At 46.8% G+C, this 144,179-nt stretch overlaps 4 protein-coding genes across 5 annotated transcripts; 3 read left to right on the top strand and 1 right to left on the bottom strand.

The window, feature by feature from the left end:
- Nucleotides 1-42,528: 42,528 nt before the first annotated feature.
- On the top strand, nucleotides 42,529-48,356 carry LOC135918611 (uncharacterized). Its single transcript, XM_065452222.1, has 3 exons — nucleotides 42,529-42,637; nucleotides 43,108-44,036; nucleotides 48,345-48,356. Exons 1-3 carry the CDS (start codon nucleotides 42,529-42,531, stop codon nucleotides 48,354-48,356), a joined length of 1,050 nt encoding a protein of 349 aa, XP_065308294.1.
- Nucleotides 48,357-61,272: 12,916 nt separating this feature from the next.
- LOC135918620 (mucin-17-like) lies at nucleotides 61,273-65,316 on the top strand. Its single transcript, XM_065452241.1, has 2 exons — nucleotides 61,273-61,480; nucleotides 63,001-65,316. The coding sequence occupies exons 1-2, from the start codon at nucleotides 61,288-61,290 to the stop codon at nucleotides 64,536-64,538; spliced, it is 1,731 nt and encodes a 576-aa protein (XP_065308313.1). The 5' UTR covers nucleotides 61,273-61,287; the 3' UTR covers nucleotides 64,539-65,316.
- Nucleotides 65,317-74,264: 8,948 nt separating this feature from the next.
- On the bottom strand, nucleotides 74,265-94,019 carry LOC135918635 (uncharacterized). Of its 2 annotated transcripts, none has more exons than XM_065452263.1 (6): nucleotides 93,896-94,019; nucleotides 88,683-88,800; nucleotides 86,722-86,849; nucleotides 83,467-83,574; nucleotides 79,831-79,938; nucleotides 74,265-74,490 (listed from the first exon to the last, which is right to left on the bottom strand). In XM_065452263.1, the coding sequence occupies exons 2-6, from the start codon at nucleotides 88,754-88,756 to the stop codon at nucleotides 74,363-74,365; spliced, it is 546 nt and encodes a 181-aa protein (XP_065308335.1). In that variant the 5' UTR covers nucleotides 88,757-88,800; nucleotides 93,896-94,019; the 3' UTR covers nucleotides 74,265-74,362. The 2 variants fall into 2 exon arrangements, with proteins under 2 accessions (XP_065308335.1, XP_065308337.1); XM_065452265.1 differs by lacking the exon at nucleotides 93,896-94,019 and adding an exon at nucleotides 93,799-93,817.
- A 5,355-nt stretch (nucleotides 94,020-99,374) lies between these two features.
- On the top strand, nucleotides 99,375-136,773 carry LOC135918621 (uncharacterized). The gene is made up of 12 exons (XM_065452242.2): nucleotides 99,375-99,869; nucleotides 108,504-108,578; nucleotides 113,962-114,051; nucleotides 115,113-115,196; nucleotides 115,465-115,541; nucleotides 117,780-117,913; nucleotides 119,690-119,786; nucleotides 121,957-122,067; nucleotides 126,836-126,946; nucleotides 129,604-129,738; nucleotides 132,741-132,935; nucleotides 134,896-136,773. Exons 1-12 carry the CDS (start codon nucleotides 99,635-99,637, stop codon nucleotides 135,241-135,243), a joined length of 1,692 nt encoding a protein of 563 aa, XP_065308314.1. The 5' UTR covers nucleotides 99,375-99,634; the 3' UTR covers nucleotides 135,244-136,773.
- The last annotated feature ends 7,406 nt before the right edge of the window (nucleotides 136,774-144,179 follow it).

Genomic DNA, 144,179 nt, shown 5'->3' with positions numbered 1-144,179 from the left:
CTCTGGTTTATTTATTTTTAGTAGTTTTGGACAGATTCTGTCTGCACTGGGAGCCGAGATATTAGAAAGACGATCAATAGCAGCTTCAATGCACTTTTGAGTGATTATGATATCATTAATGATGGAGGTAACAGAACCGAATTCAATATCAACGGGAACGAGAAGTTTGCTTGTAAAAACAGAACAGAAGAAAGTATCAAAGCTTATCATATATGTAATACATATACTATATAAGCTTATCAAACTGCAACTTATATTTCTCGTTCTGCTGGCGCTTCGCGCGCGAGAAGTCACGTAGCGTTTATTTGATTAGTTGCATTCGCGGTGAAAAATGTTCCTCCATCCAGAGACGTGAGGGTTTGCAAGGTCTTTTAGTTTGAAAGCGTTTTTCAGGATATTGCTTTTGTATTGGAAGTTCAGAAATTTAACCACAATAGACCAAGTGTGATAGGGTTTACGTTGACCGACTTGACGGGCTCGCTCTACTTCACCTGGTTGAATACTCAGGTTTGCCGTGACAAATTCGGAAATACATTTTTCTGCATCGCTCCATTTTTCAGCATCCTATTCAGGAATAACCTTGAATACGAGATTATTTCGCCTTGTTCGATTATTCAGGTCATCCACTACGAGGTTTGCTTGTTGAGTCTGTGTCTGCTCTATACTCTTCAACTTCACTTGAGGTTCTTGAAGAACAGAGCCGACAGCCGTAACCCTTTCACTCAAGTTGTCGACAGTCTCAAGTTGTTCCTTAATTTTGGAGAGTCGCCTTTTGACCTTGATCACAGTAGTGTGGATATCTTCAAGTTTATTTGTCACTTCCTTGTGAAATCATTCATTCGACACTGTCAGTTCCTTCACTAATGTCACAAGTTGGTCAACCGTATTCGGACCCAGATTAACCTCAACGTCTCCCGCACAAATCAGTAAATGAGCGAGAGAAAAACATACGAGTAGTAGGCGCACACCCACGAAGTAACGCCTAGCAGACTAACACGACCGGAGCCGCACAAGGCTACATGGCTCCGCAATTTTTCTCGGTTAAACGAACCAGCCGATGCGGGCGGGGTAAGTGCAGAAGTCAATACCCATACCCAATACCCATAGCGTTTAGGAAAATTCTTGGTATTCGGAGAACTTTTCTAAACGCTTACGAGAACCTCTGACAACCCCCGACGTCGCGATACGTTTCGTATGACCAGGAGGTCCCGACACATATATAAGGAGGTCCCGATACAGTCATTGCCTATGGGACCTCCTTCTGTATATCATTTGTTTTTATAACCTGTAATCTATAATGAATAAAATCAATTTCAGTTTCAACAATTATCCAGGCAGGCGTACGTATTGAATATCCTTAGTCTGTTCTGTATACAATGACATGGATGATTTGCTGAGGCACTTCTGAGGGAAACAGTTCACAAGTTCTGCTTTTACGCATAATCTATTGATTTCAAAGACGTTTTTATGTAAACGAGCGTATTTTCGAACCGGTTACATGTTAGGCAGAGCAACACAATAAAACCATAAGACGGAACTCTGTTCATTGTTTCCATTTTCTTATTATACTATAGCTTGGTTAAGCACCCACGTGTCTAAATGACGTAACGTTTGCCAAAGATAACAGAATGTGCTCAATTACCACTGTTGAATACCCGATGAAGTCATTTCTGTGCGTCTTTTGAGATGGTGTTTTGTATCTTCGAGGTATTAGAGAAATTCGGAAAATCCGGAAGACAAATGCCGGCGCTGTGCGAGCACTGTGCATCTGTCGTTCCTGCTCGCGTTCATGTATCCGTGCTGCCACACACTTCATTCCAATTAAATATGACGCAACAGCAATCCCACATCGCCACTCTCATCTTCGTGGCGGCAATGTTGAAGCCTTATGCTGTTACTGCGCAGTGATTGGGGATGTCACGGTAACAATTGTATCTATTTTCCTCGCTCACATCACGCCGTGAGCTCTCCATCCCCACGATTGTGAGAAGTTCTGGAGATGATGACACTATCCCTTAAAACCTTCCGGATCTCAGCTTCAACAAAGGGAGCTTCTTGTAATAATCTATCGCATGTGACATTTCCTCTAGGCACGGAGTAAATATAGCGGTGGCACTGAGCATTTTGTGAGCGCCTGTACGACATTTTCTATTTCCGAGACCATGTCGAAAGTTTTGCTCCCCCAGAAGGGAACACAAAACTTCTTCCCTTGCTAGTCAGCAGCGGCAGATGTTATGCCTCGGGCAGAAGCAGCATTAATCCTGTCCTAGACAGAGACTCACTGTAGACACGCTGATAGCAAAGAAGTTTGAAGGATTTCGCCTTCCACTGCGTGGGGAAGACACAAATGAAATTGCAGACAAAAGGCTTTCAAGAGTTCAGCTTTTTGATAGTTTGCCTTAAAACTGAGAGCGACATTTCTTCAATTTTTTTTTCTGGTACTGCAAGCCGTTCGCGTCTTCTCTCAAGAAGAAACCGCTGAGACCCGCGGCACGATAGAACAAGCTTATAAGTAGAAGTAAAAACAGAAAAAAAAGGAGTAGGAACTTGGAGCAAGCCGCGTCCACCGACTACAGCTGCTGTGTTGTGTCGTCGACACTTTTGCTGTTGTACAGTTTCCCACACTTTCTCTCTTTCCCTTCTTGCACTCAAGTTTTTTTCCGACAGGCCATTTCGTTCGTGCACCTCTTTCTTCAGCGACCGCTACCGGTGAAACTAGGAGCTCTGTAATGTTGACTGTCCATGCGGCGACTACTCGAAGGTACAGCGTCTGTCACGGTGCGTTTTCTCATGCAAGCTATTTGCGTGCGTATTATGCATGAGCGCATACTATTTCATGCATCATCCTTGTCAACTGGAGTAGGATGCTTGCCAGACGCATGGACAAGAAAACAGTTCAAGAATCCAATAAACGCTCTCCGTCCGTCCGTCCGTCTGTTCGTTCGTTCGTTCGTTCGTTCGTTCGTTCGTTCGTTCGTTCGCTCGCTCGCTCGTTCGTTCGTTCGTTCGTTCGTTCGTTCGTTCGTTCGTTCGTTCGTTCGTTCGTTCGTTCGTTCGTTCGTTCGTTCGCTCGTTCGTTCGTTCGTTCGTTCGTTCGTTCGTTCGTTCGTTCGTTCGTTCGTTCGTTCGTTCGTTCGTTGGTTCGTTCGTTCGTTCGTTCGTTCGTTCGTTCGTTCGTTCGTTCGTTCGTTCGTTCGTTCGTTCGTTCGTTCGTTCGTTCGTTCGTTCGTTCGTTCGTTCGTTCGTTCGTTCGTTCGTTCGTTCGTTCGTTCGTTCGTTCGTTCGTTCGTTCGTTCGTTCGTTCGTTCGTTCGTTCGTTCGTTCGCACGTCACTCTGCGTGTTAACCGCCTGCTTTCCTGAGACGATGTGTACTTGTAATTTTATTTTTCAGTGTTAGTACAACAATTTATTCTGGTTTCTTTTATGTCATTGCGTGTGCTGACAATACATCGCAGTGTTTGCGGTTGATATAGGTACTGCTGTCATCATGTCTCGTACAATGACCATCAAGTCTGAATGAAATAGAGGAATAAATGCATGTATAAGCATTTCAGGTACGTACATGGGGTGCGCGATGTGACATCAGCAGTCAGATACCTAATTTAACCTTTTGAAAGCGCTTTTTTGTGCACTTAGGCGGCATTTTCCTGAGAATGGCGACACTTTTGTTGACAAAAGCTTCAATGGCACGTGTTGGCGCTGAAAGAATAGTTACGTAAGGAAATTTACACGAACAATGTTTACCAACGAAAACGTTGATTTCTACGGACACTGTGCAGAGATACATCTGCACTGATCTTACTGCAGTGTCCGATCAAGAAAGTGATGTCCATCGAGGGGCGTGGCAACATTGCCTGCCCTGTTTTCAGTGTATACGCCCATATCGACGTTGACGCTTTGCTTGGGAAACCGAGCAGCTTGAAGCAAGCTGGCTCCAGAAATGTGGTGTTGCTGCTAGGGATTTTATGCCTTTCTCATGCAAACTCCTATAAAACAAAAGATACATTCACTACTATGGTGTACTTTTGAGGTATTCGCTGGTCTTTTTTGTTTTGTGCAGAGATACAGCCTTGACGACGTCCTCCAGGACCTCCTAACTCAATGTCGCCGCCAGCCCAGAAGTCACCAACAACAATGCAACAAAAGTTTTTTTTTTTACTTCTTCTTTCTCACATCCTTCGCTACGTTTGAGCATACGTTTCTATGTAGTCACGCTTGTGTGACGTGAGTCGCACGACAAGCCAGACACCTACGCGGCAATATCCCGCGGCTTCGTTTCGCGCTAACTTGCTCACCACGCCTTCTCACGCCTCGCTTCTGAGTCAAGATGGTGTTTCTTTTTTTTTTCTTTTTTGACAAGCTTGTTGCAATGACGATAAGCGCAGCACTGGAGCCTTCACAACGTGCATATCTCAGCTGTTATTCGGCGGTTCAGTAGGTCGCATTGAAATTCTCGACCGGAAACAAAGCAGACCCTCCACGCGTGCAGCGTGACGCCGCGCAACTGTATTTCTCGGTGTTTTGTCTGCAAAAAGCCCGGCCTAAGAGGGTTTCTTTACGACATGCTTAGAATACGCGTCCGTCGTCTTTACCCGATCGCGAGCCGTCAAAAGAGAAGTAAGGAAATGTTATCGCATGCAAAGCAAGGAAAACACGCCATCTCGCTGAACTAAAACTGCTGTGTAGAGGTTGCAAACATTGGAATTTTCGAATACGAATCAGATTTTCACTGCCATTCGATTCGCATTCGATTCGAGAATTCACTTCCTTCCCCCTCTCTCTCTCTTTTAGGGCCTTTCAATTCTCTATACTCTTTCCCATGCAAAGTAGCATGTAGTTGACTTCAGATGTCTGCGTTTTACGAAAGAGCCTCTCCATCTGTGTCGAGAATTCAGTTTTCGAAATTGTCGAATATTCGTTTCTTTCGCATGTAAGGGGTAAGGGATAACAACAATTATTGGTCTAGAGAGGGAGAGATAAAAAAATATGTTAGTGACAGATGTTGGCATACAAAAGCGGTTCCTTTAAAATGCAACTGGAACGCCAATGCCCTTCGTCGGACACATTGAAGATGATATCTCGGAACTGGTGCTGTCCAGAGAATTCTTTCCAAGTGGGTAAGTCGTGCAAACTGACCTGCTATAATTCGTAGATAGAAATATGTAGCGTAAAGTGACTATTTAAAGAGGTAATTAACGTAATTACGTTAATTATTTGATTTAATATCTTGATTTCTCATAGAAGTAATGACCACCTCACTGAGTAATTTAATTCAACGGTTGGAATACTGCTATCTGCCACAGGCAATATTTAAAGAATTGGGTGCAGCTAAAGAAGAAAAACACACAGTGTATATGTTTCACAATGATTATCACTCTTTGTAGTAATTTTGTTGTGCCGTTATATGCATTATTACATTTTATTCTGCTTCTAATGAATCATTTGTATTTTCTGTATAGAGTTTCGGTGCAATCTTTGATCTTGGGACATCCTCCCGTATAATATACCACCCGTATCTTCTGTTTTTGTAATGAATGAACAATTCTTGCATGAATTAATGAAAGTGACCTGTATAACAAAGATTTTGGAGCACCCGAGCACTTTGTTATACAGGTGTTTGGCTGTATATCGATTACACGCTCGTCGAAGCCGTCTTAGAGGCGACTGAAGGGAGCTGTATGCGGGCGGCACAGGGAAAGACAAGATGCTTTTGTAATAAAGGACCCGTTCGCCAACTGTTTTCGTTCCTTGATGAAGTCTGAGACCTAACCATAGAAACTCTAAAAAACTTGATTTTTGCTTCATTTATTTGTTGTCGTGGTGATGCAGGTGGAACCGGAGAGCAGGGACTCTGTTGCCGTGCAGCCCGTGGGAATTAAATGACGTTTAGATACAATGGAAAATGTGAGAGTTCTTGTTATTTTCCCCGCGCAACAAAGAGAAAGTTACTGCATACTAAAAGCTACGAGACTGTCAGTTTAAAACTCGTACGCATGAGCCGTTAAAATCTAAAATTTTAAACATAAGTGAATCCTCGTGTTTCGCATGCCGAAACGAAGAACTGATTACATGACTGCATCCCCCTGTGGTGGCAGGCTCCGAATTAATTTTGACAACCTGGTGTTCTTTAACGTTTTTTTTTTTTTAACGCACGGTCGTTTTTGCATTCCGCCTCCATCGGAACGTGGCCGCCGCGACCGAGATTAAACCCCCGCGAACTCACCAGCGCAACGCAACTCCATACCCATTGGGATATACTGTGGCGGGTAGTTATATTATAACTTCCGGCTCCCTCAAGAAGATACCGCAGACTTTACTGCATAACCCCCGTGTCTGACCATCCTTCCAATGAGTTCTGCACACTCCTGCGATGAACCATGAAGCCGACATCGCAACGACTCGCCGTTACCATCAATGCAATGCACCCGCGTGGCACGAAGCCGCGCTTTTCACCCACAGCGAGGAAAACCGCGTCGCACCACAGAGCGCGTGTGCGTGCATTTGTACGTTCATGGGTGTTCGGCAGTGGACTCACCCGAGCACAACTCGAGCACGCGTTTACAGCTTCATTAGGAAACCGCGTTCGGGCCCTTTGCGAAGGCCGTTGGCACGCGTCGCATGCTTCGAGGCGATTGCAGTGATAACCAGAAAGCTCAGCCGGGTTGCCATCGATGTTACAGCCAGGCGTTACCAAACTCGTGGCAGCCGTCTCCCTCTCCTTCGTGCTCGAGCTCCGGCTGGGTCTTCGGCGTGTTGCTTGGGCAGGAGTTGGCCGAAACGAAACGAGATAGAATACGTACGTGACGGGGAGGCGATAGAAGGGCACAGTGGGAATACAGTGATGGCGCGAGTCATTAAATGGGAAGCTCCGAAGTTTTTCTGGCGCATGGATGCCGAGTTTGCGCTATAGCTCTTGCTCCATTGCACCCGTAAACTCCGTGCGTGCTGCAGACCTTTGTCAAGTATTTTTCCCTCGGCTATAAACGCTGCGAACTTGTACCACACTCGTGGCTCAGTGCTGCTCAGCGTCGCTTCGTTATTTCATTGGCTCGCTGTGGCACGCTATGATATAGCCAACTACACGCGCGCGCATAATTTGGCGCAATGAACAAAATCTTAATGTTATTGTTGCTTTTCGGTTTTACCATCTGGTTTGACGTCAGCCAGTTATGTGTGCGCACGCTAATGCAATGCTAATGTGTATTAAAAATTTGGAGGACGAAGAGTGGAACGCTATGGCATTCAATGATCCCTGCATCTGCTTCTCACGCTTCCCGACAACTGCAGCTTATCTAACCATAACGTTTACCGGGAAACGCTGGCAACGAACGCTGTGCACTAAGGCGAGCTTTCTGGCAGAAGCGCGGCATCTTACGTGGGCCGCGGATGCGCGGAGACGAGCGCCATCTGGATGGTGTTGCAAGGAACCAGGCGCGCCGCTCTGTGAATGGTAGAAACATTGGAAAAGGGGTTTATGTGTCAGTTTCCGCGTAACAGAATTACGTTTTCTTGTCTATGTAAACTGCAATCTGACGCATGCTTTACGATTTTTCTGGCGCGTTTTGCTTTGAGAAATTCAATTAATTCAGTAACGTCTCTGCGTTACACGGAGGGCCTGCGTGGTTGGGTATGCGTGGTTCGGAAGAATTTCCTCGCTCACAAGACAGTCGACGCTGGACGGGGGACGCGGACATTGGAGTTTCTGCGACAAAGGTCCCTTAACGCTATTGTGTGAAAACGTTCAATTCTGGGGTTTTACGTGCTGAAAGCACAACCTGATTATAATGCGCGCCATAGTGGGGACTCCAGACTAATTTTGACCCCCTGGAGATCGTTTACGTGCGCCCAGTGCACGGCACACGGACGTTCTTGCTTTTGCCAGGCGGCCTGTGCGACCGGGGTTCGATCCCGCGACCTCGTGCTTGGCAGCGCGATGCCATAGCCACTAAGCCACCAGGCCGGGTCCGTGTGTTTTTGAGCCAGAACATCCCTATTTAAAATTCATATGCCTCATAACTCCCATATCCAATAATCCGATACGAAACATATAGTATCCCATACAAAAACACGTTTTTCCTATATGTCATATGATGTTATTAGATATAGAAGTTATGGGGAATACGGTTTTTTTTTCAGCACAGCCCACGGGACGGAGCCGTTAACACGCAAGTTCGCTGCACGATATCAAATTGTGCCGAAGCCATGGTTTTGGCATAGCACGGCTGCACGAATAAATGTGACACTCTGGAGAAGGCGCCGTTTCCTCAGAATACTAAATAGAAAAGTATGACGCAAGCCACGTGTCGTTTTTATCCTCTCGACAGCTGGTGCCTTTATGAACGCGTTACAGTTGTTCATGCTCAACTTGGCGGCCGTCCGCCAGTGAACGCCGTTGTTCGCTCAGCTGAAGAATATACCAACGGTACCTTCTAGCACACTATATCAGCACTGAGCCGGAGAAAGAAAGGCAGAGAGGCTCAAACGGCTAGGGTAGCAGCCACAGAGGAGGCGGAGCTGCGTGAATGACCTAATACTATTTTCCCAAAAGAGATTTACTAGCACACTGTGGCAAGAGGAAAGCCAACGAAAGATGGGCACGAATGCCCATTTCGCCTTCCAACGTGGTTCCACTAATTCCCGGCCAATTTCTAGTTTCGTAGTGTCGTAATATAGAGCGCGAATTTTTGCGTTATAAACTGTTATGAATATCATCGCACGCGGTTATATTTATTGTGCGCCTTCCACAAGCGCTGTGGTTCGAAGTTGATGAAAGCGTGGTCCTCGGTAAGAGGATATCGATATTTCTGAGAAAAAAACATAAAAGAGTTGGGAGCGGGTCGTCAAAAGTTTAGGCAACTTTACAACTGAAAACAAAGATTGGCGAATCACTATACGGGGTGTCTCAGCTTCTCTTTAGCCAGAGTTTTAAGGTATTCAGATACCACGTAGCTGGCCAGAACAAAAGTAATGCTGTTTGCTGTCGCTTGGAGATGTACAGACTATTCTTTTTTCATTCCGCCTAATTAGATAATTAGCCTTCATTAATTAATCAACTTCTCATATATTATAATTAGATGAAAAGTGTCAATGAGCAAGCTTGTAGAGCGCAAAAACTTCCGATACAGCTTTGCGCTGCTCAATACGGGCTACATAAAAGTGTTTTTCTGAGCGTGAAAGAAGCCCGCATATACACCGAGCGGCCAGTCGCGCGGCAGTTTTGCGATCACTAGCGGGATTCTTTCAAGCTCGGAAAAACACTTTTATGTAGCCCGTATTGAGCAACGGAAAGCTGTATCGGGAGTTTTTCATGTCGCTCTACAATTTTGTCAATGACACTTTTCGTTTAATTATAATGCTTGTGAAGTTGCGTAATTAATGAAGACTAATTATCTAATTAGGCGGAATAAGAAAATAGTTTGAGTGCCTCTAAATGACGGAAAACAGCATTACTCTTGTTCTGTCCAGCTGCGTGGCATATGCCTATTTTTAAACCCTGGTTAAAGTTAGCTGGGACACCCTGTGTATTGCAGTGGATAGAGTATAACGCATAAGTATAGGCCACGCAGTCTGGGTGAATGTATGCCACTGGCCCGGTTGAGAGGGTATGTGATTGGCCAATGATCATGATTATGGTCATCATAATTATCATCGATATCATAAATCGTGACAACAGGCACGCAGAGTGTCCGCTGAATATGCCTTCTTTGAAAGTCATCGACATGCTTCAAGCGCAGCAATGGGCCCTATCACACCTCTCTTCCCTATAGCTGCAGATATCGAACGAAGAACGCACTTCGATGAGATCCGTTGTGCTCTTTCGTACAACAGAGTCTGACAAGAACAGTTAATTCTTGCGGGTTTGTCGATGGCCTCCGAGGTCTGGAGGCGAAGGCTGCGAGTGCATGAGAGCAGAGAGGATACGAGAGGAGAAAGAGAGAAACGCTCCTCTTGAGACATTAAGTGGATCCAACGAATGTGCTACAGGTCGGAAGTGCGAGACCCCGTGCGTTCGTGGCCCTATTGAGGCCGTTTATGGTAAAACGCTATCGCTCTCGGAATTCGTACCAAACGGGCGTACCTCGAACACCAGCAGTATTTGGTTGGGCATTTACAACATATTTACTTTATACTGCCAGTGAATAAAGCATTAATAAGTAGTACAATTTGTTTATTACAAGACTTGCTTATTGCATTTCTGGATATTGTGATTTCGCATGCAAGTAATCGGCGTCCATTCAGTAGTCTAGGAGCCGAATTCACAAAGCTTCTGTCATGTTTTTTTTTTCATTCGCAAATGCTGTGTGCCAGGGGCCGTCCACTTTCGCTAATAATGTGCCCTACATCGTTCATTAGTCGTCGGCATCAGCTGTTGCGAGCAGTTTTAGCGTAAGAACATTTCTCTGGACATAATTAAACATACAAGTGAAATGACGGGACGGCGCTTTTATACGGCAGGTGTTCTTTAATGAATTTGCAAAGCCTGGAAAGACAACCTGGTGATGTATTTGGTGCACGTGTTCTTCAAACTCGGGTACCATTCAGAGTCTAACGTCCACCACAGGCAAATTATTATAAAATACTTTTTTTTTCTGAGGATTTCTAAATAATTACGCTTTTCTAAATAGTTCTGTTGTGATTGCACTTGCCAAAGTAAGTATGCAGAAACTCCACTAGAGTTGTCTAAGTGCGCGTAAGCGTACACCCAAATTTAAGTTGGCCCACCCCAAATTTAATTTGGCCCACCCGCAAATTTGAGTTGGCCCACTCCTACTATGGTCTTCCCGATGCATATTCTATATGGTTATTCTTTCTGTTCAATTTATTCTTTCAGTTGTTTGTTATCGCTTATAATGTTGCCAATCACCTGCATTTACGCGATTACAGAATTATTTGTCCTAACTTGACAAATTACGCATTTTTGTGCAGGTATAAACCATTACACCTTTTGTGTGACAGACAGATTTTGCTTGCGTACTCGCCAAACAACACTTAGGCATTAAATACAATGAAAAATTATATTCGGGGCGCCATGGTTGTTTAGTAGCTTTCGTGTTGCACTGCCAAATGCAAGGTCGCAGGATCAAATCCCGCCCCCGGCAGACGCATTTCGATGGCGGCGAAAAGCGAAAACACCCGTGTACTTAGATGCACGTTAAAGTACCCAGCGTGTCTCATACGGCGTGTCTCATAATCCGATCGTGGCTCCGGCATGTAAAAACTCAAAAGGTAATTATCTCTAAATTAGAAATTATCAACAGACACTTTAGCGCCGAAATCTCCGGTGGCTTACTTTGTTCGCACCGCCACAACTATTCAGGACTGGCCGTCGCTCTTGGAATCCGTTCAGGCATCGCGAATCAAGGCCCTGATACAGTAGCAAGTTCGCAATCAATATCGCATTGATTGTCCGACGAGGCGCGACCAATTGTCTAAGAGCTCGCTGCCCCCCTCCCTTTCTCGTTTTCTTTATTTTGGCTCGCGGAGCCAGCATTCGAAGCTTTGAGCATCCGGCGCTAATGACCGAGCAAATGGATTCGGGGCTTCGTCGGGTCATGAGGCGCATTGTTCCAAGTCCAAACCCCGGTTTTCATCCAGCTGCCCTCCTTCTCCCCCTCCCCCTTTCCAACCTTTGCCCATTTTCTTTCAACGAGGTTTTCCAGCCGTAGCTGACATTTCCATTGCGAAGTTTCGATTTTTCCGCTCCTTGTCGAAGCGTATCGCTACAACCATTCAGACCGCGCTCGGCGATCGACGAAACAGCGCTTCAAGCGTGAAAAGTGCGCGAGTGTCAAATTTAGCATATCATGCGTATATTGAAAGTGCAACTTCCTGCTCTCTTCTGACAATAATGTATTGCGCTTTATTCTATTGTTGCGATTAATTTCGTTACTTTTCGTATTGTATGCATCGCTGCGACTGCCATTTATTCGATGATCAAAAGCTTGCACGAGGATGGCCGTTTCGTTTTTCCGTGCGCTGCAGTCAAAGACTAAAATGCCTTTCCCATCAATTCGGCGCGATTGGAAGGCAGAACAGGGGATGATCCACAACCGCGGCTTCATGCGTCTGCGATGAAATCCGAAAAAGCGTTGCTGCGTCTCTTGGAATGCTCCTACCTATGCGACCACTTGCTACTTAAAGACCAATGTATGCGCCCATTTCATATTTCTTTTCTCTCTGTTTCATCTTTTACTGCAGCGTGGTTGACCGCTCTTCCTTTCTCTTAAGACCGATTTCTCTCTCCCCTGTTAGTGGACACACCACTGTGGACCAGTGGCGCGCCTTTCTGTTTCGGATGGCGGGCCATCGTGGCCCCTTAACGATGGGGCTAGAGTAGTGGAAATCATACTCGTGTGCTAAGGCTTATGAACAGACTACGGCACTCCATTTGGTCAAAATTATCCCGGAGGCACGACAAATCGGTCCTGTAGATTTCCTTTCTTCTCGTTCATTACGTAGTGAGCGTCACGAATCCGGCAGCTTTGATGCTCATCGGGTGCTTGATGCTTTGATGCTTTGATGCTCATCATCAACTGCGCACATATTTAGTGGAAGATGTTTCACGTGAAACAGCGGCGTTTCTCGGAGAGCAAGGTCCGCAGTTGAAGGAAAATTCGTTCGACCAAGGGGAGCATTTTCCCTAACTTTAGGGCTTCAATATAGTCAGCATTTTTTCTTTGTGATTTTTCTACTTTTAACTGTATTAAAAAAAGATGTGGGTATCTGCTATACAGGGCGGGCTACTCTTCTTTGCTTAATTTATAAACGTGCTGAAGAAGTATTTACACAACGAATGTATAGAAAAAAATATTGATATGGTAAGAGAGCGACGATGGCGCGCTAATACAACACCGGCCATTGAAAGCCTCATAATATTAGGAAGCTCATAGATGCGTGCCCATGCGCACCTTGCACATAATTTGTCGTATAAAGAGAAGCATTCCTTGAGAACCTTCCCAAGCTTTGCTGATCGTGGTTATCCTGTCTTACAGCTCAACACAGTATATTATACTCATAAAGAATTCGTTTATACACTCGTATATAGGAGGGTGATGGGGGGTGGCGCACATCTACAGTTGTTCCAGTGACCCGTTTTGTCCTCTGTGAAATTAGGCAGTTAAACAGCAAGTGGTACCTCAATATCCACATTGAAACAAAAAAAAAATGGCTGTGGCTTAGGTAAAGTTAAGCCCAGGATGCGAAGCATACTAGCCTTTATTTTAGTTGTTGAACCACTGTTTAGCTTGGTGAACTGCTGTTGCTTGGCTATATTTGGTTCGGCTAGACGAAGAAACAACTCATGCGTTACTCTGCTTCGCCTTGGACGCCCCGCATTGGACGCGGTGAGCGTCGAGCAACGCAGCGTTCGGCGCGGCAACGATGTGTGCGCCTGAGCAAGCGACGCACGCCTGAGCCTTAGAGAGAGAGAGAGAAAGAAACAACTTTATTGAGCCGAGCTCGACATCTTCTTAGACGCCGTCGATGGAAGTGGTTCCCTCTTCACGGGACCCATATGCTTCCCTAGCCGCCTGGCCCCTGGAGATCAGGACGAGCTGGTCTTCCAGGGCGGTGCTGGTTAGCAAGGTCTCCCATCGCTCGGTAAGGGTGGATGAGGCATGGGGTAGAGTAGCGGGGCAGTTAAGAGGTGGGGGGATCGCCTTGATGAAATTGCATACTCCAATGACGTGTTGGAGCGTGCCTAAATGAGTTTTGCAGAAGTTACAATTCTTCTCGAACCTTTCCGGGTACATCTTGTTTTGAAGGTAAGGGTGCGGGAAGGATCCTGCCTGTATTTGCCTGTAGATCGCTTGCTGTTCTCTGCTAAGCGATTTGTGAGGATCGGGGTAACGGTGCCTCTCCGTCTTATAATGGTTCGTAATGTCTCTGTAACTAAATATGGACTGTGGCTCACCTTCCTCAACCCGGTGTTCCATCTCTCGGGCGAACTGGTGGGCAAGTTCGTTGCCCTCCAGCCCAGAGTGAGCCGGTGTCCATATTAACTCAACTTTCCTTTCAGGTACGTCGCGTTTACTTTGGAGAATATCTAGTGCCGCAAGAGACACCCACCCCTTCCTGTAGTTGTTATACGCCTTTTGCGAGTCGGTGACAATTCTTCCCACCTTGGGCTGCGCGAGTGCTAGCGCTATAGCGGCCTCTTCTGCCACCTCTGGAAAAGACGTCTTGATGGAGGCGCAGGTTACGAGCACATCCGGCGTCGTAACTGCCAGCGTTGCTTTCGATGAAAACTTGGGTAAGGAAGCGTCTGTGAAGAGACTGACCCCCTCTTCCTCTTCTACTATTTGACCCAAAGTCTCCGTCAAGGCCGCTATACGAGCTGCTCTGCGGCCGTCGTTACGACCCGACCTCATGTTTCTAGGCAGTGGCTTACTGTGGATTTTATGCACCCACAACCTGGGTAACGGCCCCGTTTCCTTCCGCTCTGCCTCTTGCCAGCCCAACTTGGCAAGAACGCGACGTCCCGCCGACGTCTGACTGAGCCGAACTCTTTGATTAGATAGATGAGCTTCTATTAGCTCTTCGACGACGTTGTGCTTGGCCATGCCGAGAAGCTTGTCGGTCGAAGAATGCTTCGGAATGCCCAGCGCCATCTTGGTTGCCTTTCGTATAATGACGTTCAACTGGTCCCTGTCTTTTTTCAGTAACTTGAGGTACGGCGCCGCGTAAACGATGCGCGACGTCAAGAAGGCCTGGACGAGCGTCAGTACATCGTCCTCCTTCAATCCCCTTTGTCTGTTTGTGACTCTTCTGATCATGTTCGAAATTTGTTCCGTTGAAACTTTGATTTTGTCGATCGACGCTCCCGCCTTGACATTGTTCTGGAAGATGACACCCAGGATACGTGCTTGCGTGGTTGGTGTTATGGTCGTCCCGTCGATGGTGATGCGTACGTTCTCTTGGTCTCCTTTCTTTCTTCTTGGCTTGATGACGAGTAACTCGGACTTCTGTGGCGAGCAACTGAGGCCGCACGATTTAGCGAACTCGTGCACGGTCTTTGCCACTCTCTGAAGGGTCTCCTCCATCCAACTCTCCGACCCTGCCCTCGACGTCCACACAGTGATATCGTCTGCATAGAGAGCGTGACCTATGCCCTCTATGTCTTGAAGCAAAGTCGGGAGAGGGAGGAGTGCCAGGTTGAAGAGAAGCGGCGAAAGAACCGATCCTTGCGGAGTGCCTCTGCCTCCCAGGGCTATCGGTTCCGACTTCTCCTCTCCAATTTTGATGGTTGCCGTTCTATTGGTTAAGAAATCCTGCACATATTTGAATGTCTGCTTTTCGCATCCCGTTTGGTGCAGGTTACGAAGAATACTTTCGTGTGTGACGTTATCGAAGGCCCCCTTGAGATCGAGCGCCAGGATAGCTCTTGGCGTAGGGGTCTTCACTTGCTTGATAACCAGCTCGTGTCTTGGTGCTCGTGCAGCACCAAGACGTCTTGCGTGCTCAGGTGCCTCCGGAATCCGTACATGGTCGGTGGCATCTGATCAGTGACATCCAAATGTCTCTGAAGTCTCTTGAACACCATACGCTCGACCACCTTCCCTACACATGACGTGAGTGAGATGGGGCGTAGATTGTCGACGTGGGGTGCTTTCCCCGGCTTGGGAATGAAATGCACCTCCGCTTCTTTCCATTCTGTTGGTAACGAACCCTTCTCCCAGGACGCGTTGACGAGGTTTAGCAGTTCAGCTCGGCTTTTGTCGCCCATATTTTTTAGCATCTTGTATGTAACGCCGTCAATTCCCGGTGTGCTGCCTTGATTACTTTCATCGATGGCCGCAACCAGCTCCAGTTCGGTGAAGGCTTCGTCCATCTCGACGTTGCTATCGCCTTCATACTCGTGAGTCGGGTTACCGCTCTTCTCGGTCTTGAGGTATTTACTTGTGAGTTCACGAATGAGCTTCTCCCCGTCCCCGTCGTAACTGTTGATCGTTCTTGTGAGGTCTCGGACGCATGCGCTCTTGCTTTTTAATGGATCTATGAGGTGTCGCAACAGCTTCCAAGTCTTCTTCGTAGACAATGTGCCCTGCAGGTCATCACACATCTTCATCCAGTTTTCCCTGCATAGTTGTTCCGCATACTCGGTCACTTGCTTGTTGAGCGCGTGTATACGTCTGCGAAGCTTCTTGTTATGTCTTTGCCTCTTCCACCTTCGAGTAAGACCGTGCCTGGCCGCCCACATGTGACTAAGCCTGCTGTCTACGAAGGGAATTTGCGTGGTAGTAGTAATCTCCTGCGTAAATTTCTTTACAAATTCGCGTTGCTTTTTGGCCCATGCCTCATACGTCTTGGTGTCTTGGTTTTCGTCCTCGCCTTCACTATCTGCGCTTCTACGTAACCGGTCCCAGTCTGTAATGTTGGCTTGACCCAGTTTCACCTTGATGTCCGTCCCACCGAGGGTTACACAAATTATATAGTGATCCGAGCCAAGATTTTCCCCCGTGTTACGCCAAGTTACGTCGAGGTTCCCCCGAACTAGCGTCAGATCAGGTGTGGTGTCTCTGACCGTGCTAGTGCCTGTCCTGGTTGGTACGCCCGGTTCGTTAACCACCTCCATGTCGTGGTCCTCTATAGCTTTAACCAATTGGTTTCCTCTTTTGGACGAATATTTATAACCCCACATCGTGTGGGCGGCGTTAAAATCTCCTAGCACTAAAATCGGTCTTGTTTTTGCTTCTTTAATGCAGTCCAATATGGTGCCTTCAAAGTCAATGACCCTGCTGGACGGTCGGCAATAAGCATTCAGGACGAAAAAGTTCTTGTCCCCCCCCCCCCCGCCACTCTTCTGCTGTGGATTTCGATGAGCGTATGTTTGCAGCCTCGCTGAGCGGTCACGTGTTGTGTGGCCGCCACGTTGCTGCGGACCAAAATCGCAGTACACTTTTCGCTAGGGTCCGTATACGTAATGTATCCCGCGAGCTTGGCCCGGCCGTTGGTCTCTTGTAACGCTATTATATCCGGTTTTTGGTCCAATTTATCAACGAATAGTTGTAACTCCCCTATCTTGTTTCTAATACTCCTACAGTTCCATTGAAATAACACCGCAGTCTCTTTCTGCTTTCCTTTAGTCTTCGTCATTTTCTACTTTTTGAGCGGTAGATTTGCGCACGGAACCAACTTTTCGCAGCCTGACCCGTAGATTAAGCCGTGGTGACTTCATCTTGGCAACGGTGAGATGCTTATTTTTCGCATCCATCGTCATGACTCTAACGGAGAGTTGGCTGCATTTGGCCTCCACATTATCCATTCTTACTGTTAGATTGTTCACTTGCGCAGACATTTGGGAAACTTGGCTGGAGATTTGCGTAAGCATGCTCATGACCGACTCCATTGTCGGAGCAACGGCGGCCTCAGCCTTCTCTTCCTCCATGGCAACCACTGCCGTTTCTGTCTGTGGAGTTTGCGTCACTGACTGCGTCAACGCCGATGACGTGATCAGCTTCGTCACCGCTGGAGTAGCGCTGGTGGTGTCTCTCTTGGGTACTTTCCTTTTAACTGCAATGACGTCATTATCACTGTTCTTTGTTCTACTGAGCGTCTCGATACGCTCCATCATTGCTTTTATCTGATTGTTTTGGTCCTTGATTTGATTGTTCTGCCTCTCTATCATCTCCTTGAGTTCCAAACAGTGTCTACACTCGTTGTCTTTGGAAGGGCGGGAGGAGGGGAGGGGAGGGAAATTGCTTTTGTCGAGAGTGACGGGAGACCCCGCTGCCCAGCCCACCTGTTTCTCGGCGCCGTTGCTCCGCCGGGTCTTCGACTTGGACCTCGAACGAGATTGTTTCTAAGGCAACACCGCATTCACTAGAGGCGCTTTTGTACCGCTTTGAAGCATCGTACTCGTGGCTCAATCATTCTTTTTCAAACTGCATACCGGCACACTGCCTGTTAAGCCATGGCTAAGAAGCAAGGGCTTGTTTGTCCCATGGTCAGACAACTGTCTTATATGTAACAAGGAAGAAACTGTCGAACATATTTTTCTTGACTGCCACGATGCCCGCTTTCTTTGGGACATCCTGCAAAGAACATTAAAAAAGGAGCTTCCTATCACTGCGTTCGGAATAAGGTTTTTGCCATGTGCTGAACCTGACGGTGTGCCGGTGGACATGTTGATGCTATTGTGTATGCAAAGTGTGTGGCGAACTCGTATGGCTGTACGAAATGCTGATGTTGATGCAAGGCCAGCAATGTATTATTTTACCGAGAATGTTAATTATACAAGCGAAGTTTTGAAACTGCTAAGTGATCCGCCAAATTGGCTTTCAGTGTTGAACAGTTTGGCTTCGATGAAGCCATTTTAACATGACACGTCAGTCTTAGTAAAGACTAGACTTTTTAACATTCGGATTTATTTGACAATATTTGTATGTACTTGCCAAGCCGGTAATAAAGAAAAAAAAAATACTCGTGGCTCAGTGGTAGCGTCTCCGTCTCACACTCCGGAGACCCTGGTTCGATTCCCACCCAGCCCATCTTGCAAGAGTTGAGCCAAAGCCACTTCTCCTCTGTCATGACGTCACGGTGTCACGTGGTATTCAAGGCGACACCGTCGCGCCTGAGGAGCTGGGTTGAGCTCTCGTAATATGCTTCGCATAATATGCGCCTTGAAATAGCGGAATTCCTTTTATTAAAGCAAGTGTTTTTTTTTCTCCTCCTTCTGGGGTTTCGGCACGCCTGCTCGTTCGTTTCCTCTCCATGTAAAGGGGGTCGATCCCGGAGGCTGCGTGATCCGTGGTCTCTTCGCAGTAGTGGAAGGGCGGTCATTTTATGCGAAGCATATTACTAGAGCTCAAACCAGCTCCTCAGGTGCGGCGGTGTCGCCTTCAATACCACGTGACACCGTGACGTCACTACAGAGGAGAAACGGGGCTCCAACTCGCGCAGTCACTCGCGGCGTCGCCTTCAAGGCTGACCACGCGACACCATGACGTCACGACAGACAGAGACTGATTTTCTAGGTGGCTTTGGCTCAACGCTTGCAAGATGGGCTGGGTGGGAATCGAACCAGGGTCTCCGGAGTGTGAGACGGAGACGCTACCACTGAGCCACGAGTACGATGCTTCAAAGCGGTACAAAAGCGCCTCTAGTGAATGCGGTGTTGCCTTAGAAACGCGCTGTTTCTAAGGCTCAGGCGTGCGTCGCTTGCTCAGGCGCACATTTCATTGCCGCGCCGAACGCTTCGTTGTTCGACGCTTACCGCGTCCAATGCGGGGCGCGTAGTCGCTGCGCCGTAGCCCATTGTCTTACACCCCTTGGCGGGTCGACGGGAACGCTGTCGCGTTCCACTCTTGAAGGCGAAGCAGAGTAACGCATGAGTTGTTTCTTCGTCTAGCCGAACCAAATATAGCCAAGCAACAGCAGTTCACCAGGCTAAACAGTGGTTCAACAACTGAAATAAAGGCTAGTATGCTTCGCATCCTGGGCTTAACCTTAGCTAAGCCACAGCCATTTTTTTTCTATATCTGCGAGGCGCCGCTGCTATGTCAATGCATGCGTTCAGTACATGCATCGCCCTCGCAGTTTTCTCTCTACTAAGTTCCATTGGCTCATTGGGCTCCCTTGTGCCACGCTGTCTGCTGCAAACTCGGCACCGCAAAGAACGACTCGTAAATGGCCAAAAGAAACTGGCTCTGTATATTGCACAAATCAAAATGTTGCAATCGTCTGTCAACACGAGGTTTGAGATTTTGGAAGCTCGTGTATCTTCTCTGCAGTCACACTCAACGTGTAGTGATGCGTAGGATTCGAATGACAACCTACACACTCGAATCCAGCAATTAGAAAATGCTTTATCAACTTTGTCTTGCAGAAACGACAATTTAGAAAGCGGGTCGCGTAGAAACAACATTATTATACATGGTCTGAGCAAGGGCCCTAACGAGAATTATAGGGAACTTTCTTCCAACATTGCTAAGTGGTCCCAGGAAACTCTTAAGATCGCATGTTCGCATATCGAAAGGTGTCATAGACTCGGCCATAACTTCAGAGGCCGGTCACGTCCCGTTATTGTGAAACTCCTTGACTTTCATGATAAGGTGCTGGTGCTGAGGAATCGCTATAAGCTTAAAAACACTAGCTTTCGTGTTTCAGAAGACTTCTCGCAACAGGTTCGCAATATACGCAAGTAGCTCTGGGAAGCATCCTGCTGTCACAGGGAAAGTGGCCCATCTGTGCAACTTCGATTTCATCATGCATTTACAGACAGGGTACGATACTATCGGGATAGCACATTCAATACTCTCGTCAGATAATATGCTGGCTCAACTAAACCCGCCGAAACACTTGCTAGGACCAAATCCATTTGACTTCACGGCACTGGCAATAAACTTCCATTTTAAACGTTAATGCAAGAAGCCTCGTCAGATATTTCTATAAATTTCTTTCCTTGGTGTCGTCTTACTCGCAACATATTATCGGTGTTAGTGAGACCTGGTTACATGATGGTGTGCATGATTTTGAGGTAAGCCCCTCTAGTTTCAGAGTGCTTCGGCGTGATAGAAAATTCGGGAGAGGAGGCGGTGTTGCTCTATTTCTTCAATCTCACCTTCACTTTTCTGTACTCCTTGCCACAGCTGATACTGAGTCTTTGTGGTGCAAAGCTCAATTCGAAAATATGTATTTGATAGGGGTCGTTTACCGTCTGCCTGGTTCTAATCTTAAGCATTTACACAATCTATGTGAATTTTTGCGTAGTCATAACACTTCTTAATCCAAAGTTATCTGAGCGGGCGATTTTACTGCTTCTGATATTGATTGCTCTTCTATGAAGGTGAGCGGACACGAAATAGCTATCGGGTGGGAGTTGGTCCCTATTTCATTGTCCCGTGGCCTGCACCAAATCGTTAAGGATTTCACTCGGCAAACTTCCGTCCTTGATCTTGTCTTTCTTACTACATCTCTTTTTAACGCTGGTTACGAATGCGATGTTATTGATGGAATATTTGACCATAATGCTGTGTTAATTTCAGTTTGTGGCATCGTCCCTAAATCCCGCTATATCTACCGCACATTTCCTGACTTTAACCACGCTGATGATTTGGCAATAACAGACACCCAATGCGATGCTTTTCATGAGTTTGATATAATAAGTTCCACTAGTGATACTAATACCTTGACAATTTTCTTCGAAAATCTTGTAAATAAGTGTATCAACTTTTTTATTCCTTTAGAAACAAAGAAAACATACATCGAAATTTCTTGGATGACTAGAGACCTTTTGCATTTATCACGTCATGTGGCCAGATTACGTCGATCAAAACGCTCGGGTGACTCAACAAAACTCATGCAATTCCGTAGTACTTCTTTCCCAGCGTTCGCAATATGTATGTTTCAACTGTACTAACTTACCCTTGATGTCTGTTTCATCAGGGGTTCCCCAAGGCTCAGTGCTGGCTCCTCTTTTATTCCTGCTATATATTAATGATCTCCCCCTACACACCTCAGTTAAAATGCGCCTTTATGCAGATGATCGCGTTTTATATCACACAATTATATATCCTACTGATCATGTTGCGCTTAACAATTATTTTGCCTACTTCTGTAACTGTTCCAAAGCATGGCAAATGAATATCAACTTTTCCAAAACTGTCTCCATGTCCTTTACACTACGCTCATCCCCTTCCTTCCTTGCCTATGCCTTTAACAATATTGCTTTAATTAGGGTATTTGAATTCAAATATTTAGGTATCCTACTAACAAACGATTTGTCATCGTCGAAACACATTCATGTCAATTGTAACAAGGTCCTTAAAAGACTATAGGTCACTTACATCATACGCTGCGTCTTGCCCCTCAAGAATCTAAATTTCTTACATATAAAACCCTCCTTTGCCCCATCCTCGAATATGGCTGCGCTGTATGGAACCCATACAAACACTGTGGTGTCAAAAAAACTAGAATCAGGGAAAAAAAAAAGCAGTACGTTTTGTTTGTAGGAGATATGACAAGGAATTTTCACCATCTAACTCCCTTCTACTGCTTGGTCTTACTACTCTTGCAGAGCGTCGCAAACTTGAATGCCCAAAATTGCTTCACACGTTAATCAATTCTCCTCGCCCCTCCTCTCTAGATAACTACTTTTTCCAAACCCTCATCACCATGCTCTAAATATCTCAACCTTTTAAGCACAGTTTTCTTTACATCAACAATTGAAGTCTGGAATTCATTGCCGGGCAACATCCGTTCACTATCACTGAAACAATTCACGCAAGCTTGTTTATAAATGTTGTATGTTTGTTGTTCATCCCACTTCTGCAATAGTCTCATTGAGGCTGCAGCATGTATAAATAAATAAATAAATAAATAAATAAATAAATAAATAAATAAATAGGTTTCTCGCCAGCGTTTATTTTTGTTTTCAGGAACTTATATTCAAGGAATCCCCAGTGCGTCGGCCAATATTGTATTCTTAGTGAGCGAAGGGCGCACGGCCGTAGGACGCAGAAGTGCGATAGCAGACATGCAGAAGAATATACAGCTCCATAAGACACACACACACACACACACAAAAAAAAAAGTGATGGGCTTTTTTCCGCACAAAGCCATCCCTGGTAGACATCTGGCTGAGTGGGGACATATTTTCAGTTCGGAGATGAAAGGCAAACAGCATAGTTTACATCTGCCAGCTTGACACAGCTCGACTCTCTAGAAAAGAAAGATTTTTTTTTGCCGTTTTCTGTTTTCGCACTTGTGCATGCTTTCTCTGTTCATACTGCTTTGCAACGTTTCTGTGGTCTTCTCATATCTCGTGCAGCTCTAGCAGGGCTAGTCACGTGAAACAGCTTCTCGTCTATCACTGCGCTCAGGCAGATACTGACATATCCTTACGCTTCAGTACCTTTATTATTTCTTTAGTATAGCTTTACATTTTAAACACCTCCACAGCACTATCAGTAGATTTAACAACTCCTTTTTGCTAGATACCATAGCAGGATGAAATAAACTACCAGGATCAATCGACGCTGAACGCAATCTCCCAATGTTTAGAGAGACAATAACCGTGCAGCTAGGTTATGTTATGTGATCCTGATTATGTTTCCTCGCTGTTAGCTTCGGTGTTTCTACATTAGGTATACAGCTTCTGTAATAAATAATTGTGGGCTTTTTAGGTGCCGTAACCACGATTTGATTATGAGGCTTGCTGAAGGGGAGGGGGGGGGGGTGGAGGGCAGACTGCAGATTAATGTTCACCACCAGCGGACATTTAACGTGCCCACAATTCACGGGACACGGGCGTTTTTGCATTTCGCCCATATCGGAATGCAGCCACGGCGGCCGGTATTCGATCCCGGAACGTCATATCTAGCAGCGCAACACCACAGGCGCTAAGCCACCACGGCGGGTATAGCTTTTGTTTCGTGCCGCCTTAGATTTGTCTTTTTTGTTCGTTTCATTTGTTATTGTTTATGCCGTAGTGACAAGTGCTGTACTTGATGTAAAAAGAAAAACCTGATGATGCTGCTGCTGATGACACAACTTTGAAACTTCCTTTGCAAACCATTGAAACACAGTAACAGTTTCGAATGTTCACCAGTGTTCTGGATGTCATTCATTATTCACATTTATTCCTCCCTTTAATCAATCAATCAACCAATCAGTCAATCTGTCCGTCCGTCCGTACATATCTGTCTGTCTGTCTGTCTGTCTGTCTGTCTGTATGTCTGTCTGTCTCTGCCTCTCTCTCTCTGTCTCTCTCTCTCTCCTCTTTCTCTCTCCCCCTCTCTCTCTCTCTCCAGCCAGCTGGCCAGCTATACATACATCCAGTAGCTACACGGGATGTTTTTCTGGAGATAGTCAAATTTCGCCATGCTGTCAAATTTGGTAATGACGGCATTTTGAGCGAATCGGAGATGTCGTGGCAGCCTTCTGGGCCCTTCTGATTGGTTAAAAATGCAGCGTTTGACAACTATCAAGCCAGTCCAGGCAGCCGAGCTAGCCCAGCCTAGCCAGCGAGCGAGTCAGCCAGTCAATGTCGGTCAATCGGTCGTTTGTAAAGAGCAAAGGCTAGAGGCCACTGTCATCGTGAACACAGCGCGCCTTCTACCATGTCTCGGCGTTGTGGTTACTGACAGACGATTCTTTTTACTGGAAAGAAAAAAAAAATGAGTGCCATTACTAAACTCAAGAACTGTTACGTTGTACTGGAGGCTAAGTTAGACTTATTTCTATACACAGCATAGGCCTCTCTTTGTTCCATGCGCTTCTATCATCTCCATGCAGCCACGTGTCCCTCTAATGTGAAGATTTACCCATCTTCATGAGTGTCTGGCCTCGTACGGGTACGCGCAACACGAAGCTCCCCATAATGGGGTCCACTTTCGGCATCCAAGACGTAATTGGATAGAAGAGCCGTTCGCCCAGCGTTCCCGATGCGTATGCCCCTTGCGAGAAGCCCGGGGGTCTTCGCTCCAGCTCATCAAAAGAAAAACAGTTGGAGCTGTATAGGGACCGTGTCGGCTGGGAGCTTACATGCATAAGGCATGATTCTGAGCGCTCAATCTGAGACTGCCTTCGTGCGTGCACTTTCTTTTTGCTTGCTCGCGTTATTATGCGGGAGTCTTGTGCAGCGTGCGTTGACAAGTAGGGTCGGTGTGCTCACCATGAGCCAGCACGCTGCTGCGATTGCCGGAAAGCGAATCAGTCGAAGGATTGGCTCGCATCCCCGGATGTGTAAAAGTCCGCTGACGTCAGCACCGCGCTACTGCGTCGTTGATCCGGTGTCGGTCTTGCATCACTTACAGGAGAAAGCTGCTGCTTACATTACCTGAGCACCTCCGTAGGTTGATGTGTATCCCCTTACTTATTTGCACTTTGACACACGCTTACGCGTCGGCATCCACAGAGCCTCAACAATCTCCGCGTCATGTTCACATTATCTTTAGGGGCATGTCTGACTGAGAGACTACGCATTCGGGCACCACGAAATTTGCCCTTGGTGCGTTGTTCTTACGCGTGTTTTTTTTTCTTGGAACGCCGCTACATACCTATACGTCTATAGCACATGTCATACACGCTTTGTTAGTGCCTTGCGAAGACTTCCTCAGCTAAGCGACCAGGGGCTTGTACGAGGTATATACTTGATGGCATTCCTATACATTAGTAGCCCATTAGATTGTTTACTCTTTCCTTTATGGCGTCCCTTCCTCGGCGACAATGTCGCTACAAGAGGTACCATAAAGCAACAAGCAAAAGAAAATACCTCGCGCCACTCCGTAGCCAAGCCCATCTTTTATTGCGATACTCATGGGAAATCGCGAAGGTTGCGTTATGCATTGACTTTGTTAGATATGCTCGCTTTTGCGTTTGCGCTAAGGACCCGGTATTAAATTGGTGATGAATGCGCAGGACAATACGGTTGTGGCCGGCATGCTTCTGCGTTTTGCCACGTTTCGTGTTTGGGGAACAGACGCATCTCTCCCTGGGGACATTCCGCGCTATCAGCGTAAACGCCTGATTTTCCGCAAAGTCAGCGCACGTTCGGCGTCAAGACAACTTCCAGCCTTCGACTTGGACAGGATGTTCCGAACATGCGTCGAATTGAAGTGGAATTACAACAGAAAAGGCAAGTTTTCTTCACCGGATCATCACATGCGACGAGATGTGGATGTATCATTGAACTCGAAAAATAAAAGAAAGAAACTTGTCGTCAACAATGAAAACCTGTGGACTCAAACACCTAAGAAGTTTCAAGCGACTCTGTTGGCTGGAAATGTTACGGCGACGATTTTTTTAGATGAATGCGGCATCATTTATGTTGATTTTCTCCCCAGTAGTGAGGCTATCAACAGAGAGTGTTACAGTGACGTTATCCAACGTGGATGCAGTGCACTCGGCAGGAAACGGCCTGGCTTGATTAGCATGGTCCGGCACAGCCGTCGTCATGCCAACGTCTTCACGCTGTGGTGGTGCCCTTGTCGTTATGCCGTCTTGGTCGTCCTGCGTAGCCATCGTCCAGTCATCGCCGTCATCGCCGTCATTTCATCGGCGTCACACCATCGTGGCGCTGTCCCACCGTCTACCAAAACGTTTTTGCCGAGAATTCGTCCCGCCATCATTAAACACAGTTATCGATGTCAGCAGTATACTTCCGAGGTATTGCTATAGTTGGTCCATTCGATTACTGCGGTTCGCGGAAGAAGAAATTAGCTTACTTATCATGAAATTACGGTACCTGAAGCATCTGTTTTGTGAATACAGGTCGCGATAAATTAAGTTGAATTGAACTTAATTGCCCTGCGGTATGCCAGAGCATGTTCGGGTCAACCGTCTTAACTCTTCACTAAATTGGCGTGGCCGGCGATCACAGGCAAAAGCCAACGGCAGCCACAGACCTTCACTGCGCGTGCGATATGCCCGGCTGCTTCATTATGCTTCGCGGCCACAATATGTAGTAGCTCTTATGATCACCTCCGCTACGTGCTCCGCCATCTGCCTCCACCCACTTTTCCCCCATCGCGCTTGAAGGCCAGTAACGCTCGGGTAAAACTTTCATTCCTGCTGCGAAAACGCGCTCTCGCGGTTAATCCTCCTATGCCGCGGCTTCCCTGGAGCCGCTGCTCGTAATGGCCGAGTTGATTGGCTCATTTGCATAGCGAAACGAGGTCATCCTTTGCAGGGAACACGAGATTTGCATTTGCTCAGACACCGTTTGCGGGGGAAAAAAATTCGCGCTACAGCATAAGGGGAAAAAAAAGTCCAGAAGTAATAGCACGGCTAGGGCCCGTGGCTATTTAATCATACTGATTCCGAAACTTCCTCCCCGATCTCCGCGTTTCAAACTCTTGCGCAATGATTGCACAGTATGTTGCAGCCATGGAAATTGTTGCACAATGTTACACGGTGTTTAGCTAGCCGGTTCGTGTGTGACGACACAGAAAGGCGCAGCTGCGACAACGACGTCAGAGACAGCGCGCTCCACCTGTCTTTTAAGACTCTGTAGGATGAAATATTACCGTTTGTTAGTTGGTTCCAGGGAGGCGCGAATTTGCGCCTCATTAGTGACCGCAGATGTCCGAGTTCTTGAACGGACTTTTGCGTTTGAAACAAATGAAGAATCGGGGCGGCTTTGCGCTTGGTAACGAAACCTCATGTGAGATGTTCGAATGTTGTCACAGGTGCTACTTTGCGTTTCCGATAGCCTGGGCCTTTGGTTTTAACGCTATCGAAATATCCCTAAAGGTGATGAGATCGCACTGAATTATACTCGACTAGATGGCTGATACGATCGCACTCAAGTACGACTGAGGCAGTCACAGCACTACTTTTTTAATTTACAAGCTCAAATCACGTTAGTAACGGCCAGTATTTCTACATGGCGTTTCTACATCGGTACATATGTAATTATTGCGCGGGCGAACCACTAATTATTTACAGCGGGTCATGCAGGAAGCAACACACAAAAACGGCAAGGCAGGAGGAGGACGAATAAACTGCATGCATATACATATATACATTAGGGGTGTGCGAATATTGAAATTTTCGAATACGAATCGAATACGAATAAGGCAAAAAACTGTCTTCGAATATCGAATCGAATATCGAATATATGTGTAGTATTAAAATATTGCAAAACGAGGTAACAATAGCTTTATTACCCTTTTAAAAATAATATTGCATTTTACGAGGTTGGTTCAGGTTAAAGAGGCACTCATTATAGGTAATGCACTCAGGTAATGTCAGGTAATTCTCTGTCAGGTAAACGTTTGTTACAGATTATCGCGAAGGAAAATTGACTGCTCAACATGTTCGCAAAGTAAGGGCTCTCTATGCACTGTGACATTTGTCCAGGTAACATTTTCTAGGTGCATATTTTATTGCACATACTTACAAAGCCCGAAAGTACATCATATATTGTTATGAAAGAGCCCTGGAATAAAGCTTGGTAAAAAAAATCGAAACTGATCATGTACGTCGCACGGGTCTTTTGCAGATAGACTGGAACAGAGCGTACACATTCATAGTAAGGTTCGTTAGAGCACTTAAGATCACAGTGCTGTAACGCTGTGTCGTCGTTTGGTACCTTCTTTTGTCCTTGTTTTGTGTTGCGCTGTAACAAACCTTACTATGAATCCCAACCAACTGGCCCAATTTGCCATCTTGATGCAGAGCATGCAGATAATGCGTGGATCATGTGAAGCTCTCAGTGAATAAGCATGTTCTTAGGAGAATGTGGAGCAAGCATATAATTCGTTAATTGCTAAATTATTCACAGTCTGTCCAAATATTCGTCGTTTCGACCATTATTCGGCCTTCCTCGAATATTCGGGAATTTACGAATATGCATTTCTCGAATCGAATACGCTTCGAATAAGGAAAATATTCGATTCGTATTCGAAATTTCGAATATTCGCACACCCCTAATATACATATACATACATGCATATTTTGACATTCTAACATAACATGTGCACTTTTCTCCGCATTACTATTGCGAGCTATGCAACGGTAATCGTATTGCGTAATACTTCGTTTATAATTTCGCGTATTAGACATCTTGCGTTATTTTAGCCTTACAGAGGAAGTTCACTACCCCTTCTTAGAACATCTTCTTGCTAGGTTTTTCTTTCCTGTCTCAAAGTTTTTAATGGTTGTCTCATTTTTCATTTTCTCGCTTCAACGCTCGCACTCCACTGGCCTAACTTTCAGTTTTAAGCGTATTTTTTGTTCCACTGTCTGCATTGTGTCCTGTGTACATTATAGCTACCGGCTAGATTTTTGGTCCTTTTCCGCCACTGGGAATCCATCTTTTGTCTATACAAACACTTGCTGCCCTTCTGCTGTTGCCCATACCTCTCAGTATCTTCTCATAAGATATACCACTTTGGGCTTCCCCCCTGACCTCGAAAGATGCTCATACCGTGTCTGTTTATATTGATTCATTTGTAGTTATTTAACAGACCCCCAATGCTAATCTGTATTCTCATCTGTTTATACGCTCATCACGGTCTACGTCACGGTTGCTTGTGAATGTTCGGGACTTTTTTTACAAACTCATTGTAGTGCGACTTTGTCTTTTATGTTTACGCGTATATGTTCGTGGGTGTATAAGACTATGTACTGTAGGTTTCTGGCCCTATGATTTGGTTGCTCTTCATTTCCTTACTACATATATTTATCTTTATATTGTTGTTTCTGCTATGCGAACAGGAGTAGCCATCACCATTGCAGGGTGACTACATTTATTTCTTTCCTTTCAGCAAAGGCAGGAGCGGAGACGTTTTGGACATCCTCACTCCTATTTAAACAGCCAACAGGAGAAGGACTGGCATCGTATTCAGACGAATACATACCCCAACCTGCACCACCTACACAGAATACACCCCACGAGGTTCACTGACGAGTGCCCGTGGTGCACACACACACCCACACTAAAACACCACATGGGAGTGCCCCAGGAGGCCTCTGCACATAGACAGTCCCATATTACACGAACGTCCACTAATGAGGAATAAGCAGTGGGAGGCATGGCTTGCGGACGAGGGTCGGGAGAGCCAGTTGGCTCTTCTGGACCAAGCCCAGCGAGCCGCTCGTGCCAGTGGGGCCCTGGAATAGGGGCTCCAACCATCGTGCCTTATCTTATTTACTTTGAATAAAGTTTTACTCTCTCTCTCTCATTTCAATAAACAAAGAAGAAAGAAGATAAAGAAGATGCAGTGTTCACTTCGCGCACTGTTAACCATATTTCCTTTCGCAGCTGAGTTTGTCTTCGCCGCTGCCTCAATATCACTCTGTGCAAGGACGCGTCTATTGTCTTTTTCCTATCTTCGATTCACTATTTCCCAGTAGTGTTGGCGTTTCTGGTAATAGTTCTCTCTTACGGCCTATCATTTACCGATTTTCTCCGAGAACTCTTAGTGTAGGATCGCCGTCGAACATATCTTGCCGTCTTTTGTTTGTGTCGACCTCGTTTCCTCCAGTCACCAGCATCAATCTTCATTACTTCTCGCTGACATCTTTCATCATATGTAGCACGATAAAAACGGACATTCTCCTTGAAGCTACATCAACAAAGTAGTAAACGACGCTTCTCGCTAGTAAACATGGTTTGTCAAACAAGAACAAATGAATGCAGCCGATTAATTACTTATAGTTTAAAGGCTTTTTCAAGCCACGCTTTGCGGGCCCCAGCGCCAGTCGAGGCTTTTATTTTCGGGTCTGAGAGCAACGTCGCCAAACAAAGGCCGCAGGGGATAGGATGGAAACTGACTGTGTTCGTTTTTTTATTGGAAGGGCTGACGACGAAGCTTATGCGTCCGTCGAACGAACAAACTCTTTTGTCGGTATAGCAGGCGGAAGCGAATCAGATAAATAAATGATGCCGCTGGAAAACAAGCTGGCAAATATTAATGAGCGCTACGAGATATTCACTTAACAAAGTACCGCTTAGAATCGAGTGTGGCACAGAGTGGTACCGTTTCTCACTCCTTAATTATTCAGCGAGCAATGTTTGTCAGCTGCTCAAAATAACCGCAGGGTACGCTTTTGAAAGTGTAACAAACGAAACAACTGGTACGCATTGCGGTAATTGTAACGAAAGGAAAGCACAAGTGCGAATAATGATTTACCGAGAAAGGCATGTGCCCCGTGTACGGCAATTCAGCCAGAAATTAAAAAGAGAAAGATCGTTTGAAAAGTGAAAACAATATTTGGTTGCCGAGCTAAAGTGAAAGCACCGGGACGTTGTATGGACGGCAATGGTGAGACCCCCGCCCGCAGTATGTACGTGCTCCATCTCAATAAATCCGTGCAGTGGAGTCAAAGCTTGGAATCACGACGGTCGATCTGGAGCATGCATGCAAGAACCGCGGTAGACTTATGCGACTAGTGTGCGTCCGCTAATCCTATTGTGCGTGAAACCATTTGCATCTATAGGGATCAGGAACGGATAAGCGATGCATCAGTTAACACAACGGGAGCGTGAACGAGCTTTCATACTACCTGAAGACTGTGCAAAACTAAACTAAAGGGGGTTGATCCCGGAGACAGTGTGTATAATCCGATGTCGCGAGTGAAGCGAGGTATCGTGGTCACGTGGCGGGGATCTGGACGTCTTGCCGTCATGCCAGGCAGGCGGGCAATCGCTGCGCATCAAGACGGAGTGCAGAAGGTTGAACGGTTTGAAAACATTTATTTCACGGCTTCGCCTCAGATATAGATTGCAGCATGTGCACTGAATCCGGGTGTATTTGTTTTTCCTTTTCTGAAAACTCTCGTTTCTTGTTTTCTTGACGAGATGAGCATAGCTTTGACAGGACTGCACGGATTCCGCTAGACGTACCGCGCGAGCTTTCTAATAAGGGATAAAGAGTGAAGGGCAACGTGAGAAGAGGGCGAGAGAGGAGGAAATAAGCGAGGGAGTGCCGCTTTAATCGCGCCGCCAGCCACGATCAAAAGCAGGGGGCAGGGGGTCAGGTACGCGCCGTCTCATCAGGGCGAATGTCGCCGCGAGTCTTTTGAAGCGCGCCGCACTTTTGAAAGACGGGAGAAAGGTTAAGAAAGAAACAGAGGGAAAACTTGGAACGGGAACTGAAAAAAAAGAAACGCAAGAGGGATACGATCCGTCTCCTCAGGTCATCCAGGAGGTTTCAATTGAGTTGATGCTCCATATCTGCTGGGTTCGTGTGTGTAGTTATATAGCAAGAGCGCCGGTAACGACCTGACGCCGTGGTATAACAAAGGGTCTAACAGGCCCCTCATTTCGAACTTAAAAAGTGCATGCGTCTTCTCATTTACTTCGGCACACGATAATTTGATTTTGCAGGTAGCTTCAGTCGGGTGATGAAAAGAGGGGAATAAAGGGAAAGTGGACGACATAAGAGATATGAAACTTCGTAAGGTAATGACGGTGCTGTGTGGGCGTGGATAAAGGCACGCAATGTGAAACCGGTGAATAAAAGCGCGAGTGGCGTTCAGTTCGAGGTATTCAGGGGTGACTGCGATCAGAAGGTTAGAACGAAGGAATCCTAATAGTGATTTGTGTGGTTCGTGACAGTAACCAGTAGCTGAGGGGAATAGCACAGCCGTCGAAATTGTTTTCGCCGGTATAAAACTTGTCCGTTATTTACCTTATGCCATAAAACTTGCGTGCTCTGAAGCGATGAACAAGGACTGGCGCAAGACAATCGCGATATAACGAACATATAATCAGTGAAGCTGGCTGACAAATTACAAATTGTGGCTACGAACACAGTCCTACGTTAATTCAGTCAATGATTTGGAGCAATACGTTGTATTGAAATATTTAAAATTTTCCATTTCTTGAAAATGATTGTACAACGTTTCTTTAAACTTGTTGATTGCTCTATTTGTCACGATACCTTTGATAAGGTTATAATAACTGTTGTGCCTAATCCGGGACCATATTCCCACATCTTGTCGTTTGTATAGGAAAATTGTTTAGCAGTTTGCGCAGAAAATACAAAGGGACAGTTTACAAGACAACGCTGTCCCTGCGTCTTTTTGTGCTACATCCTAAAATGGAATACCAGTATACCCACACTTAGGTTCTTTCAAGGTACAAGAACTGTTTGTCAATAGGCGACCGCCTTTGTTAATTAGATATTTGTTATACCGATTGGCTTGAACTTTCTCTTACGCACTGATATCGTGTATGATCTATACTTTGCGAATGAGCGCAAGGTATAGATCATACGCGTGTGTTTGTGTGTGTGTGTGTGCGTCTGCGTGTGTGTGTGTGTGTGCGCGTGCGTGTGCGTGTGCGTGTGTGTGTGTGCGTGCGTGTGCGTGCGCGCGTGTGTGTATGTGTGTATGTGTGTGTATGTGTGTGTGTCTGTGTGTGTGTGTTTGTGTGTGTGTGCGCGCGTGCGTACGTGCGTGCATGTGTGTGTGCGTGCGCGCGTGTGTGTATGTGTGTATGTGTGTGTATGTGTGTGTGTCTGTGTGTGTGTGTATGTATGTGTTTGTGTGTGTGCGTGTGCGTGTGCGTGTGTGTGTGTGCGTGTGTGTGTGTGTGTGTGTTTGTGTGTTTGTGTGTGTGTGTGCGTGCGTGTGTGTGTGTGTGTGTGTGTGTGTGTGTGTGTGTGTGTGTGTGTGTGTGTGTGTGTGTGTGTGTGTGTGTGTGTGTGTGTGTGTGTGTGTGTGTGTGTGTGTGTGTGTGCGCGCGACGATATAGCTGCGTGACGACGCTTGTATGACAGCAAATGCATAATTTCTACGCCGGCCGTTCAACGCAAGCTTACGACGTGATGATTATTGGGTTATACATGCATGGTGGCTGATGGGTGGGAGCGTAAGCGACAGAAACACGATTTGTGACATCGTCGGCAACTACTCGTTATACAATCGTACGTACCAATGGCTATGCCTTGTGCTGTATGTTAAGAAAAGACGATAGCGTTTTTGTTCCAGCGAAGAAATACTAGAACTTAATTAACTTGAACGATCGTCAAGTTGGTGTAACGTCGCACATTTCCTATGTAAAGTTCTACGAGGAAAGCGGCTGGGGGAAAATTGGGTCGGTCCCGGAGGTAGCGTTCTCTAACACGGCGCCTCAAAGCGCGAGCTGTCGCACGAGCAAAGACGACGAGAAAGTGTCACGTGGTGCGCACGCACCCAGTGAGTGAGTGAAATAACTTTATTAGGTCCAGAGAAGACGCAGGGGAGACCCCGCTCCACCCGGCTAGTCCCACGTAGGGACCGCCAAGCCGAGCTTGACGGCCCGATCGCGGGCACTCTGGGCGGCCAGTGTTTGGTCGTTGAGTTCGGGGCTGCCCAAGAGCGCAGCCCACCTATCCTCGCTGAAGGAGGAGCCAATGGCTCCATACTCTCGCAACACATGATGCGATGTTGCCCTTAGTCCACAGGCAGGCCAGTCCGCACTGGGATGCCTTTCAGGGTATATTGCATGAAGAACCGCATGGTTAGGATACGCGCACACCCAGTGTTTCAAGGAGCTGTAACTGGCTCGTTACAAGCATGCGCGCGATTGTTTCCTACTCTGCTATGCTCGACGGCTGGTGTTAGATTCAACCATCGGTCGGACGATATTCCCTTTTCAATAAAGCGAGGCGAGACATAAACCTACCTACAGCAAAGTGCTACCATGAGGTAATAAATGTTTCACAACAATAAATAAATAAATAAATAAATAAATAAATAAATAAATGACAGACACTTAAGTATCCTTATGTGATTTGAATGCGAAAGCATTATGACTTCTTCATTTAATTGGTTGCGTCTGCGATACGTGACGCCATACATTGTGACGTGTCCTTCCCAACTCTACCTAAATACTCAATCCACTTTTATCCCCTTTACTTACAATTTGTACCAACCGGAATCCACCTCAATCCACTTTATTGCACCCTAATCCACCTTAATTAACTTAACTCTATTTTACCGCAATTCACTTTAACCCACAGTAATTACCCATAATTACTATTAATTACCCTTTTTATGCCATTTGCCATCATTTGTCACTGATGACGATGATTATTTTCGGCACCATCGCTCGATCACGCCGGATTTTCCGCCTCACGGGACACACAGTACTTTCGCATTATTAAATAAATAGACAGCTCGATGCATCATTTTCTCGCGCAGGATAAGATTCCGAGGTTCCTTTTGCGCCCCGCAACGTGGAACATGCCACCACCGTTCACACACGACCGTCGCCACGTTGCTACAAGTTTGCTCGGAGTTTCCGACACGCACGAAGACCGCAATTAGCCGCGACGCTTATTAATTAAGGCGGATCTTCGTGTCCAGCTCATGCTGCGGCCGTCACGTGTTCATTAAGACTGCGGTTTCGTATAGGCAGGCAGGCGTGAGAGCAGCCGGTCGGCGAGGCAACCTCCGTAACGACGGATCCGCTGCAAAGCCGTGCAGGGAAGCCCGTCAACACGAGCGCTCCGTGCTGAAATTACGCAGATTTCGTTCATTTCCTGCGTGGTTGCCTTCAGAACACGCGCAAACGGCATATTGAGGACGCTGTAAGCGTGCTGCTTGGCAGGCATGTTCTTTTCTTCTTTTTTTTTCTGTGACTACGTTGAGGTAGAATGCTATACGGGCTTTCTCGCCGTTCTTTTGGCGCTCCGTCGCAGCTATGCTGTTCCTCCAGAGGTACTACGTTGCATGCGGGCCTCAGAAACTGTGTCCCCTACGTTGAGTTCTTTTTTTTTTATCGATTTCAGTGTGGCTGCCTCGATAAAATTGCCTCGTATCACGCAATATCCTACCGGGAAGCGGCGTCCCAGGTCAACTGAAAGCCATAAATTCGGTTGGAAATAGTGTTGTTAGGGTTCCTTAAGTGCCTATAGTTTAGAAATATTAAAAATGTCAATGTACTGATCATCGGAAAACAATAACGTGGCGCAAGGGGAAGCTTTGACCTTGCATTTTAAGATGGTGCCACTACTCCTCCTCCTCTTTTTTTTTCTTTTTTAATGCGAGGGAGTAGGACGATCATTAACAGCAGTGAAATATTTACACCAGCAGTTATGATAATTCACAGCAGGGAGTTCAGGGACGTACAAAACGGACGTTAGTGCAGTATCAGCATTCATATTCATACAATCAGGATGCTGATAACGCTTTTGATATTGTTTTGCCAGATTCACATCTCGTTTGTCTTGATTGATAAGCTAAGCCTCGGGTTTCTATGTGTGAGACTCTGGAATTCACATCAAGATAATGCTGAAAAAAGAATAATAAGAGCACGCAGATTCGGCACATTGTTGTAATCCAAATGACGCAAAGCTTGTTTGAATAGTGTGGTAACCGTAACATAGCGGACGACACGCGCACAGCCTCGTAACTAGTAGCTGTTAACTGTCTGCGCCATTAACACGAACGTGCTATAAGCATGCTTATCGTCGAGGAAAGAAAGGTGACGAGAAGCGTATATGCACAGAAAGGTACGACACAAAATCTAGCAACATTGAAGGCTTCGTACTCCTTGTGTCAGAGTGGCACATCCATGCCGGGAGACTGGCCAAGAATGAGCACATATACCGCGCGGCTCACACTCAATTGCAAATACCCAGTGCCGACGTTGTCTGTTCGGGAACATACCCGGTGGCGTATTTTCAGTGAGCCGAGGTGTCTGCTATGCCAGACAGCAGAGGGCAGCCAATTCTCAGTGATTCAGGCACATCTCAATGGATGAAGTTGTTTACTCGGCAGGACAGCAGCAAGCACATATCCATGACCGAAGTTCTGTATATATGTCACAGAAGAGGGCCGTGCAAGCGCTATTGCGCTTTTTACGATCTACCGGCCTGTGTGAACGACTTTAACTGGGACGCCTTTTGTGTGTGTGCCTCCATGTGTGCGTGTTTTTTTCCTTTTTTTTAGCGTTTTCCTCTCTGTCATCTTTCTAACCCCTATCCCCCATCCCCAGTCTAGGGTAGCAAACCGGAGACTCATATCTGGTTAACCTGCCTGCCTTTCCTCTTCATTCTCTCTCTCTCTCTATATATATATATATACAGTGAAAGCTCGTTAATTCGAACTTCAATAATTCGAATTTATGGATAATTCGAACTGTACGATTTGGTCCGGCCAAGCTCCACAGAAGTATATGTATAAAAAAGTCCGTTAATTCGAACGCGAGAACGTTCCCTCACGGATAATTCGAACTACGCTCGCCTGGCACACGGCCAGAGAAACGCGCCTACTGCCTACACACAAGGCTGTATTGCCTCCGAAATAGAGAGAACGGCGAGAGAAGGCAAAATCGGACAAAAATGTAACCGACGCGGGGTCAGCCAGAAGGCAGCGGCGGCTGCCGCCTCTCCGTCCTACGTAACCTCGGAGACTTCTTGCCCGTTGCGAATCTCTGAGGCTTTGCAAATCTTGTACAGCTGCTAATGTTGTGCGGAGATGGCACGGCAAGCTCCAAAACACAGCGAATCAAGTACGTCGCAGCTGCGCTTGCAATCAAGAACCAACGAATCAGGGCCTTCGCCACCTTCACATGTTCAGCGGCTTTGTCTCGGCAGTCTTCATCGGTTGTGCACCTCTGTTTTCAGCTTAAGAGGTATCGGCCGTCACGATTCATTGGGATGCTGTTAAGCCTCGGCTAACGTTCGTTTCGGTCGACATCGGTGGTGTGGCACAGTCGGACCCAGAGCTTCGACTTGAAGATGGCGTGTGCCCACGGCACACGCCATCACTTTCTGACACGCCAAATTTCTGACATGCCCTATACTGCTTCCAAATCGCAGTGTACTGTTGCCCTCCTTCACTTTCATTAGTTCGAACTTTCGTTAATTCGAACTGAAGTGGCTTCCCCTTGCGGTTCGAATTAACGAGCTTTTACTGTATATGTCCATAAATATATCTGGCGAGGGTGTTCCATTTTAAATATAAAGTAGAACCATCATAATTTCTCCCCTTAGGAGTCTTTCTTTCTCTCTCTCTCTCTAGGCTTACTTCTCTCCGTCGATGCGACTGGTTGGCCCTTTCTCTGTTCCCATCGCATAATTTTCACATCGAGCCAGTGAACACATTGAAACTCTTTATGGAACCATTTCGATATTTAACCATTCGAACTGATGCAATATGTTTGAACTCATGCAACTGTGCTCTCACGCGGTCCATCGTTACATGCCCGGCAGTAGTACTTATCCCGTAACAATATTTCGACAGCTTAATTAGCGTGGTAGTAGATTCTGTTTACTACTGTGCTGAGTTATTTATTGAACACTTCAGGCTGCTGCGTGCGCTGCAGTGCACGCTTTGCGGCAGCTCATCAAAATCAAGGTCACTGGTGTAAATAAGTATGTTGAAAGCGTGTCCCATGCATGAGGCAGTTGCGGCCAGACCGTTGCTACAAATGTGTGTAATATGTGCATTGTGTTTTAGTGTAAAGAGTTCGAACGTATGCAGAAAGATATGTGTTTACTCAGGCTGCCACTACTTTGTTATGTAGCTTATTCATTTGATTCTTTGTTTATTACATGCTACCAGGCACGTTTTTTCAACTAGCTGGATGGGTGTTCTTCCAATATGCTGGACATGAAATCAGTGATTTCTTCGTGTCTGACGTTCCAGTGGAAAGTTCAGGTACGCAATCAACAAAACTCTTGGAACGATGCGAATGTTTTAATTTGTTCTGGTGCCGTGTCCTTTGAATAATTCTGAAGGTACAAAAAATGTAGAGAAGCAATATTTCAGTGGACAAACCTTTTCCGGGGTTTTGAAAAGAAGAACTATCGCAATTCAAAATTGCTTCAGAACATTTCTGTCCCCGGTGCCTCGTGGCCTTGGCTGCATGTTGGGAACGAACGGTAAACTCCCACCACTGAATCTCTTCTGGCGTGCCAGGGGTGAAGGATTTATGCCTCAAATTTGTTTGAAAGTAGGGATGTAAAATGTCATGAACTTTTGAGGGGCTTGCAAAAAAGGCTGATTTCTTTCATGTTTTTCTTTTCAGAAAAATACGACAAATTGAAAAATAAAATAAGAAGTCAATTGTGCACCGATCTGTGAAAATGCAAGCACACTTTTTTCTTGAAACACTGAAGAGAATATAATTCTTACAATACTGCATCTCAAAAGTTCCATCAGGGTTTCCGGGTTCAACATCTAGGCATGATTTCATGTCAAGGCATTTATTTCACATCAAAGCGTCAAAGCCGACATTTGGGCCAATCTGTGTCCAATTCATTTCCGCTTGACGCTTCAACGCTTCGCTTTGCAGCGGACGAAGAAGCCTTCCGGACGTGAGCTTCGAGTGCGCGTACGCAAGTTTTTGCATGCTATCTCTTGCGAGCCTGTTGTGTAGCTTGATGTGCACATTTCCGAACTCGGACCAGTTTTTTTCAGATGCCGCAGAAGAATGGGGAACCTGCAGTACGCGACAGGAGAGGGGGCTCAAGGGTTGGCTGAAACAAAGTCTTTGCCACCACGTTGATGGATCCAGGTGTTTCGCAGAAACTCCTTCTTTTGACCAAACTTTAGATACATCGAAAGGAGTCGCATCGCTACAGAATAATTCTGTGGGAAGCTCTGTATTAAAAAGAGAAACGAAAAAAAAACGTGTTTTCTTCCCGAAACTTTCAGCTTTTTTTTTTTTTAGCTGCTTACATGTATATTTGAAAGCCGCACCATCTACTACTGCAGCTGCTTTGGTAGCAAGCCTTGCAACATTGATTGCTCGTGTTCTTGTGTGCGAGTGAAAGGAGGACAAGCCCAAGCTGGGCGCCTTATGAGTGTCCCGAGTTCTTTATCCTCAGCGTATGCGTATCTGACACCTTGCGCCTCTGACATGCCAATACTGTGGCACAGCTCCCACTGAACACAGAGCGAAGTGTTCGGTTAAGATGGCTGCGTCCTGTTTTGGGGGTGTGTCGTAAGATCAGTAAACAGTGTCGCCATAATCCAGAAAGTATCTCGCAGCAACTTCCGTGTCAAAGCATTATTGTAGCTTTTTCTCGTTTTCTGGATTTTTTTTCTCTTGAAGGAACCTTCCGTCTTGCAATAAGCTTGGTATGGGAAAGCTTGCGTCAATTTTAAACTCCGTAGCACCGCACGGTTTGCTTCAAGCTAGAAACATCTACGGTCTTACTTTTATTCCACCATCTTAGTAGCGTGAGGTCTCGGCGTCATTTCTATTGTACGTAGATTACTTATTGCGATGCTACTGGAACTGGAATCAGCCAGCCCTTAGAGGATCAGAGCATCCCCTTCCCGAAATACATTTTAAGACACACGGTATGTTAAGTAAACCGGAATTGATATCGGCCAATTATCGCGTGCTCAGCGTCGTGCCTCTGAAACCATTAGCTCGCTATGATAACAGTATTTTAAGTGATATTGCAGCCGGGCTAGATAGGGAGGGAAGGAAATTAGGCTGGCCTATTGTAACGATTTCATTACAATTCTTCTCCTCTTTGCGTCCTTCTCAGAAGTTCGGAAGTACACGAGTGGTGTTTCATCCTTTGTTACTAAAGTCAGTCGGACGTAAGTGGTGGAAGATAAGAAAGGAATGGAATCGGCGGGAAAAGATTCGCTACACGATACGGCGCTCAATTGGGACAAGCTTTGCGGTACATAGGGAAGTCAGAGAAAGTGGGCAAGAAGATAAATCAAAGCTATGACCTAATTTGTGTTAATTTAAAAGGTAATATTGCCTAAAATAGATGCGTTAAATTCCGATTTCACTATGCAAATTATGCGTAGGCTGCGCTGAAAAAAGAAAAGCCCCTCCACATAAAATAAAAAGGGGCCCCGAACCACATTTAACAAATTCGAGAAATGCATTTGAAGTTATATGAGACAATTCAGAAATACTTGGCGGCAAAAAAAAATTATTTCATTGCGTTCACCAAATGCGGAATTACTGGAAACCAAACATTGCGTTAGCAGTGCTTCCGTTCTTTCTTTAATTAACTGCACTGCGAAAGCTACGGTGGAGCGGGGCGTGCCCACAGCGCTAGGGCTACTGAATGTTACCGTGGGGTGCAGTTCAAATTTGATTTTGGTAGATTTTGGATGTTCACGAAGGCGAATCGGCCACTATTTCCGATTTTGGCGCCCACGTGGCCGTCCTCAGCGAGCCGCAATACGCTCAGCCAGCGGGCTCGTCGCGACACCCAGCGGCGGCCGCGGTATCTACGCAGCGTAGCAGATGCTACTGTACTGCGCATGCGCAGTGTTCCCTTCATGCACGACCACCGCTTGAGTGCCCGCTCGCGCACATGTGCTCCAGTCTGGCCGTGCTGCTTGGTGCGGACTGGCTTCGTCCTGCACCGGCTTGACCAACGGACAGTAGCCACATCATGTGCGCAAGTGCGCAAGTGCGCAAATGCGCAAGGGCTCATTCAAAATGCGCACCTGCGCATTTTGAAGCACCATCAATACGAAACCAATTCTTCCAAGACGCCTAACCAGGAGCGGAAAGGAGTGAGCGCGCGTGGAAAATATCGCAAACTTGTCGAAATTAGCGAGACCCGACGACTACGACACCGATAAGCAGGGGGGCCAAAGTTCAAATACCACGCGGGCGGCCGCGGCCGAGCGTGAGCAGATGACTGGCGGCTTCTTCCGTAAGTGGGTAATGATTATCGGAATTGAAAAGCAGATTTTCGCTTACTTCGGCCAGCTTATTAAACTGCATCAATAAATGTACACATCAACACTAGGAAGAAGGGCACTGGTCCAAACACCAATCTTGACTGTAAGTCGTACTTAACGATTTTTCGGACGCATTTTACTTTGAGAAATTCAATGAGTTCAATCACGTTTCTGCGCTTCACGCTACATGCGTGGTTCGGAAGGTGCGGCTCGGAATGATTTTTTTTCTCATAACCCGGTCGACGCCGGGCGCCCACGTCGGATTTTCTGTGACACGAGACCTGTTGAGAATTGCTAGCGACCATCGCACGTTTCTTGCAACCGTTGTTGGGGGCCCGGCGACGCACCAAGAGGGAGCCGGCGAACGGACGAGGGAGCGCCCCGCTGGGCTGATGTCCCGACCGGCGCCTCGACCCGCAACCCGATCCGTGCCCCGTGTTTTCGGCGGACCGCCTGCTGGGCCCGAATGGCCGGCGCTTCCGAGAAGGACGAATGCGTCGATGCGGCCAACGGACAACTTGGATTTTGTATTTTTCTTTTCTCTTCCTTTTCTAGTCACTGCGATGTCTTTTGTAAAATAAACGTTCAGTCTTGAAGCGAACCCCGACGAGTGAGAATCGTTCCTTCGAGGCTCCTGCGTGCGCGGCCGCTGTATACGCCGCCGCCCGAAAGAGTCTCACGCAGCAGCAGCGGTTTTGTAGTCGCACTCGCGAAGTGACCTCCACAGAGCGTTGGTCGTAGCCTTTAATTATTCTACATTTTCTGGTGCCGAAACCCGGGAGTGCTACATCTGGAATAACTTCGCCTGCATCATGGAGCGACTACAAAGGAAGCAAGCGGCCCTGCGACAAGCCATCGACACTACCATCGCAGCGGCCAACACCTTACTTCAAGTGACAGAAGCATTAACCGGTAAGCTTGAAGAACATTTGGACATCCTTCTTGAGCAAGCTGAAGAGCTTAAAGCAGTCAACGACGCTATAGAAAAGAAAGAGGACCTACAGGAGCTCGACACCGTATTAACAGAGTGCGCTGCGTACAGATTGAGAATTTGCACCTTGAAAACAAGGATAAAAAGGGCACTGAGAGGTGGAACCGCGAGCGAAACGAGGTCAAGTACACCATCAGAAACAGGAAATAACTCTGACCACGTCGCAAAGTCAGGTTCCGTCAAGCATGCAGTTACGACGACTCTTCAGCTACCGTCGACAACGACAAGACTTCCGAAGCTAGAGATCGCCAAATTCGACGGAAACCTGCTCTCATGGCAGAGATTCTGGAATCAGTTCATGTCTACCATCCATAAGAATCCAGCTCTACATTCAATTGACAAGTTTCAGTACTTGACGAGCTATCTCACCGGCAAAGCAGCAGCCGCTATCGACAGGCTACCACTCAGTGACCGAAATTATGAAATTGCAGTGAAGACATTGGTCGAAAGATTCGGAAAGGACGACGTTATCATTGAAGAACACATGTCGAGGTTGCTCAACATCCGACCTGTCCATAACATCCTCGACACCGAGAGGTTGCGGACCCTTTATGATGAGATCCAGACGGGGGTTCGGAGCCTCGAGGCATTGGGTGTGGCGTCGAACACTTATGGAGTGCTTTTAATGACAGTCCTACGGAAGAACATCCCGAATGAGCTTTGCCTCGGTTACTGCAGACAGAAGACAACATCTGCAGTCCCGCCAGGAGATGATCTTCAAAACTTCCTCAGTTTCCTCAAGACCGAAGTAGAAAGTCGAGAGAGGGCCGAATGTGGAACTCGTCAACAGCTGAACACCGACAGGCTGAGGATATTCCTGAAAAGAAGGCGTCCGCGTCGGTTTTAACTGCCGTCATGAAAACTGAAACACAGTGCAAATTATGCGAAGCGAGCAGCCACTCAACTGCCGACTGTGAAGTTGATTTGACTGCGGATCAGAAGAGGACAATTGTACAGCGGGAAAGACTCTGCTTTAGATGCGCCAAGGCAGGTCATCGAGCATACGAATGCCGCACCGCAAGATGGCTTAAATGTAAGAGATGTTCCGGCCGGCATGTTGCAGCCCTGTGTAACCTGAATCGACCACCAGCAACAGGAAAGTCGGAAGAGAAGACTGTACTCACTGAGACAATCGTACAGTCTTCGCTGCAAGTCGAAGGCACCAAGAAGAGAACCCGTGTCCTTCTGCAGACGGCTCAAGCGTGGGTTCAGGGTAGGGAGAAGCGAGCGATGGTCAGGCTGATGATTGACGGTGGAAGTCAGCGTACCTTTGTCAAGAAAGAGGTTTCACACAAGATGGGACTGCGTGTGATGGGAGAGGAAACCCTGAAAATAATGACATTTGGAAACGACAAGCCGTCTTCAGGAATGAAGTGCCGCCGAGTGGAGTTATGGCTGTGCAGTCGACACAACGAAAGAAAGATCCGCGTTGAGGCGCTCGAGATCCCACAAATCTGCTGCGACATCGTGCCAGCACCTGAAGCTTCCACCGTCAACTACCTCGAAGAGCAAGGCCTCGAACTCGCCGACAGTACGCAAGATGGAGCAGAGATAGGGCTGTTGCTGGGATCCGATTACTACTGGGAGGTCACAACCGGTGGTGTCAGGCGCCTGGACAGCGGTCTCGTAGTCGTGGAGACCATTTTTGGCTGGACCCTGCAGGGGACAACGCACACCACAGAATCAACATCAACGTACGTGTCCACTGTGGGAGTGTTGCGCGTGGCTGTCATCGGCGAGGAAGACCAAAACGACACTGATGATCAACTTAAATCGTTTTGGCAGCTCGAGCACATAGGAATTGTCGACGAAGGAGAGGCCGACGTGGAAGACAACCAAGTTTTGCGAGAATTTGGTGAGAACGTCTCCAGAGACAACTGCCGATATCAAGTTTCCCTTCCCTGGAAAGAGAATGCTGGCGATTTGGCAGACAACAAAGCCACGGCTTTCAGTAGGCTCAGGTCGTTGACGACCAAGGTTGTGAGCAACAAGGTACAGGATATACAAGCACTAACTAATCCCGCTGTTTGGAAACGTTGCCCGGCGAGAGAAAATCCAGCAGATCTGTTGACACGGGGCATGCTGCCCTCCGCTTTGGTTGTCATCGAGAGCTGGTGGACGGGACCGAAGTGGCTAAAAAGTGTTCAAACGTATGACGCGATGCGTTCACATGCCCCTGAAGCTGAATGTTGCACCGAAGAGCTCCGGAAAGTTCACGTGCTGAACACCGTGACGCTGGTAGACAGAATGCCTCTCATGGATCTTGAGCACAAGAGCTCAATGACACGGGTACTCCGTGTCACCGCATGGGTTATGCGCTTTCTTCATAACGCACGGAACGCGTTAGAGAAGCGAAGGGGAAGCCTGTCAGCGGAAGAGTTAGCACAGGCCGAGTGTTACTGGCTGAAAGTATCACAAAGAGAAACCTCTGGGAAGGACATCCATTCGCTAATCTCTTCCGGGACACTTAATCGTAAGTCCGCCATCGCGGGTCCAACTCCATTCATCGACAGCGACGGCTTATTAAGAGTTGGAGGTAGGCTACAGAATAGCGCGCATAAAGAAGAGACGTGGCACCCAGTCATTTTGTCCGCTGTGCATCTGTTTACACGCTTATTGGTGGCCTGGGAGCATAGGCGGCTTTTACACGCTGGAGTAAGGGACACTCTGACTCAACTTCGCGAGAGATATTGGATCCTTCGAGCAAGACAGGCCGTGAAGAAAATCATTCGTCGTTGTGTTGCGTGTCAAGGACAAAGCAGCCGCCACGTGGATGAGCCGTTTGCACCGCTCCCATACGACCGTATCCGCAAATCAGAGCCATTTGAAATTACTGGAGTGGACTTCGCAGGGCCGATATTTCATACCGAGCTTGGAAATTCCTACAAGGCCTATATAGCCCTGTTCACATGTGCCACCACGTGAGCTGTGCCGGGTTGCCGAAACGATTCCTGGAAGGGACGGCCGAGTTCGAGCATGCGAGATTTCTCCGCCAGACCGAAAGCTGCTGAGACACCGGTCCAAGACCTCTACCCGCTTGAAGTGGGGGAGGAATGAGCCGACGCTCATTGCGGGGGAGGTTGTTGAGAATTGCTAGCGACCGTCGCACGTTTCTTGCAACCGTTGTTGGGGGCCCGGCGACGCACCAAGAGGGAGCCGGCGAACGGACGAGGGGGCTGATGTCCCGACCGGCGCCTCGACCCGCAACCCGATCCGTGCCCCGTGTTTTCGGCGGACCGCCTGCTGGGCGCGAATGGCCGGCAATTTCGAGAAGGACGAATGCGTCGATGCGGCCAACGGACAACTTGGATTTTGTATTTTTCTTTTCTCTTCCTTTTCTAGTCACTGCGATGTCTTTTGTAAAATAAACGTTCAGTCTTGAAGCGAACCCCGACGAGTGAGAATCGTTCCTTCGAGGCTCCTGCGTGCGCGGCCGCTGTATACGCCGCCGCCCGAAAGAGTCTCACACGCAGCAGCAGTGGTTTTGTTGTCGCACTCGCGAAGTGACCTCCACAGAGCATTGGTCGTAGCCTTTAATTATTCTACAGGACCCTTAACATTATGGCGTTAAAACAGGCTGAGCTGTATAGGTAAATTATCTTTCCAGAATACCTAGAAGTCACTCTTACAGCTAGAGGAGGCTAGAGGAGGAATACCGAAAGGCAGTATAATGACGCCACCTTGAAGTTTCCACACCATCTCATAGTGACACCATGAATTTTGATAACGCCAGCTTGGGCCTAGTTAACATGCTGCCCGTCAAACTTGCTTACATTGTATAAAGAAGACAAAGACTGAGTGCGAGAACATTTACTGCGCTACAACGTCATAAATACGAGACAAGTACTTTGAAATCGGCGTCACACTTAACGTCAATACCCCGTCAAGCTGAATGTTCGAGAACTGAGACTGCACCGTAGACATGTGTAACTGTTGATGTCAAAATATAGTTGATTGATTGATTTATTATTTCACTTTACTGATTGACTGGTTACTTGACTGATGACTTGATTGACTGATTGATTGATTGATTGATTGATTGATTGATTGATTGATTGATTGATTGAATGATTGATTGATTGATTGATTGATTGATTGATTGATTGCGTAGCAGCTGAAAATAAGAATTTACTTGGAATGCACTTGTGGCCCTAGGCTTTCTTCAGAACCACCCGCCGTGGTTGCTCAGTGGCTATGGTGTTAGGCTGCTGAGCACGAGGTCGCGGGATCGAATCCCGGCCACGGCGGCCGCATTTCGATGGGGGCGAAATGCGAAAACACCCGTGTACTTACATTTAGGTGCACGTTAAAGAACCCCAGGTGGTCGAAATTTCCGGAGTCCTCCACTACGGCGTGCCTCATAATCAGAAAGTGGTTTTGGCACGTAAAACCCTATAATTATATATTTCTTCAGAACTGAGGAGGGTACGAAAAGGCCTCTGTTATCACGCAGGTCACTCAGAGGAGGGGTGGGGTCTCCAGAGCCGGCCAATGAGGAAACACTGTTGAGACTGAGGAGAGTTTTCTGAATACGGGAGTAGGATATTAGCAGCATCTTCCTTCGCGATAGCATGAACAAGAATACTTTAACATGGCGCCCTGCGCAAAAGCGTTAAATGCAGCATAATCATACGCGATGAGCCACCACTACTGATTTAACCATGTGCTGTGCTCCTCTCACTCTCTCCATGCTCCCCCCCCCCTTTGTTTTTTTGTTGTCGTCTTTACTTAGTAGTGATGGCCCTCTCATCACCGTTATATTAGAAGTGCACTCGTGATTAAACCTTTCCTATGGCGGGGTGGAAAGTAATGCAGCGATAATAAAACCCACCGTTTCATCCCTAAATTTAATTATTCAAATGACCTCACAGCAATCTACGAACCAAAATATTTTATCCGGTTTTGTAGATTCTTGTATTTGCTCTTTCTTCAAAGCAGCTTTCCCTCGTCAGTTAATCTTTGATGCCAACCTACTTGCTCGCGGGCCGAAAACTTATGAGAGCGCACTTATTCAAGCAAAATTCTTGGTTCGGGCACCTAATATCGCGCGGGGCATGAGTTAATTTGCAAAATAAGCTTCCTAATCTCACATCATCTCTCCGAGCACACCAATCTTTTTCTGCCTTTTTGTATAAGCTCTGCTTTCCTTCTATAATTAATCTTTTGCGCCAATTTTTTTTAAATCTTGCGCGGGAATGGTCTCCGCCTCTTGCGTTTTAACCGATGACCGTTCGTTACGCCCGCTAGCGTTGTGGACACAACGGTACTGAAGGATGTGGTGCGACTGCTCGTGAATTTCAACGAGGTTTGGTGTTAATGGTCGTCGAAAGTTTGCGTGTGACAGGGTCTTTGCACAAGAGCATCAGAGATATGCAATCTCGAGGGAGAGACAGAGAGAGAACCAAAAAGAAGAAGAAGAAAGGCCGGTCAACAAGAACAGAGTCCGTTTTCCTACACTGCGCTTGCCCAGTATGGGTTCTTTCTTTCTTGTACTAGTCGTTTGCGTTGCCCATAGTTAGGAACTAAACGAAATGTATACTAATATAGATGGTACGTGGGCTGATTTTGAACATGGACTACCCGGGAGTCAGAACATGTGTACGAGTTTGGTGCCCTTATGATCGGTAACGGCACTTTTTAAAGTCTGGATCTAGGGAAATGAAACAGAAGTCTTCGTCAGAGGTGGTTTCCCAAAATCATAACTTCATTGCTCAGGCAAGACATAAAAAATGAAAGAGAAGGCAAGAAGATAATATCGCGAACACGCCACAACCGCACAAACAGCGTTTCTATGGGCACCAGTGCCATAGGCACAGTCCAGTACGTAGGATGGTCACCCGTCGCACAGCAGTCCACTGTATACGTATGTGCAGCATCTATATCACATGGACCAGACCGGTAAAAAATGGCACCCCTGCCGCGACATCAACACGTTGAAGAAAGAAGTGACATGTTGTGTATCACAAAACACGCAATGCCACTCATCGACAGTTTGTGAGGACAGTAACTAAAATATTGCACACGGCGCTCACGCCACGGCTCCCCTCACAAGGGCATGACCAAGGTCCGAGCGCTTTGCTCACTGTGAGGGCACGTCGGTCAAGGATGCTGAAATCGCCACGTGCTGCCGAATCTTCCTCAGTCTGCTTCGACGGTCCATGTGCGGGCGATGATTAATTGCAATGACGGCTGAGCGATTTAGGGAACCATATTTCGCTCTATTATTTTCTTCGTACGAAAGCAACTGCCATGAAGCTTCTATGCATGTTTATATGGAAACGTGGCACTTCGGTTCCACAGCCACCCGAGTAAGCCGGAATATGGGGGCAATAGAACGACATCAGATGCGATGTCCTAATGAAACGGTGTCTGTTGACCAACGTCGCATTTCTGACGAATGCTTTATCTCTGCTAAAACAATGTGCAATAAGCAATGTTGGAATTTTAGTAGGAATTGTATAATAATTACAGCGCTTGAGTACTCCTACTAGTGCGTGAAGTTATAGTAAATTTTAATAGCATGGTGGCAGGATCGTTGAATTTTAAAAGACGGTGTCTCCCCAAGCTACTGCGCCGGTTTGTTATTAAAGGTATTTGTTGTTCTTGTTGTTGGGGCTGTGGTTCTCTGTTGCTTTATATAGTAGTAGTAGTTGGCAGTAGAAATAAATAATAGTAGCTGTAGTAGCAATAGTTGTAGTAGTACTTGTAGTTGTTTTTGTTGTTGTTGCGGTCAGTCTCAGAACATGGCTCATACCCACGACAGGCTTAATGACACACAAGCTGCAAACTACCATACAGCAAAAACAAATGGAGAAAAAAAGCAAGACTGTCGAAAAAGTAACGTTGGGTGACATAATCAGTCGCAAGTTTGGTGTATTTTTGTGTATGTATTTTTGGTGTATGTATCTTGTGTGTGTGTGTTTGTGTTTCTTTCTTCTTTCTTTTTTTGTTGTTGTTGTGAGATGCAGAAAATGGGAAAGCAGGTTGCGTGGGAGCCGGCGACCCCCAAATCACCAAATTCGTTTCTCAAGCAACAGTAGACAAAGGAAAAGCAAGACGAAAATATCAAACCACTATACGCGTAGTGCACCGCCTATTAGCGGTGCCATTGATGATGATGATGATGATAACATTAATGATAATAACAATAATAATAATAATAATAATAATAATAATAAGTTTATTCACATTACGCGTCTACATGATGCTGGAGGCCTGCAGAAAAAGCTGTCATAATGGCAGCCTGACAAGACCGCAAGCCCCGAACTAGCCGCTTCCCGTAGCGGTCAGCAAATCATGCAAAATCTAACAGAAATCCACAAGCGTTGTAATTTGTGCATACAAAAGAAAAGAATGCATTAAGTTTTTGTGGCTTCGCGTTTCAATGTCTAGAAATACGAACCGCATACATTCAAATTTCAGAACACCATACATCTAACAAAGTTTGAATTCACAATCAACTGAACAAACAGAAGTTACTACATTCACAAAAATAACTCCATAGAAAGGCTTGACTCAAAACAGGGAGCGCAGCTGCCGCATAGATTACCACCGGGAATATGTACAACAAGTACTGTAATGAAAGTAAAGCAAACGGAAGAATAGCGAAGTGATTTCGTGTGTTTCTTTTTTCTAGTTACTGAAGTAATCACGAAGTTTCTTGAAAGTAATGTTCGCAATGCAATGTTTTAACAATCTCGGCAGCCGGTTTTTAACATTTGTAAACCATATGTTGTCCTACATGTGTCAACTTCCCATCTCTCAAAAGTTCGCGTGTTATGTCGTAGAGTGTCTTTTTTTTTAACTTTGCTAACTGGCGTAAAAAACAAGTGTTATTCTTTATCGCTTGTTTATATCGTTTGCACACAAGATAATCCTAAGTCTTTCTAATAGGTAAGGTAATACATTATACGTGAAAAATAAAGGTTCAGAGGGATAGTCCATCGGGACATTTGCCACCGTACGGAGAAGCCTTTTTTATAGAACATGAAATTTATACGGATTGTTTTGTGTCGTAGAGGCCCAAACTAAGTAGCAATAATTAAGTCTCAAACAAAATAAGGTAATATAGAGTAACATCATTACATTGCGTCGCAGTGAACTTGCATTTCGATTTATGAGTCCAATTACTTGCAATAGTGTTTCTGTTAAGTTGTTTATACATGCGTCCCAAGACATGGTCTCGTGAACGACAACACCTAATGTTTTAATACACTGGACGATTTCAACTGGGGTTGATTTCAGCAGTACATTTTCATTTATTGTTATGCTTTTACTTCTAGCATGAAATAACACGGCCTTTTCTTGTATTTTATTTTTAGGTAGTTTTCCTCTGGCCATTTTTTCTAGTTTAGCTAGAATTTGGCTCGGATGACGAATAACTTGGTCGGTTTCTTTCGCTGACAAAATTACATTGGTATCATGTGCGTAAATCACGAATTTTATGCATGGAGCTACAATGATGATATAATTTATGTAGAGATTAAAAAGAAAAGGCCCCGGAATACTGCCTTGTGGCACGCCGCAAGAAACTGCTAATGGCTCCGAGTGAAAGCCTTCTAATTGCAGCAGCTAACTATAATCCTCCACCTGAGCTAGCTCTGTTTTAACGTATTTTCCAAGCAACTACAATATCGAAGATGTCCTCGCGGCGATAAGAATCAAGCTGTTGAAGAAGCCCTTACCTGTAAACATTCCGATAAAACACAATGTTATTGAATCTCGTTACAAACGATGCAAGCCGAAAGCCTCGTTCCGGAATTTTTTAGAAAGGTAGTTCCACATGACAGAACTAGCAACAGTTGAGCAAGCGCGAAGCGACACATAAAATAAATTTAAAAACATGAGCTGCGTGATAGCTGGTGTGATGATATAACGGGACGCATAATATCAACAAATTTAGTGCTTGCAAGCGTCAGCGGCTTCAGCGCACAGCATGCTCCACTTGTGCAGTCGTGAACCCTAGCTAAAGCAACACGACAATTGGCGTTCAAATCCTAAGCGAAATGCCTTTCAGCCACATGCTTCGTCGGTTTGTGTAAACAAGATCGAATGCAACAAAGGATGACAGAAAGAAAGCGTGAGAGCAAGCAGTTTCCCGCCGAACACCGCAATCTATTGTTGCATTGCCCTCGGTTACCACAGCAAATAATCGCGCTACATTGCAATGCAGGTAGTGGCAATTAACTCTACTCACTGAGAAACAACGTCTACTGCCAACAATTCCGCAAGTCGCCTCCCGTGCGGGAAGACTACGGTTGATCACAGCTCCGTCGGCCCTGGCGCCAGCGCCGAGACCGATAGAGTGTACTAGAATGAGATACACTATGTCGAGAAATAACGGCGCAGCGTGGTAGTGGCCATTTCGTCGCATATGAATTTGCCAACTTGCCTACTCTGATTGGCTAAAAATGCTATGAAGTGTCTTTCCTGATTGTCTGAAATGAAAGAGAGACAAAAGAAAAGAAGACAACATATGGCGGTATTCAGCAGTTTGCAGAATAACGTCCCTTGCGACCTCCACCACTTCCGATCTCCGCCACTTCCTCCTCTCATTCCTTCTAACCCGTTGGAGGCCTGGGAGTTGTCCCTGTAGACGCGTGAGCGGAGTAGACGCCGGACACGACTATAGTCTAGCTAGTGAGAAAGCTGCATTTGTTTGAGGCCCAAGTTACGGTTTCGCACTGCCAAACTTTCTCTCACCGTACGCAAAATAACAGCAGAGGCACTTTTAGGCCCAAACAATGAAACGTTCCTTTCCTTCGAGCGCTTCCTAACCTTACGTGAGGCCTCCTTACAGCGAAGGACCGATGGAGGAAGCAAGCATACTCTGAAAGCTCCCTTCACCCGTCCTCACGTAAGGAGTCCGTGGGTTTTTGTTGTCCCGAGGATCGAAGCAGACTGGCACAGCCAGCTGTCGACGGCCTACCGCACCACTCGGGAACACTCCGAAACGTGATGCTTCGCTGTGCCGATCTCGAGGGAGGGCAATGCGTACGATGCGCTTTATGTATCCTCCTTGGGTTGCCGCCATGCCTGGGTTCGAGATTATCTCTTAAAAGCTTTAGGCGAACACCAGAACACCCCTATTCAATAAAAAAGGTTGTATCGTCGCACAATCTCTAAGTTGATGAGCTAATATAGAGAAGCGTGGACGCTATTTTTTAGTTTTGTTTACTAAATCTAAAGAAGCAGTGCATTACAGTGCGAAACTTGATGTGCTCCAGCAACGCTGGCACGCCGGCGTCGTGCAACGCCTAGCAACGCTTCCATGCCGCACGCGTGACTGAAACGAACGTGCCTGGCAAAACGTACCGTGCTCGCGCTTCTCCGAAGGTGGGCGACAGCGCGCACGCGCAAGCAAACGTCACGTGGTTAAGCAGTGAGGCGAAGTGCTCGTTCAGGGCCAGGAGCGGCGTAAGGACGCATGAAGGTAGCTTGGCCCAAACAATAAAACGTTCCTTTTAGGGGTGTGCGAATATTGAAATTTTCGATTACGAATCGAATACGAATAAGACGAAGAACTCTCTTCGAATATCGAATCGAATATCGAATACATGTGTAGTATGAAAAAATTGCAAGAGAGGTAACAATAGCTTTATTACCCTTTTAAAAATAACATTGCATTTTACAAGGTTGCTTCAAATTAAAGAGGTACTCAATTATAGATAACGGACTCAGGTAATGCCCTCAGTCAGGTAAAACGCTTGTTACAGATTGTCGTGAAGGAAAATTAACTGCTCAATATGGCCAGAAAGTAAACGCTCTCTATGCACTGTCACATTTCTACCGGTAGAAAAGACTCTTTCACTAGGAACTGAAGTGGGAGGGATCGCCAAGTACTTCCGGGCGAGTGCACTTAAAAGCGGGTACCTGAAGCGGCCAATGGACTGCCACCACTCACAAGGATTCATGCCCCTTTCCAGAAGAGGCTTTTGCGCGTAGTCTGTAACTTCCCTCTCAGGGGCAGATGCCAAATGTGTCTTCTCTTTATTCATCACTAGATCGTCAAAAGCATTCCATACACTCGATGCCACCAGTGGACACGAAGTCGACGCTGGCACGGCGGTGTCCCCATGGTGTTCCACGACGGCTTCCTGGAGCTCCCTTGTCACAAGGTTTTTCAGCCAGATCATCTGACCAGATGCCTGATGAACTGTGGCCATAAAGCGCGGATCAAGAAACATGCCTAGGCTGGCCACTTCATCAAATTTCCACTCCGCACAAAGAGCCTTGTTACATTTTGAATCAATGTTAGCAAACCCTGAGTTTCCTTTGCAACCTTCAAGGCAATGGGGCATTCCAAAAATAATTGGAATTATAAAGCTTGGTGAAAAAGAAACCGAAACTGATGATGTCTCAAATGCCTGAAGCAGATAGACTGAAACAGAGCATACAGATAATGAGCGGATCATGCGAAGTTCTCAGTTAATAAACATGTTCTTAGGAGAATGCGGAGCAAGCATACAATTGGTTAATTGCTCAATTATTCGCAGTCTATCCGAATATTCGCCGTTTCCACCGTTATTCGGCCGTCCTCGGATATTCGTGAATTTCCGAACATGCATTTCTCGAATCGAATACGCTTCGAATATGGAAAATATTCGATTCGTATTCGAAATTCCGAATATTCGCACACCCCTAGTTCCTTTCCTTCGAGCGCTTCCTAACCTTACGTGAGGCCTCCTTACAGCGAAGGACCGATGGAGGAAGCAAGCGTACTCTGAAAGCTCCCTTCACCCGTCCTCACCTAAGGAGCGGTTGCCGCGTGCCTGGGTTCGAGATTATCTCTTCAAATCTTTCCGCGAACACCATTATTCTATTAAAAAATGTTGTATCGTCGCACAATCTTTAAATTGAATAGCTAATATAGAGAAGCGTGGACGCTTTCTTCTAGTTTCGTTTACTAAAGTTAAAAAAAAGTTGCGCATTACAGTGCAAAACTTGATGTGCTCCAGCAACGCTGGCACGCCGGCGTCTTGCAACGCCTAGCAACGCCTAGCAATGCTTGCATGCCGCACGCGTGACTGAAACGAACATGCCTGGCAAGACGTACCGTGCTCGCTCTTCTCCGCAGGTGGGCGACAGTGCGCATGCGCAAGCGAATGCCATGTGGTTAAGCAGTGAGGTGAAGCGCTCGTTCAGGGCCAGGAGCGGCGTAAGGACGCATGAAGGTAGCTTTGGAGCTACCTTATGCTGAGGAAGCACCAAGGAAGCCTTCACCGAGGGCCCCTCAGTAAGGAAGCTTTCAGAGTGACATAAGGTAGCCTCACCCCAATGAAGGCTTCCTTAGTGAGGTAAGGAAGATTTCATTGTTTGGCTTCTTATGCTGAGGAAGTACCAAGGAAGCACCAAGGAAGCCTTCACCGAGGGCGCCTCAGTAAGGAACCTTTCAGAGTGACATAAGGTAGCCTCACTGCAATGAAGGCTTCCTTACTGAGGTAAGGAAGATTTCATTGTCTGGCCCTTAGTGTTTGACTAGGGCACAGAGAAAACAAAAACGCCAAAGCATCAGCTGCCTCGTTCCTGGTTTTCTGGCATCAGCGCCGATCGAAGGGGCAGTAGTGGGAGGGGGTGAAGTTAGCCCACGCCGCTAATAATATCTTCGCGCGCTTGGCAACCTAACGAGTTCTAATGAGCAGGCACTAATAGGCAGCGCGTTTGCAGGTGATGCGTTTCGTTAGCCATGCTGTTGTTGTCTACGCTGGTATACTTAGCGACCACGTGTAAGCAGGAAGCGATGCCGAATAACGTATCTGCGACGTGTTTCGCGGTGCCTGCCTGTTACACCATTGCTTAAACTTTGCGGCCTCCTTAATTCAAGCACAAAAAGAAACGAATGAACAAAAGACGTTGCTAACGGATATGACCATTACATGACTTTGTTGTCGCCATTTTATAAAGTCTGCTTTCCCGCAGTGTTCAAAACGTAACGCACAGGCAAGATTACAGAAAGCGCCCGGTTTTGTACCCGCCGAAGTTGGTTGCTAATATGCCTCGTGCACCGCCTATAGAGGCTCCACTGATAGCCACCTAGCGGGCGCTTCCAACAATACGCGCGGGAGCAGTAGCAGACGGCAACCCTTTGCAGCAAGGATGGCTGAAGTTCGCGGCTGCGATTTTTCCTTTGTTCGGGTGCCAGTCTGCTGCTTCTGCGGTGACAGCTGTATGGAAGACGCTGACCTCTGTGGGAACGGGTATGAACACGATGTTACCGGTGTTTGGGACAACATGGTCCACATACGTGCCAGGTGCGTCCCACAGCCAAAAGCCATGAACCCAATTTACATGAAGTGGAGCTCATGTTAACTAGCCGATAAATTTTGTTGAGTAATGCGATTTCTCGAGTGTTTTTTTTTAATTCTACCCTTGCCGTAATACTGCTTTTGTACCTCAATAATCAGCACCCGTCGTTAGTGCTGACTCATATAAAACAAATCCACACCGTGCGATGTCTGCATATGCCGTTGTGATTTTTCTGCCGATGAATACATGTGACATCGCCGAATAAGTGCAGTCGAAGTCGCCTCAAGAAGAGTAATTGAAAATTTATTGATGGAAACGCGTACACTAATCAACGAAGTTACCAAACGCACGGGCTAATAAAAGCACGTGTTAGTGCTGTACCGGCGATGCAATTCTGCTGTATACGCCGATGAACTGCCGTTCCCGCTGCAGTTTTTACAACTTTAAATTCCCCAGGTGAGTTGCTTGGAAACGTACAAAGCTAAAGTCTGACTAACTTTTCAGTACTTTTTTATATTACTAGACACAGGTGCCACATGATATAATTAAAGGCAGAGCAGCGCCAGACAAAGTATATGAGTGCTGGCGGCAAGGCCGAGTCTAGACCTCTGCAGCGTAAGCATAATAATAAAGAATTCAGTTGAGTACAAAATTCAGCTGCAAGAGGGACTACGTTGTGAAACAAACAAATCGCTCGACGTGTTAAGTCTGCTCAGGCAGCATCGAAGTGTGATGACTTCCCAAACGTGACGCGAACTTTTCAGCGAAAAATGGAACAAAAATACCATATGCAGCAACTATTAGCTATTCTGGCCCTGAACTACCTATTTTCTAAACACATATCCGAGAAAAAATACAATATCTAAGATGCCCCCGGGAGAAAAAAATAAAGCTGGGAATGAAGCACTTCCTTGGTATCATTCCGATAAGACGCAGCGTGATTTATACCCTTTACAAACGAGGCAGGGTGAGAACCTCGCAGCTCAAAAGAATCAACAAGAGGCATTCATGGAGCAACTAGCAACAGTTAAACATGCGCGAAGCCACGCATAAAATAGATGTGAAGACATGAAGTGCGCGACAGCTAGTGCGAGGATTTACCGTGCCACATAAAACCAACAATTTCAGTTCTTGCAAACTTCAGTAGCTTTAACATGCAACACAATGCGCTCGTGCAGTTGTGCTGCCTAGCAAGCGCAACGCGGTAAAGAAGCGGAAAACAATATAAGCGGCAAACGGCATTACGAACTTTAGCGAAATGCCTTTAAAGCGCACGCTGCACTGCAGACGAACTTCGTTGCTCACACGTCTAACTATGATCGAGTGAAAAAAACACCGACGAGACAAGGGAAAGGATGAGAAGAAGAAATTTCCCGCCTAAGCGACGATCCATTTTTGCTACGTTGCTCCCGCTGATGAGGCTTTGCGAGGAATGATTAGAACCGTATCGCCGGCACGTTTTCGCCGGTACTTGAGGCCCCCACCCTGCAACAATTCTTCTTCGACATTCCTTGAAGCTTTGGCCACCGCACACATGCGAAAGGTGTTGCCTATTTTCCTCTGAAAACGTGAATAAGACAGAGAAGCACTATCAACGACACAACAAACTACGGCGCGCGGCTGGCTCCTCTCCCGTGTGTTCTGCACAAGGCCGCCACCAGTGGCGCGTCCATCGGCGCGCACTGCGCGTATAGGCTCTCGCTCCAGCCAATGACAGGGAAAGTAAATTTATGTGCGTCGATTAGTTTAGGCCAGAAAAAATAAGCAAGCCGTATGGTGTTTCTTTCTTCATTGTGGCATTGTTTGTTAAGTTTTGTTTTGTTTCGCGTTTGAACACGTTTGAATACTTCGGCGTGCACCATGCAGTTCAATTTCCATGGCTCTATTTGTTATTTCAAGCATTCGCCGAAACGGGGGATCTGTCTTCTGCTCTCAAAAAAACTTTTGAAAGTAAGTGAGTCGTTTCCGTCTCTGTGACGTCCGGGAATTACGGGCACTGGCTGTCATCCTTGAAACGCGCGTTAGCGTGTGCACGGCGTTGATACGTGCCTGCCATGACCGAAATTTATTTCCAGTCATCATATGTCCTTTCGGATCATTTTCGGAGCCATTCCCCCCCCCCCCCCCCTATTGCGAACCACTTGAAAGAGCCTGAGGCCTACGCACATAACAGCATGATGTGTTACAGACCAGATGTGTGCAAAGGTACACAAAATACAACGATAAAGAAAGTCAATAAAAAGAATAACGTAATAAAATATGAATAGCTATTACCAATACAACGAATGCAGTTACTCAATTAATACGTACATTCAGGAAATGTTAGTACGTTAAGCGAACGTGTAACGTTTAACGTGAATACAAATCACAAAATAACGCAAATAACAATAAACCCGATGCATAAAGGTAACAAACACCGGAAAAGTTAGTACCGTTTGGATTTATTTCTGTTAAATATTTGTGAGCAGTTCTGCGATTTAGTGCCTGATTGATGACTTTCCGACCATACATGTCAGAAAATAAGTTGTCACAGTAGGACGCCTTTGCCTTCTTTAATTCGGCAGTTAGTTTGTTTCTAAAACTTTTAAATACTTTGAAGTTCTTAGCATCTTTTTGTACGCAGATAGTTCTTCAAGAGATGGCTCTTTTTTTGTTGTTCTTGTATGCTCCCGTCTTACTCAAGGTTTTCCTGTTTTTCTACAAGATTTAGCGCTTACGTGAGGAAAAGATAACTTGTAATGGCTCGCAAATATGGACAGGAATAAGTTCACGGTTGCATTAAACATAGGTCTATGCCTAACTTTATTGTGGTAATATTATTTTTTTACTTTTCGGTAGTGTTGAGATCAGCAATCAAGATAGGGCGATGTCAATCGCAAAAAACGCTTTTCTGAGATAACCCCTGGACCGATCTTAGTGATGTTTGTTGAATTTGAGAGAGAAAGTTAAATTCTAGTGACTGCTGAACGCAGAATTTCGATTTAGCGCCAGAATTCTGTTGACAGAATTTTGAAAAACTCGAAAATTTGATAAAATAAAAGCACGAAGTTTACAAATTAATAGCTCTCCGTCAAGAACAGATATCGCGGTTCTGTCCACGGCATCCATTAGATCAATCAAAGTGGTCGAATTCGGTATGTCAATTTATATATTAATTGAATTTGTTACGTTGTGTACAAAGGCTCTGCAATAATTGTATTTACGATTTACTTAATTTCTTGAAATTCATGAGTAACATATCCATTTTGTCCACATTAGATGTACTATCACATGCAATCCGCATAATTGTGATATCGTTTTTCATTATTGAATTACGAAGCTGTAAACATGATAGTATCGTTTTCTGGAAATTTGTAATTTTTGCCGATTTTTAATAATAAATAAACAACCTAAATCAAAAATTCGAAACAACAGCCACTATACGTTAAGTTTTTCTTTTAAATGCAACAAACCTCATCAAGTTTGGTGCAGTGGTTGCCGAGAAAAACGAATTTTCCTTTTACATGTATTTAGGTAAGAGCATCCCAGCTAAAGCTTTCTCTTAAAGGGCCCCTCGCCAGGCCCCCTAGCAAATTTTGGTTATAGACTGGAAGTTGTTACGTGTCCTCTAGGGAGCGTTCTACCGCAAACGTTTTTCAAATGGCATCAATGATAGCCTAGATAAATATATTTCTGTGTCGCGAACCCATGATTTCAGGATGCGAGCTCTACTGCAAAGCCAGACATTCTCTCAACTCGTCCCGTCTAGGCTGCGCAAGTGAAATTCCTGCCCCCTTCCCTGTAATGAAAGATAAATAGTTTTTCATCATTATCATCATCATCATCATCCCTGTGTTCTCCCATACCGCACCTCGAGAATCGCGTGACGCATACGTCACGGGTTCTCCCTTCATTTTTTTCCCCCTTTTTTTTTTTTGGCGTGTCGTATTTCCGCTGACGGTGTCGCGTGCGAGCTTTTGGGATTGTCTCGTTTCGCGCAGCGCACAATTTTGCACGCTGTGCACGATAACACCTGACTAGCCGTATCAGGCAGCGCTACCGAGTCCGACACAAGCGGATTACAAAGCAGGTAGTTTCGGCGTCTGCGCGCGCGACTGCACGACGTGGGAACAAGCAGACGAAGCCGAAGCATGTCTCTCTTGCTGGGGTGCGAAGTAAAACAAAAACACGCAGACATCCGGTTTGTGTGTTTCATTATTTCTCTAATCTTTAATTCGCCTATATTCAAGCAAAAAATTACACAAATAACAGATGTTGCCTTCAATAATTCTCGAAGTCACTTGACGTCACGAGTGACGTCACAGTGCGAACACGTGTACGCAGGTGCACTAGCACGTTTACGTCATCCACCGGATACGAGCGTGGCAGCCGCGAGGAGAAGGGAAAGCAGCGCTCAATTTTAAATTTCAGATATTTACACGGTGCGTAGCGACATAATACCTTGCAGACACGATCGTTATCGCGCAAAGCATGCTCTGCGCTTGTCAGCTCAAAATGGCCATACCTGGTGAAGGGCCCTTTAAGCTAGAGAGATTCAGTAGGGACTGAGGAGTGGTCGTTACACGTGACGGTGTAGCAATAACAATACTGTAGCCACAAGCATAAAGTTTGTTAATGAATCCACGGGACTAAAGCTATCGCTCAGAAGGTTTATATTAAAGTCACCAGCTAATGAAATGTTGTAAATATCAGGTGTTGAACATTCCAAAAGCGCCTCTAGAAACTCCTAGAAAGCACTTCAATCACCAGAGGCGGGCGGGAAAGCGTCACGTACATGTTCATAGCGTTGTTCATGCCTCACAAACAGCAATGACGCACGTAAATGCCGGGATTACATCGCACAGCATGCATTCTTTAACTTGCATCGCCAGTCGGGCACCAGACAGTCCGCTTCGGTTAATAATATAGTTATTGTAGATACTCGTAATTAACATATCGCTTTCGTCGTGATACAACGTTTCAGATAGCATAATCATGTAGATGAGAAAAATAAGTTAGATAGGTGCGCTTAGACCATCTAGCTTAGGAGCTGTGGAGCGTACATTAAGGTGAATAGCAGTGAACATGCTCTGCGATGGCGGCGAAAGCCGCCTAAGTTGAAATGACAGACAGCACGCTATCTACAGCATCGCCTGTACAACAGAAAGCTGTTTTCCGAAACAAGGAGTTTCAGGATGATATGGAACTGCGAGCTCGCTGCAATGGTAGCGTGCTAGAATTTCTTTCTCTATGCTAATGATCTTTCTAGTACACTCTACTGCAATGTGGAGGGGAACGCGCCGCCACCAGCGACGAGACGCGGGCGCGGTGCATTGTGGGTGACGATCAAGGCCGGCACGGAATGCAGTGTGTCGCACCTCGCGCCATCCAGGGAACAGCGACGGACGCCGGATACGTCGGCCGTGCCTCGCGTTGGGCTATGTAGCACTTAAAGCGCAACTCCAAACCTTGATATCGCTTTCAGTATGTCGACGAGAGGGCAATGGACGGATGGATGGAAAAACGTTATTGACAGTCCTGAGACACGCGATTTTCGCGCGTATCTCAAGGTGAAGCTGCAAAATTTAAAACGAAGTTTTCTTCGCCCATCCCATGATTTCGCCTAGGTCGGACGGTCGCTAAGCAGGTTCTCGCCGAGAAGATTGCCCCTCCCTCATATATATATATATATATATATATATATATATATATATATATATATATATATATATATATATATATATATATATATATATATATATATATAAGGATAAGGCAGGGGAAAGCTTTCATACATATGGGCAGTCAGTTTAGACAACCTGATATGTGATACAGTTTGTGCGATACTATCCCACGTCTCTTCGCACGACTCGAGGTAACCTCTGAAGAAGTTTTCACCGCCGTGTTTGACCATCACTTCATTCATCCCAATTCCCTCCTGTGGGTATGCGCCACTGCGTTCGAGGACGCTATCATCATCATAATCTTCACCGTTGCCCGCGTGTCGCCTGCCTCGGCGATGGACACCAGCTCGCTCATCTTCAGCGGAGGTCGTCCGAGCAAGACGAACGCTGTGGCTTCTTTATTCGCCCTGACCCTAGCCTTGGGCACTCTGGCCGTCGCAGCATTCGTCCTCTTTACAGCCTTCACTGGCTGGAACAACCTGGCAGTTCGCAGGCAGCTCCGCGTGCTCGAACCGCTCGTCGCAAAGGGTGAGCGGGAAATGCTAGCACGAGCTGCTTTGTAGCCTTCACGAGTCGAACACGAGCAATTCTTCGGGATACTAATTTGAGAGCAATCCTTGTCGGCTCTTCTACCCACATTTAGGCCTAATTCAGATAGCCTTCATCCTCCCCGTCCCGTCATAGTGACTGTTTCATCAGGAGTGAGCTTTTTCTCGACGCCTTCTCGCGAAAACAAGCCGTCGGTGATGTTGGCAGACGCTTCCAAGGCCACTGGCATCCCGTCTTACGGCGATGTGACAACTTCGCCGGCGTCCTGTTTTTCAGAAGAAACCGGCGAAGAAACGGTCTGCCCTGTCAGGATCTGGTGTCGCAATGGTGATGAAAAAGCCCGACGGAAAGCCGGAGAACTAGTGGAATACAGAGCGATCCCACAGTCCATTTGGAAGATGCGTCGAACTGCTGGTCCCTCGCTGCGTACCCCTACCAATGACGTCAATGGTGAAGGCCGCGCGTTGGTGAAACCCAACATGGGGAGCTCGATGGTTAGGCAAACTCTACCGCGTCCCGCGTGACCCCACCACTATCTCAATTGGCGCGGGCCAACGATCACGTGACGATCAGGTCAGGAGAGCTCCGGTACATTAGGAGAGGTTCGTAGCCGCGTCAGCCGCGGCGGTAGTGGTGCCAACGTCGAGTGGGGCACATACTCCGTGAAAAAAATGGGGCAAATCCTTTATAGACTTTGCACTGATTTTGTTGATGCGTATTCTTCTCAGTCTCACGAAAACCCTTAGGGCGCAATGCATATTGTAATTTGCTCCTTTTCCCACCCACTCTCTTGCTCATCTGAAAAAGTCGCTGTTTGATCAAATGACACGGGCACATACATGCTGCAGCATGTGGAGAAAGCTACCATCCAGCCGCTATGTTCACTTGAGAATCTCTCTTGTTTCTATAAAGAAGACAAACAAATAACTTCGCCCTGGCATTCATTGTGCTTACTTTTGCATCACGGATTGCAACACCACCTCATTGCATTTGAAGCGTACTTCAACGTCGTTGTTGATCGTTGCTGACGGTACGATGGTCTCATACACAGTAATATATAATTTCTAGAGAACAGGCGGCAACTAACATCACTAAATTATTCCTAAATGCCGCTGCTTGCACTTAAAACCTCAAGTTAGAGCAAAAATTACTGTTTTATCGATCTAGTTTAACCTTACGTCGATAACAAGGATGCAAGGCCGTGTGCGCAAAGGGTGGCGCAAGCTTTCAGTATATGTATAAGTCCAACATTCAGAAGAAGGCTTAGAATATAAGTACGCATAAGTATTGCTTTTATCGATGATCACCCATTCCGTGTGCACTGCTGGGTATCGGAGCTCACTTCTCGGTTGTTCCATACGAGAGCATGTAATTCTAGGGCAAAGGCAAACCTGCACCTCCTGAGAAGATCTCGGGGTGCCTAATATGCAAAAAGGAACAGCCAGTAACCATTCTAGTCTGCAATTTCTGATCAATATGTGTATTTTTTTTTTCTACAGTGCCCAACACCAACACAACCAGAAGAAGCAGAAGGAAGCTTACTGCCTCATTTTCTCACACGCTGCCACACAGCTCCCCCTCTTCTATTGTCGGAAACAGAGCACTCACGCTGAAAGACAAAGTGTCATCGGCCTTCACTGTGGCTCACAAGAAGAGCGCGTCGACAAGTGAGCGCACAGTGAAGGACACCTCCACCTTTCTGGCTCGCTTGGTCAGTGCCTCTCGACAAACCCAGAATCCGCTTCTGTCGACGCCGATTGCACACGGCCTTTTAAACCAGAACACGGCCATCACGTTACTTATTGCACCCGAAAGAAAAGACTATGCGTTTCAAGGCCTGCCAGAAGTGTTCACCCCGGAAGAAAACGCGCATGCGTTCCGCGCCAAAGAAACTGCTAAAGGCACACCTTCTCACGCCGGACCAGGCCACGTTTCAGTAGTGTCGTACACCGATTACGAGTCCTCAGCGAAGTCTCGCAAGAGCGCTCGTGGCGCTCCTCGATTCAGCGATGGCTCGGAGTGGCCTGTCAGAGAGCTCACCGCACTTCCCGAAGATTACGATATAAGCCGTAACAGCTTCTTTCTTGGCGCGAACGGCAGCAGGCCGCGGCACCACAATCACAGCCAGCACGGCCAGCGTCCGATCTTCCTGCCAGAAGGCCCGGCACACGAGCACAAGATCTTTGCCGACAGGGCGTCCACCACCGGGCGACCGAAGACGTCTCCAGCGCCACTCGCGATCCCGACGCCGATAACTAAAGGACCGTTGTACATTAAAACGCCGACGAGGCCGTCATCGCCGCCGAGGTCGAGTGAAACTCCGCCGACGGAGGCGAATCATCAGCCCACATTGCTGAAAGGTCACGATAGGACGGTCGTTCGAATACGTCCGCCACGTCCCACGATGCCTTTTCTAAGGCCTCATACGCATGTCACCGCGAATGTTACGGACTCCTTGTCCGTGACGGCGTACACGTATGCAGGGAATGATAGTGGCCATCAGCGCAATCATATCGACGGGGACCACATCCGGACTGGTGCTTCCGCCAACGGCCAAGACCATGAAGGACATGTTCCTGGTCTTCCGGAACGAAGCTCGCCCGCAGATGGAGCGAGTTTGCCACGCTCACCCGCCACCCTGGCAGCGCCAGCGAAAAGCGACAAGGTTCAACCGACTTCTAGAACGTATAGCTTTACGGCAACCACATCTCCACGGGTTTCCGACAGCTCGCCGACCTCGATTCAGCATTCACCGACGACAGTGGATGAAAAAGAGCCCTTCACTGAAGACGGGGAAACAGAAACGAGCATGGTTGACACAAACCCTCTCAAGCACGACCACGTCATGCCGTGGCCGTCGAGGAAACCTACCATCGCCTCTGATCACCATTACGGTATAACGCACAGAAGTCACGTACGCAAGCTAAAGCTGGCAACAGTGAAAGTCATAGCTCAGCGGGATGCGACGGTACGTGGTCCCGGCGATAGACACCGTATTTGGAAAGGTCCGCCTGCATTAAAAAGAAGCGATAGATAGTCGAGTGCGCCATCGTTGTCCAGTCGCCGTCCCCTCCCGACCTCGCGTCAGACAGCGGAAAGTCATCGAGGCATTTTTGAGTCGTCGGTGCGACTGTGGATGAGAACTCCGAAACGCTCTAAAGATACGACAGTGCTGATAACCTGGGAGGACGATTGACTGTAATATAAATATAGCAGCGGCAGAAGCCGTGCGACCTCTTTTGGTTTATGACGCAACAAGAAAGCAAGCTGCCGTCAATTTTCGAGTGCTAGGTGGAATCCTTTTGGCATCCCACTGTGTATGCCCTGGCGCCCATCGTCCGTCTTGAACTGCGTGCAAACGTGTTTTATTTTTTCGTTACTCTGCAACGAAAAACGCTTCTTACCTTGTTGTAGCTATTAAAAAAAACGACCTACATATATCGAAACCCGTATTTATCAGTTTACAGTAACAATATTGTCTGACCTAAGTAACCAAGGAGAAAAACGATAAAAATGTGCAGCCGTGTGCAAACATACACACACTACATGTGCCGGGAAAAAAAAGAACGAGAAAAAGACATTTCGGGTTCTTCGCTTGCAACCAAGCATTGCGAACTCTAGCCTCCACTTAGCTTGGAAGGGATTTAATGAAGCCGAAATGAAGTCTGAAACTGGGATGGCTTCTTTTCTTGGTTGATTGACGTTACAGTGGCTTCTGTTACTTCGTCGATGTCGATTCCGTTCAAAAATTTTGTCCCTAGAGGGACTGTGCGCTATTTACATCTCATTGGATTCGGTTCGGCTGTGTCGCTATTAATAAAAATGGCTGTGGCTTAGCTAAGGTTAAGCCCAGGATGCGAAGCATACTAGCCTTTATTTTAGTTGTTGAACCACTGTTTAGCCTGGTGAACTGCTGTTGCTTGGCTATAGTATTTGGTTCGGCTAGACGAAGAAACAACTCATGCGTTACTCTGCTTCACCTTCAAGAGTGGAACGCGAAAGCGTTCCCGTCGAGCCGCCAAGGGGTGTAAGACAATGGGCTACGGCGCAGCGACTACGCGCTCCGCATTGGACGCGGTGAGCGTCGTGCAACGCAGCGTTCGGCGCGGCAACGAAATGTGCGCCTGAGCAAGCGACGCAAGCCTGAGCCTTAGAAACAGCTCGTTTCTAAGGCAACACCGCATTCACTAGAGGCGCTTTTGTACCGCTTTGAAGCATCGTACTCGTGGCTCAGTGGTAGCGTCTCCGTCTCACACTCCGGAGACCCTGGTTCGATTCCCACCCAGCCCATTTTGCAAAAGTTGAGCCAAAGCCACCTAGAAGATCAGTCTCTGTAGCACGCCGCAACCTTCGCTTCTCATTCCAACGAGCAGCTCTGTCTCCAGGAGGCATCTCACCTCGTGAGTGTCTAGTATAGCAGAGGCAAGTGCAGCTGCTAATATACCGCCGCGACGCCGCGAGCGACGGCGCGAGTTAGAGCCCCGTTTCTCCTCTGTCGTGACGTCACGGTGTCACGTGGTATTGAAGGCGACACCGCCGTGCCTGAGGAGCTGGGTTGAGCTCTCGTAATATGCTCCGCATAAAACGATAAAGTTCTAAATGACTCTGTTGTTTCCTTTGTTTATAGCAACGTTCGCATTAATGTAACAGGTTGTTTCAACTTTGCCACAGGTGTCACTTTTGTGTGCGCCCTCTTCGCTTGCAAGAAAATTTCTGAGTGGGATTATGGTGCATATTAAACGCAACACGTACGCAACTTCCAGCAACAGGGTCCATCACTAATTGCAAGCAGCTTGTGCGGAATAAGCAAGCCGGATGCTTTGTATTGGAAGGCCACAAGCAGCCTGCAACTCTTGTACACCCCTGCTATCCCCACTTCCTCCCTACTCCCCATAAAACCGGGGGTGGTGCATGTGTAGAAAAGGTTGAGGCATGGAAACCGGGTTAACCGCTAAACAACCACTGTTCCCGCTCAGTCGCTCTGATATCTTCCATCTACAAACGGGATAAGCGCCGCTTGTTGTCGAGTCGCATAACCGCCAACCAACGGCTTGAAAAAGACTGCGGTAGATGGCGACGCTTTACAGCATAAGAGAGAGCGTCGTCCCGTAGTTAACATACAAATAGGCTGATGATTACGATGATGATGACGATGATGGTGATGGTAGAGTTACAAAATATGCTACCTTCGGTTGCGTATGCATTACCTCCAGCACAGCAAGCACAATGAATGCGCTATGATGGGACAGCATTAGAATACACTCTGGGCAGCATGTTGTCCGCTCCAGAAAACGACGGAAAAGCAATTTGTAGAACCGCGGACACGCCTCTGGTGACACCACAAGCAAGGCGCTGCTAGGAACTGCTTTCCTTGGCGCGCAAGTTCTAAATTCATAGGAAGAAACTACCTGCATTTGCACACGAGAACGCTGGTGCAAAAATGCAGATCATTTAAATTCGCGCAAGTATATGTAAAAGTAGGTCTTGAAATTTGTTAAACACAATAAAATCGCAACAATCAAGCTAAATGTAGGCTTTGACGCATCAATGCCCCCATCGTTTTCGTAATGTTGTTTTGACTTGCAGCAGCAGTAAAGGGCGCCTTCCGCTCTTCTGCTAGTTGCGCTCGCATGCGCGCATGCTTTATTCATCAAAATAATTTGAATTTATGCGTCAGAATACATGATGAAACAGCACAGAAGGAACGGTTGCACGAACGTCTTTCTTTTTTCTTCCCTTCAACCACAAAGAGGTAGGGCTTTTAAACGGGTTAGCTCGCTGCGAGAATCTCCACTCATGTTAGACAAGTGACGGAGGAAGCGAAGACAAAACATGGCACTTTCACGTGACACAAAGAGGAGACGCTAAAAATGTCTATAGCTGTAGTTTGCGACAAACATAGTTAGCGCGTCATTTTCTTACAAAACAAGTAGGCAATTGTTTTTATTGATGTTCTGTTATTAAAGTCTGTTCTTTTTTTACTTGAATCAAGATTTTCAGACCCACTGATCTGCAATGAGCAGCAGCCCATTGGTACTGATTGCAGTACGGGTCGCTTATTGATACAAATTGTGCGGGGGTAATATTTGCAAATGCGACGGCCGTTTCCTTTGAGCAACATCACGCATATTCGTTTTAACGCCATTTGCTTTTTCTAGAAATAATATCTCAGCCAGTATATGCGTCTGACTTTTAATAGCCGCCACCAAGCGAACGTTTTTAACACGGCGGATTTTTTCGACTGCGGTGTTTCACTGGCATAACGGCAGCACGGCTTCCATCGTTAACGATCTGCTGCGTGGGCTTGCTAAACGGTGGGTACAATGACACTGCCTGGCATATTAAGCTTTGAATTTATTCGCATGTGACGCGGATAAAGCAGATTCCTGCAGTCATTTCTTAAACCTTCAAGATTTGCAACTATTCAGAAGCGCAAGTTATGAATTCCAAAGACATTTCCTAGAGCACCTAAATTATCTCACACTTGTGGAAAAAAATAATAATTATATGTTTATTGCTTTTCAAACGCAATTCAAACTAGGCTCTTGTCATTTTGTCACATTGCTAAAATTCGTGACATAGAGTGCAGCATAAATAATAAATATCTCCGGCTGCTTCTGTGTAAATGATCCGCCGCGAATTATTCAATCCATATTAGTGGCAAATGTACTTCCGGTGATAGATTCAGATTTATTGCATTTGAGACATAATAAGTTGACTGTCTTTTTACTATTACAGAAAGAAACAGTTGTCATCTAATCGAGCCATGACTAAAGACAGCACAGAAAAGAACATAATTGAAAGAAATGCACACGGAAGCCGGTGATGTGTTTGTGATTTTCTGTCATGCAGCATTGCGTGCACTGTTCTTAGTCGGACATTATTCACAAACTCAACCCCGCTTCCACCATAGTAATCGAGTATGTGTTTTTTTTTCTTTCGACCCAGGCTCCAAGACGCTGATAGTATTTGTTCCCCCCTTTGCCCTGTCTTGTCTCTGGAGGTACGTCAACAGTGAATGTGTCACCACTGGAAGTAACATCAAGAGCCACAATTCTCACAAGATATGCTTCTGAACCCTTCTCTTAGAATGACAATTTCTTCACTTAATGGACTAACTTTTGTGTCACAATTTTTTGCTTGCATGTTCGTCAGGGCTTCATCATTTTTCTTTTCAGGAAGAGGGACAAAAGATAGATTGCTGGTCTGCAAGCTGCCTCCGCCATGCCATAAGAAGCACAACGGTCATCTTAATGTCAGCAGATCTACTGGAACTCAATGTTTCACTAGGAAATGTGTGCAAGTTTGCCACATAGAAGGCTGTGGGCCCTACCAGGAAAGCATTAGTCTACGGCTTTGTATCATGTCGAGCAGGAATAAAATATTTCACATAGAAGCTTACTTGCATTTAAGGCCGTTTTATAACGAATGGAGAAATAAGATGTTGAGTCTCAACTTGTTTCTTTTCTAGTCATTACTACCATGACCACCAGAACAGAAACGTGGTAGCAAACTCATACTTGCTCTGTGATCTGCTCTTTGCAAATCAGCTTGGCACGAAATACATGCTTCCTCAAAAATAATGTGTTAAATGAAAATGCAAAGAAATTTGAGGCAATCAAAAGCACTCAATTGAATTGTGAAAGCATGGCACCTCACGATAACTGAATTCCCGTGACTCTTATGTCGTTCGTGAACAGTTAGCATGAATTCAATGACTAGACTAGCCTTGAGCAGTAAGATAAGAGCTGTTATAAAAAAAATGTCCAAAGATTGCGACACTCCTAATGCGAAATTCGAGCGCAACTTTATACGTGTTTTCATTTCGCTATATATTGAAACAAAGAATTTCACAAAGAAATCACTGCACCGACTGCCAGTGGGCCAGTGCTGTCAGCGCCTTCGCAGAGGGAGGGGCAGTATTGGAACGATGTCACGTTGAGTGGCATTGGCGCCAGCTGTGGAAGATGACGAAAACGAAGGCGCGAATGATATACCGAGGCAAATAATTTCAGACCGAAATCACCGCACCGACTGGCAGTGAGTCAGTGCCTTCGCAGCGGGAGTGGCAGTATGGCAACGCTAGCATGACGAGCGGCATTGGAGTCAGCTGTGGAAGAAAACGAAGAAGACGACGAGCGCGTTGTTATAGTTGTTATAGTCGGTATACCATCGTCATGAATTAAGAACAGTTATCTCACTGCCATCATGCCGTTGTCGTCATACCACGCTCGTCGTTCAACTGACGCGTCATTCCTTCTTCCTCATTCCATAGTTGTCAATGCGTCAGCGCCATACAGTGGTCGTCATACCGCCATGCTCATGGGTGAGTGAGTGCCGTGGCAACAAAGGAGGATACCAGATTACCATGCAACATATAGCCTGAGCAACGGTAATCTCAGAATGAGAACTCAGATGTTAAGTAAACGACTTCAGAAATACGGTGCGTCACTTAATTGCTCTATTTCTAATCGCGTTGCCACCGACAGTCATTGTGAAATAGTTCTGCTGCGTTGTTTGTCTTTCGTGTCCCTTCAGGAGTGTGTTTGATGGGCGACAGCAAACACACGATGTCTCGTCCTTGAGAGACCGAGAGTCAATTTTATTGATGCCAGCAATCACGAGGGCGGACACAGCCACCCTCCGCGTAGCAGACGGCCGAGATCCCCTGGGTCACCGCGGCTGCTTTGGCTAGCTGGACGGCCCAGACCTGGTCTCGCTGGTCTAAGCTGAGAAGCAAGGTCTCCAACAGCTGCCGGTTTTGAATTTTTCGACCCTCGAAAGGAGCGTCCTCCGAGCGTGCCCATAGAATATGTGGCATATCCGCCCTACCCATACATAATTTACATTGCGATAGCGGTTACATGCAGCGAAGCCAACTTGGATGGATAAAAAGAATTTTTTTCGGGCCGCAACAGTCACATGGAGACGGATTATTAGCGAAGCTGTTTAGACTGGATACACGAGGTGCATACATTATGAAATCATGCATTTTTTTTTCATACGGAACCATACTACGCCGACACAAGCGCTGCCGCGGTCACCGCACCTCCCACGCATCTGCCGCAACCGCCGCTGCAGCCGCGCCGGCAACCACGTACTTTGCGTATGCCCTCAATATGCGGCCGAACGAAGAAAACTCAAATCTACAGTTGACAGCTTGGACTGCCGCACCTTTTCAGAAGAAAAGCTTTTGGGCTCGTGGAGGACTGTTGACTGTGCCCAACGTGCCATAAAAGCACTTTTGAACTTTTTAAGTGAGACTGGTTTAGACGATTGCCTCTAGAAGCTGTGAGATGTGTAGTCAGTGCGAAATGTGTTTGCGCAAAAACTTTTTGTGGCAAGATTACTTTTTGTATGGACAAGATTACTCTTAGTGTATTGCGTCTCCAGTGCGCATCCGCATATTCGACAACGTGTATATAGTATCTCATTGTACCATATCATATCATCCGCCACCTACCTTTCCCTGTATTTCCCACTTCCCCATTCCCCAGTGAGGAGTAGCAGGCTAGAGACACGCTCTCCAGGCCGACCTCTCCTCCTTTCTCCCCATTAAAATCTACTCCTCCTCCGACGCGCGTGATGTTATAAGCACAGAAGCGTAGGCGACGTGCACGAACGCCGTGCCGCACTCTTTCCCCCTCTTCCCTAGCCGTCTCCATTGCTGCAGCGCCATTGACAGACTCTTTCCCTCTCTTCCCCAAATGGTGCCCTGCACGCGCGTTCCTGTACACGATGCGGACGCAAGCCGCCTAGGGTACCCCCTGTAGCAGTTTTGTGAAGCGCACGTCCGGGCATCGGTTTTCAAAGCGAAAGCTTTACTGGTCGCGAACATGCGATTTCGCCGTTGCGGTGCACCGAGGAGGCACATGACGTCACAACGCGCGTCTCACCGTGGATATTTCTCTCTCTCTCTCTTTCGCTCCCTAGTCACTACTGCGCATGCGCCACTAGTAGCACCGAGCCACAGGTGTTCCGCCGCTGCGCAGCGCCGCGCGTTTCCGCCGCCGCCGTTTGGTATGACGTCACACTACGTTCCTCGTCGTTGCGGTCGCCTCCGCTCGCTTCGCCAGCTGCGTCGCATGCCTCATAACACGTCGGACGATTGAAAAGGCGGGCTCTCGTGCACCACCACCACAGTTGAGGCGGCAGTATGGACGGCGACAATTCTGATAAGCAGGAGGAGGTCTGGAATCGACATCGGAACGAGATGAAGAGAAAACGAATCGCCCAGGAAACAGACGAACAGCGCGCCGAACGACTGGCTATAAACGCCACAACATAGATAGACAACCAGACTAACCTGGACTTGCAATCAAGATTAACCAAGGCTAACAACCATGTTATGCCTTAGCTTTCGCTCCGTATATCCTGGCATAGCCGAACTAAGCCACTGCCCATTTTTTATTGGTCAACGCTGTCCTGGCGCTCGGACTGTTGTGCCTGTTGGCCTCCGAAGTACAGTCGGATTATGTTCGCCATTTCGCGAAGGATATTATTTGCCTCCTCCTGGAGGTGGACTGCGTTTTTTTGAAAGTTTGCATACCTTTCTTCATTTTTTTTTCGGCTCGTTTGTCCTGGCTCTCGGGCAAATTTAAGACTTTTTCTATGGAAGATGTCTGTTGCTGCCTTTTCGAGTCTATGCTTGCTCGCCTGTGGCAGCAGACGTTGAAGCCCGGCTGGTCGACGCCTCACTGGTTGACGCCCGGCTGGTCGAGGCCAGGCTGGTGGACACCTCCACATTCCTGGTGTGTGGGCTTCTGGGCGCTGCTGATGGCGGTTCTCAGGCTATAACCTCTACACCTTCTGCAGCCCTTGCACCATCTCCAGCTTAAGGAAACAAGAAAAATGGAAGGTTACCTAACGTTGCATCTAAGTGATTATTTTTGCGTTGCATGCTGAGTGCAATTGTTACACATAACATGCAATAGCATTTCAAACGTACCAAAGTTATATAGAATGATTGACGTTTCCTCTAAAAGAGATTTAGTAGGCCCTAAAGCATGCGGCCTAGATTGGTACCATCTTGTAACGTAACCAGCTTTATCTAGCTCGTCCTGTTTTCACAACTCCAACGAAAGTAACAAGTATTGTTTTGTCACCCGTTATGTCGGATCGAATGTTAACCAATGATTGTGAAGTTACACAGACTATGACGCTTATAATTGCACTTATTTGTGCTATATTTGTGCACGCGACAAAGCTTTAGTGACGTGAAAATCTCTAAACTTTGCTGCCACATGTCTACCACGAAAGACCTAGCTTTTCAAAAACCAACTTTAATGTTTTCAGCCCATTTCGAATTTTTGCGTACAGCCAAAATAAATATATCTTGCACCCGAAAGCTCTCTTGCACCAAGCTTCGGTCATTTATGGGCAGGCTTCCGAGGAACGTGTCAAGGCGTTTGTAAAAATTCTCGCTCGGTTGCTTTTGACCCAGTGCCAACAGTGTTTGCCTTTCTGAAATAAAATACAAAAGTACAGATGAGAGTCACTTCATTATGTTGTAAGAGAGGAACAGGAATTTTTTTCAGCACCTGTCGGCTTAAAAAAACACGGTATTAAATATGCACTAATTGTGAGCTTGGGTCGAGTTTTCCATTTTGTGCTTGATTTGCTTCACTGTGACGCACACAGCCTGTCCACACTCCTCACTTGCGAGCTCGTTGAAGAGTGCCGTCATCCGTACGTATGCGGGCGCGTTATGTTTTTGAGTCTGCAGTTGGAACAGGTGGTCCTGCCACAAAATAACTAGCAAATGCGTTGGCGACGGTGTCCACACGAAGTGCTCTTGCGGCAGAGCGCTCGCCTTCAGTGGGGACACGCTGTTGCTGGGAGCTGCCGTCTTGCCGAACTGACGACGCAACGGACGAAATTAGCAGCGGAACGGAGACCGGCGAGCTCCGTTGGTGTCCATCGCCGCTGGGTTTTCAACGGCGCTGGCGCTGCCGTCTAACTCCGTCCAACGGCCGTTAAGGGCAACTGCTATTTCTTTAACGGCCTTTGAAGTGCCCGTGTAATAAGGGTATGAAACACTTACTGTGCTCAGCAAAGTTGATAATTGAGCAAGTTGGTATGACATAATGAATACTGGGGGGGGGGGGGGGGGGGGGGGTTATCGGGCAGCGCACGAAGAGAGAACAAAGAAGAGAGGAAGCGGACGACACAAACGCTGCATATATATGTCGTCTCTGCCTTTTTTTATGTGTGCTGCCCCCTTTGCTCAGTATTAACGCTTGCTGTGTGTAAAAGGGTAAGTTTTCGAGGGGAAAACCTCTCAGTTCGAATTTCTTATGCATATCGATGAAGATAGTGTTCACTGCTACACGTATGGTGGTGGTAACAACTTTATTGAGACTCTGCTCAGTTATGATCTGGTAGGCCCGAGTCCTAGAATGGCACCTCACGAGGACCGACCCTTTCGGCCCAGGCAACGTGGGCTTTTTGTAGTTTTTCATCCGGCGTTCTGAGCAGCTCCTCCCACGTCTGTTGTGAGGGAGCTGGCAGGAGTGACCTGGGAGGGGGTAAGCACTCGCACCCCCAAATAATCCAATTAAAGTTGACGCAATCTATGTGCAGGTGAACAGCGCATGCCTGGGATATGACGCAGGACTCCGCGCTGACTAACCTTTGTCGTGTCTGTCACTCGCGCTCTTTCCAGTTTCTGGGCTATTCCACCACACATACTCCTGCATCAAATGACTTCAATTCATACTGTCCTGACGTCATCAATTTCGCCCGCTAAAGAAGACACAGCATCTAGAAGAAAAGACGCCCTTTTTATTCAGCACTGCAAGCATGTTTTTTTTTTTCTGTTGCAAATGTTTGGCACCACGATGGTGCTGAGCCGTTAGAAGGTCACTGTACGACTTTTTTCGCATCCGAAGACTGAACCCCTTTCTCTAGGTCGAACGAGTCACTTTCGACCAGTTGGATCCTCTTCACGCGTTTCTGACCAGGCGGGGCATGCGCTGCACCTCCCAACACTGCGACAAATAGAGAGAAACGATGAGTCGTTAGGTGGAAGCGCTACCTCGAGATGACATGATACGGCTGGCATAATGAGAGAAAGACACGCGAAAGTCGATGGTTCGTATCGGTAGGGCGAGCATGCATTGACGTCGTCTACGCCACTATATTGTTGCACATTTATGACGGTGAAAGGCAGCACTTCATCCTGAACCGAATTTCGCCAGAAGCACATTGAAAGCTGTGAAGAATTGACGCAAGGTGACGTATGTGACGTCACGCAAGTACGCGCTATATATACCATGGCAGTAAAGGTAACACGCTGGGCCAATTTTCTGGCTGCATGCCACGTTTTGCGGAACAGACGGTCTTATATAGACGATATTAGCCATAATTGAAAGGGGTTTCTGCGGCATTCTGATTCGGTGATTGTTCATCGAACGCACGCTTGAGAGCAACCCGGTACCACTGCGCAAGCGCTACGTCACGCGGCTCTTTTCATGTTTCGCGCGCTTTTTTTGCAACCGGGAAAAAAGGGCTAAGTGAGAGATATCGTAAAGGAAACAACTGGATCGGTGGTTTCTAAATGTGCTCTACAAATCTACTTATCATACTTGGGGTCCTCAGCCAATAATTATAAAGTTGGTTAATTAAACATAGTGAGTTATGTGAAAAACAAACAAAAAATTGCCTGAGTTACTATAGGCTATTGCGAATAGTATGCGTCCAGTTCAATTCGATTCCGACTCGCCTTTAATTTTTACATTCTTGGCTCATGTAGGACAGCGCGTCTATTGTCGGGAACTCTTTGATATATATATATATATATATATATATATATATATATATATATATATATATATATATATATATATATATATATATATATATATATATATATATATATATATATATATATATATATATATATATATATATTGTGAGAGTTCCTGACGACTGCATAGTTATTTGAAAAAATAACAACGTTAAAACAAATTTGCGACGTTTCGGCCATTTTGCAGTTGTAACGACAGCTTTCTTATACTCCTGGCCGAGTCATGGCGCTAATAGCGCCACATACTGGTTCCGCAATACCCCGCAATTACTCTACTGGAATTGTATAAAACACCTGTGGTTACATCTGCAGTATACCATCCTTGATAAAGGCCCGTCTCCGACCGGAAACGTTGAATATAAATTTGTTATGCACTTCAACGAGGATTTCGTCAAACAAACAAATTGTTCCGCTCGTTCATTAAGAGCATTTTCCGCGCTTCACTCGTATTCGCACAGGGAAATCGGAACGGGCTCTTTGTTCTTTCGTCCTTTTATATCATTTATTTGTGCCTATATACCTATAGCGAAGCTGCCTCAATGAGAAGCCGCATCTACGACGGTCTATATTGTTGAGTTGGACATCATCGGCTCGAGCATTTCACTGACGTGCGCAATAAACGCTACATACTATTTACTTTAGAACTTGTTCGCTTAGGTGGTACTTGCTCTGAGACATATATGCCACCAAAGGAAGATACCCGAACCAGGGACACAAAAAGAAATTAAAGAAAAAATGCAATGACGCCGCGCGTGTCGTTGTCAGAGTGCTTCTATCGTGTCTGCGGTTTCTGTGCCTTCTTTTAGCGGCAGTTATGTCTCGCATACTATTTACTGTCCGAACGTGAACTGCGCGATTTTATTTCTGCCCGCTAACATTACACATGACACATTCCGGGCAGCATTGAAGCGCCGCCTTCAGTAGCTTGAGTAGCGATGACGTATGATGCACGTTCAACAGATAAAGTATCCTACAGCAATGTAAACCGATTTGCACCTCAAAAAGTGCTTTCTGTCTAAAACTCGCACCCTGACACCCACAAGGGTGCCAGGGTGTGAGTCATAATTGATTTGCACCCTTAGGGGCGTTTCGTTTACAGTGAGGGATTCGGGAGTTGCAAGCAGGGCGGTTCAGCCAGCTTAGCAATAATGGTTAGTGCATGGATGCGCCTAAACTTTGCCCATCTGGCTTCGAACGGCTTTTTGACTTTTGGAATTGATTATTTTCAACAAAATATTCCTTTACGAACGCAACCATTCCCCGTTCTTATGCTTGTATGCAGAGTAAAATGGGACTGCTTCAAATTTTGTGGCAATGAAGGCAGATACAACGTATAATAAACAAAGTCCCAAGCCCCAAGCACGAATATCAGAGAAATCGCATACCAAGCTTCCTTCCTGCGATAGCTATGCGATCGCAGCGTGAGTTTTCGTTATTAATTTTTGTGAGAAACTATGTTTCACCTTGCATCTAACGTTGCATCACTCGACGTCGGCGCGTCGTGTGTATTGCTCCACGGGATCAATTGGCACTAACGTTGCAGCAAATAACAGTTCGCATAGTAGGATACGGTCCGGATAGCCTACGGTCCCAATTTCGGTCACTAGTACAGTGCTGTTTATGCCTGAAGAAAGTACGCGCGCAGACGCACGGCGTGGTCACAACGAAAATACGGACGGAGTACGCCGGAAATACGCCTCAAGTGCGCCGGAATCACGTTCTACTTTGGCGGTTTACTCACTGGGACGTCTTTTCTTTTGCAAGGGGCATGCGGTGGCCTCTTGTGGTGGACTGATCGCGCGAAATGCTATTCTTGCGATATAGCGGCGCTGATGAAAAAAAAATCAACGATCTTCTGGTGTCCGAAACTGCCTTGTTCCAGCCACTTTGTACGCGGAGAGAGGGAGAGAGGACGAGGCAGAAAGACTAACTGGACTTCGTCCAGACCGGAATTTTTGCCAGAGGCGGCAACTGTCACCTATAGCCAGGCTGAACACGACATAAAGAAGCTGTTCAAGGCGGCAGCCTCGGGCGAGGATATGCGCGTTTCAGACTTCTACCACTCCTCAAAGCGGCGCCCCCACCGAAGAAAGAACGGGTCCAAATTAAAGAACAAATCAGTTAGCAAAGCCACCACGGCAGGTAAATTTCGAAAGAATAATAAAGGGGTCCTGAAACACTTTTCTAACTAATCATAGACTGGCCTCACTATTTACGGACGGCGTATCACGAATCTCATGCCCCAAATGTTTTCGGATCCTTCAACTGCACGCCGAGTTATCGCACCAATACACGGCTCTCTCTCTCTCTCTCTCTTCGTTTCCGTTAGCGCGCTAGAAGCTACACAGCGAAACCAAGAGGACCAAGCCTAGGCCGAAAGTTGAGTGTCGCGGTGGCGAAAGGGCTCGTCGCGGCACCCCGTGTCGTCCGCGGTAGACTACGCTAACCAGCACGGCTCTGTGATCTTGGAGGCCACGCACAGCAGAGGCAGCTACGCACAGTGCGAAGTTGAAATAATTTTTCTGACCTTTTACGATCGCCAACATATTTATTTTTCGCTTACTTAACTCGTAATTAGCAATTATGTATTACCAAGATTGTTCTGGCGATCACGAAATCAGCGAAAAGCGTTGGTGGGCCAACTGCTTTCAATGACGACGTTGAGGATGCGAGAGCAAACGACTGTTCACTGCTTTTGACACGCGCTTGTAAGTTCCCTACTGCATGCAGAGCAACAATGTTTAGGTCGCATATTCGCACGAGCATTGTTAATAGATCGGCGACGTCTTTCTACTATGTTCAAGATGTGTTTCTGGGACTTTCTATTAACATCAACGCACTTCGTAACTTCTCTGCAAGGTATTATTATAAAGGCACAGAAAAGGGTCGCCGCGCCGATGCGAACCATATCGGTTTTATCCCATGCGCCCTTAGCACTAACAAAAAGAAATGTACCTTTACGCGTCAGTTCATGTACACGACAACCTATACAACCTTTCTTTAAGGAACCACTCTTCTATGACGCAATGAAAAGTTCACCATCGGAAGCGTTTATAATTGGCAGTGGTTGCTTCCAAAAGCACGTGACAATTTTGTAAGCAGAATTTGTAAGCAGAAGCAGGTACACGGCGCGAGTGTTTGCAGCAGCGCGCGTCCGAGCGCTTTTTCCTTTTCTTCTTTTTTTTATGGGACTTTCCGGCGCGCGGCCACGCGTGCGTCCCTTCCAAAACGTTTCGCGACTAATCCGCTAGGGCAGGGCGCATGCGCCGTCGCGCCATGAAAGAGGCGGATTTAGAAGTTTGAAGCACCGCTAGCTACCAACAACTAAAAATATAAAGGTTTAACGTGCCAAAAGCACCATTTGATTATGAGGCACGCCGTAGTAGGGCGGCTCCGGAATAATTTGGACCGCAAGGGTTTCTGTAACGGGCATCCCAACCTAAGTACACGGGTGTTTTCGCATTTGGCCCACATCGAAATGCGGTCGTCGTGCACTAGATTCGATCCCGCGGCCTCGTGCTTAGCAGCCCAGCACCATAGCCTCTATAGGCAGCTACGGTGGTTGGGTATACACAATCTTTGACAGTCTTCTCTCGCATATCATGAAAAAGCTACTTGGGGAATTTTATTTTTCTCTATTACTCGTTCATTTGGACGTAATATAAACAAATTCAAAAAATTTATCCGACGATTACGATACTCCCTAATGCGAAATTTGAGCGCAGCTCTATACGTGTTTCCATTTCGCGATATTTTGAAGCAAAGAATTTGAGAGAGACATGTAGCAGAGTCGGTAATGGTCGAAAATCTGATCTGCGGATCAAGCGAGCCAGCGTTAGTACATGACTCGTCAAAGGTTCCAGTGTGATCGCTGGTGCCGCATGGCTTCCAGAAAGTACTATACAATTCGCATAGCGCATACAATCAGATTAAGAAACAATCTCACACAATAACAACCAAAACAAGCGCGAACGAGACCGACCCAACAGAACCAAACAGGCGCGGGCGAGAGCTGTGGCGCGAGCAGACGATAGTACGAAACGAGCGGATCGGCTGAGACCAGACCCGAGTGCGCATCGAGCCGTAAGGAGGGTCCGCATGACACCAGCATCGCGCGCGCACGTCACTGAAGGGGCCGCTCTCATTGGTCTCCGCTATTCGCGGCTCGCGTCCTTCGTCTCCCACTCCAGCGAAGGGGGGCGGAGCTGGTTACGAGGCCGACGACAACGCCGACGACGACGCCGACGACGACGCGAAACCCAGAAACGGACGCCAAAGAGCTGCGCTCTAAAACAAAAATTCGAACTAGAATGTGTTAAACGACGTTTTAAGCTAAATACAGACAAGTGGTGGCAAGGAGCGGCGTAAAAGCAATATGCGCAACGAGTTTGTATCAGGCTATTTGACCACTGTCTTTTAGTTAACGCGCTGTTTGGCGTCTTTTGAGAAAGGCTAGATTTAAAAAGCTCACCGTATTTACCGAGTTATTATTTAAGGAGAGAGATATATAATGTGAAGTTACCTCCGTGCCACTTGCAGTAGCACATGTCATCCTCGCAGTGCCATTCAATGTTGGGCTTTCCGGCGTAAACTTCTTTGCAAGCGGCTTCACATTCAGACAGCTCGCATTCTGTAGAGAAGGAAGAAAACAAAACAAAGCAAAGAAAACAGAATGAATCAATCACAGTAAAACAAAACATTAACTTGCTTAACCCTGTAATGTCCAAAGACAGCTCCACATCAAAGAAAACTAGGAGAACTTCTTCGCGTTTAGTTTCTGGCCATGAAGAGCCTGCATGCATAAAAAAAGAAACACAATTTAGCTATAACGTAATTAATACAGTTATGCTATTACATATCATATGTTATATAATAAGCTATGCGTTAACTTTCCCGTGTACAAATAAAAACGGCATAGCACACACCTGTATTTGATGCGTTGAACCCTGCCAAGTTAAACAAGTGAAGAAATACGTCAAAGATCGTTGGACCAATATCCTGTGAGGTTAGTGTGGGGTCCAACGCTGGAAATGAATATTGGTCAACCCCGCACATGTCTGATAAACGAATAAGAAGCTAGAACACTGTTTAAATAAACAAGGATTATTTGACTGAGGAAGAGTTAAGAGATTTGATTGGACAGGTGGACGCATTCACAATGTAAGTTAAATTTTCTAGTTACTTTCATTTCCGCAAGGACAACGGTCCCAGTTATCACGTGAAAGACCTATGTTAAAATTGTGCACGGAACACGTGGCTGCAATTGGGAAGAGTGGAGTCAACAATGCTTGCTTGCCTATATAGTGTTTGCGCACGGCAAGTTGAATGGGATGTGGGAAAGGGGAAACTTGAGTACAGTATTTAGACCTTCAGTAGTTCAGACCTTTTAATTTCTAAAGAGCCGTAACACATGAAACACATGGTAACACATGGTAACGCATGAAACACATGAAACACATGTAACACATAACACATGGCTCGTTTACTCGCCGCTGCAGCTGCATTCTGGCGAGGGCGCCACGCAGAAGCACTTGTGTACAATCGACTTAGGTGTGCCTTGAAAAATACTATATAGGTAGAATAAATTGCCGAGGCGTGCATCTATCAGCCAATGTGTTGCTTTCGGAAGTTGTTAGGCAAAAAATTTCGTTGGCGCACCAATTCGAACAACTCTATTAGACCCGAGAACGAACACGAGCGGCGCTGCGAGCGCCGCTCGCGTGACGTCAGGGCAAGGACTCGCGCCTGTCGTCTGCTACAGTTCGGGCGTTGTCCGGGCGCTTTCTGCGGTGTTTTCGTTTGTTCGCCCTCGTTCTCTCTGCTTGTATACTTATGGTGGTCGTCTCAAATATATTTTTACGACGTCTTCCTTTGCGAACATTTATTCAAAGAGCTAATTTCTTAGACAACAATGCAGCTCTCGAAGGCAACGCTACAGTGCCAGCCGAAGCGACGCAGACCACCCCATCGTGGGTTTTTCATACGCGGATAGACAATCGCAAAAGCATAGCCTATAGGAATCCAGTTACGATACCATACCTCCCGCGGTGCAACAAGTATTTCAGAAAGCTGGCTATATATGAGTTCTACAGCAGTTACGTTGATTTTATGCCGCTAAAACAGGTTTGCTCACGACGAATAGTTCATGGTACAATATCGAATTTTTGCATTTCCTCACAGAAACGCTCGGCAGTAGCACGGGGACTTAACTAATACTGGAGCTTAGATTCTACACGCCTCACTTGCTTCTTTAACTGCTTGTCAACATTAGGCGGTTCTTCACGTGTTTATTTTTTTAAGCGGCGGAAATTTGAAGTAAAGTTAATAAAGGCTTACGGCTATTTACAGAGTACAAATAGGAATGCACCAATATATATTCCCTTTTCCGTGCTACACGTTCAACTCACCTCTTTAGAGCGCGTTTGTTAATGATTAATAATGTATGCTATGTTCCTCTTTTTTGTCTATGTTACCAAGTGTATATCATTTATTTATTTCAATGCCGCAGTGTGTTTTGCATTGTTATTGTGGAAATATTTCACTGTCCTTTCATATATTGTATAACTGCAATTAACTATGTAAATACTCTACATGACGCGCCGTCGTGTTAGCAGCCATGAGCAATTCGTTTTTTTGGAGGCCTGTTTCAGAGGGGGATGAAAGTAGCAGCAAACGTTTTCATAAGAAATTCGCGCCTAACTATTTTTTTGCGCATTAATGAATGGCCATATTTGAATAGAACAACACACCAGAGTAATAGGAATCATGATGAGAGCTTCGCTGGGCAGTGTCTTTCTAAAATCAGATAACATGTTGACGCCAATTACCAAATTTTTCTTCCACGTAAAATGCAATGCCTCTCATAGCTAAATACTAAAGGAATGTTAAATGTTTAGCGAAGCATCATACACAACTTCGCGCGTTGAATTTGCAGATATTCTTTTTTTAGTCAAAATTTACCGATAGACACGGCGCATATATGCATTGCAAAACCTAGTAGACCCTTTAACGCTACTTAGCTTGCGATATCCAAGCCGCAAAGTTTCTCGACTCACACGCTTTTGAAGAAGAAACTGTGGTTAAGGTATGGCAGCTGAAAGAAGCCGACGTATTCTTCAATACGTACGGCTCGAGCCGCCCATGCCCCAAGCATACACGAAGGGAACGAGCGCGCGCGGCAGCCGAGCGAGCCGGAGCGAGCGGCGTCCTGGCCGTGACGTCACTCGCGAGAGGGCGCCACTCCTAATTCTCGGGGCTAATAGTGTGCCCGCTAGCAATTGTCCTACCCCCGAAGACAAGTATTCGTCCAGTTTGTAAACCCGCTCAAGAAAAGAAAAATAGTACCAGAAGCTTTAGCGTCAGTGTCGGCAACTATGATTTGATGTGCGCCAAATTTAAGCTAAACGATAGTATTTCTTTATAAAAGACGTTTCACTCGTGTCTAGGTTAAACATTGGGTTTGTTTACCCTAAAATTTAGGGAAGCTGGCTCGTCAACCAGCTCACGGTAGCAGCTGACAGATGCTGCGCCGCCGCCTCGATTAAGGCTATGCCTAAATTCCACGCGATTGTGGCCCTTCCAATTTGTCATAGAAGCAAGCATAAATACTTAGGCTTTCTGGCACGCGTCTTATGTCGTGTAGGTAAGTAGCACCCGCCCATGAAATATCAAAACGAGTTTGCGCGATCCCTTAGTCGAGAGATGTGTCTTCTACATTCAATGATTTGCGATACCTCACATTCTCGATATTTGCAATGCTCTGAAGACACTTTTAGAAGAGTTATTTATGGCGCACCGTTATCCGTGCCTTTCAGCTATATATTGGCCAGAAAACGAAACCGACTCTGTGTACCGCAGAACTCGGAAAATCGAACACGGGTGCTTTGTAAGTCGTTTGTATTCCACGTGCCCAAGAGCCAGTGGCGAAGCAACAGAGGGGGGGGGGGGGGGCCGTGGGCCCCGGGTGCAAGGGGCCAGTGGTGGGGGGGAGGGTGTCATATACGTCTGAAGACACCCCTCTTTCCGCCGGCTAAACCCCGGGGAGGTGGGGGGGGGGGGGGGGGGGCAGGTGGTGACAGCAGACCTATGAGCCCCGGGTGCCAGAAGACCTAGCTACGCCACTGCCAAGAGCTCAGAGCAAGTAATGTGTAACTCTTACTTTTGTTCCACTTGCAGGTGCAGACGCCATCGACGCATGCAGCACGGAGATTGGCCTCGTTCCCGTGCTTCTCAGTACACGTGCTCGCGCATTTCGCCTTGTCGCACACTACGTGGAAAAAATGAGCGCCATTAACCAACCGTGGCGTAATTTTTCTTTTTTTTTCTAAACAGCGTAATGAATAATTTGTCGCTTTGCCTTCCTTGCACGCAATAAATGCATACGTAAATGCAACTGTCAAGCACGGGGCCAAATCCGAGTTTGCTCGAGTGCTTCATAGTTATTGCGAAAACTGCCAATAATTCAAGGAGCGTGTTTATTATTACTATTTTTTTTATGATGTTGGGAGGCAATTCAACCATTACCCGACTTCGATCAAAGATAGCGTCTTTCTGATTGAGTTGGGGGTGAAAATGGGGCGGTGTCAATGCGCACGGCATTCTATCACGTCGCCCCCCGCGTTAGGAGAGGAGGAGGAGCCTCGGGCTGCTTAAAGCTTTCGACCGCGTCGCCTTCAAGATCCGCGCACACTTCAAGGCTGCACTTTCTGCGAGGTCGGCGCACGTTTTTCGATTGCACTGCCTCCGCGATCCGCCCAAGAAAAACGCTTGAGACACAAGCCCGAGATGACAAAAGTGGAGATAACTTGCCAAGACGTTGTCCCATGCATACATACGGCTGTCCATACGTGCAGAATTGCGAAATATTTTCTTATCCCTGAGTTGGTTGGACTTGTGCACCTCATGATTTAGTCTTTTTTTTATGCGAAGCATATTACTAGAGCTCAACCCAGCTCCACAGGCGCGGCGGTGTCGCCTTCAATACCACGTGACACCGTGACGTCACGACAGAGGAGAAACGGGGCTTTAACTCGCGCCGTCGCTCGCGGCGTCGCCTTCAAGGCTGACCACCTGACACCGTGACGTCACGACAGAGGAGAAACGGGGCTCCAACTCGCGCCGTCGCTCGCGGCGTCGCGGCGGTATATAAGCAGCTGCGCTTGCCTCTGCTAGACACTCACGAGGTGAGATGCCTCCTGGATACAGAGCTGCTCGTTGGAATGAGAAGCGAAGGTTGGGGCGTGCTACAGAGACTGTTTCTAGGTGGCTTTGCTACGGCGCAGCGACTACGCGCCCCGCATCGGACGCGGTGAGCGTCGAGCAACGCAGCGTTCGGCGCGACAACGAAATGTGCGCCTGAGCACGCGCCGCACGCCTGAGCCGACGCCGACGACACCGGCTTTTCTGCGACACGAGCTCGTTAACGCTGTCGCGTTAAAATAAAGGCTAGTATGCTTCGCATCCTGGGCTTAACCTTAGCTAAGCCACAGTCATTTTTTTAATGCCGTTAGGTATAAGGTTTCCGTTAAATGCAACAAAACTCACAGATAGGAGCTGCCCAGGTAACATTTTCTCTTAGGTAAACTCCTCTGTGCTTTAAACGAAATCCTGGTTGCTTAACGCTTACCTTCTGACCTACGAACACTCGCACGCCAAATTATTCATCATTGCTTCAACAGCTGCTCCGAGCCATAGTTTATCAGTACACAGTAAAAGGTTTTACACCCTTAATGGTGTTTGCTTGTCCCATGAGTAACACCCCTACCACTATGGCGTTTAAAATTTATAGAGGACGTCAAATAAACTCTAGCTAGACGTGCGACGAGAAAAGAGGCAATTGAAAACTATGTAAGCATTCTTACAGCCTTGGGCGCACAGAGAAACTCGACAGGAGAATTTGATAGCGGCATATTTGAAACTTAGTTTAATGCACTTTTATGTCGCCTGTCACAGCTGTCATCCATTTTAATTCCAAGGAAAAGTCGGCAAACAAGATACCATCATTGGTTCCCACCAACAATTTGATCTTAACCCTTAAACGTGAGGGTGTTTGCCATGGGACAACCGAACACCCTTTATGCACTCATAAGGGTGTAAAAATTTTTAGAGTGAGGAACGGCTGGCCGAGAGCAAAGGATGATAAAACGGGGAAAAAAATCGTAGAGAATTGAATCCTTACATTATACTCGCCCAAGTCTTCAGATCCTTTTTTTTTAACGCATCTAACAGGTGAGGTAAACAACGCTCCCACTATCAATGGAGTAACGAAGTCAAATTCAATTTCCATGCTTTTGTTGCACTACGGGTCCGCAATCCGACAACTAACACAGTGAACATGCTGGCGCCTCTAAGTGTAGAAGCTTGACAAATGGCTAACACCTTGAACTTTTGTGTACATTTTCTTGCGTACATTATTTTGGTGTACATTCGAGAGGCCTCAGTAGGAAACTGCATGGTAATTCTGAATGCTTGGTGTGCGCCGAAATACATCCAACAAGATCGAGAGGGTGGACAGCGATAGCTAGTAAAGTTTGCTTCAGGCAGTTTTTCATGTATGAAACCTAACTTCCACGGTATTACCTGCCATGAACACGACCCGATTATGAGGCACGCCACAGGGGTTGGATTCCGGCATAATTTGTGCCACCGGAGGTTGTGTAAAATACATCCAATGCACGGTACAGGAGAGCTTTTCTATACTTCTTCCACCGGAATGCGGCCGAAATCGAACCCACGACCCTGACAGCAACGTAGCGCCATGGCCGCTAAGCAACCGCGGAAGGTATGTTTGATAACCTCTGTCGGAGCTGTTATGATGTTTACTTTCGGTATGGAAGTCGCAAAAAAAAATGAGAATCTTGAATTTAATTCTGGGGTTTTTACGTGCCAAAACCACGATATGATTATGAGGCACGCCATCTTGGGGGAGCCCCGATTAATTTTGACCTCTTTTGACTTTTCACGAGCCCCCCATGTGAGGGTAGCGCGCGTTTTTCGCATTTCGCCCCATCGAAATGCCGAAATTTGATCCCGCGACCTCGTACTCAGCAGTGAAGCCCATAACCGCTAAGCCACCGCGGTGGGACAGAAGGAATATTTATTTATCGCCATAAACCATTCAACTGTACCCCTTAACAAAAAAAAAGGGGGGGGGGGGGGGGTGTTAGCCATGCGAGACAAACCAGCACTATTATGGGTGCACACATTTTCACCGGATCACGTTATGAATGTCATGCTTTGAACATTACCTCTGTATTTAAATAAAAACAAAGAAATCTACAGGTATTCGTTTCCTTCACATCAATGTTTGAATCCTAATAGATCCAGTTTCGAAATCATTAGCAAATTCATTAGATGGAATACTACGCGCGACGTCAGAGACGGCCGCAGCCTATCCCTGCTGGTGTATACGCACTTGACCGATGGTAGCAGCGGCACACGCCCTTCTCATTGCACTTCCCGTAAGCGTCCGGGGCGGGCCAGCCTTCTAAGTGTTTCGTACAGCTTGCGTTGCACGAATTCGTGTCACAAGCCTCGGGCAACCTAGAAGCATGAAAAAAAGAACAGATATTGAAAGCTCAAGAGCAGCGAGAACACGTGAAAACGTATCTAGCGCCAGCAAACAATGGACGAAAGGGAGACGACGACACCACAATGCACCACTAGCGCATTGTGGTGCCGTCTCCCTTCCGTCCTTGTTTGCTGGCGCTAGATATGCTTTCAGTTTACCAACACGCCCAACAGATGGCAATGCTGAGAACATGTGAACGACAAAAATCTCACAACTCGTGCGATTTAACGTCCCGAATTAACACTGGGGTTGGCCAGAGGCGCCGTAGTATATGGCCGAAGGGATGGGGGGTTGGTGAAACCTGCAGATTCATTTTGACCCCTTGGCTGTGTTAACGTTTAACGTGTTAACGCCATCCATGGGCGGCCGCCGTGGCCGGGAACAGCGCCCTCGACCTCGTACTCAGCACCATGACCACCGAGCCACTACGGCAAGTGGTGCAAGTTACGAGAAGTACCGGAAAGTTAAAGTTAACCCTGCGCCAGCTGTGGCACCAGAACACACACATATTGAAGGCTCATTGGCAAATATAGGTGATAACGAGCGAGATACTTGTTTCTAGAAGAGTTATCTTATTATTGCGCTTTGCGTTTGCAAGCCAAACGAATAATCAAACGTACCGCGAGGCCGTACATTTAAAAAGAAGCAATTGCACTCAGTTCCGAACATTGTACCAACTATGCCAACAGCTGTGTAGAGCCCTATCGGAGCCTACCTCGAGTGCCAGTTTGTAGCGGGCTAAGCTACATTCGCAGAAACTGCCAAAGACTCCGTGAAATTATTCCAAGTGTCATTTTCCCCACCTGTCCTTGTGTACGGAAGTATCGCAAATTATTACGGAATAGCACAGTAATTAACACAACGTTCCGAGGACGCTGATGCCTATTACATGCTATTATAAAAAAAAAGCTCTCTCAAGATTATGGCCATCAAAGAAAAGGGTGCATGCCCATGAAAAGTGCCGATTGCACTTGCTTTCTAGAGCACATCTTTCGCTTACTTTCCTACAGTACACCAGCGGCGCAGCACTGGCTAGATATCAAGAAGCGGAATTACGCTGTCGTACAAAGAGAAAACGTTCGATAGATGTAAAGAGAGAGAGAGAGAGCGACATATGGCTTAGCCAGCCTGATATGAAATAATAACACGTATGTCCAGCTCAATAATTGTTGAAGGGCGAAGAAAATCATCTGTTTAGCTGGCTTTTAGCAAAACTAAGTAAGCTGATTGAAGCGCAAACCCTGATAATAATAATTTCCTTGTGATATGATCTCCTTATCCCCGGTGCAATTGCTTGCCCTGGGATTTAAAAGAAATTGCTTAGTTCTGAAGACCGCATCATCATAAACGTGGTACACGAGGCGCACGTGAAGCCTGGCGCCCTCTCTCGGTGCCATCGTCCATTCGGCGCTCTGTGCAATGGCCTCCGAGATCACCACCGATTGGCACGACCGGAGAGAAACGCGCGCGGGGATTATCTCGGAGGCCATGTCTGTACCTGAATAACGCATCGGAGTTCAAAAGATCAAGTCTCTGTAAGAAACGTCGCTATGGGTCAGGATTTCATTGGCTTATCAAAATAATATTTTGCTATTTTGAGAACTTCGGCGAATTTCAACTATGTCGCAGTAAAGTTCTACCTTCGTGGGCAGTTGGACTGCCTCAGTGCAGCACCAATTGCAATTAATAAAGAAAATTACGAATTTCGCATAATTCTTACAACTGCTGCCACTGAGAACGACTTTCACGAGCCTGTTGCCAAAGAAACGTAAAGAAACACAAAACTGTAGCTGTGCTGCGCTTACTGTAAACCAGGTGCACAGTGGCACAGCGCAGTGCAGAAAAGGAGGAGCGTGACGGTGCCCGCGAAACGCAACATGGTTGTTGAATCGCTGCCTCTTCTCTCTTATCCGGAATCGGGGGCTGAAAATAAGAAGCGTTCATTACGTAAGCAAGTCTCATCAACATGGACACAAAAGCGTTAGTGTTTCAGTTCACTGATTCACAGGTTCTAACGCGCCAAAGCAGAGCGGCTGCTTTTGAGATACGTCATAATACAAAGGCTTAGCAATTATTTTATAAGGATAGCTGTTATGAGCTCACATCCCAAATGCAGCTTTCATGTCCGCTGGTGTCTGCCACAGGAATCCCGTGGTGCCTTTCCAGAATACTATACAGAAGATGTCGCCGTAACCCGGGAAAATTCGAACTCGTGGACTCCCAGATCGTCGATGATATGCTTTTTTCCATCTGATGCACTCGGCCGATTCTTACACGGGGTTTGGCGTTCCAAATCAGGAGCTATTCGAGGCGACGGAGTGGAGGGCTCTGGAATATTCTGACCACCAAGGGCCTTAAAAAATGTCCCGGAAACATGGCACACATTTATTAAAGTTTTCAGCACACACAAAATCATGGAAACAGAATGGTGAGACAAGCAGTATTGTTGTCAAGATTACTAATGTCCAGGTACATGCGCGTTTTACCGATTGCGACGAGAAAGTTGCATACGCATTTACGGCAAAGTTGTAAATGACTCGGACCCCGGATTTCTTCGTCTCCGTCGACAGAACAATCGACAGAAAACCATTCCACGAATTGCAGCTAAATGCGTCTATCTCCATTAGAATTACGCGTGGAAGACACACACCAGCATTCGTTTCAATAAGCAAAAGCGCAGAACAAGTGTCAAAATCACATAATAGAAAATAAGGCGCGTTCGTACAATGCGAAGCATGCAGCGTTCACCGCATACATTTCCCCGTAAGGATTACGCTTACATAAGCTGCAGTTGCCGGGAAGCGGTAGCCGTAGCAGACGAAGCAGGCAGTTACGTCACTTGACATTCATATGTAAAAGAAGGGCCCCTTAGCAACTGAATGATTTCCTTTGTGTTGTGATATCGCTATGGGAAGGCCCGTTTCATTTCCCGAAATTATGACTACCGTTCTAGCGTAACTCAAATAAAGATTAACCTTTCACTTCAGCTGCTAAGTAATCGTCGCGACATAGCCCTTTTGTCATTATTTCATAAATACGCCCACCGCACTAACGAAAGCTACCTACACCTAGAAACGTCATCGCACACGTCGCACAGATTATACAATCATCATAGCTTCACGCGCATCTAAGGCAAAAACAGAGGCATTTAACTGGTCTGCAATCCCACGTGCCATTCGCCTCTGGAACAACCTTCCCGACAACATAGTTGCGGAAACTGACCGCGAGAAATTCAAGCACTCACTGAACTGGCCTAACCCTTGTTAACCATTAATATCACACTCACTGTTCTGTGTTATTTTTTCTACCTTCTTCTTGCACTGTTATTCGTTTGTAACAAACTTATAGAGTTCCTTTTTATTGTACTCATATGCAGCTTTATGTAGCTAATGTTTCTCTGACTCTTAGGCTGTCCACCTGGCTGCTGTTTTTTTTATGTACTTGTTATTATTGTTATTGTGTGTACTTGATTGTATGCCCCCCTTTCTCAATCCCCATGTAGGGGCCTTGTAAGGTATTTTACAAATAAAATAAAAAAATATTTAGGACTCCAGAAGAACAGCGTGAGCACGACGAACGGCGGCGAGAACAGCAGCGTCAATATGCACAACGGCGTCGTGCTCAGGCTAGGCAAGATGCAGCGAATCCAGCCCAAAGCAAGCCCCGCGCAGTATTTGATGCAGCGCATTGCTCAATGGTCCATTCCTACGTCACATTAGTTTATCGGATCAGGTGATACCCCAGCTTCGCTGGCCAACCACTTGCACAGTGTGGATTGGCGCTCAATTTTTTTTTCTTTTGGTTTTATGTGCTTTTATTTTGTTGTTGCTGCAACATACATGAAATAAATAAGTGATGTCTGTATGACTGCCACCGTGAGCCTAACTAATTCAATTGGAGGTGCACGTAGCAGCTTATTGTAAAGGTTGCAGTGAAGCAAAAAGAAAAAAAAGTTGAGTCTAGGCAGTGAATGTACAGGCATAACATGTACAGGTGATGGCTGGCGCGTGGATGGCTGGCGCACCTGTAAGTTTTCAAATCATTGCGTTCGCGATATTGCTTCTTGTTTAGGGACCACCTCCAAGTATATGGCCCACGACTAACTTGTGGCGCTCCAACGTGCGAATCGCGCCCGTGACAGCCGAGTGACAATAGGGAGGTTGAGAACAGTTGTGTAGAGCTTAGGGTGCACCAACAAGCGACCGCTATGCATTAGCGTTCTGCATGCCCCGCCAGGAAAGTGCTTTGCGATGAGGTTCCCGGCTTGCGTTAGCGCCAAGTGATTGCAGCGCCCTTTCTAAAAACATGTCAGAAAAAAATAAAGTAATGCAATACGTAAGATTTTACAGGACGAAAAGTAAACCTTAGGGTTTGTTATTTTTAATGAGGAGGCATTGACACGTTGTTGATATGTTCATGGTCACGTTGGCCCGACGCAAAGCAAGTTTGGGGCACCCGCGTTATTTTATTTTAATTTAGCGTTAGGGGCGTGCGAAAACTCAAACACAGAGATACCGTCTGGGTTCGCCGCATGTGCTATGGCAAGACGTTAATCATTAGGGGCCCCCTATACTTGGGGGGGCCCTATTCTAAATCAGTCTAATGAAGGAAATAGGACGTCTGCGTGACGAAGAAGAAATGATAACGTTTGGCCGAGCGCGATGCAGCGATAACAAGAACGGCGTGATAAGATTAAAGCGCGCATGATCACGACAGTGCGAGGACGACGGAATGAACACAGTGGTATCACAACGACGGAACGTCGACCACGCCATGACGACGGCGAACTAAGGTCAGCGGTCTGATGACGATAGCATGTAGACGAGGAGTGAGGACAACAAATTGGCTACGATGAAATGACAATAAGTAACGATGATGGAACAATGACGACTGCACCAATGTATGTGACAACTATACGTCATTGTACAGCTTCGTCGTACGAGCGTTGTGCGTGTCTCTTTACGTTTCTCCCTCGTTTTTCACGCGCTGATATTTGACGATCGTAAGTGACCAACAAGCCAGAATTTCAGCTTTAGCGCGTAATTACAGCGGCACTGCGACGACGGATTGAGGACGACGAGTTTACTACGACGGAATTGTGACGGCAGGTTATCGACGACGGGACGATGGAGAGGACAAGGCAACGAGGGAATGACGATCACGGATGACGACGACGAAATGAAGGCGACAATTAAGACTATGACGACTGCATGGAGCGACGACAATCGATTGATGACGACTACACGAGGACGACGCAATGGCGACGACAACGTGACCACAACGGAACGATGACGTGGAAGTGAACTAATGACGGCCGTGACGACGACGACGACGCATTTGTGCTGAAGCTCGCGTCTGCGCTTACGTACATCGCGTGCCAGCCGGGGGCCTCCTCGGCATGCCCTATATCCGTTACTGGCTCGTGGTGAAATCCTGCAGCAGCCAGTGCTCGGGGGCAAAGTGGGAGGAGAAGGAAAGGAACGCGTGGCCTTAGAATCCCTCGTATTTTACCATTTGAGCTTAGTTACACAGTCTTGCCCGGTATCTCGCATTTCATAGAGACGAGGCCACTGCCACTCTGAAGCGAACTCACCAACCCGTGACCAGCAGAACGCTACTTCGCCAGCACGGTTAATCAGTGCAGGATAACGAAAGAGGGTGGTGAAACCTGTTTCACCAACTTCTTTCTTTAGGATTCAGTTTTTTTTTTCTGGATCTAACTGCGGTGATAGAACGAGTACGTAAGGCAGGAATCCCGGTGCGTTGCGGTTTTGCGCCTGCCATGTGACCTACCTCACATTGAAGGAAGGTGCTCACGTCACGCACTGCACTCGGATAAACGGTAATAGATATGCAATCGGCTACAAATACAAAGTTTCGGGACGACGCGAGACGAAAAAGAAAAAAAAGCAAGCAGAATTTTGTTGCATTCAGCAAGCACAACCAGGAACCAATTGAGGCATTACGATTCTCTCATGGGAAAACTTTGTTGGGTCTTCCCAGATGGAAGTTGCGTGGGCATATCACCTATGACTGCATTCAGGGTTTTCTCGATGGACGCTGCTCATAAATTTATGCCCGATACCGTACAGGCACTCGCAACTAATATTTGAATTTGAAATGCGTACACATGCGTTCAGTACGAGCTGCAACACGGATGCACAGAGTCGCAAGGGCTTCAAGACTGCCCCATCGGTGCCAACATGTATACTAAAGAAATGGAGAACTGAACAACATTACAATTACGGGTATTTATTAAACCAATTTTTTTCACGCCACCGCCATCGTACAATCTTGGAGCCCCTTTGACCCCAAGCCAAGTGTTGCGCCTCATACGAATGCGATTGCACGTGGTCGATTTGGAATGTTACACATACGAACTATACGCTCACATGGTTGATGTCATGGAATTCTCTGTACGAACATGAACCTCAGAGCATAACGAAAACAGATAATTAGGAAAGTCCCAGTTAAACAATCAATTTGGACCAGTACGTAGATGTAATGTTTGCCATCCCCTGGCGTGCCTCCTGGCCATATAACTGAGGGACAGAAACGAAGATGTCCCGTACAAAGTAAATGTTTTAAAACTCGCTTCGACATAATTACATAAAGCAATATTTCCTGTATATCACTCGTAGATCTAGTTCACCAAACCCGTTCGTAACGGCAGCACGGTTACATGCAAACCATTGACTAGTAACAAAAAAATTTAAAAAATAAAGCAAATTCTACAAAATCTACACCCTGGGTTATTATTGACATCCTAAATGGCATAACCTTGATTGATTCGACGGGTTTACTGTTCCAACGCAACCTGAGTGCAAAAATATGTGGTAGCGATAGGATAAACACAGACTGCCGCGTTGGTGCCTGTAACACAATAGCGTCTTGATGACTATACCTCCCCTGCCGACTTACTTCTACTGATCTCACTCAAGCGGGATGAACCAGATGCTACTTGCAAGTATAAATGGTGCCTGTCTGACTCCCGTAACTTCGGTGAGAGATCACTTACGATTGTGCGTGGCGAAAAGCTGTCTGGGCGAAGCGAGGCAGCAGAATAGAACGCGTCGACCTCTTCGTCTTTGCTTGAAGTGCTCGTGCTGCTGCGGATGATGATGACCATGATGACCTCGAACCGTGTCGAATACACTTTAGGAGGGAAATACCAAAAAGGAAATCGCGCAATCAAATAAAAAAATAAAAATTAATAAAAACAACACGGCAGCAGACTAGCGCGACATTGCGCAATCGCAACCGAATTGTGAGCGAAGCTGTTTCTTTCGGGCAGCCGCATTAAGAGTTTCGGGTGCATGTAGTTAATCACATACTTGAAAACGTTGCCCGTATATGGCTGTCCCGTTTGTAACCTTGCCCACATATGAAGCTTTCGAGAGCTTGTTAAATAATTTTTTTTACAAAGGCAGTATGATTCATCCACACACATTTAACTTCGCCAGAGCAATGGCCATAGCGCCTCCCATTGAAGTGCGGCACGTCCGCAGTGACCCAAGTTGGTTCAACAGTTGTTTTCAAACACGGTTCCCTTAGCGCGGCAGCCCAATGCTCGACCCAGTAGTCACCATAGGCTGCCAAGCGACCCAAGTTGACAGGAGAACGGTTAGATGAGAGAAAAAAAAAAACCCTAAAGTGTGCGAAGGAGCGAAAGAATTCTAATTGCATTAAAGAAGAAAAGTGAGGTTTAAGGTCCCAAATCTGCGCACCAGGTAATGTGGGCCGCCTTGGAGGACTTCGGATTAAGTTTGACCGTCTATGGCATTCCTTAAGTTAGACTCAATGCACGGCAAACGAGTTGTTGTTGTTGTTGTTGTTGTTATTATTATTATTATTATTATTATTATTATTATTATTATTATTATTATTATTATTATTATTATTATTATTAAACTTAATGTTTTTTGCCGTATTATACTGCATAATATGGAGGCCATGGCCGGGACCGAAACCGCGATCTGGTGCTTAGCAGCGCTATGCCATGGCCACTGAGCTACCCCCGCATGCTGGACAAAAATTCGCTGCCCTGTTACGACACTCTTAATGCGTCGTGAAATCATGCTGAATATGCTATAATTTCCTGTTATTTCCCATAAAATATAGGCTCTAACGTCCCGAAACTTCCCAGTTGGTTAGAGGGGGCGCCGTAAAGTGAACACTATAGTGGACACACAGTTGACACTTGGAGACACCGTGGTTTCGTTAACCGCTGCGCAGCAATGACTACCAGTTCTTCGAGTGCCTCTTAGAATAGGCATGTATTTTGGTAATTTTGTTTGCATTGTTGCATGGCCTGATTTCGGAGCGCAAATACGTGCGCTTGGGCGGGAACCTTCGTCAAAGAAAAAGTACGCGTACCTGTTTTCTCCAGATAAACTTAGTTTCGAGTGACGCTCTTGCATGTCTGGCCATGTCTTTCACGTGGTATCGCAGCTTTTCCGCCGTAGTAGGCAAAGCACACCCGCAGATGGGACCAACAGCTTTAGTGTTTTCTTTTCTTTTTTCCAAAACGTCTCGTATTTGCGCTCCTTAAATACAGGGTACCCATTTGTGTACCCTGTACAATGTCGAAGACCGACAATAAACGGAAAATAGGAATCGAAGTACACGCAACGGTAGTTCAGCGGTTATAGCGTTACCCTATAAACTGTGCTCGAGGTGCGGGTTTTATCCCGGCCACATTCCGACGGGGGCGGTGTGTGAAAAACGCACGTGTACCATGCATTAACAGGGTGCATGTTAAAGAAGCCCAGGTGTTCAAAATGAATCAGGAGCCCACTTCTGCGGAGTGCACCACATAATAAGATCGTAGTTAGGGCATGTAAAATCTTGTAATTTAAGTTAAAAGGCGAGATCAGTGCAGGGAGCACCTCGTTCCCTGTGCCCCGCGATAAAACAGCTCTCAATACATTCCGATATCATATTCACCACCTTCGAAAATTTAGGTTTTGTGCTAGTGTGTGAATCTCCTCTTTTTCTTATTTTTCGTGCAATGGTCTCGTGTAACACGTGACCATACATAAGCACTGATATTTGTTACTCCAGAGGCTTCGCGTGTCTGCGCTGTGCGCAGTATCCCGTCTGCGCAATCACGTTTCACGCCTTACTGCGCATGTCTTATCTGAATATGTTGTAAAAATAAAATAAAATATTGCGATGAACGTTCACGCGTAACGTCACCGTCGCTCGAAAAAGACCGCAGTTCCTACTGTTGACAGGTTCTTGCGTGTCTATCGAGCTCAGATCATTTTGAAATCCCGCATGCAAGCTTAGTTTGTCAAGTGCTGTCTTGATCTTTTCGAGCGTGATCACGGGAGCGCGTGGCTGTCAGCGCGCCGCAGAATCGTTGTGCTCATGCGTGACGAGAGTCGCATTGTTTGGCGCGCATTACGTCATTACGTCAAGTGACAAAGCCGGCGATACCATTACTAATATGGATGAGATAGTTCAAGTGGCTGAGGAGTTCTATAGAGATTTATACAGTACCAGTGGCACCCACGATGATAGTGGGAGAGAGAATAGCCTAGAGGAATTCGAAATCCCACAGGTAACGCCAGAAGAAGTAAAGAAAGCCTTGGGAGCTATGCAAAGGGGGAAGACAGCTGGGGAGGATCAGGTAACAGCAGATTTGTTGAAGGATGGTGGTCAGATTGTTCTAGAGAAACTGGCCACCCTGTATACGCAATGCCTCATAACCTCGAGCGTACCGGAATCTTGGAAGAACGCTAACATAATCCTAATCCATAAGAAAGGGGACGCCAAGGACTTGAAAAATTATAGACCGATCAGCTTACTGTCCGTTGCCTACAAAGTATTTAGTAAAGTAATCGCAAATAGAATCAGGAACACCTTAGACTTCTGTCAACCAAAGGACCAGGCAGGATTCCGTAAAGGCTACTCCACAATAGACCATATTCACACTATCAATCAAGTGATAGAGAAAGGTGCAGAATATAACCAGCCAATCCTAATCCATAAGAAAGGGGACGCCAAGGACTTGAAAAATTATAGACCGATCAGCTTACTGTCCGTTGCCTACAAAGTATTTAGTAAAGTAATCGCAAATAGAATCAGGAACACCTTAGACTTCTGTCAACCAAAGGACCAGGCAGGATTCCGTAAAGGCTACTCCACAATAGACCATATTCACACTATCAATCAAGTGATAGAGAAAGGTGCAGAATATAACCAGCCCTTATATATAGCTTTCAGTGATTACGAGAAAGCGTTTGATTCAGTCGAAACCTCGGCAGTCATGGAGGCATTACAGAATCAGGGTGTAGATGAGCCATATGTAAAAATACTGGAAGATAGCGGCTCCACAGCCACCGTAGTCCTCCACAAAGAAAGCAACAAAATCCCAATAAAGAAAGACGTCAGACAGGGAGATACGATCTCTCCAATGCTATTCACAGCATGTTTACGGGAGGTATTCAGAGACCTGGAGTGGGAAGAATTGGGGATAAAAGCTGATGGAGAATACCTTAGCAACTTGAGATTCGCTGATGATATTGCCTTGCTTAGTAACTCAGGAGACCAATTGCAATGCATGCTCACTGACCTGGAGAGGCAACGCAGAAGGGTGGTTCTGAAAATTAATCTGCAGAAAACTAAAGTAATGTTTAACAGTCTCGGCAGAGAACAGCAGTTTACGATAGGTAGCGAGGCACTGGAAGTGGTAAGGGAATACATCTACTTAGGGCAGGTAGTGACCACGGATCCGGATCATGAGATTGAAATAACCAGAAGAATAAGAATGGGCTGGGGTGCGTATGGCAGGCATTCTCAAATCATGAACAGCAGGTTGCCACTATCCCTCAAAAGGAAAGTGTATAACAGCTGTGCGTTACCAGTACTCACATATGGCGCAGAAACCTGGAGGCTTACGAAAAGAGTTCTGCTGAAATTGAGGACGACGCAACGAGCTATGGAAAGAAGAGTGATGGGTGTAACGTTAAGGGATAAGAAAAGAGCAGATTGGGTGACGGAACAAACGCGAATTAATGACATCTTAGTTGAAATCAAGAAAACGAAATGGGCATGGGCCGGACATCTAATGAGGAGGGAAGATAACCGATGGTCATTAAGGGTTACGGACTGGATTCCAAGGGAAGGGAAACGCAGCAGGGGGCGGCAGAAAGTTAGGTGGGCGGATGACATTAAGACGTTTGCAGGGACAACATGGCCACAATTAGTACATGACCGGGGTAGTTGGAGAAGTATGGGAGAGGCCTTTGCCCTGCAGTGGGCGTAACTAGGATGATGATGATGATGATGATGACGACGACGTCATCGGAGTGCTCGCGCGTCGTCTGCTAGGCGCTTTTTGTTCCTTCGGTGCGGGTCGCAGCTGACTCGCAGGCAGGACCACGGTGCTGCAAGACCAAACGGCGTGGTCCTCAACCTGGTGGTCCGAACTAAATACCACGGACTATTAGTTTGCTGTTACTTCTGCCCGCAAATTTATTCGTACGAGAATCTTACAAAGCGAGAGAAACGGGGTGCGAGAACACAATTTTCTACATTTGGCTATAGTTTGTAAATAGTTTATAGGCGCAATTGCAAACTCAATAGCTGTTGGCTGGGCTCAACTACTGCTTGCATCGGGAGAATACTTGGCGAAACATTAGACAGTTTTTGAATAGCGTTTGCCGCCTCACGTACGTTAAACGCAAGCGTCCTTGCGGCACGTTGCGGTTCGCGTCTTCTCAAGAGGTTTAGTTTATCGTACACGGGAACACAAGCGTAAGGAAGGCGTTATAAAACAGGGTGCCGTCCGGTGCCTCGTGCCATACATATCCAAGCAAACACAGTACATTAGCAACCATCCTGTTATTGCTATGCGGACGCGTCTGATTAGGCCTACGGGGGCCGGAATCGCCGAACGATCTTAGAAAATGGACGCGATCTGCGCCCATAACTAACGTGTAAGGTGAGTTTAGAAAAAGTGAAAATTCATTTCAACTAATGCTGATGATCAACGCGAGTAAGAGCGTAGCCATAGCGATAATTCACGCTGAAGAGGGAGCCGTGGGTGCCGCCATGTCCGACAACGCAATATTTTTTTTGCGCCCGTAAACATTACAAACGTCAAACTCGCCAAATAACGTACGTTATCATAGCGCACGTAAACCACAGATTCCCAGTAACATTGAGAGCGTGCGCGGTAATAACAACGCTATTTCTTTACATACGTAGCGCGTTTACGTTTGGCTGCTAACAATAAACTAAAAGTGTCTATCGTTCAGCCGGAACCATGCGTGCGATTCTACACGGAAGTAAATTGTACACAATTGGCACGGAGTCATGTCTGCTCTGCGATTTGCCACTTTATCGCAAACGAATGATCACCTGTAAACTCTAGCGGTAGAAGAAATCGACGTTCCGCCAATGTTCCTTTCATGCGTCCAGGTATACGTTTTCCAGAGGCTAACGCTATGTTTCTCCGCCGCAAAAACTGGACATAGCAGACGACGAGCGCGATGGCGTGACGTCATGCGCGCGAAGTAGTAATTCCGTTACTCTGCACCCACTGAGAATGCGCAAAACTCTTCGGCGCCACCGTTAGACTGCGCTTGTAGTACCGAATGCCGCGGGCCCTAGCGATCACGCTCACAAGCACCGAGACACTACCTGTGTCCACCCGGGTCATTCGCGGCGTTGGCCGAGCGGCGACTGATCCTGCCAGACGAATTTTTTCTCGCCTCGTGTGCGCCGCATTTGCTCCCCGCTGCCAAGTATGGCGGACGAAGATCCCATGGCGGCACTGCGCGCCGAACTGGACAAGCTTACGGAAGAGGATTTCCAGAGGCTGCGTGATGCGTATCCGTACAACATGACGTGGTTTCCGCACCTTCGGACATCGAGTGGTACAAGCATGACCGACGCAGTCATTGAGGCACTTCGCGAAATACCGCTGAAAGAGGATGTGATCATCCCGACGTTAATTTCATTGGTGCAAGATCTGCTGAAAAGTAAGCAGTGCAATTTTTTTTTTTATTAGCGTGTCTTATCTGCTGACGCGACGGCCGCGCCCCTTCTGGCGCAGGAACGAACAGCCGCGTTTGTAGAGCGTGCCGAACTCAAATCACGAAGGGGCGAGAACAGCCACCGACTGCAACTCGGACGAGCACTGAACGTTTAAGAAACGTGCTCGCGGGCCTGCAGAGCTGTTTCCGACTTGGCGGCGGTGGCCTTCGTCTCGGCCGACCGCTGCACCCCGTGTATTACGAGACCTAACCTGAACTAGTCTAACGTTTGTAACATATTATTCGGTAATGAAAACTGACTTAAGAAGACTTTTATGCCCCCTGAGCTATCTTCAGGTCTCGGGAGTGTGTAATGCGGTGTAACATGACACCGGCGGAGCTAGGGAACACGGATAACGCCTCTTACTCCCTCTTATTGAAAAAAAAAAAACGGGAATAACTTGAGGAGCTAGCGGGGCGTACGCTCGATAGTGCAGCTACGGAAGAAGATTGCGCTGACAAGCGAGCCGCACGTTACAGGTGCGGACAAAAGCCGTTAGCAATACGGGAGGTGTGGTCGAACTGCACACGGTGCTCGGCGATTGAAACGCGATACCTGGGACATCGTGGTGGCCGGTACTTTCTCGGCACCAGCGAGCGTTGGTGATACGGATATGATGCATTTTTGATGTCACATGAAAGCGGGAACGCTTCGTAACTGCATTCGGCCTCTTCAGTGAACACCCAGCGATCGCTGGTGGCACAAAAGGCGCCGGCTGCCATGCTGTCCAAGTATCGCGTTTCAATCGCTGGGCGCTGTGCCACGGTGTTCTCTAGCCGTGTCGGCTGGAAAGTGGATGAAGCGCGTGTGCTTATAGGCTGGCGTTCATAGCCAGTTCTCATCTACACGTTTGTCTCTATCCGTGGGCCGAAGCAAGGTTCGCAGCCTCCACGACTCAGCACTCGTTAAAGCGTGATGGCACCGATAGCGCCACTGTTTGTGTGTGACACTGTTTGTTTGTGACACGGGCAAGTATGTGTACGCCATCGGGCGACGTCATGCGAGCGAGCGTTTAGCTTTCCCGCAGAAGCTGCGAACGTGGTCGACGGCTGCTCGATCCATTGGAGAAGCAGCAAATCGAAGGGAGTGAACCGGCTGTGAGCGCCGGTACCGCTCCCCTACCCACCCACCCCATGTCTGCTATGCGGCACTGGGGTTCGACCACAGCTCTTGTTTTTCAATAACTTTTGACCCGTACCGCGTACAGTGCTTTGCGATAAAACGCGTTACAATGAGCGCAAGACGGTCTGTGCGCTCGGTGATCGCTGGGCAGCCGAATGTCATATTGCGCTACAAAGGCTTCGGCATTCGCCCCGTACCCCAATGCGTCAGATCGCTATCCGGAACTTCTTCGATGAAGCAGATCTAACGAGCGATACTGCGTGGCGTGCTATTACGAGGCTCTTTAAATCGATATACGAGCCGAAATATCGAACTTCAATTGACGAAAATAAAGAAAGCATTAAACAGGCAAACACTTGGCAAACCGCTTCAATGAGAATATCGCAAGTCTTCAGCTCGCTCGATAACAAGGCTTGCTAGCTGTTTGGAACCGTCAAGCGCGAACAGTGAACTTTTTCAGCCTACAACACTAAATGAAGCTTAAGCTATTTTCATGTCGTTCAAAAAATGTCCTGGCACGTGGCACTGGTAGCGTTCAGATAAAGCCCATCAAGTTCGCTATTGACATGTTGCTCTGAATGCTTGCCTTTACATATAATTTTTTGCTGTCTATTGGTGTATTTTTGTCAAGTATGCAATGCGCAATAGCGAATGCTTTTGTTCAAATGTGGTGACAGAAACAACCTCTCAGATTATCGTCCGGTATCAGTGCTTCCAATCATTTCAAAGAGACAACAGGAAGTTGGCTGCATAAGGGTCACGTCATTCTGCCTGAAACATTCTGCTTTGACGAAACCGGAACTGCAGTTCCGGTTTCGTCAAGGTATATTAACATTAATGGCTCTCAACACGAAGATATGGTGTTCACTGGTTTCGAGCAAAAAATAGCAACACTTGGTATCTATATCGACTACTGTAAAGCCTTCGATAGAAGTAATCATATCGCAGTGCTCGTGCAAATGGAGCACTACAGATATCGCGTCCTGCCTCTCCAGCGTCTTATCTTACTTGATGACACGAAAACTATACGTTAGTACTGGAGGTGAGCAGCTGGGTTTCGAAGCAGGGGTTCCACGAGGGGGTGTATTAGCCCCTGTACTTTTTAAACATCAATGACTTAAGAAGCATTAGCGACACAGCCCGGTTCACAGTTTATGCTGATCAGTCCTTTTCTTCCACTCGTATGATACAAGAAATTTATCACGCGCTATGCAATATATCCCTATGGTCTGAAACAAATACATTAGACATAAGGGACCAAATAAAACACAAGCTGCTTTTTTTGCCCCCCTGTGATGCTAGACCGTAAAGTGGAGATGAAGATGTGTTGTGTCTGACGTAAAAACACTGGGCTAAATTTTAATCGTCATTTGAAATGGAATGAGCCCATAGAGCATGTAACAGAAAACATGGCAGCTGCACACGGCATACTTTGCAAATTACGAGGCACTGTTCCCTAAGAAGTAAAGTTCTTGTCGTACAATGCGATATTCGGTGAATGAATGGATGGGAGAACTTTATCGAGAGTCCTGAGGTACGCCATCATCGCGCAGCGGGCCGCTCCCTCGTTGGGACGGGCAGGCCGCGTGTCTGGCCGCCACATCGTGGGCTCTCCTGGACGGCCCAGATTTGGTCTCGGTATATTCGATTCCCACGAAAATAACTACAACCTAGTGTGGAGAATGGCATATCAAAGTACATCTGTAAATTGGCTTTCCTACAAAACAATGTTGCTCGAATTTCCTATGACGCTCACACTGGGCCTTCATTTTCGGTCTTTGATGTTGTCTCGTTTATTAGACGGCCTCGCTTCAACCTCACAAAAAGAATATACGTATAGAGCTTTGTAAAGTGATGTAATCTGCAGTTTTTAAAACTTACATTTGTAGCTTAACAAAAGTGCATTCATTAAAAACCGACTTACGCAGTACCCTTTTTCACAAACTCATCAAGGGCACAGCATGCTATACGGTGATGTATACCGATGTTGCTAAATTGCTTTATTTTTCGGAGTACAGACATACATACGACTTCTCGGTGAAACTTAAAGAACTTTGTGTGTGCTGAATAAATGGGCATAAAGCCTGAATGCCAGCTTTGTTTTCTTATGTCGCTTTTTGTTAGATTCTGGACGTGATCTGTCTGATCTGCGTGGAAATCCTGAATTAACGTCCTGCTTTCAGTGCAATACGATGTGTACCGCTATGTTATATGGTGCTTTTCAGACCATACTGGTTTTTTATCATGTAATGGAGCAGCGAACGTTGCGTTTTTGCATACAAGTTCCTACGCGAGGCGAGCATACTTTCTCTCCACTAAAGGGAGCTTCAGATGACTAACAAACTTCTTTTTGTGCAGCGCCTGCCTCGTTGCATGCTTAATGCACGAAAAGCTGACACGAGAAATCATTGCGGCTGAAAATTTCTTGCGATTACGTTTTGAGTGCATACGCACCCTATCTGCTAACCTTTCTGATAAGGATCTTAGGACGTAACGATTTGCGCATGCGCGGTAGCTTTGTGCGCGCGTATAGAATTGTGCTCTGGAAAAAAACCTTTGTTGGCAGTTTGCGCTTTGTGTGTCTTGTCCTTTTGGTTGCCTGCGCTCTACAACCCGAAGATATTGTATCGAACTTTGTTGCGCGGTAACCAGCGTGCACGCGCCGTCCGTCCGGCGTCCATTTTAATGCCCTTCTGTCTGCGCCAGCGCCGCGGTGCTTCCATTGCGGGCGCTATGTGAAACGCTCTCGAAGCGTTACGGAGGCGTTTCTATAGTGCGCTAGCTAATCTCTAGCACGCGTTGAGGCGTCCTTCTGCAGGCGTTCGCTGTTGTCTGGAAGGCGCGTCGTTCGCTCTCGGCCCAGCATGCGATTGCTCCCGTAGATCCGACACGACGTTCGCGTATTGCATTACTTCACTGCTGTCAAGATGGACCAGGTACGATTGACAAGCTTACGCCTACGTCTGAATCAGTTGACGGAGCCAGAGATGAGATCACTCGCGAGCGAGAAGCAATCGTGGCTTCCTCCAGCACAGAAGATCGCGAGGAACGCCGCCGCGGCCACCGTCGTCGTGGAGGCTATGCGCCAAGTCGATTCGAACGACGAGCTTCAGCGACGCGTCGCGTGGCTCTACTGCTGGCTGCTGGCAGTGCGACGGTGCGTCGGTTCCTGGCGGCTTTTTCACATTAAGAAGCCCGATGCCCTTCGTGACTACGACGCCGTTTTCGAGGCCTCTGCTGAGGAGTTGAAGATTCGTAGCTGCGAAGTGACGCTGGAGCGCGTCGTACAAGATGGCGACGCTTACGCGTGCCTTCTGACCAAGGACCAACGGTACCAGTCTTCGGAGCTGCAAGAGGTCTACTTGGTCACGTGGCGCGACAAGCCGCTTCTGGCCGTCAGTGCGCCGGGCTTGTTGAGACGCCGAGTGAACAAAGCTCTGGACGCGGCGCTCAAGGACGTTCCGGTCAGGATGCTGCCAGTCTGTCGCGAGCCCCTCGACACGGCGTTGCGGCAGGGCCTCGACCTGATCCGGGGCGCCCCGATGCGCCGTTTCGCGCAATCATCGTCGCCCCCGATCAGTGAGTCGCCGAAGCAGAGTTTGCCAAAGCTGTTCGCGTGAAACTCTGCACGACTCCGTCAACGCGGTCTGCGTACACTGTGAACTGTCCGACCGCAAACTTAGGATCATGAGATTTTACCGTGCCAACTGTGTTTTGAGCATTTTATTTGGTAATCAAAGGAATAAAAGGAATGAGTGACGCTTCCAGTGGACACCCTCCTAATGAAATCGGGCATTTGATTGCGATAGCAATTACGCGTTCCTTCCGTGACAGTCGAGAGACGGCGCGCTGTGCACGTTTTTGCTATCGCGGGAGTGTGAATTTGTGCGCTGGTTAGCTAATATGGATTAGCAGTTACGTGCACAATCGAGGCGCGTTCAGGGGCGCATATCTGGGGGGCGCATAGACAACCCGCGTGCCGATGCAACTGTGGTTCGAGGTCACGGGATCTGCCACGGAGCGAGAATGATAAATTAAGATGACTGGTCTCTTGTTTGATAAGCACGTTGTGCCTGCAAGGACGCGAGTGACGCGCTGTCCATACGGCGACAAAAACGGAAAAAAATGGCGGATTCCACTCACTGTGGGAATCGATGTAAGCGAAGTTTCGTACACGGTTTACTTTGATTGACGATAATTCGTGGTTACGTTACCGGTGGACGGGTAATTTCTTCAGCGTTCCCTCTAATACGAGAGTGGTGAGTTGACGTTACACGTCAGCTTCCGTGCACCACCGCTGTTTGTCAGCGTGGTCCACAGAACGCACTTGAGCCGTTGTTGAGTCATTGTTCGTAACCTCTGAGAAGGTTGAACATTATCATTGGCTCACATAGCATCGCCGCAAAAGTGTTGCTTTCGTTCAATGATGGGGCTGTACGTAATTTAATTATAATTGTATGTGTACGTGATATAGTACATTCTCGGTCTGCACCACGTTTCGCTAGGTAACGAAGACGCTCCAGTTCCGTACGAAGCTTCTTTCGGGCCTGGCTGTCCTAGGCGCTAAATGCACGCTTTGGAGCCATTTTGCTGGTGCGTGTTTGTATGTACGTGCTCCTTCTGCATACGTGGCCAGCACGCTGTTCAGACGCCAGCCCTAAGCGCTGTCTTAAGGCTTTGGACGAATGTAAGGTTTACACTATTACAGCCCAGCAGGTGCTGTGCTCATGACACAGCCCTTGCCAAACGCACAATCGCCTCCCGCTGCACGTATGTCGGGACGAAAGGCAAAGAAAGCATAGCAGAGTGTCGGTGCAGACCAGTTGGTGATTCAGGATTTAGGTAGTTGCCGCAAGAAACGCGAGACTTGCAGAAAGGAACAGCACGAAGCGGTTTTCTTCAAGCGGATTTCTTCGTATCGTGTGTTCCTTGCGGTAACTTCCCGCATGACATAGTGCGCATTGACATCTCCGCAAAATATTACTTTTGTGTATTTCTGAAAGAGGCCAGTCAATGTGAAAAGCGATATATTTGTAGAAGGTTGTGGATGAACACTGACTAGGGTGATATTTACTCGGCCAAACCGAACTTCACATGCTGCGTATTCTGGGATGTCTGACGTTGCGGCACTTAATAACACTGACGGCAGGTCTCTTCAAGCAAAGATCATTGCCCTTCCCGGTCCTGAAGATCGAGAGGACGTATAAACAACGTAGTTAGCTAGTCTAAAAGCGTTGTATATACTGGCCTCTGTAACACATAACACTGGAAAGGAGAAATGGGTTCCGAGTTTTTTTGTTTTATCCGCACACTTAGAGCGAAGGCTATTCGCGTTCCACTAGAATATGGCGACATTTTGGCAGCAATTATTTATTCCCTGCCTGCGCAGTGGCTGATGTAGTGTTTTGCAATATCACTTGTTCCATCGCCAATACGGCCTTGACCTCCGGGAGGTTATTAGCCTGTGGAATAGCGGCAACTGTTGCTTTTAAAGCACAAAACAACATTGGTTTGACAAGTTCAGCATTACATAGACGCAGAAGCATTCGTCTGTTTCATTACTGACTGGTTGCGGTGTGCTCGTATTCCGTTGTATGTTAGCCATGCGGTCGCTCTTCTGACGAGATTCCTCCTGAACTTCCTGTCGAGCTCGATCTTGGGTTGGCCATGCCCCAGAACTTTGCCCACGGTGTTGTGGTCCCCTTGCGAAACGACTATTCGACACGGACTGGGAGCACTGGATGTGTGCCAGTCTCTCCGTGCTGGTTTTCAGTTGACATCTTTGATACCAGTTTGCGTGACTGGGTATGAACCAGCAGGTGTCTTTGGCACATCTGCTGGTGTGTCTTTGACGTCAAACGTCTTTGACGCTAACTTGTGTAACTGTGCACGTGCCGCTTGGGATGTGTCGCTCTACAATCACAAAAGGTGCCCCTTACATCTCTCCGATGCTGATATAGTTCGAACCCACGTGACAAGGACAGGAGTGTGACGCCTTAACAGGGTGCGCCACAAATTGACTAGTTTGGTGCCGCTTTTCGATGCGCGTCTTTCACGCCAACGCTTTAGCGAGCTGCACCACGAATGCACTGCGTATTTTCCACTCTTCAATGCACCTCTTGCCAACTTGGCTCACCGTGTGTGGGGCAGTGGGTACAGGGGCCATCTATGTAACAATTCTCAGCGTTCGCACAGATCGGCGGTCCACGGTTCTGGTCTCGGAGGCCACGCGCGGGCTTCTCGGCAGCGCTACTAGATGGCATAGCGTGTTCAGAGAGAAGCGCGAGAGAGGAGCCCGGCTGCTGCTTGAAGCGTTTCTCGGCGTTCACCGCGCACCGGCGCGCCATGCATCTCGGAGGCCATGGGCATGCTTCCCGATGGTGCCTCTAGATGGCGCCGAATGTTCTTATGGAAGCGCGATAGAGGAGTCCCGCTGCCTTACGCGCCTCGTACATAACGTTTCGACGTTGGAAATGGGTTGTCAATATATTGATTCATTGCTAAAGCATTACTGTCGACACTCGTGGTGAGATAGGTTCTGACGATTTTTTTTTTTCGTATGAGTACTTTGTTTTGCTTCTTCAATTGCAACCGTGTGATCAGCTGCGACTTGCGACTATTATACATGCATAACGGGTGATGACAGCTGAAATTCGGCAATTACCCACAGATTCAGAGGTTTCAAACGCAGCATGATTCGATAGAACGCAAGCAATAACATTTTTTAGCACTCAGACACTTGCTTCACGGTATTCCTCGAAATTTTCTAATACTCGGCGCTCCTGAAAGTATTGTAATATTCTAGAAGACGCCCAAGGTCGCATGTTAACACGGCGCTGGACCTTCATGCAGGTCCGCTACTACCCCTCCGCCCCTTGGTCTACCTCCGCAGCACTGATTTGTGCAAAACCCATGCAATAAACCAGCAGTGTCAGGCTCGCCTGATCGAGCCTGCGTTTAATTATGTATGCCCCTTTAAACAGTCAATGTATCTATTAACGTATTTTGTGAAAGGTCAGAACCCGAAGCGTTATGACGCTTTCAAATTGGTTTCTTGAAAAAAGAGAAATGTGCATTTTGTGAGCCCTATGCAAATCCTCTGAAGGAAACAATTTCTTCATCATCGTTACACAGCCTCCGCGTGGTACAGTCAATTTTTTCGGGTTACACATGCCTTTTGAATAATAAAGGGTATTTAGACGGCTATTTTCAAAGCAAATGTTTTAACTTCGAAGTCGCTAAAATGTCGCTAGCCGTATTCTCATGTTGCTAAAGAGTCACCTGCAGTTAAATTGAAAAATTTGTCGCTAGGCACACAAAAGCGGCTAAAGCTAGCGAAAAATTGCTGATATGGCAACCATGCCGATTCTACAAGCAGATTGGTGAAGATGTGGCTGTGGAACAAGTCAGCTGAGCAAACCTAATGTTCTTTTGCTCGTTTTTTTTTTCTTTTTCAGAGAAACCTGATGACAAGCCTGAGGACCAAGTGGCCCCCATGGGCGAGGAAGCATCTCAGCCTGGCTGCTCAAAACGTACTTATATCAATTATTATGCGTAGTACGTAATTAGGTAGATTAAAATTGCAGATAAATTATTGTATCAAGCTTCATGCCCAAGTATGATTTTCAGATGGCATAAATTCCGATAGAGGTCTTGAATGAAAAAGTGTCTTACCTTGCCCAGTGAAGTTTGCTGCCTGGATATTCTTAAGTTGTGGGTCTCTAAATTGAACTGCTTCACTTGGGCCCAAATTCCTCCTTCGGATGGTATGGCCTTGCTTAAGTATAGGATAAAAGGATTAAAACCTAGTGGCTTGTTATGCATAAGGTGCTTCACTGCCTGGCTCTTCGTAAGATATGTGGGGGCTGTAAAGTAAATTGCTTCTTCCAAGTCGAAAGATGGATTGGCGTCGCAGCGTTCTTCCATAATAGACTGAAATTTAGGCCAGTCCACTCTTTGGAACGTATCCCGTATTTTGGAAGGGGACAATCCTCTGATCTTGATGTACGTGGGAATGTGGTCGCTTCCGTGCGTCTCTATGTCCGCAAACCACCCTGCACGTCTGACAAGGCTTCGTGAGACGAAAGCCAAATCAAGACAGCTGCTGTAGGTGGAGCCACGTAAGAAGGTAGGACTTCCATCATTCAGCAGCCAAAGTTCATTACTGGAGGCGAAAGATACCAGAGCTCTGCCTCTTGCGTTGATCATCGGACTTCCCCAGAGTGTATGATGGGCGTTGAAATCTCCAATGATGACCCAGGGATTGGAGGTTGAAGAAAGGATGTCTTGGAGTCTTTTGTAATCAAATCGACTTGACGGAGATAGGTAGGCGCCCACAAAAGTAAACGCCAAATTCTTTTTTCTTACGTTTAGGCATATATATTGGTTATAGTCATTAGGTGGTACAGGCTGATGAGTGTAGGTGAGGTCACGGCGAATACACACCAAAACCTTACTGTTTTCATAAATAGTTGACGACATAAATAATTCATATCCAGAAAGCCTGATTGTGTTCGATAAGTTCGGCTCGCAAATGACGATAATGGGAAACATATTGGCGTACACGAAGCGACGGAAATCCGAAAGGCGCGCTCTGAGTCCGCGCGCATTCCACTGAAAAATAGCTGCTTGTCGGACCTCTTCCCTAAAGGACCGGGGCTGTGGGTTGTGGGCTGTGGGTACTCAAGGGTTGCAAGCACCGGACTCAGAGCGTCCAGTACTTGAAGCGCACTTCTGGCAGACGGTGTGTGCATGTTGCTTAGCAACACGCGAATGGCATTCATTAAAGGCCTAATAAGTGCTATCACTTGCTCATCTGTTTTGCGCGACTCCTCGGATACAGCACCTTGCTGTGCTGGGGGCGGCTTCTTCTGCGGCTCTTCTGGCGGTCGTGTACATGGAAGTGGCGGCCATTCCTTTGTGGAGAGAGATCTGGCAGTTTTCTCCCTTCCAACACCGGTGTTCGGAGGGCTGGAAACTTCCACTGGTGATGCGGCTTGACGAGTTGACTGGTCCTGAAAACTTGATGTTTTACGTCGTGAAGACGTTCGACGGTGACGTCGTCTGCGCCGTACTTTCACAGCAGCTTCTTTGTGGGTAGAGTTGTCTCTCACCATTTGTTTAAGAATGGTGATCTCTTTCTTGATCTGGGGACAGTCTTTGGAAGAGGCGCAGTGATCACCCTGACAGTTAGGACACTTCAACTTGATTGCGTTGCAGTTGTCTTCTGAGTGGGGTTCGGCACATCGAGGGCACACGGCCGAATTTCTGCAGACTCCCTTCACATGGCCAATCTTCTGACAATTGTAGCATTGCATTGGTCTTGGAATAAATGGTCGAACCTGGTGGCGAAAGTGGCCGGTGCAAGACACTATGCGCACTCTCACATGCTCTTCGAAACTGAACGAATTTGATGTGGAACTAGAACGACTTCGAGCAATCCGACGACGTGCTGAACGAAGATACCGACGTACGAAAACAGTGGACGATTTACGGACCGCCAGGCGCACGCAAAAGAAGATACAGCGCAGGTTAGACAAGCTCGAATCGCAACGTTGGAATGCCTTCTGTGAGTCGCTAGATCCACGCAAGCCTTTATCGCAACTATGGAGAACGGTGCGCGGTCACCGGACACTCCCCGTACAGCGATTCCCATTCAAGGCGCTTGCCCCCTCTCAAAAGAGATCGGAGATTGACGTGGCAGAGGATTTCTGCGCCAGATTATCCGGCAAACTCATGGCTACCAACATTCGATCGCCTTCGAGTAACTGTCCGCCACCACGTGATCACCGGATGGATCTACCATTCTCAATCCACGAACTTAAGGCAGCATTAGCTTTGTGTAGCCGCACATCAGCGCCAGGACCTGACGGAATTTCCTACCGAGCTCTGTGTCACCTGGGGGAGCGAGCGAGAGGACTTCTTCTTGAGGTGTACAATGAATCTTGGACAGATGGCACACTACCAACAACCTGGAAGACAAGTCGCCTTGTTCCACTGCTGAAGCCTGGCAAGTCGCCGTTGGAACTCTCATCATATCGCCCGATCGCGTTGGCGAGCTGCGTGGGCAAAGTAATGGAGAGGATGGTCCTAGGACGCCTGGAGTGGTACTTGGAATACCACAACACCTATCCAGATGCCATGGCGGGCTTCCGACGCGGTCGATCATCGATCGATAACGTCGTCGACCTGGTCACCTACGTTCAACATGAGAAATGCCGTAAGCGTCTCTGCGCTTCTTTATTCCTCGACGTTAAAGGGGCGTATGACAACGTTACGCATGAAGCCGTCCTCTCTGCTCTCGCAGAGGTAGGAGTGGGTGGTCGGATGTTTAAATGGATACGGAGTTATTTATCCATGCGATCCTTTTTTGTAAGCACCGAAGAAGGCCATACTTCTCTACATTACAGCTACCGCGGCGTTCCCCAGGGCGGTGTACTTAGCCCTGTGTTATTTAATCTAACACTAATTGCTCTCCTTGAGCACGTGCCAACTACTGTCAGGCTATCAATGTACGCCGATGACATCTGCATATGGACGTCTGCAGTAACACGCCTACAGTTGCGAGCGAGAATTCAGAGAGCCGCCACACAAACTGTTCTCTACCTTCGTAATCGAGGCCTGGAAATTTCCTCAGAGAAATGCGCACTAGTGCCATTTACGCGCAAACCCATGGCCAACTACAGTGTAATGATAAATGGCCAAATAATACGATGGGTCCGATCGTACAAGTTCCTAGGTGTCATAATTGACAGGGGCTTGTCACGGAGCCCACACGTATCATACATGAAAAAACGGTTGACGGGCATCTGTCACCTCCTCAAGTTTTTCGCTGGCAAGACCTGGGGAATGTCGCCAAGTGCGATGTTGCAACTGTACAGGGTGCTTTTCCTAGGATTTCTGCGATACAGCTTGCCAGCAATGATCAACACAGGTAAAACAAATCTACGCACAATACAAAGTCTTCAGGGTCAAGTGCTCCGGATCTGTCTAGGCCAGCCTAAGAGTGCTTCAACAGTGGCTACGATAGCAATCGCTGGAGATCACCTTGTCAGGACCCACATTGAAATTGAAGTACTCAGGACCCATATAAGGCATCTGACCAGGACTCCTCGTCACCACTTGGCCTCCCTAACAGCGGACAGACCACACACACCTTTCAGCCGGACGATAACGGCATATGATGAATCATTGCCAGCTTGTTTCACCCCGGCTGCGAGACCTTCGATTCCTCCATGGTGCCTCGCTCAGCCAAAAATCAACCTCACAATACCTGGTATCTCTAGAAAAGCTGATCTATCATCGCCAGCCCTTAGACAGCTCACGCTACTACATTTGTACGAGAACTACCGTGATTCTACGCATATTTACACTGATGGATCTGTCCTTCCAAGTAGCTCCGCGGCGGCAATCGTCATACCAGCGAAAGCTACAACAATTAAATTTAAGACGACCCACGCGACAACATCGACGGCAGCAGAGCTCGCAGCGCTCTTTACTGCCCTTGATCAAATTGGTGATGAACCACCACATAAATGGACAATATTCTGCGATTCGAAGGCGGCACTGCAGTCTCTACTGTCACCTTTACGACGCGGACCACACGAACAACTAATATTCCATATTACAGAGACGTTGGAACATATAAGTGAAGCAGGCCATGAGATCACTTTTCAGTGGCTTCCAAGTCACTGCGGGATTATCGGCAATGAACGGGCGGATCACGCTGCTCGCTCAGCCCATACTGAGGAGCGCCACGTCCCAATTCCTCTTTCTAGAACTGACGCAGCACGGAAGCTCCGCCTACTTGCTCGGCAGTGCACCGCGTCGCAATGGAATGAGCCACATTTAAGAAACACGCGACTGTACTCACTTGATCCAACACTAAGTCTTCGAGCGCCATCACAGCTTCTCCGTAGAGACGCCACGCTTCTATATCGACTTTGGTTGGGCGTTGCCTTTACGAAAGCCTATGCATTCCGCATAGGGATGACCGACAGCCCAACCTGTGACCACTGTGGCCATGATGAATCAATTGGCCATATTTTGTGCACCTGCCCGCAGTACAGTCCACAGAGGGCATGCCTCAGCCAGGAACTTGACCAACTGGACAACCAACCGCTATCCGAAAAAAGAATTCTGCAACATCGAAACGACCTACCGTCACAGAAGGCCGTGCAAGCGCTATTGCGCTTTTTGCGTTCTACCGGCCTGTGTGAACGACTTTAACTGGAACGCCTTTTGTGTGTCTACCTCCATGTGTGCGTGTATTTTTTTCGTTTTTTTTTTAGCGTTTTCCTCTCTGTCATCTTTATAACCCCTATCCCCCATCCCCAGTGTAGGGTAGCAAACCGGATACTCATATCCGGTTAACCTCCCTGCCTTTCCTCTTCATTCTCTCTCTCTGCGTAAAGTAAATTGTCAAATCTTGAAATTTGTGCCAACTTCTCGTTGTAGACGTCTGATCACAAATGGGTGACATTCTCATGGAAGAAATTCCAGTAGATTATACCTTACAGGAAGTTTCACAGCCTGGCTCGCAGAATGCGTGGAACTAGAGTCGAGAATCTTTCTCATGTTAACATATCTGCCAAAGTCTCTGTGCACATGGCATATCATGAATTGAAAATACTGCCATGGAAGAAATTCCAGGGGATTACACTCCTCTGGAAGCATCTGAGCCTGGCTATTCAAACAGTACGATGGGGCTACATTTCAAAAGTTCGCATGTCTTAAGTATTTTGATGAAATAACTTTGCAGAAAGCGTTCAATCGGCCTACCATGCTGAAATGAAAGGAATGTTGCCTTATTCCCCTCCCTATGAAACTTTACTATCTGGTTCTTCAGAAGGTATGCAGGAATCGGGACTCGAAACAGCCGTGTCTTGAATGTTTGCGCCTCAATGCTTCTTGCAGACAGCGTACCATGGGCCAACGGTGCGGCTGAGGCAAAGGTTGCAGCGGTTTCCATTACCGATGAAGCGTCGCAGCCCGCCTGTTCGCAACGTATGTGAAAGCTCGACCATGAAAGCGTATTGACATTTGTCCTAACCTTTGTTGCAGATAGCTTGGTCTCGATTCATGATTTCAATTTATAATTCATGTCCAAGAGATGTGACAGTTAAGGAGTGTCAGTATAGTGTTCCACTGAGATAGTTTGTTCATAGCTACAAGGAATTTGGACACCTGAACTGAAAACGCGTAAGTGTGTTTGGTTATGTCAAAATGCCACCTTTCCACTACATACAATGATACACCTGCTTTTCTATTTTGCCTGTGCTGTGATATGTCTGTGCGACCTTGTGAGACGTATCTTCATCTGATCGAAACGATGCTTCTCTAAAGGCGATAAAGTCGAAGTTGAGGCTCTGTATTTCTGCCTCATTTTCTCCATTTTTATTTTATACGCTCCATGCATTAGGCAACAGGTTTTCAGTAAATAAAAAAATAAATTTTGCAATTTACTGAATGACTCGACGGAAAAAGAAGGCATATTTAGAACATTCCGCAGCGATAGTTTCTCCGATTTTAATATATTTTTGGACGACGCCGTCTTCACACGTGATATATGTAATACGCGCGGCTTGTTCTTCACGGATGAAAATCTTTCCCTCCTCACTAAAGACAAATTTGTAGTCCAGATAAATTCTGGGGCTTTTGTTTCTGCGAGCCACAACAGTTTCGTGTTCTGCGGAGTTAAATTATCATCAAACTTGATCTGCTTGTCTAAAATGCAAGTGCTTGCATATACTTACTTATCAGTTATATTTTCGTAGATATCCTAGCATGTCTAGTGAGTAAACCAGGGACTTTGTCCAGACTAGGACAGGTAATTCACATTTTGAACGTCATTTGTGGCAAGCGGAACCAGGTTGAGCTTTGCAGCTCGATCAATCACTTTGAAAATGTCTAACATAACCGCTACCTTTCACCGAATGATATCTAGGATAGCAACAGAGTATATGCCTTTTCCTAGGCCACTTCTCAGCTACATGGTTCAGAAATTATGCGGAAGATAAGGTTTAAAAACTTGCATCTGAAGGTAGGTTCTGAAATGCCTATTGCAGGGAACATACCGGGGTCAGAGGTTCAAGACTTCCCTGATGACACCCCTACAGATGAAGAAATGTGTGACGTTGAAAGCCACCCAGGTACAGAACGGATGACACGTCATTTTGGGGACAATAACTACAAAAAAAATGACTTGAGTCACGCACTTTTAAATTCGAAGAACTTCTCAAAATAATGATTGCTCCACAGTTACCGTAAGGGAAGCTGCGTTCTAGTAATAATGTTTTGTGGCCGATCATTTCCGCTTTATCGTGTGCGTCTATAACTCGCTGTCGCTCTGGGCGTGTTTATCCACAACAGATTAACAAAATTATGTATGGCCTAGAATTGTCTTTTTTTTTACCACAGGGCCGTCAAATGAAAATCCCGCTGACGTCTTCGCCATGGAATGTGAGGAAAGCGACTCTTCTCTTGCGGAAGCTCAGGTCAGTAATCACTCATCTGCAGCAAAAAAAAAAAGAAAAAAATTCCAGCATGCATCTATATGCATTCCAGCATGCAACAGATACTCGCGACTATTGTGGCGCGTGTTTTTAGCGCGTCCGTAAGTGACAATTGGGCACCTACCGGCCCCTAAACGACCTGTTTTTTATGTGGCTAGACTAATCGGTAATTGGGGGCCTGTATTTAATTTGATGGGCCGATGTTTGTAGTTACGAAGTTACCAGAACTTTAGTGAAAGACGATGGCCAAAATGCAATAAATATAATTCGCAAACCGTGTCCTGACTTAACGTTGACATACCCGCCCTACGATGTGGGCGCGAAATTCCAAAATAAAAAATTTTACCGACACTCTTTCATCTAGTAATAAGCCTATTGCCGCGAAACAGCTCGAGTCGAGCTTTTCAAGAACACTTTATGGATGTAAAGTGCCTCAGCGCTTCTCTTCAGCGTCACTTTAAGCAGAATTTCGTAACCTCACTCGAATACATAGCCTGCACTACTGATTAGGGCTTCCTGACAGACAAAGGGTAGACAAATCGACAAGTTTGTAGATATTCATAGCTATTGGCGCGCACAGAAAAGACGCAGGAAAGAGTCTGCGGATCACACGTACTGTGAGAATTGGTTTAAGGGAGTCTTTCATTCTTGTTTGATAAAAGCTTTGCGCCTCTTCGATTATCAGCCCCTGAAGGTTCCGCACTGCTTGGTACTGCTGTACCGCATCCGATTTTCTCAAACAGCTTCGGAAGCTCCGACCATTAGTCCGAGAGCTGCCAGAATCGCGTTCGTTTTTCACGGGCCGGAAGTCGCGGAATGTCCGCTCACTCTCGGAGCTGTCGGCAGACTTCTGCTTGCGCAAGCAGCTAGCAGACGAGGGCTGTCTTAAAACAAGATGCGCGCGGCGTTTGACACTACGTTGTGAAACGGGCCGTGTGCTTCTGCGTGCTTTGCGCGTTCCAGACGGCAGATACTGTGCACTCGGCTATCGCTTCTGTTATATCGTTGTTTCGTGGGCTGGTAGGCTAGTTTTTCGCGAGCGTTCTAATTGGGCAGCTGTAGTCTTCGTGTTTTCTAAGAGAAGCACGGCGATCAGGCGTACGTGCTTGCTTTTCTCGATGTGTTTCGCGAAATGTATCATGCTCACTGCTATATGCGTACTAAACCGGTAAATATCTTTCAGAATAGGAAAGCTGGTGTGTGGGGAAGCGTACCATACTGGATGTGGCTATTTCACGCCGGTAGCTGGAGTGGCATAGAATCGGAGCTTCACCGATTTTTGTTGACACATGTGTTCATCGCCTCTGTTGTTAAGCGTGAGCGTCTGCTTTTTGACGTGCAGGATTCGTAGACGGTGTACGCGCGTTCCGTCCCGGACAGGCTTCGGGACTTTAATTATTAGACGGCTTCACGAGCTTTGAGGATATCGGCGGGTGCTTTCTGCATGAACAGCGACGTGGTACGAATGCGATGTTGCTTATATGTCCATGCGGGAATTCCGCTTAAATTTCACTGGCCATCGGGCAGTCGACAGGATTTGAACCTGTGCGGAGATATATGCATATAATATATTGCAGAAGCGCAGGTACATGCACGTTGAAAGGCAAGAACAAGCATTAGTTTCGACGTTTCAGTCACGGTCCGGATAAGCGCTTCTCCTATAGCTGTAGTCTCTCTCCTTACTGAATTATTTTGCGCGGCGATCTTCCACGTCACTCTTTTCTCTCTCCGCTAATGCGACACACACTTTACCTCCTTTCCACTTTTGCAGGATCAGTACCGGGGCACTTCGGGTGCTAACATTTGCCTGCGCTGCTGAGTCCACGCCTTGTGCCTCTAATGTCGCGCTGGGTGTGTGGCGTGGTAGCACTTGCACAAAATACGAAGCGGTTTGACACACGTGGATAGACTTTTCTTTAGCACGGGATAGCTTCATTTCCTTCACACGTGAATAGATGGTATCCAGAATAATCCGCCCCCCTCGAATACACTTTTCTCTCCCTTCTTTTTTTTCTTGAGATGCCATGATGCAGCGTAGAGACCCAACTTCCTGTAATCTCTATGTTAAAACGGGCTTTCTACGTAAGCATAGTGTCACGTATTTAGTAAAAATATTTGCCTGAATTGATTTAAGTCGTATGTATTTGCGCAGGATAGGCTTTTGATTCTCTTGTACGTCCTGTCTTGTACTAAGATGTTTCTTTTTTTTTTTCTTCTCAGAAAATCTACGAATCCGCGGCTAAGGAGATAAGTGAGTTGTCAAAATGTGTTTCCGACATAAATAGCAGATATGTAACCAGCAGGACCCTACAAAGGAAGTGTCTTGGAATGCGCATTGAAATGGAAAAGTTCATGTAAGTTCATTTTCTGCCGTTCATTTCGATTTCTGTAATTTTTCGCGGACACCGAAGCGCAAGCATGTGAGCATCATTGCTAGGAGCCGCAAACCAGAAGTTCCCACCGTTATTTTAAAAAAAAGACAGGGAAAAAAGTTTCGAATTTTTTTTGTGCACCGACAGAAAGTCGTCCATAATTTAGCGCGCCGCTGTTAAACGGTAGTGATATCTTTATGCCTGTTCTGAAACATAGCACAGTCATCATCATCAGCCTATTTATGTCCACTGCAGGGCGAAGGCCCCTCCCTGCGATCTCCACTTACCTCTGTCCTGCGCTAACAGATTCCGAGTAGCACCCGCAAATTTACTCATTTCGTCGCACCACCTCGTTTTCTGCCCCCCTTTACAGCGCTTCCCTTCTCTTGGTACCCATTATCAGCCTAATGGTCCAATAGATATCTAATCTGCGCATTATATGACCTGCCCAGCGCCATTTTTTCCTCTTGATGTTTATTAGAATATCGTCTATACCATTTGCTCTCTGATCTAAACCACACTCTTTCTGTCTTTTAAAGTTATGCCTAGAATTCTTCGTTCCATCGCTCTTTGCGCGATTCTTAACTTCTTCTCGAGCTTCTTTCTCAGTCTCGAAGTCTCTGCCCCATGTGTCAGCACCGGTAAAATGAACTGATTGTATTTCGATTTCTGTAATTTTTCGCGGACACCGAAGCGCAAGCATGTGAGCATCATTGCTAGGAGCCGCAAACCAGAAGTTCCCACCGTTATTTTAAAAAAAAGACAGGGAAAAAAGTTTCGAATTTTTTTTGTGCACCGACAGAAAGTCGTCCATAATTTAGCGCGCCGCTGTTAAACGGTAGTGATATCTTTATGCCTGTTCTGAAACATAGCACAGTCATCATCATCAGCCTATTTATGTCCACTGCAGGGCGAAGGCCCCTCCCTGCGATCTCCACTTACCTCTGTCCTGCGCTAACAGATTCCGAGTAGCACCCGCAAATTTACTCATTTCGTCGCACCACCTCGTTTTCTGCCCCCCTTTACAGCGCTTCCCTTCTCTTGGTACCCATTATCAGCCTAATGGTCCAATAGATATCTAATCTGCGCATTATATGACCTGCCCAGCGCCATTTTTTCCTCTTGATGTTTATTAGAATATCGTCTATACCATTTGCTCTCTGATCTAAACCACACTCTTTCTGTCTTTTAAAGTTATGCCTAGAATTCTTCGTTCCATCGCTCTTTGCGCGATTCTTAACTTCTTCTCGAGCTTCTTTCTCAGTCTCGAAGTCTCTGCCCCATGTGTCAGCACCGGTAAAATGAACTGATTGTATACTTTCCTTTTCAATGATAACGGTAAGCTCCCAGTCAGGAGCTCACAATTTCTGCCGTATGCGATCCAACCCGTTTTTATTCTTCTGTGAATTTCCTTCTCATGGTCAGGGTTCCCTGAGATTAGTTGACCTCGGTAAACGTACTCCTTCACGCAAACAGTCACGGCTACCTTAAATGTGTATAGAATAAAAATATTGTCTCGATCCATTGAGTAAAAGAAAACACAACAGAAACTATCGGCTTCTTAACCTTACTGAAAACACAAAATCGGGTTCTTTCGCGTAAAAGGCACTTTTTTTTCTTTCACTTCAAGCTTTGCGCATGCTAACGGGGCAACCAAGTACATTACATATTATGTTAGAGTTTTACGATATGCCTTTGTATTGGTTTAAATTAAAATGACCTTTATTAATCCAGTGGTTTTTTTGTTATCTCTTCTAGTATGAGGCAAACCGACGAAGAGAGCGAGCGTGCGGGGATGCGCAACTCACTACGCACAGCCCTCGCCGTCAATTGTCCTCTGTTTGAGTGGATTCAGGTAAAAAAAAAGGAAAAACAACCTGTCGTGTACAAAAGTTGGCAACACAAGTAGTGTAGTGTACTTTGACAAACGGTTGCCGATACCGATACAAGCGCAGCACCCCGGTCTTTATTGAAGGCAGGAACTCTCGTCTATTCTCTCAAAAGGTTTACATTTACGATTTCGATCTGGCAATGTATTACGATATTCACGAGAGATATATAGGAGGAACTTATAGGAGGAACTTATAGGAGGAACTTATAGGAGGAACTTATAGGAGGAACTTATAGGAGGAACTTATAGGAGGAACTTATAGGAGGAACAGCATTTCACGTGGTTTTAAAAGTATTTAAAAGATGGCCGCGACATTTACTTCTGGGCGCCCGTTGCAAATAGTAGATTCGTGATATTGTTACACCAGCATTACTGGAATCGTCCGACTCGAGTTAAAATAACTTCATGTGGTGTGTTACGCGTACTTTTTGGGGTTGTATCGTTACGATACGAGCCTCGTTGTGCCCGCTTTCTTGCGTGCAGATGATTTATTGCTGCAACGCGTCTGTAAACAGCGCCGTCTACGAAAGTGGCGGTTCGGGCGAGTAGGTGTAGCGTTGACTTTTATCTGTGTTCAGTTAGCACAACTCGGAATGCGTGAAGGGAACGATACCAACAAGAAGCGGAAGTCATTTTGGCTTCGAACTTTGAACTGTTTATTTCGTGACACCTGTGAAAGCTTTTATTCCAAGCGAAAAACACAGACATAGCTCTTACTACTCGTACCGGCAGACAAAGAAACATAAATGCTTTACATGATCAAGCTGTATATTCCGAGCTTACATACTACGCTATGAGGTTCTGTTATTTCACGTGCGGGCTTATTATTGTCCGATAACAGCCCCTCTATGCCAGCTCGGGGGCGAAGGAAAAGTTCTTCGAGCGAGAAGCAAGAAAATCACCGGCTGGTGTGTTATTGTTATTGGAGTGCAGGGTCCATGTCTTGTGGCAAATATTACATCGGGTAACGGGGCGCTGTCTTACTGACACATTGCGCAAGCTTATGCAACGTGTCCAAACTACTATCTACTAAGATTTTAAAATATGCAAATGCTACGTTGCTCGATAGAACCAAGGTAATGTTGTTTGCCGTCGCTCGGGTAATACGCATATTTTCTGCATTCTGCCTGATTACATAATTAGTGGTAAATAGTTATGCAACTTCTCAAATATTACAATTACATTAAGTGCGTCAATGACAAAATTGCATAGCAACGCGGAAAGACTCCCGCTGCAGCTTTGTGCTGGTGAATACATGCTACATAAGCGTTTTCTTTTTCGAGCGTGAAAGAAGCCCGCGAGTACGCGCAAAGTGCCTCCAGCGGCCAGTCGCGTTCGCAGTTTCCCTCAGCGAGGCGGACACCCTGAATTGCCGCCTTTGCTGACCCGGACAGGTGCGTCAGTGGACATTTAAATTCTATCTCCGATAGCGAGTCATTGCCCAGAATGCGTGCCCTGGACACTGGTCCCAAAAGACCCGCCAGTCGCGCCGCTCCCTAGAAAAGCTCGGGATGTGCAGCTTTGGCAGGGCAACGCGAGAGCGCAACGCGGCAGGGGCCGCCGCTTGAAACGACACTGCTTTAAGTGTAGCTTAACAACGACGGGATTGGACCCCGACCCGGACGTCCGACTCGTTCGTCGCCTTGCGAGCAACTGCGCTAAAGCCCCTTAAACTTCGTAAAGTAGCGACACTCTCCTCCTCCGCCTTCACTCCTCCTCGTTTCTCCTCTCTTTCACGCTCCCTCCTCGACCGCGGCGCCGCCTACACTGCTCGAGCATAGCAACGGCGCCAACATGTGCTCCTCGCCACTCCGTAGCCACTTCTCGAGCAAAAATGGCGCTGATACATGGCGCGAGGGTCCACGTGATGCTATTAGGCCAATAGCGACGCGGCGTCGGCGTCGGCCAGAGCGCGCGAGGAGGAGGCGGCATTCTTCAAAGCGTGGCACTACTTTACGAAGTTTAAGGGGCTTTAAACTGCGCAAACAGTGGCCGCCGCTCGTGCTCGGCGCACCGTCTTAGTTTGCGACAGGGCACTTACCGTTTCGAATGCTCGCCAGAAGGTAGATACATGAACCTGGATTATCTGGCATTTAAAATCGCTAATGGTCGGCGATTTTCATTTGTCTTGCAGAATATTGGAGAAATCGCTCCAGACGAAAGAACACGGAAGGACTCGGAAAAAAAGAGCACTACGCCAGCGAGACGTAGCTCCGGGAGCACAAGCAAGGACGACAAGCTTCAGGTTGGTTTAAACGTATCGCCTTTCATTTCGTGGTGAGGGGTAAAGAATGTGCGTTTGACTGCTTTTCTATTTGATGTTGCCGCGAAGCAGTTCTTTCAGTCGTGGGTGAAAGAAAAGGTGCTCGATATAAACAAGGTGCAAGAAAACGATGACGCAATTCAACGAAAGACAAACGACGCAGCACTTGTTACTGCCACTTCAGCCACGCTCTGTCCTTTTTGCACGCAGTTGATTGATTGCTGTAACGCCGTACTGTAAGGTTGCGTATGCACTCCAATAACTCCATGCTTTCCGTACGATTATGTGAAGCGGACGGAATTTCTATGGAATCCATATTGATTCCCTAATGCATATGCGGAGAGCCCATGGAACTATCGGTTGGGCTGCTGAGCACGAGGTCGCGGGATCGAATCCCCGCCACGGCTGCCGCATTTCGATGGGGGCGAAATGTAAGACATCTGTGTACTTAGATTTAGGTGCACGTTAAAGAACCCCAGGTGGTTAAAATTTCCGGAGTCCCCCACTAAGGCATGCCTCATAATCAGAAAATGTTTTTTGCACGTAAAACCCCTTAATTTTATGGAGTTATCGGAATGATAGGAAACAGCGGCAATTTCCCCTCATGTTTCATAGACTATTATTACCGGAAAGTATGGCGCTGCGATTTTGTTACGATTTTTATGGTATACATCTTTCTGCCTTTGGCCTTAGACGTCCTTATGGGCATATTTTTCAGAATTTTTATCTTTCTCAGTTTTTTAAACAGTCGTAGTTGTCCAGACATAAGCCAATGGGTCTCTCTGCGCATGCATCATCATTGCGAGTTCTTGCACTTCAAACGCAGTTTTATTTTGTTAGAAATTATATACGTGCGAAGTCGTTTGAAGCCAAAAAGACGAAGTTTTGGCAAATCCGTGTACCTCTCGCGGTTATCGTATTAAGCCATGCTTGTTGCACCTCCCCCAAGATATTAGCCACCAGAGTTGCCTCTTCCTAAATTTGTAGTAAAATGTCTGGGGCAAGAACGTGTAACTATTTGCGCGCGTGAAGCGTGTTATAAAACCAGATGCACCGGAGCAGTGGGTGCCCGACATTTTGGCATCAGTATCTGGCCCGGCCCGGTGGCGTATAGTGGCTGTGGTGTTGCACTGCCAAGCACGAGGTGGCCAAACGCGGCTGCCACATTTCGATGGGGGCGAAATGCAAGAACGCCCGTATTCCGTGCAATTGGGGCAAAACGATCCCCTGGTGGTGAAAATTAATCCGGACTCCCACTCTACGGCGTGCTTCATAATCAAACCATGGTTTTGGCGCGTAAAACGCCAGAATTCAAGGCATCAGCGACTGTCTGAAATTTGCGTTATCGTACAGTTGGCAGTAAATTTATATAGCTAGTTTACGTTATATAATTTCATCAAGAAACTTTAACACCAAACTGAGTGAGTGAATTGACAACCTATGTCGGTACAATGGAGTGCTGCTCGCAATAGAAGAAACACCGAGATAATACACGAGAAAAAGAGATGCTGCACAAACCTTGTTCTCATTTTGCTCAACAGGCAGGAGACATGCAAGGAACATTTATGAATTCTCTGCACATGGGAAGAGCAAAAAAAAAAATCGCCGACGATTACAATACTCCTTAAGGCGAAATCGAAGTGTTTTCTTCTCGCAATATATTGGCTGACGTGGACAAACAGATCGGTCGCGTGGGCACGTTGCAAACGGAGCAAGGTGTGCCGCGACTGCCTCACTAAACGGGAGATCGCGAGTGGCAGCACGTGGGTGACGTGCGGGCGCAATTCTCGGAAGCCGCCGCCGACATGCTTTCCAGACGACGCCCGCTACTATGGCGCCGCCATGTCGTAGCCATCGTCGCCGCAGTACGCTTTTCTTCTCACGCTTTCGCCATAACCTCCTCCGCCTTCCGCCTCGTGGTTCTGCTGCGCACTCCTCCTCCGCTTTCCTCCTCGCGCATCGTTGCCCTCTCCCTATTTTTCACGCCCCGTTGCGTGCCGCGTTTGCTCTCGTCTTTCGCTGTGCTCGTTCGTTCGCGGTTACGCCAGCAACGCCGACGCTCAGCGCAGGAACAGGCGCAAAGTGCACATCCCCAAAAGACGTGCATGGCAGTAGCTTGACTATGGGCAGGTAGTGACAGCCGCGATCAAAATATAGTTGGTCGATTATCGCGAATGATAACTATGAGTTCAGAAAGTCAGGCCAGGTGATCTTAATAGGCGATATGAGTGCGCACTGCGCGCATTGAAGACCTAGAGAGGTTTACTTATCGCAGTGGTTCTTTAGTGCTGGATCTGTGCGTGGAACAGAACCTTGTAGTCGTTGACAGGGAAAATAAATATTGTGGGCAGGTAACGTGGCATGCGCAAATAGGGAGTCCAGTATCGACTCCACCTTAGTCCCGCAACCGGCTTACGAACGTCTAGACCAAATGGCGATACGTGAGCAGGAACAGACAGCCATAAGCGCGTGACCTTCTGGGGAGACACCAATGCAAGGCAGCAAGCAATAGCAGCAGAACACTGAAAACTAAATGCAAGCAAGTAGCAGCAAAAGCACAATGCACCGCAAAGAAGGTGGCCATTCTTACAGCAGTCTGGGATTACAAGGAACTCGTAGATGACATGAAGCAGGAAATAAGATAGGCACTGCAAAAAAGAGTGGTTGGAGTGGAAAGAGACAATTGCGTAAGTGGTGGAACAAGGAAATAAAGCAGGCTATATAGAAGATCGTAAGCAGATGTCTAGGGATCATTGTTAAGCTATGAAGTTGGAATTACATGTAGAATAGGTATTGCATAGATGGAACAGGTGCTGGGAGAATGAAATGGTAAAGAGTGACCGAGTGCGACAAAACAATCAAGTGAATGTTTGGTGCATGACATTCGCAAAAAAGATAAAAGTGCGCCAAGACTATTCTGCAATGATGTAAGAGCACCCGGAGCTCCAACTTAAAATTCGCAAACGGCTATAAGAGATCGAGACGGTAAGGTCTTCGAAGGAGACGACGCACTGCAGTACATGAGATGTTATTAGGGATCACTTGCAAGAAAGAGAGCGCATATAATTCACACTTGAGTAGATCCAGCAACGCAGAAGCTTGAGAGATCAACGCTCGCCGTTGAAAGCTCTTACTGGGGAAAAAAGGGTAAAGAAATGGCTTCAATAACACGGCTGCAAACTTGATAAAATCCTAATACAGCTAATCAAACAGCTGGCTCCAAAGAGCAAAGCACTTCTTACTAATGTCATGGAGCAATTTATTAAAACGAAGAAAATTCCGTTTAGGTGACATGGAAGCAGCACGAACCTTGTTTGCAAAGGTGATAAGGTTAAGTCCAGCTCGTGCAGGCCAGTTACAGTAACATCGGTGATACGTGTGACAACATCAAAGCTCTGGAGGTGGAGAAAAGAGATGTGCGGCGGCAACTACGTAATGGGTTCAGACCAAGCAGACGCTGGGAGTGTATCATTGTACTAACGCAGTGCAGAGATTTCAATAGCTCAAAATAGACTTTCGAGGACAGTATTTCTAGATGCTAAGCCAGCTTAGACAACGTAGAAAGGGAATTCCTATGGAATCTTCCCGAGCACGAGGTCACAGACAACGATTTTGTGCAGCTGTTTAGGGAGGTATATAGACAACCGAGTAGAAACCGTGTAGGAAGTCCGGAAAGGCAATACATTTGTGTAAATTCATGGATGACTGAGGCAAGGGTGTCCTGTCTCCATTGTTCATTCATTATATTCAGGGCATGAAAAGCGACAGGAAAGCAGCGAATTAGGTTTTGATCTACCTTACATCCGCAATGGACCAAAGCTGCGAGAGAAGGTGCCTGGCCTGACCTATGCGGACGCTACATTGCTGCTAGCGGACAATGCCAAGGATTTCCAAACTTGTGACTATACATTACAATGAAGATATGAATATAGGCCTACTGATGGCGATGAATATTGATGGCGAGGCGGTACTTTGTGCGGAAGGCCAGTTAAATCGTAATCTCTCTCCCAAACTACCCGCTTGTGCGCTGAGCTGGCTTATTCCTCGCCGCACTTGCAGATTTTTGCTGTAGTCACATTTCTTAATGGGCTGTTTCTAAGACCTTAAGGATTATTTGTAGAATGAGTCACGCTTTTATTTTTTTTACGGGGAGGGTAGGAGGGGAGACCACTCATCTGCTTTCATTATTAGTATCGAATTATAGATGTACGGTCAATCACCCTAGCGGATATGTTAGCCCTGTCTGGAAGGATGAACTGCTACTTCAGGATCGTGGCTTGATATACTTTCTTGCCAAAAAATGATGGGAGCGCGTCAAGAAAAACGGGCACCTCATGCGTTTTTCATATGAGAACGGTCCTGGAGTGGCTGAGTTTAAATGAATGTTCTAGTTTAAATGAAAATTCGAGATTTGAAAAAAGAAAACAATCGCTGTGCTAGGCGTCTGCACGCGCCGAGTTCAGTGCACTCCAAGTGGGGAACAAGAACTTCCGCTTACAGCTAAGACCATAAGTGTTTTAAAATATCCGTACAATGCCCCAAATTATCGCTTGCCTAAGAAATTCTTAGAGTTGGAGCAAATCAAACTGAATATTGCGAGTCATTCAGCAGGGGGATCGAACGATGACATTGTACCGCTGGCCCAGTGGGCGCCTACGTTTTTGAGTGACGGCCTCAAGCTACCCGGAGTACCGGAACCCCCAGCATTTAATGTGAATAAGTGCAAGTAATTCTTCTCTTTTTGTTGCAGAATGTCGAAAGAAATCGCTCGGTGAAGAAAACCCGGAAGAACTCTCAAAAAAGGAAGATCGCTGTTAATCTTCGCTCCGCTGACGAAAGCCCAGAGTATCGCATGCTTCAGGTTGGTTAAGTAAATGGCCTCCGTTCCAGGCGATGCACATATGAATGGACTTTTGTGAATGTTTCCAGTTGTTGATTCCCGTCAAGCAGTTTCCTTTGCGTTCAAGGCGCAAGTATTTGTCTTGAACGTTGTGCAAGAGACGATGGCATCAAACCCGCCGTGGTTGATCAGTGGCTGTGGTGTTAGGCTGCTGAGCACGAGGTCGCGGGATCGAATCCCGGCCACGGCGGCCGCATTTCGATGGGGGCGAAATGCGAAAACACCCGCGTACTTAGATTTAGGTGCGCGTTAAAGAACCCCAGGTGGTCGAAATTTCCGAAGTCCTCCACTACGGCGTGCCTCATAATCAGAAAGTGGTTTTGGCACGTAAAACCCCATAATTTAATTAACGATGGCATCAAGCAAAGAAAAAGCGAGAGCGCTGCGCCCGACACAAGACACTTATTTCGCCGCTAGCACATGCATTTAAATTGGAAAGAACGCGATTGCGCATCTTACCTAAGATTGTTCAAGACGCGTACAGGCATCTCGTAGGGCCGTCGAGTTAACATCACGCGGTAGAGATAAAACAAGCCTTACCAATATTCAACTCGCAGTTACGAACTTCCACAAACTATTTTTTTGTGTGTGTGCTATGGCCTTGCTTGATTCTTTCCTTTCTTATTGCTCTTGGGTAAAAATAAAACCGTCTAGACTTGAACTAGATTTTCCGACGCTCCTTTTTAGATGAACACCGCTGGTTGGGACGACTGCAGCCGCAAATGAACTAATTAACATTTTAGCACAGGCAGGGACTCGCGACCGCTTTGACCGAAGTATGCTTTGGCGCCTGTCTCCACGATTGGCTGCTTGCGGAGCAGGCAATCCTGGAATGCTGCTAGAAGCGCCGTCGCGCTGCCATCGTTTTTGCGTCAAATGTGGGATCACGTGACATCGATTTGCCACGACGATCTTGTCCCACAATTTACGGTTTTTTTTTTAAATTTCGATGGTTAGTAAACATTACCCATTATCGCTGAATATTACTGACTGCCATATTAGATCAGGCAAAAAATTCACCCACGATTAAGATAATCCGTATTGCGAAATTTGAACGACGCTGTATGCGTGTTTTGATTTCGCAATATATTGAGGTAAAAAAATTTGAGACATGCAGCACAGTCGGAAATCGTCGAAAATAGCATGTGCGGATCAAGCGCGTCGGCTTTTTGTACACTCCTCGCGGAATGTTCCAGTGTCGTCGCTGCTGCCGCTTGGCCTTCAGAAAGTATTACACAATTTGCGTCGTGCGTACAATCAGATTAAAAAAAACACTCTCAAACCATGACAATCGAAACAAGCGCGAATAGGACCAAAGAAAACAAACCAAACAAGCGAGAGCTGACGCGAGTAGACGACAGTACGAAGCGAGCGGTCCGGCTGAGACCAGATACCAGTACGCGTCGAGCGGTCGGGTAAACCGCATACGAGTACGATTTATTTCATGTTTCACGAAACCAATTTCGCGCGCGCACGTCACTGGAGGGGGCCGCTCTCATTGGCTCCCGCCATTCGCGGCTCGCGTCTTTCATCTGCCGCTCCGCGTTCGCTCTTTCATCTTTCGCTGTTGTGCTCGTTAGCTCGGTTAGGCCGTCACCGCTGATGCTCGCCGCAAGAAGGGGCCATAAGAGCTGCGCTTTCAAGATTTGGTTTCGAACCCTCCTAAATCCTTTGGATTACGCTCATCACGGAATACATCCTGCCAAGACTGGAATTTGTTCATTTTTTTGGTCGGGCTATTCGTTTCGAACGCAGCGACGAGACCTCGTCTATGCGAAACTAAAGTGGCCGCATTACTTCGGCAGCCTGAACGGGGTCAAAAAGTTCACGTGTTTAAACCAATAAAGGCTGTCAATTTACGAGATATGTCGCTGTGCCACGTGCATACGTGACTAGCTGCATTAGTCGTCCTTGCCTCGCGTAATGTATTCAGCAGCTTCTCTTGCTAATGTAACTTTTTATTTCGGTATATGTGCGCTATAATATTTGCCATGGAGATCCATCGACCATTGAGCGATCAGTCGTAAATTTATTCTTTCTATTTCTGCGATAGTACGTAGAGCAAGATCTGCACACATCAGCTCGAAGAAACGCTGGGTGTTCTAGAACAGCGTGTACGTAATGCCTTAAAATAAAAATAAAGAACAGATGTGCGTGCCTACAACTACTCAAAAGCAACCGAAATTTCGTGACAGTACGACAAAAAAAAATGAAGCATACGATGATGCAGACACCCCCATCACGTGAACCGCATTTACACGTCATTCAGACACTGGCGGCAGGCTGCGCCGGAGTAACCCCGTGCCCAATACTACACCAAAATCCCGTCAAGGCGCTATCGAAGTGTTTACGTTCGAGTAGCCTACTAAGAAACTTCAATATTCCGAGGGTGTCCCCAACCGGTCAATTTTTTTATTGCGTGTTTTCTTTCCACTCTTTCCGCATTTCTTTACCATCTGACCCTTCCCCAAGTGTAGGATAGACAACCAGAAGCCTCTTTTCTTTTTAGCTTCCCTGATTTTCTCATCTCATTTCTCCCTCTTCTACTGATTTTCCCAACTTGCAGTACAGTTCCTAAAAAAAAAAGTAATATTCTTGTTTATTTTTCTGCGTTCCAGAACCTGTGGTCTACACTAGACGAAAACTCGCAGTCGGACATCGAAAGAATGAAGGAGCATCTCGAAAACACCTATGAAGAACGACTCAAGTATTATTGCGGCTCCCTGCCAAAGTTCTTCTTCCATGAAGCTATCGTAAGTGTATACTATTAGTGCGCAGCTGGCGAAACAAGATTGTGTTGATAAGAACCTGTTTCCGACAATGATTCCTTTTCATTTGCGATTCAGTGAATGAATTGTTTTTTGTAGTTCATTGCCAATTACGTTTTGACGTCTTATTGAATCTTCGTCTCCATCAAACCAGCCATATGCTTCGAAAGTTGCTATCGGCGTGCATTGCAGAAGTGTATCGCCAAACTGGCCAATAACTAACCAAACGCAGTAAGCCAGTCTCGTTCTAAATTTGAACTGAAAAATTATAGGCCCATTAGCTTACTCCCACTTCTATATAAAATATTCGCAAATATAACTTGAAATAGAATAAGGGCAACACCGGACTTTAGCCAACCAAGGGACGAGATAGGGAGGGATACTCTACAATGGATCACATCTATGTCATTAACCTGGTAATCGAGAAATACGCAGAGTACAATCAGCCTCTCTATATGGCTTTCATAGATTACGAAAAGCTATTTGATTCAGTAAATACTAGCAGTCATAAAGACATTACGTAATCAAGGAATACAGACCTGTTATGTCAATATCTTTGAAAATATCTACAGAGATTCCACACCTACCTTAATTCTGCCCAAGAAAAGTAGAAAGAGGCCTATGAAGAAAGGGGTGAGACAAGGAGACACAATCTCTCCAATGCTATTCACTGCTTGCTTGGAAGAGGTATTCAACCTATTAAACTGGGAAGGCTCAGGAGTAAGGGTCGACGGCGAATAGCTCGGCAACCTTCGGTTTGCCGATGACATCGTTCTATTCAGTAACACTGCAGACGAGTTACAAGAAATGATTGAGGACCTCAACAGAGAGTGTAAGAGTGGGGTTGAAGATTACTATGCAGAAGACAAAGATGGTGATGAATAGCCGGGCAAGTGAACAAGGGTTCAGGATCACCAGTCAGTCTTAGTCTGTGAAGGAGTACGTTTACGTAGGTCAAATAATAACAGGGAACCCTGATCATGAGAAGGAAATTCATGGAAGAATAAAAATGAGTTGGATCGCATAATGCATACATTGTCAGCTCCTGACTGAAAGCTCGCCATTATCATTGGAAAGGAAGGTGTATAATCGGTGCATTTTACCGATGCATAATTAGGGTTACAGGATGGGTACCGAGAGAAGGGAAGCGCAGTCGAGGACGGCAGAAGACTAGATGGGGCGATGAAATCTGGAAATTCGCGTGCGCTACTTGGAATTGGTTGGCGCAGGACAGGGGTGATTGGAGATCGCAGGGAGAGGCCTTCGTCCTGCAGTGGACATGAAATAGGCTGGTGGTGGTGGTGGTGGTGGTTTGTAAGTAGTGGCCCCTAAAACAAAAACAAAAAAAACGCTGGCTTGCCTAGCTGCTAGATCATCGCGAACATGTTACCATACCACCGCGCCCTGCAGTACGCTATTCTCGAAGAGCTCAAGTAAACCTCTGAGGAACGCTATGTCCGAGTTGCACTTTGAAGCTGCAGCCTTCCAGGAGCTCCTTTGTGAGCGTCAGGAGCCGGTTGGCGTGCACGTGGTGAGGAACTTGCTTTTGAGTCGCTGCTAGTACGGAGGAAACCACCATCCGGTGTTCCGCACCCGACTGGCCCGGGTCTTACGCGCTCCATCTGGCTGGGCGCAAGGTAGCACGCTTAAATTAGAGGCCTACCCAGGCCACTAGTGGGTGGGGGGAATGGAATGATTGATGGAATGATCGATGGCTAGATGGCACGGCCTGCTGCCGTTATCGGTGTATGTGGTTATTCCGCACATGCACTGAGAATGCATCGCTGATGCTCACGTGTCTCGCGCGACCTTCCAGCATATGTTTTAACAATATCGGGGTTATTTCGCGCGTAAGGCGTGTCTGCACTTACACTGTTCGCCAGCAGTTGTTTACAGCCACAGAAGCATACGCCACGAATGGTGCTATTGACAACTCGGCCGAAGCGATGTTCTCAACTCTGAAAAACTAGCTGGTTAACGGTGCACTTCTGGACCCTAGTCTCATCGAACACGGTCAGGAAAATCGTGACCGCAGTTCCACCTATTAGCCAATGCGTAGCGAATGAGTAGTTCCTGTCGTTTAGCACCTCGTATTTGGCAGAGCGCTCGAAATCAGTATAGAAATTTATGTTGTACAAACAAAAAAAAACGCTAATCATTGTTCGGCATTCACTGTCTTTCTGGCGGCAGTCTGCTCTGTTCATCGTCTAACGTTCACCACGCCATTAAGAGGAAGCTTTAGCTCGGGTGCTCCTATCTAAATACATGTAAAAGGAAAATTCGTTTTTCTCGGCAACCACTGCACCAAATTTGACCGGGTTTGCTGCATTTAAAAGGAAATCTTAAAATCTAGTGACTGTTGGTTTCGAATTTTCGATTTAGGTCGTCAAATTTTTATAAAAAATTGGCAAAAATCGCAAATTTTCAGAAAACGAAACCATCAAGTTTACAACTCCGTAACTCAGCAAGAAAAAATGATATCGCAATTCTGTGAATTGTACCTGATAGCATGTCTAAAGCGGACAAAATTGATATGTTACACATGAACCTCAAAAAATGTAGTAATGTGTAATTACAACTTTTGCAGAACCCTCGTAAACAACGTAACGAATTCACGTAAGATGTAAAATGACATATCAAATTTGTCCGCTTTGAATGGGCTAATGGATGCCGTTTACTCAATTGCGATATCTGTTTTTGATGTAGAGCTATTAGCTTGTAAACTTCGTGCTTCTATTTTTTTCGAACGTCTGAATTTTTGAAAATCCTTTTAACAAAATTCAAGCCCTAAATCAAAATTCCACTTCCAACAGTCACTAGAATTTAACTTTCTCTCTCAAATGCAACAAATTTCATTAAAATCGGTCCAGGGGTTATCTCAGAAAAACGTTTTTGCGTTTTTACATGTATTTGAATAGGCCGCGTCGGAGTTGGGCCCGAGCTAAAGCTTCCTCTTAACTTCATTTCTTTGATCATTTCTTCTGTAGCTCTGCAAGGAAGCTGAACTTCGATTTGGCTCCGAAATCAGCGTCATGGAGGAGAAGATAGCTGATGCAGTGAGAGCGTTCTCGGAGAATGTCCTATTCCCAAGGGTCAGCTCAACGATCCCGCAGCGACAGCTCACAGTTCTGGAGTTCTGTCGGTTCTTGGAAGAGGGTGATTTCCCTCAACTAATCACTGAGGTTTGTCAACATGCTTTCCGTTGTTCTTAAGAACTCTGAGCTTCGTGAAAACAGCTAGCTGCTGTTCGATTCCGCTCTTAAACCAAACCATGCATATCTAATTAGTTTGCCTTTTTAAGGCACGGGAACCTCAAAACAACTAGAATGCGTTTCGCATGCGCGGACACTTTGTATCTTCATAAAAACAGAACATCGATTACCACCTTTCATCTCACTGTACGATGTGATGTAGTTTATTATTCCATAATAGTGTTACTGTTTGAAACCTAGACGACGCTTGCCATATAAGCTTAGCGGTGTTACGATGAATTGTTGCAAGGCTGCATGCAGCTGTGCACTTTATAATCTCAGTGCGAACATAGAGTCGCAGTTTCGCCCGAAAGACGAAGCATCCATTGCTATAGCAAATTCGTAGGCGCATGTACTAATTAAGGATAGTAGTTTTATCGGCCATATCAACTTGCAAACGTTCGCTTACTAACTAAACAAGCAATGTGCCACGCGCGCACAAGCACACATGATCGCACCGCACTCGATGACCGTGGAAAGCCGCTGTCAAAACGACGGGGTGAGGAAGCGCGGCAGCTGCAGCGAGCGCACTTACCTTTACGCTGCCTCACACTTCCGCGCGAACTAAGCTGCGAAAATACAGCGTGTACGAAGCTTTGAGCCATCGGCACATCTAGACTGTACTCATCACAGACCACTTTCTATACAGGATACGTGCGAGGCCGCGCCACATGAAGCAGCAGCCAGAGTAGAACGCTTCCGTCTCCCTCTCCTAGCCCCGTACCTTGCGCGCTTGCGCGCTACCTTCCGCCGTACCTTGCGGCGGAAGACGGTGCGCTTCCGCCGCACCATCCTCCCTTGCGCGCGCGCGATATTAAGCCGCCACTATCGTCTTACCCTCGCACGCTTTCATTTGCACATACAGCATACGGCGCTCGGCGACAGTGTTATCACCCTTGTGCTTTATACGGAACATCACAGTGACGACGACGGCAGAAATGCTCCTCAGGTGTCCATACCATTGCTGTCAAATGTATGACAGGCTATCTGCGTTAAGAAACAATTAAAACGCATCCTCTAGTTCAACCGAAATACCAAACGCTCACTAAAGCAAGAAAATGGGCTTGGTGGGTACTGATGAACAATTAAAACCTCTATGAAGCATATGTCAGCGGAGTATAGACATCGTGCCCCTAAGAACGTTGCACTGCAGAAAACATGAATTATTACTGTAGTTGCAGATAGTGGACTTGTAACCAAATGAGTTGTTTTCGAAACTTCGAATGGTGTTTTCATGATTCTTCCCGAGTAAGGCCCATGCTCACATCGCATGGAGAGCGAATCTTGCGAAACGTCTCAATCTGATGGCAAATAGTGAGAGTGGTTTGTAACCGCATGGTGCACCTCTCCACTCCATATTTTGACATTTACTAATCCTGCAGTTATGTGTGAAGTTCATGCCAGATAAACTTAAACCTGCCTTGAGGCTTAGAGTTCAAAATAAAGGCTATTGATGATGATTCTTTATGGCACGCACCCACAAAGCAAGGTAAGCCAAGGATTAACCGGTGAAAGGAAACGTAAGAGAAACCATTACACTAAAAGGGGGTAAAATACAAGAACGCCAAAAGTACAAGTCGGTCATCTGGCAGACATACTAAGTGAAACAGGTATAATACGCGTATTGAGGAATGTGTGATAAAAAGAACCGCACTAATGAACCATATTGAGAATAAGCAAACCTGTCAGTCGAAGTAGAAGAGAACAAAGAATAGAAATTGCCACAGTAATCTTCTGTCGCGCAAAAATTTCTACTGAAGAAGCATCGCCACGGCTGAGGTATGGTGTCGGAACTCCGCGTGACATTTAGGCCTTATCTAATCTGACAAAGTTGGGTTGCTTTGCGAGTCCACGTACCCAATAACTGCTGTGCTGCGCGATTTATTTGCAGCGGAAGCAAGAGAAACCAAGAGAACCAATGCAAGAAGGCGGGGCGACCGGCGGAGACGGCTCGCCAAATATCATCGCGTGGCCCTCCGAGTATGAGATTCATATCAGCAGCCCGACAGGGGCTATCTCGCTCACCGACGTCCGCATAGAGCGAGTGCTGGTATACTGCCTGGCGCTCTACTATATGATGGACCTTGCGTACCCGAGAGCCTACCAACGAGTCTTGTACGTGCTGCAGAGGCTTCTGCTTCCAAACGACAGCCCGCCCGACATGCCCGTAACCGAAAATATGCAATCCTTTTTAGACTTTCTAGAACGACATCTGAGAGGCAAGAAAGAGCCACAGTGACACTCAGACCTTTGCTCGAATTGAGGTGCTGTGTTGCCGATGTGTAGTTAAAGCATTCGTGCATGCATTTGCTTATCATCGTCTTTGATTGGCTGCTGCCCAAGGACACCCTAGCCGAATGGTTTTATGAAAGCACGATAAGGCGCTCTGCGTGTGGAACCCCGTTGCAAGTTAGTTCATTTCTCTCTCTCTCCCGTCTACTTGTTTGAGATAGGTGATAAGTACATTTAAGTCCAGCGCTGAGGCGCTTAGTAAGAAAACAACCACGCGTGATTTGATGCATCCGAATGCACATCTGCAAATTTTTTAAAAAAATAAGCCCTCAAAAACGTGAGCTCTCAGCAGGCCACAATTTGTTTTTGCAGACCGCACGCATCGCCATTTTCTTTTTGTGACAAGTGGACATTATCTCTGTGGAGGGGCAAGTAGTCCAATGGAACTTTGTATTTGCTCTCCTCGAGGCTATATGGGCAATGCAATATTCTTGCAGAGATATATTGAAGGTTCTGGAAAGGTCCTTAGTTGCCTAATACCTGTTTTCGCGATGTTAAATAGGAGACGATGAAAGATGAACGACTTTTCTCTTCGTGCATTTCTTTTTGGGGGGAACACCGTTGCGGTGAAAATTCAAAGCCTTTAACCTGAAAAGCACATTTTAATCTGCATTGTTCACTATCTCTTGCTTTTAAATTGACAAACCTATAGAAAATGGTTGCTGATTATTTTAACTCATCGTCCCCGCATTGCTTTAACGACACAAGCAACTGCAGCAGGATCCCAAATGCTGTACTCTCGCTATTCGTTTGTGATGGCAGCCCTGGCTTCGTACGGACAAACTTTTGTTTATTCTCTGAAAAGCATGCTCTACAAATGTAGCGTTTAGTTTGGCGCTTACTGTTTACCTGAAGACCTCAGTATCGCTCAGAGTGCAATATATTCGTCAACTCTTTCTGGGTGTTGCACTTGCTATGATTACAACCAAATTTTTTGTAAAGTCGCGTGGTGGGAATTGTACGTTCAGTACATTAGTTTCGATTTACATCAGTTCATATGCATAACTGCAGTCCACGACGTGGTTTAAATTTGAAGCAGCAAACGGAGAATTGGCCTTTCCAGTGTGTAATCATTAGGAATACGTTATCTTACCATTTTATGCAAATGTGCAGCGATGCAGGGGTTGTAAGTGTCCCTGTGGTTGTATGCTCAAATTCTGTGCTCTCATGTTTAGGAAAGCATCGTTGCATATTTCAGGTTAGTGAACTCTGTATTTGGAGCAGCCTTGCGATCTTCTGCACCGAATTCGTTGCATAATACCGTTACAACTAAAGCAATTTTGTCATGAATAATTATATGTAAAATCATGTATTAATGCTGTGTCGGAAAGAGATCTTCTCTTCAACTCAGAAGTGCCCTATGTGGTTCTTTCTTGCGTCTAATTGTTATCAAATGAGCTTTATATTGGGATGTCGTATTTTTACCTACAATTTGCATTTATAAGGAATGAATGAATAAAGCTTTTTATCAACAGAATTGCTAGTGTCATGTCATTACCTGCTATGGCTGCTTAGTGGCCATGGTGTTGGCTGCTAAGCACGAGGTCGCGGGATCGTATCCCGGCCACGGCGGCCGCATTTCAATGGGGGCGAAATGCGAAAAAACTCGTGGTACTTTGATTTAGGTGCACGTTAAAGAACCCCAGGTGTTCCAAATTTCCGGAGTCTCCCACTACGGCATGCCTTGTAATCGGAAAGTAGTTTTGGCACACAAAACCCCATAATTTTTTTGTCATGTCATTCTTGTATATTACACATCCTTTATCTCATCTATAGAGATCTGCTATAAATATCCAGGAAGCCGTTTCACCAGCGCAACTAATGAATGAGATTGCCGATAGCTTTACTACAGCCTGTGGGGACCTATTGGGTAAAGTATGGCTATGTCATGACGGAAGTCGTAGCATCGTGTACGCTTTATCCAAACCTGCCTATTTCTTTCGCCTCGCTCCGGCTATGTGAAAGCTGAAATGTGCACGTGGATGCTTGAATGCTAAAAAAGACTGTTGTAAAACGCAACTCTCTCCCCCTGGCTTTCGATTTCTGCAGTGTAACACCGATTGACTGGAAACACATCTACTGGCGAATGTTTTGCAGATTAGACCCTTATTCTTTCAACGTCGACTGTTCTAACCTTATTCTGCATTATTCTTGTGTGCAAGCTGAGCAGTTTCTTAATTTTTTTCGCTTATTCTGCAGAAAATAGTATGGCTAAATGGGTTCGTTTTTTTCGTTCATTTTGGTGTAGAGACGTTCACAGCATCTCTCCTAGAGCTCATGTGAGGCCCATTACTTTCTAGTGGCGGTCATTTGAAGGAGTTTTCCTATTTTAGACACGTCCGCTGCAAAGTATGCACTCTTTATGACGTGCACACGTCTTTATAATCAATAGAACTAGTGTCCAATACCTTCACGTACGTTAGAAAGGCTACAGTGAATTGACAAAACGAAAATATCCTTCTTCCGAATCCATGTTCTGTCAAGGTTTCAGTATGGCAACTTGTAACAAAAAAAGAGTCGCAGTTTCACTCGAAAGTAGTCGCATCCATTGCGATAGCAAATTAATGGACAGCTATACGTAGTACGGATAGTAGTTTAATCAACCATGAGTAAACATTGGCATACTAACTAAATTATGCATGGTGTCAGGCGCGCACAAGCCAACATGAACACATCCCACTCGATAACCACAGAAACTTGTCAAAATGCTGGAGTGAGGAAGCGCGGAAGCAGCAGCGAGTGAATCGACCTTCGTGCTGTCTCTCGCATCAACGCGAACTAAGCCGCCAAAACACCGAGCCAGTGGCGTAGCTAGGTCGTCTGGCACCCGGGGCCATAGGTCTTCTGTTACCTCCCCCCCGCCGGGTGTAGCCGGCAGAAAGAGGGGTCTTCAGACGTGTATGACCCCCCCCCCCCCCCATTGGCCCCTTGCACCCGGGGCCCACGGCCCCCCGGCCCCCCCTGTTGCTACGCCACTACACCGAGCACGGGCGGAACTCTGTCCCCGTCGCAGATGGCTTTCAAAATACCGCAGCCCGGGCCGCACGGAGGAGAACACTCCCTCTCCTTCCCCCCCCCCCCCCCCTCGGCAGCCTCGTGCGCGACGGAAGACGGCGCGCTTTTCTCGCTTGCGTGCGTGATATTGAGCCGCCATCGCGGGCTCACCCTCGCACGTTTTCACTCGCACATGCAGCATACGGCGCGCGGCGACGATTTTATCGCCCTTGGTCTTTATAGGGAACCTCACGCCGACGGCGACGGCAGAAGTACGCCATATAATTGACATTTCAGTAAACAGGTTTTATAGGAGGGGGAAATTGTTCTTGCAACAGTGCGCAAAGTACATCCGGTCCTGGTAATCTGATGTGTATTTATCAATAAAACCGTGACGGGAACAACATCGATAATAAATCTTCGTAAATACTTTTTCGGTGCCACAGTGTGCGTTACCCATCCGTTCCCGCAAAGCGGGGCGAAGCCACGTCTTTATCTCGTTTCGCGACCGTAGCAACGCGGCGGTGCAGATGGCGTGATTTTGCCACTCGTAACCGATATCCACATGCCCATGTCGAGTGGAGGCAGCGTCATCAAGCACGTCTGCGTACGAGGTTTCTCAAGCATCACACCGTTCAATTACGTCACCTGCTACTACAGTATGCACCGACCGATGCTAATCTTTCTCGAAGAAACAGTGGCATCCAAGCGCAAGGCGATCGAAGATAAAGAAAGAACGCAAGAATAACTAAACAACAAAGGAAGGAAGGAAGGAAGGAAGGAAGGAAGGAAGGAAATCAACTTTATTCAAGGTCCTGCAGGCCACGAGAGCTTTGGGGCTCTCATGGAGTGGGCGTCTCGCACGACGGATCCGGGAGGTTGAGTTTCTTGGCGGCGTCGTGGACCTGCTGGACGGCCCAGAGTTGGGGAGCGAGGTCTTCGCTCCGGATTGCTTCTTAAAAAGAAGGCAGTGTACATAAATGACGTCAGAAAATGCTGTGCATTTCCTTAAAACAAAATTTTACACTGTCACGCGTAAATCCTCTTGATAATGTGCGTTAATATTGCCGCTACTCGCCTCTTCTTCGTCCCCCTATGCTGGTCTAGTTAACATCATGGCGTTGCAGCCGCGATTCTGCGTTTCCCTGTGCGGCTTTCGCGGCGTTTCTCGCTATTATGCAGAACACAGCAGCATACGACGACGAAAAATAGCCGATTAGCAGCAAACGCTGACATATGTTTTAGATAAGTTCCAGAGAAGCTTCTGCGTGACATATTTGTTTTCATTGTAACTGTGCTTTTTGCATTGACCGTATTGATCTTGCACTCGAATACGTTGTGCGAATAAGTATTTTGTTAAGTCCATGATTTTCTTGCCTTGCTGCATAACACTTGCTTTACGTTGATGTAACTGCAGTTTCCCCCTTGCCCAACGCCTTTATGAAGGCCTGTGAGATACGTAAGAAAGATATTTGCTTATTATTAATAAACATGCCGTAAGAAGACGCGCAGATTTATGCGTTTGGTGTAATTAACATTTCTCATGCTGATGCCTGTTCGTACCGCAACTGTAGTATACTAATAAACGAATGAATAATTGCCTAATTTGTTACTTAACACTTTCGCGCACGATGTCTCGCCTCGCTCCATACATACTTCAAGCTGCTCGCAGTAGGCAGTGGCATGCAATCGCACGCACCAGAACACACGGGTTTTCTTTAATTCGCGATGAAACGTTCCTTACAGCTTGCTGCAGCTTAGCTGAAATCTTCATCGTGCGTTGGGATTTTTCAGTGACACATCAGCTTTAACATTTCCTTTTGAACTGGCACACGTATGCCTGCGAGTTAGGTTTGTTCGTTAGCTGACAAAGCCAACACTAGATACGTATTTACAAAGCTCGGTGAACCGTACTAGTTTGTCCCTCTTCATACTTTTTTGCGAACTATCGCAGAGATATAACACATCTACGTACCCACTTGAATGTAGTGAGAGTACGTGTGCACGAAAAGAAAATGCCGCTTTTGAGAATAAATAGCCGCCCGCACGCGCTTTGACCCTCGTGCACCTTCAGCCAAATTTCCCAATCATTAAGGAATCATAAAGCAGTGTAAAATCCAGTTTTTTCTCGCCTAATTCAGCCGTACTCACGATACCCTTGTAAATTGTAAGCAAGTAAATGGAATTTCTGGTCAGGATATAAGTTGATAGAATTCGTCAGCAACATGTTTACCGAACATATCGAGCTACGGCAAGGGCTCGGAAAGGAGGCTCTGGGTAATTGGACCACTAAAAGATCGGACGACTGACCATATTCTGGGAACTGGAGTAAAGGGAGACAACGACGCGCAGTATCCTCGCCATCATCTCTTACCTAGTTTCTGTAAGCGTCTGCGAGAACTTGACTGAGCTTTCTGTGCCATCTTGTAATCATTCAGTTTTCCGCTGCGACGGTAAGCACGTTCTGCTCGTCTTCTAATTGCTCTTAGACATCCGTATTCCCCATCAACTGCAGACCATTCATTTGTGACAGTGACTTGCTCTGTGTAGATCTTGTAAGACTAACACAATGTATCTGCAATACCTTGAAAGTCCGAATTTCCGTCCAATGAGTTAATTTTGCCAATTAATATATTTTGAGTAGCGCCGAGTCCCATCACTCTGTATGAGACGATGTTTTACCAGAACCGGGAAATTGTCACTGCCGTGCGTTTCTATGTTGGCTGACCATTCAGCGCTATCAAGAACGTCATGTGAGCAGAGCGTAGCATCTATACATCTGCAGTAACGAAACCTCCGCAAAAACGTTGGAGAACTGTTATTTTACACAATCAAATTGCATTTCTCTGCTGCGTCCTCGATAACATTCCGCGGCAATCAATATTTTCACTGCCCAAGACGACTTTATGTGCGTTGAAGTCCCCACAAACCAGCACATATGAATTTGCGATGCCAAGCACATTCGCTAAGCTGTCCACAGATATTTAGTAGAACCTTGTAGATAAAGACTTATCATCGTTACGCATGTATTTCTAAAGGATATCTTGCATGCTACGAACTCCGATATATCTGAATCGCTCGACTATAATAAATAGGACAGCAGGTCCTTTCTCACGCATAGCATCGCTCTGCTATCTCCAGCAGGGCGCGATGATTTATATATCACATAGTTTGAAAGGCAAAAGTCAGCTCGTACGCCTGCCTCCTGTATACATAGAACAGGAAAGTTATCTTGAGCTAGCAGTTAGCGAAAATTAGCTGACTTTTTACGACGACTATTAGCATTCCGCCGAAAGATGACAGCATTGTAACCATTGTTCATTGTAGACCTGCCGTGGAGCTGTTGGTTGTTGTGGATGCACCAACGACTCCATAGACAGCAGTGCTTTTATCTCTGGCAGGTTATTTGCTTGTGTAATAGCGCTTAGAATTTCACGCCGAGCTGTGAATTACGTGGGCAAGATCATCTGTGCCACTGGTATAGACGCGTAATCATCAAACGACGCTGAAGCTTCATCTGAGCTCGGAGCAGAGCGCTGAAGAGCTGGCTCGGATGGTTGCTGGGAAGACCGGTGTGGTTGGGGCAAATGCTGAGGTAATTGCTGAGAAGTTAGATGAGGTTGCTGTGTCAATGGCGGTGGGCGTTCCCGAGAAGGTCAGCGATTTTGACTCGATGCCTGGGCAAAAGGAGCAGCACTCTCTGAAGATGGGCCGTGTCGCTCGCTGTGGGAACGTTGTCGACCTGATTTCTTTATAGCTGCAGAACAGTTCAAATTGTCCGCTTGCTCCTGCTCTTTGTTGGGAGTTGGCGGCGCATATCTTACGGTATCAACGTCAGGTGGGGGCGCATTGTGAGGAGGCAGCCTTCCGTATATCAACTCGTGTCTACTTTGAGGCAGCTCTGTTCCGAGGGCAGTCCGCAGTAGGCCGCGTTGTGGATTCCGCCAGTTGGCACACTTTGGCTGACACATAGGCTTGCACTCTGAGTGGTTGTGGCCTTCTGAGCATATCTTGTATCGACGTGGACTGCGGCAGTTCTTCGCTAAATGTACAAATCTCTGGCAGTTGCAGCATCTCAGAGCAGGACCACGAGATTCTTCTACTGCATATGCCTTGTGAAATTACTGAACATGCCTAAGTGCACTCTCTGCGGCATTGGTTTGTCTTCTTTGAAATGGAGAATAACGGTTCTCAGAAGGTGTCATTCTATCGCTCCGTCTTCTTAGAGATTGTAGCGCACCTGACAGCGGGCAGATGTCACGCAGAAATCCTTCAGGAAATCAACCAGTTGTTCCTCTGTACACTGATCTGGGACATGGCGTATCGTGCCAACATCTTTGTATAAGATGCCGAAATAAATGGCTTGACTCCCAAACCAGCCACTTCACTCATCGAGAGTAGATGCCTTGCAGGTGAGACCGAAGTAACGTTGACAGAGAAACTTCCATCTCTATTCACGCGGAGTGACTGAACCTTTTCCTTTACCGCGGGAACAATTTATGACGCAGCGCGTTTTGGATTCACTTGCCAAAAGTTGTAGCCTTCCTGTGAGAGTCGAAGAACAACTGGAATTCCCCTCAGGTCGTTTATTTTTACATGCTACCAAAAAAAAGTGGTGTATCTTCATAGTCTATGTCTTCTTTGCTTCTATCATAGGTGGACGTCCTATTTGCGTCAACCCGTGGGTTCTTGGCTTCCCCTTCGCGTGTCTCGATCACATTCATCGAAGGTGCACTGGAAAGTATTATGCGGCGTTCAAAACTAGCGCCGCCGGCTTGATGACATTACCTAGTCGCGTGTTGTGGCGCTTTCGAATGCGGGGGCGAATCTGTGGCACTCATGCGCATCGGAACGCGCTGTCGGGCATATGGCTCGTGCCGGTGTTCTTTGCTGCCTACCGCCGTGGTAGGCAGATACGCGGTGCAGAACGCAGCAAAACCACGCGATATTGTGCGTGATCTTTTGCACATAGGTATCCCACGGGATATCTCTCCTGCCTGGACAATAGCAAAAAGTCTCTAGACAGCACTGATTTTTCGTAAAGAAAGAGAAAAAAAAATCATATCTGCGGCGGTTACCACAGCAGGCGGCTTGCTCCGACATGCTGCCAGCATCATTACCAAAAATGCCGAGACGGTCGAGGAAGTGGCCATCGCCCTGGCCACTCTTGACCCAGCCTGTCACACCATAGTGAGCGATTCTCGCGCAGCAGTCAACAACTACATCAAAGGTCGCATTTCTCATCAATCACTCCGCATCTTACGACAAGCCCCGCATTCGTCTGAAAATCAAATCACCCTCGTCTGGATCCCAGCACACGCCGGCGTTGTCCACCCGCACCTCACCAACCTCAACGAGGTTACACACTCCGTAACAAGAGGACTAGTCAACCATGCCGGAGACGGTGCAGGTGCACCCGCAGGACGCGACCGCCTTACAAGATACAACGACCTTGTAAAGTCATTTTACCTCGCAAGAAGAACCTTCCCCACCCCTCACTGCAAGTTAAACAAGGCACAGGCAACCACCCTTCGCCTGTTGCAGACAAATACATACCCCTCCCTCACACGCTATCACACTATATACCCCGACATCTACCCGAGCCAGACGTGCAAGGTCTGTAAAACTGAATCGGCAACACTCCCCCACATGCTATGGGAGTGCAAACACCAATACCAAGACCTTAATCCCGTGACCCTCTCGTCGAGATGGCACGCCGCCCTGCGCAGCTCCCACCTCGACGACCAACTCTGGGCGACACAGAAAGCCTACGAAGCGGCGAAGAGGCAAGACCTCGACGTCCCATCGTGGGAGGCCTAGGCCCAGCCGACATAACTGCTGGTGCTTATTAAAGTTCACTCTCTCTCTCTCACCGAAGAAGCAGCCGCC

The sequence above is a fragment of the Dermacentor albipictus genome, chromosome 5 (genome assembly GCF_038994185.2).
Source record: "Dermacentor albipictus isolate Rhodes 1998 colony chromosome 5, USDA_Dalb.pri_finalv2, whole genome shotgun sequence".
In the NCBI taxonomy this organism is placed as follows: domain Eukaryota; kingdom Metazoa; phylum Arthropoda; class Arachnida; order Ixodida; family Ixodidae; genus Dermacentor; species Dermacentor albipictus.
Note: the sequence above shows the minus strand (reverse complement) of the source record. Positions and strands in the feature narration are given on the sequence as shown.

Excerpts from the sequence above, each read along its gene's own strand:
- LOC135918611 (XM_065452222.1), top strand. The coding sequence starts at position 42,529 with ATGTCGAGGTTGCTCAACATCCGACCTGTCCATAACATCCTCGACACC. Across the intron at positions 42,638-43,107 it reads TCGGAGCCTCGAGGCATTGG|CCCTGTGTAACCTGAATCGA; the intron begins GTGTGGCGTCGA and ends GGCATGTTGCAG.
- LOC135918620 (XM_065452241.1), top strand. The coding sequence starts at position 61,288 with ATGGACACCAGCTCGCTCATCTTCAGCGGAGGTCGTCCGAGCAAGACG. Across the intron at positions 61,481-63,000 it reads CGAACCGCTCGTCGCAAAGG|TGCCCAACACCAACACAACC; the intron begins GTGAGCGGGAAA and ends TTTTTTCTACAG.
- LOC135918635 (XM_065452263.1), bottom strand. The coding sequence starts at position 88,756 with ATGTTGCGTTTCGCGGGCACCGTCACGCTCCTCCTTTTCTGCACTGCG. Across the intron at positions 83,575-86,721 it reads CCGCTGCTACCATCGGTCAA|TGTGCGACAAGGCGAAATGC; the intron begins GTGCGTATACAC and ends TTTTCCACGTAG. Across the intron at positions 74,491-79,830 it reads CTACTGCAAGTGGCACGGAG|TGTTGGGAGGTGCAGCGCAT; the intron begins GTAACTTCACAT and ends TATTTGTCGCAG.
- LOC135918621 (XM_065452242.2), top strand. The coding sequence starts at position 99,635 with ATGGCGGACGAAGATCCCATGGCGGCACTGCGCGCCGAACTGGACAAG. Across the intron at positions 114,052-115,112 it reads GCAGCCCGCCTGTTCGCAAC|GGAACATACCGGGGTCAGAG; the intron begins GTATGTGAAAGC and ends TGCCTATTGCAG. Across the intron at positions 119,787-121,956 it reads CTCTGTTTGAGTGGATTCAG|AATATTGGAGAAATCGCTCC; the intron begins GTAAAAAAAAAG and ends TTTGTCTTGCAG.